This window comes from Oncorhynchus gorbuscha, linkage group LG20, assembly GCF_021184085.1.
Source record: "Oncorhynchus gorbuscha isolate QuinsamMale2020 ecotype Even-year linkage group LG20, OgorEven_v1.0, whole genome shotgun sequence".
In the NCBI taxonomy this organism is placed as follows: domain Eukaryota; kingdom Metazoa; phylum Chordata; class Actinopteri; order Salmoniformes; family Salmonidae; genus Oncorhynchus; species Oncorhynchus gorbuscha.
The window spans coordinates 22,843,040-22,984,741 of NC_060192.1; the positions used below are offsets into that span (position 1 = coordinate 22,843,040).

The 141,702-nt window shown below is 41.6% G+C and overlaps 11 protein-coding genes and 1 pseudogene across 21 annotated transcripts in view; 5 read left to right on the forward strand and 7 right to left on the reverse strand.

Moving 5' to 3' along the window:
* The window catches only part of LOC124007245 (small conductance calcium-activated potassium channel protein 2-like), a 33,667-nt gene extending 33,436 nt beyond the window's left edge, over window positions 1–231 (forward strand). The window contains exon 9 of the mRNA XM_046317666.1: window positions 1–231. This exon is cut by the window's left edge and continues 855 nt beyond it. The gene's annotated coding sequence lies outside the window, so the exon portion shown is untranslated.
* Window positions 232–1,759: 1,528 nt separating this feature from the next.
* On the forward strand, window positions 1,760–14,970 carry LOC124007246 (developmentally-regulated GTP-binding protein 1). Its single transcript, XM_046317668.1, has 9 exons — window positions 1,760–1,987; window positions 12,465–12,588; window positions 12,731–12,906; window positions 13,235–13,304; window positions 13,415–13,584; window positions 13,709–13,839; window positions 14,047–14,214; window positions 14,349–14,471; window positions 14,747–14,970. Exons 1-9 carry the CDS (start codon window positions 1,949–1,951, stop codon window positions 14,844–14,846), a joined length of 1,101 nt encoding a protein of 366 aa, XP_046173624.1. The 5' UTR covers window positions 1,760–1,948; the 3' UTR covers window positions 14,847–14,970.
* A 9,515-nt stretch (window positions 14,971–24,485) lies between these two features.
* LOC124006996 (stAR-related lipid transfer protein 7, mitochondrial-like) lies at window positions 24,486–42,019 on the reverse strand. Its single transcript, XM_046317224.1, has 8 exons — window positions 41,082–42,019; window positions 32,685–32,854; window positions 31,185–31,234; window positions 29,961–30,071; window positions 29,564–29,646; window positions 27,867–27,966; window positions 27,674–27,758; window positions 24,486–27,154 (listed from the first exon to the last, which is right to left on the reverse strand). Exons 1-8 carry the CDS (start codon window positions 41,534–41,536, stop codon window positions 26,988–26,990), a joined length of 1,221 nt encoding a protein of 406 aa, XP_046173180.1. The 5' UTR covers window positions 41,537–42,019; the 3' UTR covers window positions 24,486–26,987.
* Window positions 42,020–52,374: 10,355 nt separating this feature from the next.
* Window positions 52,375–69,237, forward strand: LOC124007521 (sodium-dependent phosphate transporter 1-B-like). Its single transcript, XM_046318159.1, has 11 exons — window positions 52,375–52,647; window positions 53,951–54,666; window positions 54,831–54,971; window positions 56,036–56,121; window positions 56,413–56,509; window positions 62,240–62,359; window positions 65,308–65,541; window positions 65,702–66,245; window positions 66,392–66,577; window positions 66,741–66,825; window positions 67,093–69,237. Exons 2-11 carry the CDS (start codon window positions 54,306–54,308, stop codon window positions 67,246–67,248), a joined length of 2,010 nt encoding a protein of 669 aa, XP_046174115.1. The 5' UTR covers window positions 52,375–52,647; window positions 53,951–54,305; the 3' UTR covers window positions 67,249–69,237.
* Window positions 69,238–69,349: 112 nt separating this feature from the next.
* On the reverse strand, window positions 69,350–73,127 carry si:dkey-200l5.4 (transcription initiation factor TFIID subunit 7). 6 transcript variants are annotated; one of them, XM_046318166.1, is made up of 11 exons: window positions 72,995–73,127; window positions 72,519–72,563; window positions 72,216–72,251; window positions 72,001–72,033; window positions 71,681–71,704; window positions 71,544–71,576; window positions 71,389–71,421; window positions 71,173–71,199; window positions 71,054–71,071; window positions 70,834–70,881; window positions 69,350–69,498 (listed from the first exon to the last, which is right to left on the reverse strand). In XM_046318166.1, exons 1-11 carry the CDS (start codon window positions 73,047–73,049, stop codon window positions 69,485–69,487), a joined length of 366 nt encoding a protein of 121 aa, XP_046174122.1. In that variant the 5' UTR covers window positions 73,050–73,127; the 3' UTR covers window positions 69,350–69,484. The 6 variants fall into 6 exon arrangements, with proteins under 6 accessions (XP_046174122.1, XP_046174121.1, XP_046174120.1 ...); XM_046318165.1 differs by having other exon boundaries at window positions 71,389–71,424; XM_046318164.1 differs by having other exon boundaries at window positions 72,510–72,563.
* Window positions 73,128–75,638: 2,511 nt separating this feature from the next.
* Window positions 75,639–81,483, reverse strand: LOC124006854 (annotated as a pseudogene).
* Window positions 81,484–82,236: 753 nt separating this feature from the next.
* fam136a (family with sequence similarity 136 member A) lies at window positions 82,237–83,832 on the forward strand. Its single transcript, XM_046317244.1, has 3 exons — window positions 82,237–82,579; window positions 82,781–82,921; window positions 83,007–83,832. The coding sequence occupies exons 1-3, from the start codon at window positions 82,493–82,495 to the stop codon at window positions 83,193–83,195; spliced, it is 417 nt and encodes a 138-aa protein (XP_046173200.1). The 5' UTR covers window positions 82,237–82,492; the 3' UTR covers window positions 83,196–83,832.
* Window positions 83,833–88,773: 4,941 nt separating this feature from the next.
* Window positions 88,774–95,302, reverse strand: LOC124007219 (germ cell-less protein-like 1). 4 transcript variants are annotated; one of them, XM_046317622.1, is made up of 15 exons: window positions 94,847–95,302; window positions 93,822–94,011; window positions 93,514–93,637; window positions 93,261–93,357; window positions 92,923–93,020; window positions 92,654–92,766; window positions 92,482–92,547; window positions 92,280–92,364; window positions 92,080–92,170; window positions 91,810–91,950; window positions 91,640–91,709; window positions 91,478–91,553; window positions 91,229–91,374; window positions 89,984–90,071; window positions 88,774–89,283 (listed from the first exon to the last, which is right to left on the reverse strand). In XM_046317622.1, the coding sequence occupies exons 2-15, from the start codon at window positions 93,995–93,997 to the stop codon at window positions 89,143–89,145; spliced, it is 1,512 nt and encodes a 503-aa protein (XP_046173578.1). In that variant the 5' UTR covers window positions 93,998–94,011; window positions 94,847–95,302; the 3' UTR covers window positions 88,774–89,142. The 4 variants fall into 4 exon arrangements, 3 of the variants coding, with proteins under 3 accessions (XP_046173578.1, XP_046173577.1, XP_046173579.1); XM_046317621.1 differs by lacking the exon at window positions 94,847–95,302 and adding an exon at window positions 94,434–94,839; XR_006833889.1 differs by lacking the exon at window positions 94,847–95,302 and adding an exon at window positions 94,434–94,839 and having other exon boundaries at window positions 89,149–89,283; window positions 91,264–91,374.
* Window positions 95,303–96,182: 880 nt separating this feature from the next.
* Window positions 96,183–110,999, forward strand: ggcx (gamma-glutamyl carboxylase). Of its 3 annotated transcripts, XM_046317619.1 has the most exons (16): window positions 96,183–96,429; window positions 99,198–99,437; window positions 99,657–99,815; window positions 100,174–100,339; window positions 100,483–100,561; window positions 100,689–100,795; window positions 102,979–103,142; window positions 106,377–106,678; window positions 107,130–107,261; window positions 107,775–107,926; window positions 108,025–108,194; window positions 108,314–108,444; window positions 108,628–108,775; window positions 108,876–109,077; window positions 109,255–109,410; window positions 110,447–110,999. In XM_046317619.1, exons 1-15 carry the CDS (start codon window positions 96,396–96,398, stop codon window positions 109,406–109,408), a joined length of 2,340 nt encoding a protein of 779 aa, XP_046173575.1. In that variant the 5' UTR covers window positions 96,183–96,395; the 3' UTR covers window positions 109,409–109,410; window positions 110,447–110,999. The 3 variants fall into 3 exon arrangements, with proteins under 3 accessions (XP_046173575.1, XP_046173574.1, XP_046173576.1); XM_046317618.1 differs by lacking the exon at window positions 110,447–110,999 and having other exon boundaries at window positions 109,255–109,958; XM_046317620.1 differs by lacking the exons at window positions 96,183–96,429; window positions 110,447–110,999 and adding an exon at window positions 98,711–98,849 and having other exon boundaries at window positions 109,255–109,958.
* An 87-nt stretch (window positions 111,000–111,086) lies between these two features.
* Window positions 111,087–115,032, reverse strand: LOC124007222 (sorting nexin-24-like). The gene is made up of 7 exons (XM_046317625.1): window positions 114,745–115,032; window positions 114,200–114,283; window positions 113,824–113,928; window positions 113,587–113,681; window positions 113,423–113,452; window positions 113,178–113,242; window positions 111,087–112,902 (listed from the first exon to the last, which is right to left on the reverse strand). Exons 1-7 carry the CDS (start codon window positions 114,811–114,813, stop codon window positions 112,832–112,834), a joined length of 519 nt encoding a protein of 172 aa, XP_046173581.1. The 5' UTR covers window positions 114,814–115,032; the 3' UTR covers window positions 111,087–112,831.
* A 96-nt stretch (window positions 115,033–115,128) lies between these two features.
* Window positions 115,129–120,243, reverse strand: loxa (lysyl oxidase a). Its single transcript, XM_046317624.1, has 7 exons — window positions 119,364–120,243; window positions 119,106–119,214; window positions 118,280–118,411; window positions 117,406–117,559; window positions 116,799–116,894; window positions 116,528–116,643; window positions 115,129–116,256 (listed from the first exon to the last, which is right to left on the reverse strand). Exons 1-7 carry the CDS (start codon window positions 120,004–120,006, stop codon window positions 116,250–116,252), a joined length of 1,257 nt encoding a protein of 418 aa, XP_046173580.1. The 5' UTR covers window positions 120,007–120,243; the 3' UTR covers window positions 115,129–116,249.
* An 11,357-nt stretch (window positions 120,244–131,600) lies between these two features.
* Window positions 131,601–137,770, reverse strand: LOC124007323 (eosinophil peroxidase-like). The gene is made up of 13 exons (XM_046317808.1): window positions 137,715–137,770; window positions 137,296–137,455; window positions 136,914–137,098; window positions 136,635–136,767; window positions 136,285–136,414; window positions 135,952–136,158; window positions 135,190–135,553; window positions 134,825–134,985; window positions 134,361–134,619; window positions 134,049–134,219; window positions 133,617–133,854; window positions 133,266–133,524; window positions 131,601–133,146 (listed from the first exon to the last, which is right to left on the reverse strand). The coding sequence occupies exons 2-13, from the start codon at window positions 137,451–137,453 to the stop codon at window positions 133,138–133,140; spliced, it is 2,274 nt and encodes a 757-aa protein (XP_046173764.1). The 5' UTR covers window positions 137,454–137,455; window positions 137,715–137,770; the 3' UTR covers window positions 131,601–133,137.
* Between the last annotated feature and the right edge of the window lie 3,932 nt (window positions 137,771–141,702).

The window sequence follows — 141,702 nt, forward strand, 5'->3', positions numbered from 1 at the left end:
TAGGTTAGAAACAGCATCAAACTATGGAGTTTTTTCTTTTGCAGAATGCCCCTGTAGAATGACTATTTTTGGGGCCAAACTGCAAACAATTGAATCCTCTTATCAAAATGAATGCATCTAAATCTGTACTTGCACTTACTTTTTAATCATTGCACTTCAATGCTGACTGACGTATGATATAAATCTGTGTTGCTCATTAAAATAAGAAAAATGTAGATGTTTGGGCATGGACTTATGGTCAATTGTCAATTCATTCATTTGTATTATTAGTGAAGAGGACTCAAGTCAAAGCCCTCATGCTATGTACCACAAAGGGACCTCAATTTAAAACTGATAGGCTACTGAAATGAAGACTTTCAATGATCACAAACACAGTTTGCTCTTTCCTCAACATATCTCAACCCTTGTCCTGGAAGCACTTAGTATTTATGCTGGTTTTTGCCTCAACTGAGCAACAATAGTTGGATGCAATGCAAACCAATAACTCTGTAGCCACTTTTGAAAGTAAATTCATATTTTTGTATTTTCATGAGGATAAGCACACCTCCGCACACCTCTTACAGCATACGTCTTCAACACAAATAATGACGGAGAGCTATGAACAGAATACATGATGTAAAACATTCATTGGTTGAGGTGAAATGCAGCATATTCAACATATCTTCCATTAAACCATCCAGGACCACGGTTAAGATACCTGGGAATACACATTGTTAATTCAAAAGGAATGTATAAAAGATGGTATAGCAACTTACTGTATTAGAGGGCTGGGCCTGGTCACTAAAATGTCAAAACCTAACTGCAAAAAAAAACTCTCTCTGACACATATAATTGTGCAAATATTGTAGGTGCTCAAGATTATAGAATTAGATTTCAACAAAGCTTTGTCCCTTTGTTTAAAACAGCAATAGCTTGGCCACTAGCCAGTCATAAAGGGAAATAAAGGTAAACTTCCACCAGTTATACACATTTTGGCAATATGCACCCTCCCTCTGCAAGGTTTTCAAAGTTAGATGAGTGTGCCATGATTATCCGATGGGCATTTATTTAGTCAACTTCCTGCAATGACATTGTCCAACCAACCAAAAGCTCAACCCCATCCTACAGTGTTGAATGTACTGTTGCTGGTTTTAGAGCTTTCAAACATTGGCAGTCAATCCAGAAATTTTAGCAACATAGAAACTTTTGAGAGATTATGTACTGTATGCAAACAAAATATGAAACAATAAAAAAAATGCATATTTACCAGATGTGTGTGCATTACTAATACTAAACCATTTGACTGGGGTGAGAGAGAGACCCGTTGCCACAAGAAAAAGTCAACCAGTAAAGAACAAAAACCATTGTAAATAAAACCTATATTTATGTTTATTTATTTTCCCTTTTGTACATTAACTATTTGCACATCATTACAACACTGTATATAAACAGATGACAGTTGAGATGTCTTTATTATTTTGGAACTTTTGTAAGTAATGTTTACTGTACATTTTGTATTGTTTATTATCTATTTCACTTACTTTGGCAATGTAAACATATGTTTCCCATGCCAATAAAGCCCCTTGAATTGAAATTGAATTGAGAGAGAGCATGCAGTAGCCTTTTAATGTGATTAGTTATTCAGTGTCAGATACATTCGTTTGATTTGTCAAATCCAAACCTGAAATGTGTTACATAATTTCTGCAAAGTGTATGTCATTGCTGTTACATGGAAAGTCAGCAAACCTACATAAACCTGCAAACAACTTAAGTCCGGTAGGTTGCGCCAACGGCGTGGCCGTTTTTTGAGTTATCAGTTTGCTATCGAGTTTCTTTGGTTTGCCGGCTGCCTCTTTCCTCCTAGCGAGAGCCGCAGGTTGAACACATGAGTGTTAGCTTTTGCTAGTTTGCCATTGTATGCTTGCGTGATTTAATCGTTATGTGATATCATCTAAGGACCAGCTACAAGATGAGTTTACTCGCCAAAATAGCAGAAATTGAGGCCGAGGTAAGTAGCGAATGCTAGCTGACGTTAGTTGTGATTCACGTTTTCGTTTGGCCACTTGACTAACGTTAAGGGAGCGAGCAACTATAGTTGGCTAAAGTTAACTTGGCCAATTGAGGATGTGGCGTTACAATGGACCCCCCCAATTTTTTATATATATATATTATATAACATAATATGATGGCAGACACCGAGTCTGCGCATAGCTGGTTGTTATTTTGCTAAGAATTCTCAACTCTACGTTAGTCTATGATTTTAACGTAGTTGGCTACAGTAGTTAACTTTAGCTGGTTATGTGTTATTATTGGCAGGGTAACTAGTTGTCTGAAGATACCAACCTTACCTTTACGCCACAGATGGAACAGTGAGCCAGATGTTTCACCGGATGTGTAAATCCGAAGCATTTGGTTGGCGTTTCCACTCACCACCAAATATGGTGACAAGAGGAAGTCCAGCTGTGGCCGGCAGTGGGAGATGATAGATTTTGACCGAAATTCTGCTCATTTTCTCATCGATGAAACATTTGATCTCAATCCAGTTTCCTGTTCCCAAACCCGTAAACTGTTATGGACAAAGTTTTTGTAGACTTTACCCTTTGCCATAGTTTTCATTTTTTGTTTCTTTTTGGACTGAAAGGGCAAATTGAGTTATTGCACACGTGCAAATATATGGGTCATTCCATGTCTTTTCAGCAAGCCATGACACCCACCATGTCAGATTGTTCTGAAATGGTTTCTTAAGTTAGAAACACAAGATTAGCTTTTGTGAAACGTCATTTTGTTCATTTAATTTGATCTGAGAAATTGAGAAAATTGATTTCACCCAAATTGGCCCTTTTAATTTATAGGATTCACATAATATTCCACAAATATAGTACCCAACATCCGATTAAATCCAAACTTATTCCTACCATTGAGTAAGACATGAGGAATCCAATAAAATAGTCAAAGGCCAGCTCCAGAACCCCCACCCGCCAATACCATCCCATCAACCAGTATACAGAATCGGTTTTCTATGTCTAACAACTGGTATGGAGATGCGGCTTGGAGTATTGCTTCTTTGTCCTTTGTAATGTATTTCATGTGAATCTGATGATCTTTAGTCCCCCCTGTTTAGATAAATTAACCATTGAAGTCCTTTTGCATTATTTACCATGAATTCATGTTAAAGTACCATGTTTTACCCGCTAGATGCCGCTTTTCCTGCTACTGTCGCCACACCCTTCTATCAATTTTTCTTGTCTTGTGTTTATTTAAGGGATCACAACATTTTCTTTGCAACTTTGTGTAGAAAACTATTATCTTTTGCGCCTGATGAAAATAAATGTGGTGGTCAACCCAACTCTCCTTGAAAAGTCCAACAAATAGCAGCTCTCTGAGAGGGCTATCTGTATGGTGCAATTCTCATATGAAGACTTTTCCTACAAACCCAAAACGTTGATGGAGAAATGGGATAGTGACTAAAATCTTGTCACAACCCTAATAAAATAATACAATTATAAACCTTTGCATTGTAAGTCATGTTTTTCAATACAATTATTAGAAAACATCTATATGTGTTTGGTGACCTTTTTATAATTTTATTGGATTCCTCATGTCTTACTAGTTGTTAGGAAGAATTATGGCCCAAATCAGATGCTGGGTACTATATTTATTGAAGATTATATGAAACCTATTATGGCACATTTGAGCGCAATCAATTAGCTTAATATTCAAACAAAATAATGTTTCAGGAATGCTAATCTTATCGGAGACAGTGTGTGTCAATCCTATTTATTTATTTATTTTTTAAATTGGAATGACTCACATGCTAGAACGTGCCAATAGGATCTCGCTAGCTTGCGCTTGGCTCTGCCCACCTTGCTTGTTCTGGAAATGACAGGCAGTGGTCTGTCTTTGGTTAGTTATAAAAAATCTTTGTTTACTTGTTCACACTGACCTGTGTCATGTAAAAATCTTCCCAGCCTGAAATTGTTCCCAATCGTTCTGATTGTAACGTTGTTGTAAAAATGTTCACAGTGTGAAATCATTTCTGTGTGGATGGCTAAACTGGTGCAGATGTTTCTCTCTGATTTAGCTAGCATAATTAGCTGTAAACTGGTCAAGATGGCTTGTTCTCAGAGGTGTGCTGTCTTAACTTGTATGTATAGCTAACGAACAAACAGGCACTGTCAATCGAAACCGTAGCTCCCAAGTCTTTGCAATCTATTTAAAAAATATATACACTGCTCAAAAAAATAAAGGGAACACTTAAACAACACAATGTAACTCCAAGTCAATCACACTTCTGTGAAATCAAACTGTCCACTTCGGAAGCAACACTGATTGACAATACATTTCACATGCTGTTGTGCAAATGGAATAGACAACAGGTGGAAATTATAGGAAATTAGCAAGACACCCCCAATAAAGGAGTGGTTCTGCAGGTGGTGACCACTTCTCAGTTCCTATGCTTCCTGGCTGATGTTTTGGTCACTTTTGAATGCTGGCGGTGCTTTCACTCTAGTGGTAGCATGAGACAGAGTCTACAACCCACACAAGTGGCTCAGGTAGTGCAGCTCATCCAGGATGGCACATCAATGCGAGCTGTGGCAAGAAGGTTTGCTGTGTCTGTCAGCGTAGTGTCCAGAGCATGGAGGCGCTACCAGGAGACAGGCCAGTACATCAGGAGATGTGGAGGAGGCCGTAGGAGGGCAACAACCCAGCAGCAGGACCGCTACCTCCGCCTTTGTGCAAGGAGGAGCACTGCCAGAGCCCTGCAAAATGACCTCCAGCAGGCCACAAATGTGCATGTGTCTGCTCAAACGGTCAGAAACAGACTCCATGAGGGTGGTATGAGGGCCCGACGTCCACAGGTGGGGGTTGCGCTTACAGCCCAACACCGTGCAGGACGTTTGGCATTTGCCAGAGAACACCAAGATTGGCAAATTTGCCACTGGCGCCCTGTGCTCTTCACAGATGAAAGCAGGTTCACACTGAGCACATGTGACAGTCTGGAGACGCTGTGGACGCAACATCCTCCAGCATGACCGGTTTGGCGGTGGGTCAGTCATGGTGTGGGGTGGCATTTCTTTGGGGGGCCACCCAGCCCTCCATGTGCTCGCCAGAGGTAGCCTGACTGCCATTAGGTACCGAGATGAGATCCTCAGACCCCTTGTGAGACCATATGCTGGTGCGGTTGGCCCTGGGTTCCTCCTAATGCAAGACAATGCTAGACCTCATGTGGCTGGAGTGTGTCAGCAGTTCCTGCAAGAGGAAGGCATTGATGCTATGGACTGGCCTGCCCGTTCCCCAGACCTGAATCCAATTGAGCATATCTGGGACATCATGTCTCGCTCCATCCACCAACGCCACGTTGCACCACAGACTGTCCAGGAGTTGGCGGATGCTTTAGTCCAGGTCTGGGAGTAGATCCCTCAGGAGACCATCCGCCACCTCATCAGGAGCATGCCCTGGCGTTGTAGGGAGGTCATACATTTATTTTAATTTTTATTTTAAATCTCTCCTCAAATCAACCCTCAGCACTTTGACGCGCAAGTCTGGGTATTTATATGCTGACCTCACACTTCACAAGCTTCTGATTGGTCAGAGTCAATACTCCTGGCCACCATTGATTGGCAGATGTGTGAAGCAAATGCGCGTGCCCACAGAACAGTTTTTCGTTGTTGAGGGACGATGTGAGAGAAACAAGCTCAGCCATCCACATAAAGAGATGCGCGTGCAATTATCGAAGGGGGGAAATGTTCACCCTGGGAGACATTTTACAGCATGATGTCACAATCAGAACGATTGAGAACTATTTCATGCTGGGAAGATTTTTACATGACAATCTGCACTGGGGTCGGAACGCAATCATGGTTACATTATTTGTGTGGTCAAGATATGGGTTGGAAAATGTACCTCAATGCAGGGATAGGACATGCCACTGTACTGCAAATTTCTTTCAATCTATTCAAATTTTATTGGTCACGTACACAGATTTGAAGATGTTGCAGGTGCAACAAAATGCTTGTGTTTCTAGCTCCAACAGTGCAGTGATACGCACATAATCCAAGAATGAGCAATGTCAGAGTCCGGAACATAAATAGATATACACTGAGTGTACAAAACATTAGCAACACCCTTTTTGTCCTCAGAACAGCCTCAATTTGTGATGGCATGGACACTGCAAGGTGTCAAAAGTGTTCCACAGGGATTCAGGCCCATGTTGACTCCAATGCTTCCCATGGTTGTGTCAAGTTGGCTGGATGTCCTTTGGGTGGTGGACCATTCTTGATACACACATGAAACTGTTGAGCGTAAAAACCCAGCAGCGTTGCAGTTCTTGATACACTCAAACCGGTGTGCCTGGCACCTACAGTACTTCCATACCCCGTTCAAAGGCACTTTAATCTTGTGTCTTGACCATTCACCAAATGGCACACATACACATGTCTCAATGCTTGAAAATCCTTCTTTAACCTGTCTCCTCCCCTCCATCTGCACTGATAGAAGTGGATTTCACACGTGACATCAATAAGGGATCATAGCTTTCTCCTGGTCAGTCTGTCATGGAAATAAAGGTGTTTGGAATGTTTTGTATACCGGCCAGTTTATTACTTACACCACCCCATTGTGGAGTGGCAGGTAGCCTAGTGGTTAGAGCATTGGACTAGTAACCGAAAGGTTGCAAGATCGAATCCCCAAGCTGACAAGGTAAGAAACTGTCATTCTGCCCCTGAACAAGGCAGTTAACCCACTGTTCCTAGGCTGTCATTGAAAATAAGAATTTGTCCTTCACTTACTTGCCTAGTTAAATAAAGGTTAAAAATATATATATATATATATATATTTAAAAAATCACGAAAATGAATCATGTGGCTTGTTATGTGAAGCAGGCAGAATCAGCAAAACGAGTGACCTAAGCGACTTTGAGTGTGGTATGATCGTCAGTGCCAAGCTTGCCAGATCCAGTATCTCAGAAATGGATGAGAGAGGTCGAAGGAGAATGGCAAAAATCATGCAAGCGAACAGGCGGCCACAAACAGACAAATAACAGCTTAGTACAATAGTGGTATACAGAACGCACAACTCGTTGAACCTTGTCACGGATGGGCTATTGCAGCAGATGACCACACCGGGTTCCACTCCTATCAGCTAAAAACACAAATTAGCGGCTCCAGTGGGCACGTGATCACCAACACTGGACAATTGAGAAGTGGAAAAACATTGCCTGGAACATGACAGGAAGTTTTGTTTACTTGAGTGGCCTGCACAGTCCCCAGACCTCAACCCAATAGAGCATCTTTGAGATGAGATGGAACCGGCTGATCGCAGCATGAATGTACCGCCGTCCAATCTGCAGCAACTGCGTGATGCCATTGCGTCAGCATGGACCAACATCCCTGTGGAACGTTTCCGACACCTTGTGGAATACCCTGAATAATTCAGTCTGTTCTGGAGGCAAGGGGATCGTATGTCCCGTTTGGCAAAAAAAAGTATTTAGTCAGCCACCAATTGTGCAAGTTCTCCCACTTAAAAAGATGAGAGGCCTGTAATTTTCATCATAGGGGCACATCAACTATGACAGACAAAATGAGAAAAAAAATCCAGAAAATCACATTGTAGGATTTTTTATGAATTTATTTGCAAATTATGGTGGAAAATAAATATTTGGTCAATAACAAAACTTTATCTCAATACTTTGTTATAAACCCTTTGTTGGCAATGACAGAGGTCAAACGTTTTCTGTAAGTCTTCACAAGGTTTTCACACACTGTTGCTGGTATTTTGGCCCATTCCTCCATGCAGATCTCCTCTAGAGCAGTGATGTTTTGGGGCTGTTGCTGGGCAACACGGACTTTCAACTCACTCCAAAGATTTTCTATGGGGTTGAGATCTGGAGACTGGCTAGGCCACTCCAGGACCTTGAAATGCTTCTTATGAAGCCACTCCTTTGTTGTCCGGGCGGTGTGTTTGGGATCTTTGTCATGCTGAAAGACTTGTTTCATCTTCAAGGTACTAAACGATATCATAACTGCCACCGATAAAAGACAGTACTGTGCAGCCGTCTTCATCGACCTGGCCAAGGCTTTCAACTCTGTCAATCACCATATTCTTATTGGCAGACTCAGTAGCCTCAGTTTTTCTAATGACTGCCAAATGACTGTCAAATCGGCATGTTGTCCGGTCCTCTGGCAGTCTATGGGGGTGCCACAGGGTTCAATTCTCGGGCCGACTCTTTTCTCTGTATATATCAATGATGTTGCTCTTGCTGCAGGTGATTCCCTGATCCACCTCTACGCAGACGACAACATTCTGTATACTTCTGGCCCTTCCTTGGACACTGTCCTATCTAACCTCCAAACGAGCTTCAATGCCATACAACACTCCTTCCGTGGCCTCCAACTGCTCTTAAACGCCAGTAAAAACCAAAAGTATGCTTTTCAACCGTTCGCTGCCTGCACCCGCACACCCGACTAGCATCACCAACCTGGATGGTTCCGACCTAGAATATGTGGACATCTATAAGTACCTAGGTGTCTGGCTAGACTGTAAACTCTCCTTCCAGACTCATATCAAACCAATCTAAAATCAAATCTAGAGTCGGCTTTCTATTCCGCAACAAAGCCTCCTTCACTCACGCCGCCAAACTTGCCCTAGTAAAACTGACTATCCTACCGATCCTCGACTTCGGCAATGTCATCTACAAAATAGCTTCCAATACTCTACTTTGTAAACTGGATGCAGTTTCACAGTGCCATCCATTTTGTTACTAAAGCACCTTATACCACCCACCACTGCAACCTGTATGATCTACTCGGCTGGCCCTCGCCACATATTCGTCACCAGACCCACTGGCTCCAGGTCATCTACAAGTCCATGCTAGGTAAAGCTCCGCCTTCTCAGTTTACTGGTCACGATGGCAACACCCACCCGTAGCACGCGCTCCAGCAAGTGTATCTCACTGATCATCCCTAAAGCCAACACCTCATTTGGCTGCCTTTCGTTCCAGTTCTCTGCTGCCTGTGACTGAAACTAATTGCAAAAATCGCTGAAGTTGGAGACTTATCTCCCTCACCAACTTTAAACATCTGCTATCTGAGCAGCTAACCGATCACTGCAGCTGTACATAGTCTATCGGTAAATAGCCCACCCAATTTACCTACCTCATCCCCATACTGTTTATATTTATGTACTTTTCTGCTCTTTTGCACACCAGTATCTCTACCTGTACATGACCATCTGATAATTTATCACTCCAGTGTTAATCTGCAAAATTGTAATTATTCGCCTACCTCCTCATGCCTTTTGCACACAATGTAAATATACTCTTTTTTTATTTTTCTGTGTTATTGACTTGTTAATTGTTTACTCCATGTGTAACTATGTTGTTTTCTGTTATCACTGCTATGCTTTATCTTGGCCAGGTCGCAGTTGTAAATGAGAACTTGTTCTCAACTAGCCTACCTGGTTAAATAAATTATGTTTCCACCCCCATGCTTCAAAGTAGGTATGGTGTTCTTTGGATGCAACTCAGCATTCTTTGTCCTCCAAACACAACGAGTTGAGTTTTTACCAAAAAGTTATATTTTGGTTTCATCTGACCATATAACATTCTCCCAATCTTCTTCTGGATCATCCAAATGCTCTCTAGCAAACTTCAGACGGGCCTCGACATGTACTGGCTTAAGCAGGGGGACACGTCTGGCACTGCAGGATTTGAGTCCCTGGCGGCGTAGTGCGTTACTGATGGTAGGCTTTGTTACTTTGGTCCCAGCTCTCTGCAGGTCATTCACTAGGTCCCCCCGTGTAGTTCTGGGATTTTTGCTCACAGTTCTTGTGATCATTTTGACCTCACAGGGTGAGATCTTGCGTGGAGCCCCAGACCGAGGGAGATTATCAGTGGTCTTGTATGTCTTCCATTTCCTAATAATTGCTCCCACAGTTGATTTCTTCAAACCAAGCTGCTTACCTATTGCTGATGCAGTCTTCCCAGCCTGGTGCAGGTCTACAATTTTGTTTCCGGTGTCCTTTGACAGCTCTTTGGTCTTGGCCATAGTGGAGTTTGGAGTGTGACTGTTTGAGGTTGTGGACAGGTGTCTTTTATACTGATAACGAGTTCAAACAGGTGCCATTAATACAGGTAACAAGTGGAGGACAGAGGAGCCTCTTAAAGAAGAAGTTACAGGTCTGTGAGAGCCAGAAATCTTGCTTGTTTGTAGGTGACAAAATACTTATTTTCCACCATAATTTGCAAATAAATTCATTAAAAATCCTACAATGTTATTTTCTGGATTTTTTTTCTTATTTTGTCTGTCATAGTTGAAGTCTACCTATGATGAAAATTACAGGCCTCTCATCTTTTTAAGTTGGAGAACTTGCACAATTGGTGGCTGACTAAATACTTTTTTGCCCCACTGTATGCATATATATATATATATATATATATATATATATATATATACAATGGTGTATTGACAGTATATGAATAGAAAAGGCATGTTTTTGGCACCCGAGTGGCGCAGCGGTCTAAGGCCGCTCGTAGTGGTATCTGGCTAGTATCAGTGATTAAGGTTCAGGGCAGGGTACTGGGCGGATGCCAGCTAATGGTGACTGTTTAACAGTCTGATGGGCTGGAGATGGAAGCTGTTTTTCAGTCTCTCTGTCCCATTTTTGATACACCTGCACTATCTCCACCTTCTCGATGGTAGCGGGGTGAACAGGCTGTGGCTCGGGTGGCTGAGGTCTTTGATCTTTTTGTTCTTGCTCAGACACCGGGTTGTGTAGATGTTCTGGGGGTCAAGCAGTGTGCCCCCAGTGATGCGATGGACTGATTGCACCACTCTTTGGAGAGCCCTGTGGTTGTGTAAGGTTCTGTATTTATTTTCTTAGTCAACCTTGTGTTCTGTTTCGTTGTGTCCTTGTACGTAGCCCTGTCTTTCATATTTGTTCATTGATTTCACCTGTGTTAGTTACTCACCTGGTCTCATCAGCTCCTTATTTAGTTCAGTTCATTCTGTTTATGCCTTTTGTTCTTTCTGACTCTACTAAGCCTTTTCCTAGCTCGTTTGTGAGAACCAGTTATAGCCTTCAGTCCTAGTTTTGATTCACCTGCCTGTTTTTGACCATTGCCTGCCTGTGACCACGGTTCCTACCTTCTGCGAAGGCTAAATAAACACCTGCCGCCCCCTGCGTTTTTTTTCCCTTTTTCTCCCTATTCATTACAATTTGCCTCATGCAGCGCGACACATCTCCTTCACATAGAGCTGATCAGGCTGTTGATTGTGGCCTGTGGAATGTTGTCCCACTCAACTTCAATAGCTGTGGGAAGATTGTGGATATTAGCCGGAACTGGAACACACTGTTGTGCAGAGCATCCCAAACTTGCTCAATGCGTGACATGTCTGGTAAGTATGCCGGCCATGGAAGAACTGGGACATTTTTAGCTTCCAGGAACTGTGTACAGCTCCTTGCAAAATGGGGCCATGCATTTTTTTTAACCTTTATTTATGTAGGCAAGTCAGTTAAGAACAAATTCTTATTTTCAATGACGGCCTAGGAACAGGGCCTTGTTCAGGGGCAGAACGACAGAATTGTACCGTGTCAGCTCAGGGATTTGAACTTGCAACCTTTCGGTTACTAGCCCAACGCTCTAAACACTGGGCTCCCCTGGCACGACAATAGACCTCAGGATCTTGTCACACTATCTACGTGCATTCAAATTGCCATCGATAAAATGCAATTGTGTTTGTTGTCCGTAGTCTATGCATGCCTATACCATAACCCCACTGCAACCATGTGGCATTCTGTTCACAACGTTGACATTAGCAAACCGCTCGTCCACACACGTGCCATTGGAACACAGGAGTGATGGCTGCTGATAATGGGCCTCTGTACGCCTATGTAGATATTCCATTAAAAAAGTCAGCTGTTTCCAGCTACAATAGTCATTTACAACATTAACAATGTCTACACTGTATTTCTGATACATTCTATGTTATTTAAATGGACAAAAAATTTATTTACTTTTCTTTCAAAAACAAGGAAATTTCAAAGTGACCCCAAACTTTTGAACGGTTGTGTGTTTGTGTGTATGTATGTATGTGTGTGTATATGTGTATGTATATATATATATATATATATAATGGTAGTACTTAAATCTTCTAAATGGAGCATTGTGGATAAAGGTCAAATTTGCACTACAGTGGCATATCCCATCCCTGCATTGAGGTACGTTTTTCGACCCATGTATCGCGCCGGCACAACGGTGTCTTAATGCAACCATGATTACGTTCCGACCTCAGTGCAGCTCAGTATAAACAAGTGTAATGGTAGTGTTGGTGTCATGATGACAATATGTTTTCTTTATTAGTGATCAGTCGAAATCCAGCCATCACACAACTTGGCTCTGAACAAGTAGGCCTAGCTAATATTCTAGTCCCGATTGTTGTATTGTGTAGAATATGAATGGATTAAAGCATCCTTTCTGTGTTGGGTAGATGGCTCGGACTCAGAAGAACAAAGCCACATCTAACCACTTGGGGCTGCTCAAAGCTCGCCTGGCCAAGATGAGGAGAGAACTTATCACACCAAAGGGAGGCAGTGGAGGAGGCACAGGGGAAGGTGAGTCCTGACTCCTGATCATCGTTCACTTTTAGAATGTGTCCCTTTGCTACACAACAGTGCAGTGGAGATGTAAGCAAGTTGAGATTTACAAGCTCATGTCACATTGTAATGAATACTAATGTGTCGCTCTGTTGTATAGGCTTTGATGTGGCAAAAACAGGTGACGCCCGTATCGGGTTTGTAGGCTTCCCCTCAGTGGGCAAGTCTACTTTACTAAGTAACCTGGCAGGGGTGTACTCAGAGGTGGCGGCCTATGAGTTTACCACCCTCACCACAGTACCAGGAGTGATCCGCTACAAGGGTGCCAAAATACAGGTACTTTACATGCATGTGGCTCTGTAGCTCTGTAGCTCAGTTGGTAGAGCATGGCGCTTGTAACGCCAGGGTAGTGGGTTCGATCCCCGGGACCACCCATACGTAGAATGTATGCACACATGACTGTAAGTCGCTTTGGATAAAAGCGTCTGCTAAATGGCATATATTATTATTATATATTATTATATTATTATTATTATTATTATATTATTATTATATTATTATATTACCTTAAGGCCAACCGAGGCCAATCTGTAACAATTGTGTTTATTTTTCTATTTAAGATGTTTTAGTATTAGGATGCGTCTTCTACTTTTGTGTCTCCAAGCTCCTGGATCTTCCAGGTATCATCGAGGGGGCCAAAGATGGCAAGGGCAGAGGACGACAGGTCATCGCAGGTGATAAGCATCAGAACCATACACAAACTACATGTGATAGTTTAGAGCACACATGTGCCACACTCTCATACCTTGAAGGTAGTTTGTTACTGTGGTCTTTCTCTTCCCAGTGGCTCGGACCTGCAACCTGATCCTCATAGTGTTGGATGTTCTGAAGCCTCTGGGCCACAAGAAGCTGATTGAACACGAGCTGGAGGGTTTCGGAATCCGCCTCAACAAGCAGCCGCCCAACATCGGCTTCAAGAAGAAGGACAAAGGAGGCATCAACTTCACCGTCACAGTACGTGTGTTTCACACAAAGGTTTCACGTCCAGCTCAATCTGTCCCCATTTCTCTCTGTGTCTCTGTCTCTTTTTAGAGCTGGCTTACTCTGGTGTTATTCCTGTCTCTCTCCTTCTCTCCAGTGTCCACAGAGTGAGCTGGACGGTGACGCAGTGAAGAGCATCCTGGCCGAGTACAAGATCCACAACGCTGACATCACCCTGCGCAGCGACTCCACTGCCGATGACCTCATCGACGTGGTGGAGGGAAACCGGTAAGCAGTTGAGCACTTTACAAACTCAGGGATGTAATCTTCCTGATTAAGCAGGAATTAATGTTTTTCTGACATAATCCTCCATTCATCTAGAATTGGGTCTGACCTATACCCCTTAGCCAAAAAGACTTCTATACCCCATTCCAAAGTATGGTCAACGTTCCCCTACAGACCTGCTGACATACATGCTCTGTTTAATCTCACCAGAGTGTACATCCCCTGTATTTATGTGCTCAACAAAATCGACCAGATCTCCATTGAAGAGCTGGACATCATCTACAAGGTACCCCACTGCGTGCCCATCTCTGCCCATTCCCGCTGGAACTTTGATGACCTACTGGAGAAGATGTGGGACTACCTGCACCTAGTGCGCATGTAAGGAGGCGCTCTCTCAACCTAACAGCCCCTAGAAGAGACATATAGGGTTATTGGAATCCATATTACACTGCTTGGATAAATGTGTGGTTTGTGTCTAAATTAATAAATTATTTGAATGTGTTGTCCCCCAGATACACCAAACCCAAAGGCCAGCTTCCTGACTACACATCTCCAGTCGTTCTACCTACTGAACATACTGCAGTGGAGGACTTCTGTCTGAAGATTCATAAAAGCCTCCTCAAAGAATTAAAATAGTGAGTACTATACTATTAGCTAATGGCTTTTGTGCTGATGTTTTGGAAAAGACTGAGGTATACCCACCCCAGTATTTAACCGATTAAAGCAACAATCCGTAAGAAATAATGTCCTTAAAACATTTAAAAATCACCAAATGCACTTAGCTGCCACTAGGTGTCCAATGATAACGGTAGAATTAACCTACAAGGGAGAGCACAGCACACAGACACATATGACACAATGTTGCACCTGCCTGGCATTTTTCTAACACTCTGTCTTCCTGTCCTTTCAGTGCTCTGGTATGGGGTGCTTCAGTGAAACACAACCCCCAGAAGGTGGGAAAAGACCATGTCATGGAAGATGAGGATGTAATCCAGCTGGTGAAAAAGTAAAAGTCTCCTGACTCTCTGCATCATGAACCCCCCCCCAAGCATATCCACGAGAACATTTGTCTTTGTTGTTCTCAATTTTATATTGGAATTTTCAAACTGAAAATAAAAATGATATGAATGTCAATGTTACATTTCCCTCCCTCATTTACGCCCGTATGTGATCCATCGAAGAGGCCTTGAATCAAAAAAATTATATCAAATAAACACCATAAAAATGACTGACCTTTTTAATATGGAGTCATCGTCTTTTCTTTTAGATCATTATAAAGGTCATTGGGTTTATGTCTGGAAAGATGCAATGTTATTCATGTTGAACAAATCTGAATTTACATAACTTCATAACATTCACATTTTCCTTCATATGAAATGCATCCAAATCCTGTCCAAGTGACATGGGTGTGTCCTGCTCCATCTGTCTATACTTTCACTGGCGAGACAGTTATTATGAAATACATCCTAAAACACAGTGGGTGTATTCTATCTCCATCTCCTCTGGAAGTCAAGCCATACCTCTTTACCCAGACACCGTCTCACGGTGTCCAATACAACGGCTTTCAAGTCCTGTCGGCCACTGATTTATATAACATTGATGATACAGTCAGTCAGGCTGGCATCCAACCCCCTCTCCAGCACGGACAGTCTCTAAGGTTAATCAGTTCATTCACTCAGATGCAGTCTGGGGACATTCTACCCCAGCTGTTCAGAAACACCGATAACCCACAGTAGTGAATAGCGTTGCATCAGATCTTGAAGCACTTTGGTGTGTATGGATGATTTAACGCCGATGTGTAGTAACCCAGCTGTATGAGATGGATCAGCCATTTTGTGTCAGGAAGTTGCCACGTTAGCATTTTTGGGGAGGGGGGTTAGATGGATAGCATGATAGGGTCAGGTGCTCAGGACACTCAAAGTGCTGCCATGTGTTAATGATCATAGAACGTTTCACAGGACAGGACACATCTGATCAAATTTGATTTCAAAATAGCTTTTTATAACCTAATTTAGGTTCTAGCATTTTATCTGAACCTATAAGCATACGATATCTGTCTATGATGTAGGGTGGTATGGGCATGGTATAGCCTGCTCAGCAACCGGTAATTGTGAATTTTGAATTGATCACTGCCTTTTTTTAAATTTGGCCAGAGTAAAGTCTTAACTGAACACCATTATTATCAAGGCATACATACATTATGACACACACCATTTTTGCTCACACAAAATATTTACTTTTTAAATTTGAAATGTTTCCACGTTTGATTATTGTTTAGCGTTTTTTTTATAACAATGTGTTCACTCCACAGTAGCATTTCTAAAAATGAAAGCAATCAATATATTGCTTTAACTGAATTTTTATAGCAGGGGACTGAACACATCCAATGATAACAGATCTAACCAATAACACCTGCTTGATCAATGTTTTTGTGGAATTAGGGTGTATTTGCAAGAAAGTATTATTTTCAATTTGACTAATGTTCAGGTGAAGGACAAATCTGCCACATAAAGGGAAACCTGGCATTTGTCCTCAACACTTCCTGAAACCATTCTAATGGCTTGAATATTTATCTACAGTGTATTCGATGTTGGACTCTCCAATATTTTTTGAGACAGAATGGCCACTTTCTGCAGAGGTTTAGACAGCAGTGGCTGGCTGAAGCGGCAGGAGCGCTGTTTCTCAGGACAACGCCCCTCCCCCACCCCATTCCCCCTTTAAATTATAGCAGCACTTTAGCTAATGAAAGAGTTGAAGACCGGGCACTAATAAAAGCCATTAAGTGAATAAAGCACTTCCCCCTCAAACGAAATTAAAGAATCTGCCCCTTCGGAGAGGGGCGGACTCTGTATTAATATTTATGAAATGCGGAAACATGCCCCCCCCCCCCCTCATACCACATTCAATCCCACCCTGCCCGGGTCCTTCTCGCCAGTCCACCTATCCCAGGAGAAAATCCCTAACCCCTCCTAACTTGAAGGAGGGGCCGGAGGTATGGGCTTGGGGGGTGTTGGAGGAGATGTAGTCAAGACAGTCTGTCTCCAGTTGAGCTTGGTGGTACTAGAGGCGAGACAACCAGCTCAGAGGAGCACCCGCTCTTCCTCACGACCCTCAACTACCCCACCAAGCTGGGCGTCCCACCATCGGCTATGGGGCGAGAGGATTCATGGACAGACCAGTTTGGAGGGAGTGACTTTCCAGTGACAGCAGTCGGAATGCTTCAAAGAAGGCTGAGCTATAATGGATGGGTGAAGTATAACAGGTGAGGTTTATTGAAATTCAGAATGTTTTAGTTTTATATTTGCCGAATTGTCTTGATATCCTCTAAGTTGACTTCCTGAATCGTGGTCCACAGTACCCCTGGGTTGACAGCTATTTGAGATTTCTGTCATGCCTTCAATGGAAGAGGACAAAGATGATAGTTCATGCAAGTCCTATGAACGGAGGGAGACAAATGAAACTTTCTCCTATCTCTTATACAGTGTATTCTCTAAATGGTGAGGTTTCAGCTTACTTTGAAAGACCTTAGTTTAGGACACAGATACATTGACATTATTAAAACAAACAAAGATCCACCAAATGAAGGTAAGATAGCATGTATAAATCAAATGTCCATGGATAATAACCATAACACCATCCCACCGACCATGATACCATCCCGCCACCTTTGTCCATCTGAAACATCATCAAATACCTGCAAGGACACCTCTGTTTTTGTAGGGACGTTTTCCCTGCATAGACAATCTTTCCCTATATTTTCACGACTAGTCTGTTGACCAAACCCCATTGCTCATCGCTCTATACACTAGTTGTCAGTCACTCTCCCATGCACACATATCTATTCTCATTTCATCACACAAAGTGGTTCAGTTGTCAGAGCTTAACTTCATTATCACTGAAACTCTTCCAATTTCAATAATGGGAAATGGAAAGGATGGAAGTAACAAGATTTCCAAACCCACTGATGGGACTTGTCCTCACAGGTCTTTCAGAGAAATCATTCGTTATCCATCTGTGGAGGTCATTATTTCTTACTGACTGACCGTTGACTTTGAGTCCAGGTGACAAATAACCAGGTTTGGACCATCATTTCAAAAGCAGTTGAGTCTCAGGTCTGATGAGTTAGCACATTTCTACTGATGGACATCGGTGAGTCTCAGGTCTGATGAGTCCGGTGATATGGCTGTATCTGCTGTTCCCGAGCTGTTCCATCTGCCCTTGGACGTTTAGACTATTCTTTGTCCATGGAAGACCTAAGAGCTGGTCCTCTTTAGGAGATATTGATGTTCTTTAACAAGATGACCATCTTTCTTCCAAACTCTGTTTTCATTGATTCCCCCGTAACACAGTAGTAATTTCATTCATTTACAAACTCTTCTTGTTGGCCTGTTTTTATTCATATTATTTAAATGTTCTAATCTTTCACCATTTGAACTGTGTAATTGTATGTGTTTTATGTTTTGTTTTTTTGTACGAAGGTATCTGATGGGGTGGGGTGCGAAGGATGGGAGGGCGGAGTTTTGTCGCAGTTTATGCGCAGGAAGGGCGGTGCCCGCTTTTCACCGCAGTGAGAGTGTGACCTATGACTAATTCTTTTTTGTAATTTTGCAGATAGCCGCACTATATAACGAACACTGCCCTCATGTCTCAATAGTATGTAAGGCGGTGCCATTTCGGTCCATCCCTCCCCAGGTCTGCATCCCTCCCCAGGTCTGCAACCCTCCCCAGGTCTGCAACCCTCCCTGATGCCAGTGGACACCCACCACTTCTCCTCCTGGGCTATCAATGCCGTAGAGCTTTGGTGTTGTCCTTGAATCACAAATGGAGTTGGAAGACCAAAGGATCAAGAAATAGCATATTCTGGTGGCACAGTCTTCCTTTCATGATTTTAGAGCTGATTACCATATTTTCCATGATTTTGGGGGGGGATTCTTTTTTTTTTTTTACAGGATTCTAATTGTGTAGTTAAGATAATTGATCTCTACCATCCCATCTAAATCGACCAGATTGATCCTGGTCCAACATAACCTCCAATGGCTGTATATCTCTGCCCAGGACCCCATTGTGCTTGATCTAACCATGCAGTACTTCTCCTGTCCATGGTGGTGCCAAGCACTTTGGAGGCTTGTGAGCACTCTCCACACTGCATCCTTAATTGGATGTAAAAGATCCCTACATGTAGTGCCTTCGGAAAGTATTCAGACCCATTGACTTTTTCCACATTTTGTTACGTTACATCTTTATTCTAAAATTGATTACATTACATTTTTCCCCTCATCAATCTACACACAATAGCCCATAATGACAAAGCAACAACGTGTTTTACGATTTTGTCATAATTTATATAAAATAATAAAATTAAATATCGCATTTACATAAGAATCCAGATCCTTTACTCAGTTCTTTGTTGAATCACCTTTGGCAGCAATTACAGCATCAAGTCTTCTTGGATATGACGCTACAAGCTTGACACACCTGTATTTGGGGAGTTTCTCCCATTCTTCTCTGCAAATCCTCTAAAGCTTTGTCAGGTTGGATGGGGAGTGTTGCTGCACAGCTATTTTCAGGTCTTTCCAGAGATGTTCGATCGGGTTCAAGTCCAGGCTCTGGCTGGACTTGTTCCGAAGCCACTCCTGCATTGTCTTGGCTGTGTGCTTAGGGTCGTTGTCCTGTTGGAAGGTGAACCTTCACCCCTGTCTGTGGTCCGGAGCGCTCTGCAGCAGGTTTTCTTCAATGATCTCTCTGGACTTTGATCCGTTCATCTTTCCCCCGATCCTGACTAGTCTCCCAGTCCCTGCCGCTGAAAAACATCCCCACAGCATGATACTGCCACCAGGCTTCACCGTAGGGATGGGGCCAGGTTTCCTCCAGAAGTGACGCTTGGCATTCAGGTCAAAGAATTCAATCTTGGTTATCAGACCAGAGAATCTTCTTTCTCATGCTACGAAAGTCCTTTAGGTGCCTTTTGACAAACTCTACGGGGGCTGTCATCTGCCTTTTCCTGAGGAGTGGCTTCCGTCTGGCCACTCTACCATAAAGGCCTGATTGGCGGAGTGCTGCAGAGATGGTTGACCTTCTGGAAGGATTTCTCATCTCCACAGAGGAACTCTGGACCTCTGTCAGAGTGATCCTCAGGCTCTTGGTCACCTCCTTGACCAAGGCCCTTCTCCTCCGATTGCTCTGACATGCACAGTCAACTGTGGGATCTTATATAGACAGGTGTGTGCCTTTTGAAATAGTTACCAATCAATTGAATTTACCACAGGTTTACTCCAATCAAGTTGTAGAAACATCTCAAGGATGATCAATGGAAACAGGATGCACCTGAGCTCAAGTTCGAGTCTCATAGCAAAGGGTCTGAATAATTATGTAAATAAGGTATTTCTGTTTTTTTATTTTGAATAAATTTGCAAACATTTCAAAAATCTGTTTTCGCTTTGTCATTATGGGGTATTGTGTGTAGAATGCTTAGGATTTAAAAAAAATATTTTATTCCATTTTAAACTAAGGCTGTAACGTTACAAATGTGGAAAGGTCCAGGGGTCTGAATAGTTTCCGAAGACACTGTATTTATCTATAGTTATCACAGAGCTTTGCCCAATTCTGATTCTCACCCCTTTTCCCTGAGGTGTGCACTCGTTCACCCCTCCTCATCGATTTAAAAGGATTGGACTGGTGTCGAGTCAGAGTTTCATGTTTCTCACACCCATTGGATGTTTTTGAGTCCTTGAGGGGAAACGAGTGCAAACTTTAAAGAGAAGGAGAATTGTAATTGGGCTCCGTTGATGCTCCAGTCTAGTGTTAGGTCAAAGGTCACAACTGCCCATTCTCCTTTTGGTAAGATCTCGGTACATATTTGATGATTTGATGATTCCAAGGCCATTTTTTTCACTTCCTCTTCTGACTAGTACAGTGATTCTGGGCGTCCAAATAAATGTTTCTAAAAGACTGTAAATCTTTTAAATGTATTTGACAACTTCATTGTTGTATAGGCCGGGATTCGATGAGAGTAAAGACAAAAGGAGCAGGAGAAAAATGATTGTGCATGAAGCAGTTTTGTGGTTTCCCACAAGCTGGCTGCAACGTGACAGATTTATGGCCACAATCAATTAGTGTAAGTGCTCCCCGCATTTGACTGAGGCACTTAATCGCCACCAGTAGATGTCAGATGTTACAGAATCTAAGTACTCAATTAAGACTGTGGACATATTGGCTCTAAAAATCATACTGCTGAGACATTAATTTACCACATGAAATCAGGCACAATGTTGCTTTCACCATCAAGTTTTCAATCCCACCCAGAGATAATGGGCATATAGGCTACCTTCAAATATGTATTTTACACTTGCTTTTGATCCTGAATTCACAATGGATGGCATTTATTACAGTCTCTGGGTGGTGCAATTACATTCTCTAGATCACATTCACTAAATCAAATACATTGACCCAGATATGCTTGAATAGTATTGTCAGCCTCTGATGTTAAATGGTCAAAGGAGTTCTAATCTAAAGGATACATGTGTGTACATATGTGGATAGATGGTAGCATTTGCGCAAAACGAACCACCGTATTTAACCACTGCAAGTTGACTGGGAATATGGTCGAATACAAACAGTGTAGTTATTCCCTCTGTAAGGCAATCAATCAGACAAAACGTCAGTACAGAGACAAAGTGGAGTAGCAATTCAATGGCTCAGAAATGAGACGGGGTCTACAGACAATCACGGATTACAAAGATCAAATCAGCCACGTCACAGACACCGACGTCTTGCTCCTGGACAAGCTAAACATCTTCTTTGTTGCTTTGAGGATGAGACAGTGCCACGACATCCCTAGCAGTGTCCTCAGAGTATGCGCAGACCAGCTGTCTAGAGTGTTTACGGACAGATTTAATCTCTCCCTATTCCAGTCTGCTGTCTCCACTTGCTTCAAGATGTCCACCATTGTTCCTGTGCCCAAGAAAGCGAAGGTAACTGAACTAAATTACTATCGCCCCGTAGCACTCACTGCTGTCATCATAAAGTGCTTTGAAAGGCTAGTTAAGGATCATATCACCTCCACCTAGACCCACTTCAATTTGCATACCGACCCAATAGATCCACAGAATGTATTCTCAATCGCACTGCCCTTGACAAGAGGAATACCTATGTAGGAATGTTGTTAATTGACTATATAATAATAATAATAATATATGCCATTTAGCAGACGCTTTTATCCAAAGCGACTTACAGTCATGTGTGCTGAAATGGTCCACCCACACAGACAGTGTAGTGAAGAAGGCGCATCAGCGCCTCTTCAACCTCAGGGGGCTGAAGAAATTTGACTTGGCCCCTAAGAACCTCACAAACTTTTACAGAGGCACAATTGAAAGCATCCAGTCGGGCTGTATCGCCACTTGGTACGGCAACTGCATCGCCCGCAACCGCAGGGCTCTCCAGAGGGTGCTGCGGTATACCCAACACATCACCGGGGGCACACTGCCTGCCCTCCAGGACACCTACAGCACCCGATATCACAGCAAGGCCAAAAAGATAATCAAGAAAATCAACCACCCGAGACACGGCCTGTTCACCCCGCTATCATCCAAAAGGTGAGATCAGTACAGGTGCATCAAAGCTGGGACCGACAGACTGAAAAACAGCTTATATCTTAAGGCCATCAGACTGTTAAATAGCCACCACTAGCTGGCCACCACCTGGTTACTCAACCTTGCACCTTAGAGGCTGCTGTCCTATGTACATAGACATGGAATCACTTGTCACTTTAATAATGTTCACATACTGCTTTACTCATTTCATATCTATATACTGTATTCTATTGTACTGAATTTTAGTCAATGCCATTCCGACATTGCTCATCCTAATATTTATAGATTTCTTAATTCCATTATTTTACTTTTAGGTGTATATGTTGTTGTGAATTGTTAGATACTACTGCGCTGTTGGAGCTAGGAACACAAGCATTATGCTACACCCGCAATAACATCTATTAAATATGTGTATGTGACCAATAAAATTTGATTTGATCATGTTCTTCAGACTTTTAGGATATTGGTTTCCCCCTCCAAAAACAGTACTGAACACAGTACTGTCAGACAGGGAATGTTTTACTCACCCACTAAACCACCATGCCATGAAAACCAAACCTTGTTTTCTTTGTCTGGGAAATATGACCTTGTAAGCAAATGTGATCTGAACATGTGTTTCCGTTTGAATAGCAAGCTGTGCTCTTTTCAGTAGGTCACGGATGCCATACATCATCGCACTGCAAATCTACTGTGGCTGGCATGATGTGGCATTTGTACCGTTCAACATACTGTACCTGCTTCAGCCACCTGTTTCCATATGATATACTTTATATGTGACATACTGTGATTTCATAAGAGAGGACAATAGTGGGAGATTTCCATAACGATCGTTCATTTTGCCAGATAAGTACATTTGTGTCCTGATAAGATTTAAATATTGGGTCATCTGTTATATGGGGCAAGGTTAGTGTTTGGACATAGACAGACACACTGACCAGGTTACACATCCACACTCCATTCCCCCAGGAGGCAGCAGCAACCTTGTCCAAGTGCTTAGCCTGCTTGATAAGCACATCAGATGCTGCCAGTTAGGGCGATCGTCTGTCAGTGTCCAAGCTTCCAGGCAGTGAGGCTGCTGGTTTGTTTGGTACCCTCCAAGATCATCATTAAGCTCGGGGCCCTTGATCTGAACTCCACCCTGTGCAACTTGGTCCTTGACATCCTGATTGGCTGCCACCAGGTGGTGAAGGTAGGAAACAGCACCTCCACAATGCAGAACCTCAACACAGGGCCACCACATGGGTGCGTGCTCAGCCCCCTCCTGTCCTCCCTGTTCACCCATGACTGCGTGGCCATGCAAACCTCCAATTCAATCAAGTTTGCAGACGACACAACAGTAGTAGGCCTGATTACCAACAATGATGAGACAGCCTATAGGGATGAGGAAATTCATTCGAATTTGACAAATGATGTCTGTGTGCAAAGCTTCTAAAAATGAATCTTTCATTCAGCTCTTCACGTGCGCACAGGCATAAAAATGTCAAATTTAAATGACACAAAATTATACTGAAGTGAGACTTTGTCCTTTTTTTTTCTTGGCCATTTACATTATTTTGTTCACAAGCTGGGTCAATCTCACAGGCACAAACATGACCCGAGTCGCATTACCACGGTTACCTTAAAAAGTGGCAGGTGAACATTGGGTCTCTTTTGTGCTATTTTGGTAATGAAATTAACAGTATACCACATTACTACTAGTAATGTTTTTGCCTTTAAAGAATCTGAGTGACTAGTGGATCAAACAGTACATTTTATGTCCTGGTTCATAACCCATCAGTTGTTTTTCAGGGGGCGTTAAAGCCATTGTACAAAACCAAAATAAACACATCCAGGAAGGAGCAGCTTGGTATTGAAAGAGTAAAAACCACACAACTTACAGGGATGACTCCTGGGTCAAATTCCTGTTATGCAGGCCCAAAACAGGATGCTCAGGTGGTATTTGATGAAGACATTGGCACTACACTTGCTAAAGCAGGTGAACTAGATAATGACCCATTATAAACTATTTTAAAATACTTTTTCACTACTTATAGTGTAACCAAAGATTAAGGCAACATACAGTATATTTCAAATTGGTTTATTGAATCATATTAGTTGCTCAATTTCAACATGGAATCATACAATGACAACTAAATTCTTGCCAGGTTCCATATGTTTCCCCAATTCTTTTCAATCAATATATTTTACACAATTTCTAAAGGAATCAACTTCTGGAAATCATATCCAAGGTGGTAAACTGCACTTTGAAAAAAATATATAAACAGTATATTGAACACACAACTGTACTCTAGAAAGGGATAGCACACCAAAGCGTTACAATCGCCAGATTTACCTTCTCAAACATTGCATACAGTAGTTCAATATAGAAACCAAAGTTTTATTCTCTGCATACACATAGCTCTGACCATCACTAAACAAACGCTCAACTAGAGGGAATTCATTTCCTCTCACATGTACACAATAGATCAAAACACACCATATGCTGACAATCATATACTGCGGACAGTAAAACAATTTCTTCACCTGTGTGTTTATCACAAAGATAAGAGTAGGTAAACAATCTTTTGTTATTTCAGACTTCATGGGAGTAAGTTATCTTAAAGGCCCAGTGGAGTCAAAAGTGTGTTTTATAGCATACAGTACAGCAGCTGATGAAACTAGCAAATGTAAAAACATTAAAACATGAGTTATTTCCTGATAGTTGCTGGTTGAAAATACAATCTACACGGGGCCTTCTAATCAGGTTTGCATGAGCGGGAGTGTCAGCTTTCCTTAGTGAGATCACCATGCGGTAAATTGGTTAGGAACTCTTGTTATGCATGTGTCTGCCAATAGCAGCTAGACCACTCCCAGATAGTACTACCTAAATTCTGAGGTTTTTTTTGCCCATTTTAAAATAATCTATTATAGTAAGGTACAGTTGTTACCCAGAAATGATTTGATGTGTGGGACCCAAGGAATTACAAAAGTGCCCCTTGGCATTTGAATGCATTGAACTATGGTATCTTTTCAATGCAACTTCAATTAATGTTTACATTCCTATATCAGTATTTGTGACCTACCAACAATCCGTTTTCATGGAACTGTAGTCATGCATGTATACTGGTACCATAAATGAATGAAACTTGGCCTGGGAAATTCTGTTTATACCAATATTAGTAACAGGGGGAAAAAATGACATGCAGAAACAGGTGCTGCTTCAATTGTACCAGATAGTCAGGCTGAGCAGAGAATTCACACATGCCCCTTACCCCAGTGAGTCAAACAGTTAATAAGATTAGGTCTGAGTAGTTTGCAGAACCATTTACATATCAAGACTGGGAAAAAAAAAGTATAAAATGCAATAAAGATAACACATACACGCATGATTTTACTAAACCCTTGCCTTCCAAAGCTCATCAGTAATAGAACAATTGATGCACTACTTTCACTGTTAAGGTACAGTAAGAGTTTAGCAAACAAACATATTCCTCTGTAGCGCAATCTAGCGAGCAGTCGGTTTTAATCAGGTCTGTTCCATAACTTTGAACTTAGTTCTCAGTAAGAAACAGTATTTCAGTCATATCCATTCAATTGAAATACAGATAGTTTGGTGGCACAAGAAAACACACGCTTTTTTAGATTTATTACATATCGTTTTTTTGATAAGGGCATTTTAACATGGACGGGAACTGCAATGCAAGTGAAATAAAAAAACACCAAGCATTTGTACCAGTTACTGAGGACTTTTGCAGTTACCATAAGACACCTTGTGGACAGGAAGACACTGGTAATCTTCAGAAGGCTGTTAGAAGTGTCGTGACCTGGCAGTTTAAAACACAGACGAGGCGTGACAGACAAAGAAAGGGTAGAACCTCAGTTCTGCAGAGAGCAAAACATCAATCCCAAAATGTGAAAGACCACAAGAGCCCTTAAATCCACTTGTCTGTGGAAGTCAATATGCCAGGGCATTCAGCTCCAAAGCGTGTTCCTCGTGTTCCTGATATCACAGCGGGTTTAATTATTGATGTTCTTCTTTCTCTGTTGTATGAAATAACAATAGGTATGTATTTATGTAGCGAAGCCTTTACAGTGAGATATTTAGGTGCTGATGTGACCAGATAAGGGATCCAAACAAAGTGGCTGGAAGAAACTAGTACACATGGTGGATGGAGGGAGAAAATGCTTTGGCAACATCTCTATAGGGGTAGTATTTTTTTTTAGCTGTCTCAGTAGTTGGTGAAGCAGCTAGTTAGCAAAATGAGGCGTGAGGATGTTGGCTGTCTAGTACAAGTGTAGCAAAGGCAGGAAGTCCCAGTGAAAATCCTCCTGGCAGCAAAAGCGGAGTCCTTTCTCCGAAGGGCTCAACTGCTTGTTGGTACAGTCCATGCTGTTCATTACAATTCTGTTATCAATAACCAGTCTGTGGAACAAGTACTGAACATCTTCAACAAAAGTATATTCCAGTTTCATTATATCCCATCCACCCTTGTGTCCAAAAGCTTGTGAGTTTGGAGGGTTGCTGTATGTGAGCAGGTGCAGGTTAAATCAAACTCCCCACCACTGCTAAAAAGACATGGTCCCTTAAGCGTAGATTTGCCCAGGGCGAGTGTTGTCCCCAAGGCGGTCCTGGCTGGGCTGGTGCTTGGTGTCATTGGACTTTATGACACTGGCATAGTCGTAGATCCCTACCTCCAGGTTCTTAGCCCTAAGGGCTGCAGTATGCAGTTTCTCCAGAAAGTCAGGCATACCTATGAGGGAGGAGGGCGACAGTTGATAACCAGGACTGAGGATAACATACAACCACATGGAAAACCCCCATCATCTGATAAGAGACTGTAGACCATAATGACCTATTTATACATTTTTTTTAAAGAAAAAAAGGGTTTTATTGAAAAGGCCCCAAGGTGACTTTCCATCTAGATAAAAGTAAATCAGACCAAGAAACAAAGCACTGAGCTACAATACCAGCAGATTCAGCTTGTTGGGCATGTTGAATCCGCCAATTACTGTACCCCAGCTACCTCAAGCTAAAAATAAAATGATCCCTGGCCCATTGAGTTAGGTCTCAATAATTGTGCAGTCAGTGGCTGCATTTGATGGGAAGATCAGGATTTTACTTACTTTTGTGCCCTACTGCCCTTCAGTGAAGCAATTTTATGTCTCTTCAGATACATTTTTATTTTTATTGTTGATATTCCAACAATGACTACATCCAGTTTACACCTGGGGATAATCATTAAGCTCCATGAAAAGAAAAGAGAGCTCACCACTAGACACCATCCAGCTCACACAGTAGCGGGGAAAGGCGGTCTGAGGGTCATCGCTGTAGGTCAGAAGGTAGTCAAAGCCATTCTGTGGGACAGGACGACATAAGGTCAGATACTGTAATTCAACATGCACACACAACTAAATATTGCCCAATTATGACATTATCTATGTTTTATGATAAACTCTTTTCACCTCATCAAAGGTCTTGTGAGGTCGGATGACCATCTTGGACTGGTATAAGTGGACTCTGACGTAGTCCTGAGTTTCCGGGACTCCAGGATGTTGAACCGCTCTAAAAATGGCACAAAAAAAGGACGGAAGATAAATAAATAGTATTCCAAGCATTAAAAAAATCTAATTTATACAAAAAGTAGTGCTGGGCTATATGGCCAAAATATATCATGGTATTTTTATTATTATTATTATTATTTATTTATATATATTTTTTATTTATTATATTTTTCAAATTTGACAGCATTTTGTTTTTGAAAAATTAAAAGTTCTACATTTGCTTTAGGAGTAGTTTGTGACCCTATGGTTGCAACATACCATCAAAGTGAGTTCAATGAGTCTTTCTCCATTCTGATTGTTTTATACTGTTCAGTTCAACCCAAAATAACAACAGGTACCGGCCTTAATGTGAAATGCTTACTTACCAGCACTTAACCTGTTGAGTGTAGGGGGCAGTATTTTGATGTTGAAATGAAAAATGTACCCAAATGAAACTGCCTATTTCTCAGGCCCAGAATATGCATATAATTGTCAGATTAGGATCGAAAACACTAAAGTTTCCAAAATGGTCAAAATATTGTCTGTGAATATAACAGAACTGATATTGCAGGTGAAAACCTGAGGAAAATCCAACCTGGAAGTGCTGTTTTTCCTGAAAGCTCTCTGTTCCATAGCCTGCCTTCGCTCCATTTAAAGGGATATCAACCAGATTACTTTTCCTATAGCTTCCCCATGGTGTGAACAGTCTTTATATGGTATAAAGGGATAGTTCAGGATTTTGTCAATGAAGCCCTTTATATTCTTCCCCAGACTCCGATGAACTCGTGGATACCATTTTTATGTCTCTGCGTGCAGTTCAAATGAAGTTACTAATGTTTGTGCAATTGCTAACTAGCATTAGCACAATGACTGGAAGTCTATAGTAACTGCTAGTAGATGCCACAGACTGTCACTGCGCTAACGCTAGTTAGCATTGGCTCACAAACTACCTCACTACCTTCATACTGGATGCACAGATAAAAATGAGTTAATCGGACTGTGGGGAAAATGGCTTCATTGCCAAAATCCTGAACTATCCCTTTAACTAGCTCGCTACTTCTGTGCAAATGTTTTTTCTTGTTATCTAAAGAAACACTTGGGAATGTGTTTGTGGTTGAAATTTCTGTACGTTTTCCAAGCTAACCAAATGAGAAAATGTAGAATGCCATCGCTGAATGCCTCTAGATTCTACTCAATTTCACACAGATTTTAAAATCAGAACAGAACTTCCATTCCATTTAGCGACTGTTTTTGTTATAGTTCTCAGGTCAAAAGATTTAAGCAAATTATCCCCATTCGCTAGTAGGTAGAAGCTTGACTAGTTCATTTTGAAGAACAGATGAGAAGAAGCCTAGGCTAAATTTAATAGCTAGCTGAATGCTATGATACATTAACCTGGCTGATGTTACTGGAGTTTTCCTCCCTTCTAATCAAAATATATTATACCTACAACCCAATATGGTTTAAAATGGAAACATCTTTAATTAGTGTCATATTTGAACAATCACAAATGTGATTAATCTTAGTTACCAACAGAAAACCATACGATTAACTTAAATATTTGTATTGCTTTTGACAGCCTTCATTTCAATAGAACTACTTGACATGAAGTCACTCACCTGGAGATCAGGACCATCAGATTATTCTCCACATCAACATCATAGCGACGCACATAAACATAGTCTCGTGAGTACATGGGATACTGTGGGAAGACAACACAACAAATCCAAAATCCAAAATGTAGGATAACTTATTGTCGTCATCTGTGGACTATGACACAGCCCTTATTTCAGGGAAACATTGTTTTCTTCCATAAAATACAACACTGTATGCTTGCATATCTGTAATAATCAAATCGAGAACACATGAACAAGGCAAAAACATGCAGAACTCAGTCTAGAAATGTTACAATGTAACAGAGAAACCACTGAGGAAATGAAAGCATATCGCAAGGGCATGACTTTGATAAGCACGAGTTCTGCATTTCTAGTGTGTGAGTTGGCAGGGGGAACTTACAGGGAAATGCGTTGCCCAGTGTACAACCTCTGAGCCTGTGTTGACGTCCCTGTCCACCACCTCCAGCTTAAGAACTAGAGCGTCCCACTTTTTCCTGTACTCAGTGTCCAACTGTGGCAAAGGGCAGTGCGTGAGACGAGAGGAACAGAGGCTTAAATTTAGCACACACATACAACACGTAGAGCTACATATCTCCACACAAACCTTACACTCCAACAAGGGCATTTAGGTAGACCGACACGTATGGCAATAAGCACACAGACACACAAAGGGAGTGTTTGAACATACAGGACTTCAGGTGCTGAATGTACACACAAGCCACCTGCACATTTTCTACTGAATCATTTCTTAACAGGTTCATTAGCTAGGTTTCCATCCAATTGGCGACAGACTTTCATGTGAATATTCTAAAATCCGCATAACAATATAAACGTTTTCCCCACAGAGATGCTTTTCCGTTAAATTGACTTGTTGGGGATAAAACGCTGTGTGTGTCATAGCGCACATAAATACCCTTTTCACTTTTCACTTCCATGAATAATACATATTAAATTAGTTTCCATTGCCTTTAACACTGATGGTTTGCTCACACATTCTTTTTTGCGTTATATAGGGAGTTCTGTTATTGGCACATGGACTCTAGCCAAAAGCTCGCAGATACAGTGAGATTATTATGGACAAAAGAGCAATATTATTTCTATTTGTCAAATGACAGCCAAGCATCAATGATCCTGTCACCAGAATAAGACCATTCATATTTATTGGAAAGAAGCATCAAGCTCATAACCTTGATCTTTCACCACCCTGTGAAGTTCATAACTTATTTAATCTGTACCCTACTAAACCACATTCTTTCCTGACAAGTTGTAGTGAGAGGACCACATTACATGTCACCAAGTTCACTTCGATATGGTTATTAGATCAATATTGGCACATAAAAGCATTTCTCGCATAATATGTATTTTACAGACATCAAAAGTATCCCACCTTGTCTAGCGTACTTTGTATTGTCGACATTTGGAAAGTTTACCGACAAATGTTCTGTTTTCGTCAGGCGCGTCATTACATTTTTTAAATACGACATATACTACACTCGCATAAAAAGTTGCGATGGAAACTTGGTTAGTGAAGGTACAAGTTCTCTTGCACACATTTTTTAAACATTAAAAATTAAACTATTATACCAAGTCAAGACAGTTTGCATAAAATAAACCTGCTTAGTACCTGAACATTGAAGAACTGTCTGGGGGTGACATCGTTGTAAGAACCCAAAACTGTGAAAAGATTAGAGGGAAAAGGGTGTTGAGTGTTAATAATGACACTCAGACATGTAGATGATGATCATGGCAATAAGACGAAGGAAAATGCCAGATAGAAAAGGTACCGGGCATTCGGAAAGTATTCAGACCCCTTGACTTCACATTTTGTTAAGCTAAAGCCTCATTCTAAAATGTATTATATTGTTTCTTAATCTACACACAATAGCCCATAATGACAAAGCAATAAGAAGTTTAGAATTTTTTGCGAACATATATATTTAAAAAAATCTAATTTACCCAAGTATTCAGACCCTTTACTCAGTACTTTGTTGAAACACCTATGCCAGCGATTACAGCATCGAGTCTTCTTTGGTATGACGCTACAACGCTTGGCTCACCTGTATTTGGGTTTCTCCCATTCTCTCTGCAGATCCTCTCAAGCTCGGTCAGGTTGGATGGGGAGTGTCGCTGCACAGGTATTTTCATGTCTCTCTAGAGATGTTCGATCGGGTTCAAGTCCGGCTCTGGCTGGGCCACTCAAGGACATTGAGACTTGTACCGAAGCCCCTCCTGTGTTGTCTAGGCTGTTTGCTTAGGGTCGTTGTCCTGTTGGAAGGTGAACCTTCATCTTGAGTGCTCTGCAGCAGATTATCATCAAGGATCTCTGTACTTTGCCTCGATCCTGACTAGTCTCCCATCCTTGCCGCTGAAAGACATCCCCACAACATGATGCTGCCACCACCATGCTTCACTGTAGGGATGGTGCCAGGTTCCCACCAGACGTGACGCTTGGCATTAAGGCCAAAGAATTCATTCTTGGTTTCATCAGACCAGAGAACCTTGATTCTCATGGTCTAAGAGTTTCTAGGTGTCTTTTGACAAACTTCAAGCGGGCTGTCGTGTCTTTTACTGAGGAGTGGCTTCCTTCTGCCCACTCTACCATAAAGGCCTGATTGGTGGAGTGCTGCAGTCTCCCATCTCCACAGAGGAACTCTGGCACTCTACGGACAATTCCTTCAACCTCATGGCTTGGTTTTTGCTCTGACATGCACTGTCAACTGTGGGACCTTATTGACAGGTGTGTGTCTTTCCAAATCATGTCCAAATCAATTGAAACAGGATGCCCTTGAGCTCAATTTGGAGACTCATAGCAAAGGGTCTGAATACTTTTGTAAAGTTTTTTTTATTTATTAGCAAAAATGTCTAAAAACCTGTCATTATGTTGTATTGTGTGTAGATTGGATTAAATAAACATTTCCTCATTTTAGATTAAGGCTGTAACAAAATGTGTAAAAAGTGAAGGGGTCTGAATACTCATTCTAAGTGTCAACAATCAATTACATGTATTTATAAAGCCCTTCTTACATCAGCTGATGTCACTACAGAAACCCAGCTTAAAACCCCAAACAGCAAGCAATGCAGGTGTAGAAGCACAACAAAGCTATAAGTGACAATGCAGGCTGACCTCTGTATTCCCACAAGTGGCTTCCCTCGATGGGCCGCCTCCACACTTTGAAGTTATTCTTCTCCATGACAACCTCCCAGCCGGTCTCCACCTGCCCTGCAGCCTTCTCCTTTTCTGAAGATGCACTCAGATTCTTCACATTCTCCAAAGCTTGGAGCTCTAGTCCACATCTGGGGAAGTGTGTAGTGATAGAGATCTTAACACGGTAATATCACAGTACAAAAATGTCATGATACCAACATTTTGGAATACCGTAGCACCATTTCATATGATACTGACTTTTTCCAGCTCTAGCGATCTAAAAAACCTGTTACAAAATGTTTATAAATTCAGTTGAATTGAAGCAACAGCCACTAGTCTCTGATATGCACAGGTCCAATCATATTCACTTCCATGCTCACATCACTCGTAGCAGCTGTAATCAGCCAACATAACCCTCTACCAACCCTCCGTCACATGCTTCTCTCCTTCTGCTCATCTTCAGTCAGTTAAAACAAAATATATACATTTAGCAGTGATGCAGACCCTGATGAGTCCGTTAGATTTGTACATTTGTTACATTGGAGCAGCGCACAAAGCGAGCAATGTTGATACATTGTATGATTTCAAATAGCCTGTTTTAACCAAGAGCACAGACCAGTCGGAGTTTGAAGTTCACTGTCATGCAGCCTCAGTGTCAGAGGGGTAAAATGGAGCACTGCTTGGCGACAGGCCTGCTTGCAGCTTCACAGCAAAGAAAATGGCTTGTCTCGAGCCTATATGGTTTTAAAAAATGTGACCCATATTACTGGAGATACCTATTTTAAACATCTCTGTAGACCTGAAAATAGCTGTGCAGCGACACTCCCCATCCAACCTGACAGAGCCCGAGGGGATCTGCAGAGGGGAATGGGAGAAACTCCCCAAATACAGGTGTGCCAAGTTTGTAGCATCATATTCAAGAATACTCAAGGCTGTAATCGCTGCCAAAGGCACTGCAACAAAGTACTGAGTAAAGGGTCTGAATTCTTAGGTGAATGTGATATTTTAGTTTATCTTTCATAAATTTGCAAGTCCCAGACCCGTTTTTGCTGGACCCCCGACGCTGACAGGGCATTCATGGATGCTCAAGGAACGTTTCACCTCTGGACCTATTCTCGTTCATCCTGATCCAACTCTTCCCTTTGTGATGGTGGACACCTCGGACACCGGAGTGGTCCTTTCACAGCGGAACGAGGACAACAAGAAAACTGCACCCATGTGCCTTTCAAGGGTTTTTATTAATTTTTACTATTTACCATCAAAACAAGAACACAAATGGAATAATTTAGTAACCAAAAGTGTTAAATCAACAACAACAAAAAATCATGAAACTGGTTGAGAGAATGCCAAAAGTGTGCAAGCTGTCATCAAGGCAAAGGATGGTTACTTTCAAGAAGCTCAAATATAAAATATATTTTGATTAGTTTAACACTTTTTTGGTTACTACATGATTCCATATGTGTTATTTCATAGTTTTGATGTCTTCACTAGTATACTACAATGTAGAAAATAGTCAAAATAAAGAATAACCTGGAATGAGTAGGTGTGCACAAACTTTTGACTGGTACTGTATGCATGCATGCGACTATAGCTCAATCTAGAACAAGATTATCTATTTTGGATGCAATTTCAATGGAGTTGATGGAGCGATAGGAAGATTGCGAGAGAGTGCTTGCATGTGCACTTATTTAAAGCAACGATATTCTTATAGGCTGTTTAATTTAAAAAATATTTTACAATTTGTTTAAAAACAAGGTGACCTCCAAAAGCCAGATGGAGATGTGTAAATTAGAAGCGCATTCAGTCTTTATATTACTGTAATATAGGCTATGCTGCAGCAAATGTAGGCCTACCAGTCACAATAAATAAAAATTAACATGAGATAGGTCTACATGCAATGTGAACTGAGCTCCATACTGGGATGGGCGGTCTGTGCCCACCCTTCATCATGCAGAGGCCGTAGAGAAGCCAGAATTATATTATCGCATAAAATTTAACAGTTCCATTTCACACCATAATGTTCATATAAATAATGAATTAAAATTGACTGGTTTCTCACAGTTATTTATCCGGGGAACAGGGAGTGGTTTGGAGCAGTACATCTCAGTAACCAGGTTCCCACCCTTCAACCTTAGTATAAACTTAGAAAATACATTTATTGAAAACATTTACATTTTTTTATTAATAAGTTTAACGGTACTGAAAAACTATCCTGTGGCTATTTCCAAATACCCCGATATACAGCATAAGGCATACTGCCCAAGCCTAGCTGGTAGGCTTGATCACCAATAATGAGAAATCCTATAGGGAGGTCAGAGGCCTGGCAGTGTGGTGCAAAAACAAAAACCTCTCCCTCAATCTCAAAAAAATACAAAAGATTGTGGCGAATAGGAGGGCCGAGCATGCCCCCCATTCACATCGACGGGGCTGTAGTGGAGCGGGTCAAGAGCTTAACCTCTTCAACCTATGGGGGCGCTATGTCATTATTGGATTTAAAAAACGTGCCCGTTTTAAGCGCAATATTTTGTCACAAAAAGATGCTCGACTATGCATATAATTGCCAGCTTTGGAAAGAAAACACTCTGACGTTTTCAAAACTGCAAAGATATTATCTGTGAGTGCCCCAGAACTGATTTTACAGGCAAAACCAAGACGAAACTTCAAACAGGATATGAGCAGGATTTTTGATGCCCCGTTTTACTCTGGTCTCCTTATATGGCTGTGAATATGCTGTGAACGAGCTTATGCGCTCTGCCGTTCGTCCAAGATGTCTGCAGCATTGTGACGTATTTGTAGGCATATCATTGGAAGATTGGCCATAAGAGACTACATTTGCCAGGGGGCCGTCCGGTGTCCTTTGTCTAATTTGGTGCGTAATTCCCAGTGGCAATTATTTTACCATGTGATACAGAAGGAGACTCATACTTCCAGGAACGATACATCATTGAAGAGATATGTGAAAAACACCTTGAGGATTGATTCTAAACAACGTTTGCCATGTTTCAGTCGATATTATGGAGTTCATTTGGAAAAAAGTTTGGCGTTTCGATAACTGAATATTCGTTTGTTTTTGGTAGCCAAACGTGACGCACCAAACGGACCGATTTCTCCAGCCCATAAAATCTTTCAGGAAAAACTGGACATTTGCTATCTAACTGAGAGTCTCCTCATTGAAAACATCTGAAGTTCTTCAAAAAGGTAAATTATTTATTGAATGTTTTTGCGAAAATGTTGTCTGCTAATGCTAATGTTAAATGCTAATGCTAACGCTAAATGCTAGTTTGCTATGGTAGAGAAGCATATTTTTGAAAATCTAAGATGACAGTGTTGTTAACAAAAGGCTAAGCATGAGAGCTAGCATATTGATTTCATTTCATTTGCGATTTTCATGAATAGTTAACGTTGTGTTATGGTAATGGGCTTGAGGCTGTAGTCATGATACCGGATCCGGGTTGGCTCGACGCAAGAAGTTAAGGTTTCTCGGTGTCCGCATCAATAAGGACCTATCATGTTCCAAAACACACCAACACAGTCGTGAAGAGGGCACGACAACACCTCTACTCCCTCAGCAGGCTAAAAAGATTTGACATGGACTTTTTGAGGATCTGAGGGTCCAACAGCTGCACCACTGTGAGCAGCTTGACTGGCTGCATCCCAGATTGGTATTGCAATTGCTTAGCATCGACCGCCAGGCGCTACAGAGGGTAATATGTACGGACTAGTTAATCACAGGGTCAAGTTCCCTGACATCCAGGATGTCTATACCAGGCGGTGACAGAGGAAGGCCCTAAAGTGTGTCACACTCCAGCCACCCAAGTCATAAGCTGTGTTCGAATACTCATACTAAACCGCACTAACCTTACTATTTCTGACGTGAATTTAGTATGTAGTATGCTTATTGGTCATAGTTAGTATGCCAAATGTTCCCATATGTTGTACTAAATTAGCCAAAATACAAATAATACAAGCAGTGGACAATATTTCCTTGCTTTTAGGGCAAGTAATGCAATTCAGAAAATGGGCGTGGCTTCACAACGGTTCCAGATTTTAAGAAAATAGTGGAAAATATGCAGCCGAAGTCCGACGAGAGCGTATACAAAAACTCATTGTTTTATGACAAATGTTAAGGAAATGTTGAGCAATGTATAGTCGTTGTGCGTCCACAATGGACATGGTAAATTCTGGCTATCTACTCCGATTTCAGAGAGAGCCAGAGCGCAGAATACCTGATGAATTTATAAACGCTAAAAACCCCATTGAATATACGGCCGGTGTCAATAAACATCTGCAAAAAAAGTGGAATTAAATTGTTGCCAGCAGCACAGTTACAATCACAAATGCTCTGGATAACATGAAAACAGCCTAACCAGCTCTGCTAGGGCAATTAAAATGGTCAGATTGAGGCCTTCTCTCATTTGTGTCAGGAATTAGCTAGCAAGCTAGCCAACTAAGCTGTTAGCTTGGGTGCTTGACTGCAGAACGCTCGGCTCAACTCGACTCCTCGGCCAGAGCGTCCAGTGACGCTCTCCGAGAGCGAAACTCTGAATTTATGAACGGAAAATCTGACAAACAACGGTCTGCAATTACGAACGCCTAGAGCGCACCCTGGCACTCTAGATTGAATTTACGAATACACCCCAAATCGTAAAATGTCTAGCTAGTCATTTGTTACGCTAACAAGCTAGCAAGAAGTTGCATAGCAACAGCATCAACTTCCGGTAGACAGCCGAAGCGCTAGTATGCTCAACTGAAAGGATACCATTTGTTTACAGTATACTAAAATGAACTAATAGTATGTAGTATATACTCATTAACAACACAGCTATAGACAGTAATCTCTGCTACCGCATGTTAAGCGGTGCCCAAGCACCAAGTCTGGGATCAAAAGGCTCCTGAACAGTTTCTACCCCCAAACCATAAACCTAACTGTCAGTAATCAAATGGCTACCCTGACTATTTGAATTGACCCCCTTTCTTATTTGCACTGACGCTTGCACTGGCTCTATGAACAGACTGGAATCTACCCATACATACTACACCAACACTCCAACACACACCTTTCAGAAAGTATTCACACCCCTTTACTTTTTCCACATTGTTGGAAAAGCCTGAATTTAAAAAATGTATTAAATGAAAAAAATATTGTCAATGGCCTACACACAATACTTCCATCAATTAATCAACCCCTTTGTTATGGCAAGACTAAATATGTTTAGGAGTAAACATTTGCTTAACAAGTCACGATAAGCTGCATGGACTGTGTGTAATAAGTGTTTAACATGATTTTTGAATGACTACCTCATCTCTATACCCCACAGACACAATTATCTATAAGGTCAAATTTCAAATACAGATTCAACCACAAGATCAGGGAGGATTTCCTATGCCTTGCAAAGGGCACCTATTGCTAAATGGGTAAAAAATAATTATATATACAGTGAGGAGAACAAGTATTTGATGCACTGCTTATTTTGGAGGTTTTCCTACTTACAAAGCATGTAGAGGTCTGTCATTTTTATCATAGGTACATTTCAACTGTGAGAGACGGAGTCTAAAACAAAAATCCAGAAAATCACATTGTATGGTTTTTAAGCAATTAATTTGCATTTTATTGCATGACATAAGTATTTGATACATCAGAAAAGCAGAACTTAATATTTTGGTACAGAAACCTTTGTTTGCAATTATAGAGATCATACATTTTCTGTCGTTCTTGACTAGGTTTGCACACACTGCAGCAGGGATTTTGGCCCACTCCTCCATACAGACCTTATCCAGATCCTTCAGGTTTCGGGGCTGTCGCTGGGCAATACGGACTTTCAGCTCCCTCCAAAGATGTTCTATTGGGTTCAGGCCTGGAGACTGGCTAGGCCACTCCAGGACCTTGAGATGCTTCTTATGGAGCCACTCCTTAGTTGCCCTGGCTGTGTGTTTCGGGTCGTTGTCATGCTGGAAGACCCAGCCACGACCCATCTTCAATGCTCTTACTGAGGGAAGGAGGTTGTTGGCCAAGATCTCGCGATACGCGGCCCCATCCATCCTCACCTCAATACGGTGCAGTCATCCTGTCCCCTTTGCAGAAAAGCATCCCCAAAGAATGATGTTTCCACCTCCATGCTTCACGGTTGGGAGGGTGTTCTTGGGGTTGTACTCAACCTTCTTCCTCCAAACACAGCGAGTGGAGTTTAGACCAAAAAAGCTCTATTTTTTATAGTGTGTTACTAATGGTTTTCTTTGAGTCTGTGGTCCCAGCTCTCTTCGGGTCATTGATCAGGTCCTGCCGTGTAGTTCTGGGCTGATCCCTTACCTTCCTCATGATCATTGATGCCCCACGAGGTGAGATTTTGCATGGAGCCCCAGACCGAGGGTGATTGACCGTCATCTTGAACTTCTTTCATTTTCTAATAATTGCGCCAACAGTTGTTGCCTTCTCACCAAGCTGCTTGCCTATTGTTCTGTAGCCCATCCCAGCCTTGTGCAGGTCTACAATTTAACCCTGATGTCCTTACACAGCTCCCTGGTCTTGGCCATTGTGGAGAATTTGGAGTCTGTTTGATTGTTTGATTTTGTGTGGACAGGTTCTTTTATACAGGTAACAGGTTCAAACAGGTGCAGTTAATACAGGTAATGAGTGGAGAACAGGAGAGCTTCTTAAAGAAAAACTAACAGGTCTGTGAGAGACGGAATTCTTACTGGTTGGTAGGTGATCAAATACTTATGTCATGCAATAAAATGCTAATTAATTACTTACAAATCATACAATGTGGTTTTCTGGATTTCTGTTTTAGATTCAGTCTCTCACAGTTGAAGTGTACCTATGATAAAAATGACAGACCTCTTACATGCTTTGTAAGTGGGGAAAACCTGAAAAAAATCGTCAGGGTATCAAATACTTGTTCTCCCCACTGTGGGTGTGAAGAGATATATATATATATATATACACATATAAAAAACAGTTTTACGTTGGTAACCAACGAAGGAAACTGCTCAGAGATTTCACCATGAGGCCAATAGTAACTTTAAAACAGTTAAGAGTTTAATGGCTGTGATAGGAGAAAACTGAAGATGGATCAACATTGTAGTTACTCCACAATACTAATCTAATTGACAAAGTGAAAAGAAGATAGCCGGTACTCAAAAAAAAGACTCCAAAACATGCATTCTGTTTGCAATAAAAGCACTAAAGTAATACTGAAAGAAAAATGTGGCAAAGCAATTTACTTGTTGTGTTCGGGGCAAAACCAATACAACATATCACCGAGTACCACTCTCCATATTTTCAAGCATTGTCGTGGCTGCATCATGTTATGGGCATGCTTGTAATTGTTAAAGGAGTGGGCAGTTTTTCAGGATAAAAAAAAATATTACAGAATGGAGCTAAGAACAGGCATTATCCTTGAGGAAAACCTTGCTCAGTCTGCTTTCCACCAGACACTGGGAGATGAATTCACCTTTCAGCAGGACAATAACCTAAAACAGGCCAAATCCACTGCAGTTACTTACCAAGAAGCGAGTGAATGTTCCTGAGCGTCTCATTTACAGATTTGACTTAAATCTACTTGAAAATCTATAGCAACACCTGAAAATGGTTGTCTAGCAATTATCAACAATCAATTTGACAGTGCTTTTAGAAATTTGAAAATAAAAAAAACTGCCAAATGTTGCACAATCCAGGTGTGGAAAGCACTTAGAGACTTACTCAGAAAGACACAGCTGTAATCAGTGCCAAAGGTGCTTATACAAAGTATTGACTCAGGGGTGTGAATACTTATGTAATATATAATAATAATAAATGCCATTTAGCAGACGCTTTTATCCAAAGCGACTTACAGTCATGTGTGCATATAAATTAGATCTGTATTTAATATTCAATGTTTTCACTTTGTCATTATGGAGTATTGTGTGTAGATGGGTGAGAAAACAATTGTATTTAATCCATTTTGAATTCCGGTTGTAACAAAATGTGGAATGAATCAAAAGGGTATGAATACTTTCAAGGTACTGTAAACTACATATGCTCACACATACACGCATATTGACGCCATCACACGCTGCCCCTACGCTGTTTATTATACGTTGACAGTACAGTAAGGACACAATGTTCACATGATAAACTGGGTGGTTCGAGCCCTGAATGTTAGTTGCCAGACTGCCGCAGGGGTATGACAAAACATGTATTTTTACGTTGGTAACAAGTTTATAATAGCAATAAGGCCCTTCGGGGGTTTGTGGTATATCGCCAATATACCACGGCTAAGGTCTGTATCCAGGTACTCCGCGTTGCGTCGCCTTTAAGAGCTGCCCTTGCAGTGATATATTGTCCATATATCACACCCCCTTTGGCCTTATTGCTTAGTTTTAAGTAACAGCATGTACCTGTGTAGTTCGTCATCTCGAACCTTCTCGTCCTCCCACATAAATACACCAGCCAGTGCAGCCATAAGCTTCCCCGTGGAGGCGTGCTTGCTCTGGAGTCGACGCCATATGCTTCCTACCAGAGTCCACCTGGTACGCTCAGAGTACAGGTTTGAGTAGAGCTCTCCAATCTGATGAGCGCGTCGAAGCCTCTGGCCGGTCACAAAGCTACAATGGTTGGCAAAAATTGACAGCAGGCCTTGCTTCTTCTTGTCAGATCTCGCCTTTTCACTCGTGCCCATCCCTGATCTCTGGAGCCATGACAACAACAGGCCAATGCGTCGTCCCATCCATGAGGTGGTTACGGATTTGCCCTTGCCAATTCCATGTCCCAGTGCATTACTGCTTTGAAACCTAACAGCACATACAGTGATTTCACATAACGCTATAGGCCGCCGTTGTATAGACTGAAACATGCTGCCGGTTGTGCAAGTTTAAACAACTAGAAGTGGCCGCTAATTAAAGCAAGTGGTTTAATTTGGAACACTCGTTACCGACAATGTCACGTTTTGACACTGTCAATATTGACTGCAAACTACGAATAATTTACATAACTATAAGAAGCAAACCACACTGCCAAATATGCAGCTTGTGCCAACGTTAGTTGGTTATACAGCTAGGTTGTTCCTTTACAGGCCTAACAACGTATCAAGGTCCCATGCTCTTAGTAAACTTATGACGTTTGTCTAGCTAACGTAAACTGCACGAGCCAAGCACTATCTACCATGGAACCGATTACCTTTGCATAGCGGGCAGATTACGTACAGTTTTTTGAATAGTTGTATAAACCACTATTACTTTTAAATGTGCGCAATTCGGTTAAATTACTAGCTCACCAATTTCACGTTTCACTTGCACATCGCAGTCAGTCGACCTGATCCCGACCTTCCACGCCCCTCGAGAGGACCCTCCTTATTTGGACAACACAATTATTATTGGTCATTCGTCGTTGGGGTGCAATTTTCATTGGTAGTAGTTGGTGTCAATATTTTGATTAGCAACTAGCACGTTAAGTTGTGATCCTGACGTCATTCTGCCTTGAAGGACCACGATAAAGGTGAAAAGGAGTCTATGCAAATGCACAGTTGCATTAGCAAAGTAATCAGAAATAATACTAAACGAAAAAAATAATACAGTTGAATCATTAAACAAATACGGTCAATGAAAGCGAAATGTAATATGGACAGCAATTATATTTGCAGTCAACGATAGATCAAATTGAAACGACAGCCATTGTCCGCCAGGTGGAGCAGTAGATTTCACGCTACTGCTCTTATGCAATGATGTACAGGGCTTTGTCCATACTGAAGATTCGCCTCTCCTCTCCTGACATTCAAAAGAGAATACGTATAGGTTTCCGTTAATTGTATACCTCAGTGCTAGGTTCTTATATCATACTTTCATACTTAGTGAAAAGGGATGAACAGCTATCCTTGAGATGGAAAGTAGCTAAACCACACTACAAAGGAAAGTAGCTGACCACTTTGAAACTACTTAGGTGGCTAAGCATAATAATTGTTCAGTTTTTAATAAAAGCACCAAATGTGGCACAGATAGATTTGTGTATAATGAAGAGATTTAGATGTAAACAGGATAGTTCACCCAAATTCCAAAAGGACATATTGGTTTCCTTACCCTGTAAGCAGTCTATGGACAAAGTATTGTAATGAAACAGGCAGTAAGCAGGCCTCGAACCCTCAACCTTCTAGCCCAAAGTCTAGCACGCTATCGACTGTGCCCCAAACGCATGCTCGAGCAGCAGAGTCTATATCTGTGCTTATAAACCCAGGGTCGTTACATTACTCCCTCCTTTCAAAGAGCTTGTCCTCCTACTAGCTTGCGACTCAACGTCCTATCGGAACACGCTCACTGGCCAAGCACACGCACTGTAATGGACGCAAGGTCCGATCCCACTTCTGACACCAATGTAATGAAACGGGCAGGGAGTGTAGTAGGATGTCCCTTGGGGGTATCCGGACCTATGTAGGACATGCGAGGGTTAGGTTAATAAACAGTCTGGAGCTAGAACATCCTTATTTTAGATCATACTACATGGTGTCAGAAGTGGTTTTAAAATTCACATAAACGTGAAGGAAGTACCAAGTAAATCATACATTCAGGCTGTTTCAAAGCAGGGAGGGCACAGTGTTGGAGATAAAACAACGCATATCATTATTTTGCTAGCTAACGAGCAAGGACTAAGTTACTGCTAAGCAACATGTTGCAAGAGGAAGAAGCTGGCGGGATTTCAGGGTTTGCGACTCCGAGTTCAACGGGCTCTGGCTCAAACACGGACAGGACAGTGGCTAGTGTTGACGGATTTCGCATTAGTCCCCCGGATAATTTTGTTTGTATGGACATTCAAAATTGGCCGAAATGGATCAGGCGCTTTGAAAGGTACAGGGTAGCATCAGGCTTAAACGTGAAAAATTAGGCATTTCAAGTTAATACACTGATCTACTCTATGGGTGATGAAGCCGAGGATATATTAAATGCTTCAACGTTGACCGAGGAAGAGAAACTTAACTACAGTGCCATTAAAGACTGTTTTGAAACGCATTTTGTAGGGAGACACAACATTATTTTTGAGAGAGCTAGGTTTAATATGCGCAAACAGGAGCAGGGTGAAACCACCCACAGTTTTATCACAGCTGTTCACAAACTAGCAGAACATTGTCAGTTTGGCGCAGGGAAAAGCTGATCCGAGATTGGATTGTAGTCGGAATAAGAAATGTATCACTTCCTGAAAAGTTACAGTTGGATTCCCAGTTTACCTTGTCCAAAGCTGTAAACCAGGTTAGGCAGTGTGAGACAGTAAAAAGACAGCAGACGATACTGCGCGACAGCAGCTCCTTGCAGAACGAAGACAGTGGGGAAATACATGCATTTTCATACAGAGCTAAAAAAAACAGAGGGGAACACAGAACAGAGACAGGCGTGGAGAAAACAATCACAGACAGCACCAGTAAGCTAATTCAAGTGTTTGTCTCAAATGTGGGAAATCCCCTTTCCACAGATGGAAAGATTGCCCAGCAAAAGATGCGGAATGCAGGAAATGTCACAGGAGAAGACACTTTTCAGCTGTCTGTCGATTAAAGCAAATGCATGAGGCTTCAGAGGAGGTACAACAGGACAGCATCTTTCTGCGAGAAGTAAAGGGAAACAATACTGGCTGGCATTCAGACATTAAACTCAATGGGGAGGTTGTGTCATTTAAACTAGACACTGGGGCAGCAGTGACAGCTATCCCAACTAGGCTGTATAGCTATAGCAGAGATGGCCCTTTGCTCTCTACAAAAAAAAAAACTGTACGGGCCCAGTAATAAGATTTTACCAGTGGTAGGGCACTTGGTGATTAAACTGGAGAGTAAAGACAAAAGTGCCATCCAGCCTGTCTTCGTCATTGACTCTCTAGCCAGACCGTTGCTGGGGCTGCCAGCAATTGAAGCATTGCAACTCATTGAGAGAGTGAGCGAACTGGAGGACCCAGGTGAGGTTTTCAAAATGAAATTCCCAAAAGTGTGTTCTGGTCTCGGAAGGATAGAAGGTGACTACAAAATCCACCTGAAAGAGGATGCTGTCCCCTATGCCCTTACCACCCCCCCGCCGGGTGCCTTTCCCTTTATTGGTCAGAGTAAAGGAAGAGTTGGGGAGGATGGAAGAAATTGGGGCAGTGTCTAAAATAGAGAGTCCCACAGACTGGTGTGCAGGCATGGTGGTGGTCCCAAAAGCCAATGGGGAAATAAGGATCTGTGTGGACATGACTAAATTGAATGAGGCACTCTGCAGAGAGAGACACATCTTACCATCAGTGGAGCAGTCACTGGCTCATTTGGATGGCTCACAAGTCTTCATAAAGCTGGATGCCCGCTCAGGTTTCTGGCAGATACCACTGTCATCAGAGAGTAGGGCACTCACAACGTTTATAACACCGTTTGGCCATTACTGTTTTAATGTTTTGCCATTTTGAATCACTTCCGGTCCTGAGCATTTCCAAAGACGCATGTCCCAGCTGTTGGATGGGCTGAGTGGCGTCATAGTCCACGTGGACGATGTGCTCATGTGCAGAAGGGACAGAGCAGAACATGATTTAAGGCTCACAGCAGTTCTGAACCGCCTCCAGGAGACTGGCCTGACACTCAATGAAAAATGCACTTTTGCACAATCAGAGGTCTTGTTCTTGGGACACAAAATCAGTGCAGCTGGAATAGAGCCGGACCCAGAGAAGATCAGCGCCATCACAGATATGCCCAGACCCCAGAATGTGGCTGAAGTCAGGACCTTCTTAGGCATGGCCACATATGTGGGTAAGTTCCTCCCACAGTTCTCAGATACAACCAAACCTCTGAGAGACTTACTAGCCAAAGAGAATGACTGGTCATGGGGTCACATGCAACAGGGAGCGTTTGACAAAATCAAAGGAGATCTGGCCTCACAGAGAGTGCTGGCCCAGTACCGTCCCCACGCTAAGACAAAAGTATCAGCAGATGCATCATCCTTTGGGCTAGGGGTGATCCTCACACAGATGCAGGATAACATGGAGTGGCGACAATAGCATACATCTCCCGAAGCTTATCCGACACAGAGCAAAGATATGCTCAAGTGGAGAAGGAGTTGTTGGCTATCACATGGGCATGTGAAAAGCTCAGCCAATACCTTATTGGCCTGCAGTTTACAGCAGAGACTGACCACAAACCACTGTTGGCTCTGTTAGGGACAAAAGCACTGGACGACTTGCCTCCCAGAGTTCTGCGCTTCCGCCTCAGATTACTGAGGTTCACTTACAAGATGGTGTATGTGCCAGGGAAGGCACTGATCACAGCAGATGCACTCTCCAGGGCCCCAATTAAACGTCCATTATCAGAGGAGGAGCAATGTTTAGAGGGTGAGTTACAGGTGTCCATTAATGCAATAAGGGACAGTCTACCTGCATCTCAGACCAAACTGCAGCAGATTGCAGAGGAGCAACAACGAGACCACATCTGCTAACAGATAGTGCAGCAATGCAAAAAGGGATGGCCCAGGCAGGAAGAACTGCCTCAACTGCTGAAGCACTATTGGGTGCACCAAAGTGACTTCCACTGTAATGGAGACCTTCTCATGAAAGGACAACGGATAGTTATCCCAGAGACTCTACAACCAGAAATGCTAGACAGAGTGCATGATGGACACATGGGGATAACCAAATGCAGACTGAGGGCTCAACAGTCAGTGTGGTGGCTTGGTCTGAGTACTCAGATTGCCAAGCTAGTGGCCCAGTGTGAGGTCTGTACAAAATGTCAACCTTGTCATCCGGAGCCAATGATGGCAACGGAGCTGCCAAAACGGCCATGGCAAAAGGTAGGGGCGGATATGTTCGATTGGAAAAATGACACTTATCTGCTAGTGGTAGATTACTACTCAAGATACATTGAAATATCAAAGACACCCATAACCACATCAGCTGGTGTTATCAATGGATTAAAGTCTAGTTTTTCCAGGCAAGGGGTCGCTGAGGTCCTGGTTACAGATAACGCTCCCCAGTTCTCTGCGAGCTCCTTTTCTGCTTTTGCCGCAGAATATGACTTCATACATGTGACCAGTAGCCCCTACCATGCACAGAGTAATGGTGAGGCAGAGAGAGCTGTGAAAACAGTCACGGGACTGCTGAAAAAGAACAAGGATCTATACAGGGCTCTGTTAGCTTACAGAGTTACACCACTGCATCATGGGCCGGCGCCTGCCGAGCTCCTGATGGGCAGGAGGCTGCGTTCCCCATTGCCTGTCTCGCTGGCTCAGCTTAAACCCCGATGGCCTACCTGGAAGGCCTTCGCTGAGAGGGACAAACGTCTGAAACAAACGCAAACTGGAGACTTTAATCGGAGACACCGTGCTAAGGAGAGGCCAGAGCAGACCGAAGGTCAACATCTGTGGATTACAAACTCAAAGACACCAGCAATAGTGCTGAGGAAAGCGGATGCCCCACGCTCCTATGTGGTGGACACAGGCTCAGAAGAGGTACGAAGGAACAAAACACACCTCAGAGCTCTTCCAGATCTACCAGCCACACAGACTGAGGCTACAGAAAATGCACAAAAAGAGGGTGAAGGAAAGAGAATGCTCACAGAGCCACAAGCGCGCCCAAAAAGGGATGTGAAGCCACCAGAGTGGCTGATAGACTATGTTACGTGAAGAGAAAACATACTGTTGGGGACCATACCCAGCAAATAATACTGGTTTCCAAATTTCATTTCAGTTATGCTTCAGTGGTTATGCATGTTGAGTTCTTGTTCATGGGAGAGGGGAAGATGTAGTAGGATGTCCCGTGGGGGTATCCGTACCTATGTAGGACATGCGAGGGTTAGATTAATAAACAGGCTGGAGCTAGAACCTCGTTGTCGCGCGTCCTTATTTTAGATTATACTTCAGGGAGCAGGTCTCGAACCCTTGACCATCTGGCCATAAGTCGACTGTGCCCCAAAAGCATGCTTGAGATATCTGTGCTTATAAACCCAGGGTTGTTACACTATGTTTACAAAAACCCTGCCATTGTTCTGCTGAGCGAGAGAGAGCTGATGGGTAAATGATGTGTTAGTTGTTGCTCAGAGTTTTTTTGTTAAGTATTGTGTAGCCGCTACTTCTGAGGTATGCGTGTGCCAATAGGATGCAGTGTTTTTGATTCTTGAAACTGATTACTTACGTTTGTATTATTCTGTTTAATTTGTTCCCAGGGGGGAAGGGGAAGGCACCTAGGGAGTGCATAGGCAAGAGGCCTGCAGGCATACATAACTCGTAGTAGTTTGCTGTCTATGCACACTAGGTAAGACCTGGGCGGACCACATCCTGTATTTTGGTTAGTGCACCAGGTGGTGCTAGTTAGGTAAGTAGTGGGTAGGCAGGTAAGTTAGGAGAGAGGGCTTTGACATTTACTTTCTTTGCTTTGGTTCCGTCCAGGCCCTTTTCCCCAAATTTACCGTGTGAAGGAATACATTCTCTGCCTTTGTCATCCTTACTCGCACCTACAGTCCCATACCTCTTTCACTCCACGGGGAGTTGAGTTGTAGCAGGGTGTTCCGTTCCCTCTTCCTAGAGGTGTACGTAACAGTGTCTGTATAGAGCAAATGTATGTAATGTTATTTGTTATAACTGCAGACACTCAAGGTCTTTTTCATAACCTTTATGGTGTTATTTTCTGTCCATGTGCTTATGAACATTCCTCCTCTATTTCTGTGTAACTTGTATGCCAATATAGCTTTGGAGAATTGGCAATCGTACTGTTGGTCCATTTTGAGACACTGTAGCCAGTCTCAAACGTCCTCAAAATAGTCACAATTAGTCTAAGATAACTCAAGAAATCAGTCATTAATTTTTACGTTTTTGCAGAGGCAATATTAGTCGCTCAATTTTACAGCTAAGATGTTTGGTGCTGTATTTCTCAATGAATAAAATGTGTATGAAAACGAGTCGTCTCTCGTTGAATGACGACAGACTTTATTGAAGAATCCCTATTGTTGACCAATCACCAACAAAGGGACATAGATTTCGGCTCCTGAACTTGAGAAACTTGCTGGCCTTGAGAAAAAAAATGTTTGCACGAACAGCTGACAAAACCCTTAACGAAGTCCAAAACTAACAGAAACATCACAAAATGTCATAATATATGCACAAACTCTTCCGAACTGTTTCGGCTGGGAAGCATATGGACTATAGGTCAACCGATTAATTGGAATGGCAGATTAATTAGGGCCGATTTCAAGTTTTCATAGCAATCGGTAATGGGCATTTTTGGACGCCGATTATGGCCGATTACATTGCACTCCACGAGGAAACTGCGTGGTAGGCTGACTACCTGTTACGCGAGTGCAGCAAGGAGCCAAGGTAAGTTATTAGCTATCATTAAACTGATCTTATAAAAAACAATCAATCTTAACATAATCACTAGTTAACTACACATAGTTGACATTACTAGCTTATCCAGCTTGTCCTGCGTTGCATATAATTGATACAGTGCCTGTTAATTTATCAACGAATCACAGCCTTTTCGCCAAATGGGTGATGATTTAACAAGCACATTTGCGAAAAAAGCACTGTCGTTGCACCATAAACATCAATGCCTTTTTTAAAATCAATACACAAATGCCTGCTGATATGAATTTCTTTTAACTAGGGAAATTGTGTCACAGAGTCAGTATATGCAGCAGTTTGGGCTGCCTGGCTCGTTGCGAACTGTGTGAATTCCATTTCTTCCTAACAAAGACAATAATTAATTTTCTAGAATTTTACATAATTATGACATAACATTGAAGGTTGTGAAATGTAACAGCAATATTTTGACTTATGGATGTCACCTGATAGATAAAATACGGAACGGTTCCGTATTTCACTGAAAGAATAAACATTTTGTTTTCAAAATGATAATTTCCGGATTTGACCATATTAATAACCTAAGGCTCGTATTCCTGTATGTTATTATGTTATAATTAAGTCTATGATTTGATATGTGATAGAGCAGTCTGACTGAGCGGTGGTAGGCAGCAGCAGGCTCGTAAGCATTCATTCAAACAGCACTTTCCTACATTTGCCAGCAGCTCTTTGCTGTGCTTCAAGCATTGTGCTGTTTATGACTTCAAGCCTATCAACTCCCGAGATTAGGCTGTCAATACTATAGTGCCTATAAGAACATCCAATAGTCAAAGGTATATGAAATACAAATGGTATAGAGAGAAATAGACCTATAATTCCTATAATAACTACAACCTAAAACTTCTTACCTGGGAATATTGAAGACTCATGTTAAAAGGAACCACCAGCTTTCATATGTTCTCATGTTCTGAGCAAGGAACTTAAACGTTAGCTTTTTTTACATGGAAAATATTGCACTTTTACTTTCTTCTCCAACACTTTGTTTTTGCATTGTTTAAACCACATTGAACATGTTTCATTGTTTATTTGAGACTAAATTGATTTTATTGATGTATTATATTAAGTTGAAGTAAACGTGGTCATTCAGTGTTGTTGTAATTGTAATTATTACAAATATATATAAAAAATCGGCCGATTAATCGTTAGCAGCTTTTTTTTTTTTGGGGGGGGGGGGGGGTCCTCCAATAATCGGTATCGGCATTGAAAAATCATAATCGGTCGACCTCTAACATGGACACCTTTTTGGCCTCTTGCTTAAAGCCTTAGGCCTGTTCATTCTAAAGCTATACTCTACTATTCTTATGGCAGTTATTATTTTGCATTATTGTAATGTTGTTTTATTGTTATATCAAGATATTTTGTTGTAATTACTAATCATTCCTCTTTATTCTGTACTTTCAGAAACCATACACTTATGGTGTTCAACATAATTTGCCATTAAACATCATAAGTTTTGTATGACAAGCAACATACAGTGAATGCACACTCCTTTACAGTATGACAGCAATCCAAGCATGGATTGCCGTCATACCTTGTCCATAGATTGCTTACAGGGTAAGGAAACCAATGTAATTTTGTAATTTGGGTGAACTATCCCTTTATTAATAATTATAAAAAATTATGCAAACTCCCACAACAGTTGTTTAGATTTTCTAAATGTCAGACTGTTCTGATAAAATGTCACTAGAGTCAGACTGGGAAGGCAGGAGAACCATGTTTACACAGGAAAGCAGTAGCGGTGGCACAGATTTTTCTGGACATCCCTCTCTGGGAACGCAGAGGGGAACAGTCATGAAAAAAGCATTAATTTGTCATACTTGAGTAAAAGTAAAGATACCTTAATAGAAAATTACTTAAATAAAAGTGAAAGTCACCCAGGAAAATTCTACTCGAGTAGAAGTCCAAAAGTATTTGGTTTTATATCAAAAGTAAATGTAAGTGCTCAAATATACCTAAGTATCAAAAGTATGTAAGTATGAATCATTTCAAATTCCTTATATTAAGCAAACCAGATGGCACCAACTATTTGAATTTCAAAAAAATGTACGGATAGCCAGGGGCACACTCCAACACTGAGACATAATTTACAAAGGCAGTAGGGATGACCAGCAATGTTCTCTTGATAAGTGTGTGAATTGGACCATTTTCCTGTCCTGGTAAGCATTCAAATGTAACTAGTACATGTCAGGGAAATGTATGTAGTAAAAAGTACATTATTTTCTTCATGAATGTATCCAGGCTATATCACAACCGGCCGTGATTGGGAGTCCCATAGGGCGGCGCAAAATTGGCTCAGCGTCGTCTGGATTTGGCCGGTGTGGGCCGTCATTGTAAATAAGAATTTGTTCTTAATTTACATGCCTAGTTAAATCAAGTTTCAATCAAAAAAATTGTAAAAGTTGTCAAATATAAATAGTAACGTACCCTAAAAACGACTTAAGTACTACTTTAAAGTATTTTCACTGAAGTACTTTACACCACTGTTGGAGAAAATTTGGCAATGCACAATATTTGCAGCAAGTGCTGTTGAACTGCATTTATGCCCACATGCTTTAGCTAGTGCAGTGCCAATGTCTGGCGCTCACTATGAATGAAGTAACGCTTCCTATATTTTCAATTCATTTTCCACGATTGGTGAGTAAATGTTTGCGCAAAAATAAAAAAAAGTTGTATAAACAGTGTTTACATTTGTTTATCCAGTATACCACGGATCAGAACATCCCCTCCCTTGTTTTGGGCCCACATAATAAAGGTTGAATAAAAATGAATACATAATGGAAGGGGCATATTAACCTTGATGCAACATTTGGTGCTTTTATCATCAAATGAACGGTCATTATGGAAATTTCTGTTTAGCCACCCCACTATACTGTACACTTAATGACAAATACTGTAAGATTTGAATAAATATTAGTCAGAGCTTAAATATAGATCAACCCAGAGGAAAATAGTTTATTTAATTTTTAAAAACACAACACAATTTATTGAGAATTCATAACAACATCAGCATATCAATCCGCAGTCACGGGAAATAATGCATTGTTTACTCAGAATCAAACAAAAAAAATCTTGGGATGCAGCTTTGAAAAAGATACTCCACTCACTGCAAGATGAAATTAGTTCAACTTGGCCTACCACATGCTACTGGAAAATGTGCTGCTTGCCTGTTTTTGAGTTTTTACAATCTATGACATTACATTTTGTGTGGGAATGTGCCATGAAGAGCCACACACAACCAAGTAGTGAAAATTGTCATCAATGAATAATAAGGATACGTTGTAGCTCGATGATTGACAGGTATATCCAGTATGGGCATAAAGGGTGTAACCAAAGCGCCACCCTCTGATTCTCCATAAAGACAAGCACCGGCTCGTGACTCAATCAAAACTAGCTTTTACCGGAACTATCAAGAGCTGATGCGCCTGGTTTTTACGCGGAATTTATAGGAATATAACTGAACGGAAAGAGTAGCTACGTTCATATGGTTATTTAGCTTTCCAAAGCTAGCTAAATTTGTTGAAGTTCAAACGAATCGTTTCCAGTGACTGTATATTTCATGATCCCGCGCACTGGTTCTATATTTGTTAGTCTTCCTTTTCATCATTGACTACTTTTGCGACGTGTGGTAAGTTAAACTTGTCATTATTTTCAAATTCACAAATTGTTATTTGTTACGTTTGTAAAACAGTGCGGTTTCAATGTGTAACTAACGTTTGCTCGTATTAAGTACTTTGACTGACTTATTACTAGGTAACTTACTAGTTAGTACATGATAAACATCCCTATAACTAACGTTAACAAAATGTCTAAGTTACTATGGGAATATTTCCATCACATCGACAGTACGTTGGTTAACGTTACATCGTGATGATTATGAAATCAGATAGCAAGCGCTGACTAGCTGTTAGCCGTAACGTTACTCGCTTGGCTAACAAAGCTAATATCATTCATTAGAATAATTAACGCAGCGACGTTAACAATTATATAGCGATTACGAAACATGGCTTGTTAATATGGCTAGCTAGCATGACTTATTGAGTATTACATGTGTGAACTAGCGCATAGACACATCAATGTGGATGGCTAGCTAACGTTAGACATGGGTCGTGTTGCTAGTGCAAGTCAAGATTGAATGAATGACACGTGATGTGCGTCGTTTAACGTTAGATTTCTCGGTAGCTGGCAAACTTTGGATGACTGTTAACCATGTTAAATGTATATCTAGCGAACTTGTGTGTGTGTGTGTGTATTGCATCGTCGTATATCAATGTTCTGCTACGTTACGTTGGCAATTTCTGTTATGTGATCTCGCTAAAGTTAGCTTTGGTGATTTCTCTTCCTACGAGTGCATCCCCAAAATGGCTTCCTTTATTGGCTTATCTTGTCAGGCAAGCCAGTCTGTACGGTAACCATTGTCATTGCACAGCGAGACATGATAATAGGAAGGAAGTTGGCTCAGTGTCGTAAAGTAGCTAATACAAAAGGTGAAACACAGGCAGCTCATAGTTTGCTAACTAGGTAGTTGTATTTATGCTTGACAGAGCAAAGGTTGATGTAAAAAAAAAAAAAAAATGTTTTCATACTGATTCTTATTTATTGCCCATAATTAAATGGCCTGGCCACCCTTTTTTAATTTATATAAAAGGGAGGACATGGTCAGACTGCTATTTTGAGTAGTTTTGCTAAAGTTTTAACCAAGCGTGGAGTGGTGTTGTTATGTTATGCTTTTTTTCACGAGTTGAACCCTAGTTGCCGTTGTAGGATTCGACTAACATAAATTGACCAGCAGCAGGTCTCTGACTCCTATTGTATAGTCATGAATGGATGTGTTCTGAGGCACACTGATGTGCTGAAGTTGGAAGAACTAATTTTGTTTTCGATTGGAAGTGTTTACATAACTAAGACTTTCTCCAACTGTTGTCTTTCAGGATGTTCTGCCATTCACCTACATTGACTGTTGAACAATGGGTGACCGTTTAGTCCGCATGATAGCCCAGAGCCAAAGAAACCCTAACAAAGATAGTAAAATTACAGGATAGCAATACGCCCACACTTTACTTCACCATAATTTATTTCTGTTCAGTCAGGGACAACTCATAGGCTACACCCAGTGAGTTTAGTTAACCCTCAAACCCCTACTGGTTAGGGTCTTGAAGAGAAGTTACTGTATACACACATTGATACCTCATTTAATTTTGCTGTTTGTGAACATCACATCTATTTTCATATACATTCCCTTATATTGTGAAGCAAATCAATCTTTAGAGAAATCAATCACGCACAATGGTTTCGACAACTCTCGCCACCCTCACCCTGACGGGCACCACACTAGGGATAATGGCCCAGGTCACTGGTGGACCACTGACAGACTACATGTGGCTCCTCATAGTTGGCTTTATCATCGCCTTCATCCTAGCCTTTTCTGTGGGGGCCAATGACGTGGCGAACTCGTTTGGCACGGCAGTGGGCTCTGGAGTGGTCACCTTGCGGCAGGCCTGCATCCTGGCCACTATCTTTGAGACCGTTGGCTCTGTGCTTCTGGGAGCCAAGGTCAGCGAGACCATCCGCAAGGGCATCATCGACGTTGGCATGTACAACGGCTCTGAGCACGTGCTGATGGCTGGCTCTGTCAGTGCCATGTTTGGTGAGTGTTACAAAAAGGGTCTTGTAATACATTTGTATGTAAGAACATGGGTTTTATGCCATCTGGATTTCTTGTAAAATGTTTTTACTTGTATGTAATGTTGAAACAATGCTTTGTCGCTCCCTGTTCAAGTTATGATTTTGGCCTTTTATGCTGATTCTCAGGTTCTGCGGTATGGCAGTTGGTGGCCTCTTTTCTCAAGCTGCCGATCTCAGGTACCCACTGCATTGTGGGTGCTACCATTGGCTTCTCTCTGGTGGCCAGAGGTCAACAGGGGGTCAGGTGGCTGGAACTCCTCCGGATTGGTGAGTCCGTAGCTTCCGTTATCCACAGCTTACTTTGACGTTATCATCATTGTCTAAGTAAAATAGACTGCTGCGTTATGTTGCATGTTTTCCAGTCAGACATGTTGTTTGTACAAGTAATGCCAGTGTCTGGTTGTGCTAAGCGATGAACCAAAATGTAGTTTTGTTTCAGTTAAATAATTGACCAAGTCCATTTTTTTATTTAGTTTTTTGTGAGCCCAAGGTGCCGTTTCTCAATAAAGAAATCAAATCCTTCACGAAAGAAGTCAAGAACTATGTTGGACAGTGGGCTGAGGGAGTTGTAGTTTTCACTAAGCAAATATTGTACCTATTTCAGCACAGAAACGTGATCATTTACGACAATGACCATTGTGCACCTGTTCTTTCTGGCTCAGAGGCGCCTGCTACGTTAGGTTGGATACACACAGAACACATGAGAGAGGAATGTACACAATGATGAGAGGTGGATAGACAGTTCGCAAAGTATGCCGTATAAATTTTTAAGAACTAGTCAAATGAATGTCAGACTGCTCTGCAGCATACTTAGTCAGGCTAGCCTTGCTAAATAGGATGACTAAAGTCCATATCGTATGTGGAGCAGAGATGACGTTGTCTTGCTGGTTGCTCCAGCCTAAGCTGAGAACTTTAATTAAGGAATGAACATGTGTATTAGTGTGCCATTTTACAGTGAAATGCTTGCTTATGAACCTTCTCAACAATGCAGTTTAAAAAATGTAATAGTAACAAACACGAGGAATAAAATAACGTACACAAGAATGGAGCTATATAAACAGTACCAGTTAAAAATGAAATAATTACAAGCAACATTGTTATTTCATAGTAATATTTTTATTGCTGTCTACCTAATGTGGACCTGACAGATAATGGAATATTTTCTATGTTATAGCAATTGAATGTTCACTCTTTTGGGTCTGGAATTCCCTTTAAAAATCTATTTTTAGTTTCATAATGCATTTAACGTTTAAAACACTAATCGCTCGGTGCTAGTGTCTGGTGTTCTTCCTGAGAGCACGGTGCAATGCTAATTGTTCTAATCTCCGCAGTTGTCTCCTGGTTCCTCTCCCCCCTTCTGTCTGGCATCATGTCAGGTGTCCTTTTCTACTTTGTACGCATGTTCATCTTGCACAAGGTAAGCTGAGTAAAATTCACTTATCTAAGTCTAGATGTCCTTACAAATTGTATGAAGCTTCCTGTTGGAAATTGTTGTTGGCTATGTGCCAGACCTTAAATGATGTCCCAAGCAAGGTCATTAGAATAAAGCCATTCCTTGTTCTTTGGAAAGAAGTGTCACTGTCCATGTAATCTCACGGGCCATCAATTCATATCAAATTTACCTACAACCCTTTTCTGCCATCAAATGTAACCTGACAGTACAACAGAGAGTATAGTGTTTCTGACTGTTCTGTTTGTCTCCTTGCAGAAAGACCCCGTGCCCAACGGTCTGAAGGCCCTGCCTGTCTTCTATGCTGTCACCATGATGATCAACCTGTTCTCCATCATCTTCACTGGAGCTCCAAGTGAGTATCGTTGGCACACTCTGCCTTCACCTTGCATGCCTGCAGCCACGGACTAAAATAAACTGCTCCCTCAACCAGCCAACCGGATCCCCACACTTTTTCCAAACTGTTTACTGTTCTCAGAGAAGGCCTGTTTATTTTAACCTGTTGTGTTTTGGCACTTTTCTTGAGTGTGGTGTGGGTCATAACAGAATGAAATTGCAGAGAGGAGCACTGCACAACAGAGCTGGAAATAGGTTTCTCTTACTTCAATGTCTGTCCCTTTCCCACACGGAGGAGGAAAAATGGAAGTTAACTTGGCCATTGGCAGTCTTTTGATTCTCAATAGTGTCATTGAGAGCACTGCAAATGTTTAGGTCTGCTATATTGTTCACTTTTTAGGTTTTGCAACTCTTATTAAATGAGCAACCTTTGCTCCTTTTTGTTTTCTTCTACCTACAGGACCGAACAGTTCAAGAAGTCAACTGGCCTGGGCCATTAAATGAAGGCTATAGGCCAGAGTATGCACTGTGTATTAATGCACACTCAGAGGAGATCACATGCAATCAGTCACATACTGTACTGTTATGTCAGTCACACCTACGTGTGAGTCTCCTGTACGTGGGGACATTTTAGTCTGGGGTACCTCACATGAAGTTCCATACAGCGATTGCATTCCAGGAATCCTGCTGTTCAATGAATTCCCACACAACTGAGAAGAGATCAGAGAGTGATTTAATAGTAGATCCAGATATTACATACTGACATGTTGGCCTACTGTAATCGCACACACTGAGGAGGACGTGTATCCTTACACGTACTGGCACACTTTTAGACTCTGGCCACTGCCTGTAACTGGAGCCAGCTTATTACGAGGCTAATCCTGATCTTTAGCCACACCTGGTCAGTCACTTCCTCATGTTATACAATGCATTCGGAAAGTATTCAGATCCATTCAATTTTCCACATTTTGTTACGTTACAGCCTTATTCTAAAAGGGTTTCAATTGTTTTTGCCCCCTCACCAATCTACACACAATCCCTCATAATGACAAAGCAAAAATGTTTTTTGTTTTTTAGAAATGTTAGCTGATTTATTGATTAAATTTTTTTTTTTTTAAAGATACCTTATTTACATAAGTATTCAGACCCTTTGCTATGACTTGAAATGGAGCTCAGGTGCATCCTGTTTCCATTGGTCATCCTTGATGTGTTTCTGCAACTTGGAGTCCACCTGTGGTAAATTCAATTGATTGGACATGATTTGGAAAGGCACACAGCTGTCCATATAAGGTCCCACAGTTGACAGAGCATGTCAGAGCAAAAACCAAGCCATGATGTTGAAGGTATTGGCTGTAGAGCTCCGAGACAGGATTGTGTCGGCACAGATCTGGGGAAGGATACCAAAACATTTCTGCAGCATTGAAGGTCTCTAAGAACACAATCGCTGCCATCATTCTTAAATGGAATAAGTTTGGAACCACCAAGACTCTTCCTAGAGCTGGCCGCCCGGCCAAACTGAGCGATCGGATGGGGGGGTGGGTTTGGTTAGGGAGGTAACCAAAAATACTATGGTCAATCTGACAGAGCTCCAGGGTTCCTCTGGAGATGGTTGTTCTACTGGAGGGTTCTCCCCATCTCTGCAGCACTCCACCAATTAGGCCTTTATGATAAAGTGGCCAGATTGAAACCACTCCTCAGTAAAAGGCACATGACAGCCCGCTTGTAGTTTGCCAAACGGTGCCTAAAGGACTGACCATGTGAAACAAGATTCTCTGGTCTGTTGAAAGCCTGAATGCCAAGCGTCACGTCTGGAGGAAGGCTGGCACCATCCCTATGGTGAAGCCTGGTGGCAGCATCATGCTGTGGGGATGTTTTTCAGCAGCAGGGAATGGGAGACTAGTCCGGGTCAAGGGAAAGGTGAACGGATCAAAGTACAGAGAGAGCCTTGATGACAACCTGCTCATGACCTCCGACTGGGGCGAAGGTTCACCTTCCAACAGGACAACGACCCTAAGCACACAGCCAAGACAATGCAGGAGTTGCTTCGGGACAAGTCTCAATGTCCATGAGTGGCCCAGCCAGACTCTAACCCCATCGAACATCTGGCGAGACCTGAAAAGAGCTGTGCAACGACGCTCCTCTTTCATCCTGACAGAGCTTGAGAGGATCTCCAGAGAGGAATGGGAGAAAAATACAGGGGTGCCAAGCTTGTAGCGTCATACACAAAAAGACTCCAGTCTAATCGGTGTCAAAGGTGCTTCAACAATGCACTGAGTAAAGGTTCTGAATACTTATGTAAATGTGTTATTTCAGAATTAAAAAATAATAATTTATGCAACAATTTCTAAACCTGTTTTTGCTTTGTCATTAATGGGGTGCTGTGTCGATTGATGGGAAGTGAAACTACAGTTTAATCCATTTTAGATTTAAGGCTGTAATGTAACATTGTGGAAAGTCAAGGGGTCTGAATACTTTAAAATGCCAGTGGCTGAATTTAAGAATTCAAAATGAGACCGGAGTCCATGATTAGTCTCTTCCCCCATTTTTATTTTTTGCACAGATCATTCCGGTGCAATGTATCTAAGTGGGTTATACTATTTCAGAACACATTTCAGCTGTGTGCTCTCATTAAATATTTTGTCCTTGGGGGAACCACTGTAATCGCAGAATAAGTCATGGTTAACACCAAAAATATATTTTTTTTTGCTGCATTTCTACCCCAAGTTGTAAAACCGTGTAGTGGTGACTAATCTGCTAGTCTAATACAGCCCGTGTTAAATTCAATGGGTGATTGAGGGGGGTGGAGTCAAAACAGAACTGTACATTTTGCCTCCTGTTTTAGAACCACATGTTCCTCTGGTTTTACTTTAACATGGAGGTGTAAAAGCACAAACAATGTAACATGACTTTCCTATACACAATATAGCCAATCCTAGTGCCAGAGACCCCAGTTGGAACTAGTGAAAAGTGATTAACTCTGGCAATAGGTCAAGAGGATCATTTTGAGGAGAGACCTTAATCACCCTGACTCTTCATTTTAGCGAAGTTCTAGTCAGTCATTCAGAAGCTGTGCTGTAACGCAAGGTTTCCCAACTTGCGATCCGTCCCGTGGATAACTTATTTGTGCCCCATGTTTTCTGTGCAAAATTTGTGTATTTGGCATGTGTGTATTTTTGTACAATAGACTTTAAAAAACCCACATCAGCTACAAGTGACTTGGATTTTGGAAATCTGTTCTGAAGTATAACCATGCATAATAGCGGCGTGTGATCGTATACAAACCTGAGGAAGGTTTTTAAAGTGTTTTAGTCAAATGATCTGTTTGGGCTTCTTGCGATCAATTTGTAGTCTGCTAATTAGAGTGCGGCTGAATCTAGTTGATCCCTGTAGAAGGGCCATAGATTGAAACGCTTCGCCAACAGAAGAAAAGTCAAAGTCCTCAATGTATATGACCATGTCAACATTGACTACATTTGATTTTTGGAACCAAGCAAATACTGGTCTTGTTACAGAAATCTAATTTATTTCTTCACTTACATAACCTGCCTGACTTTCACTACCAACTGTGTACTTTCAAACAACATCCATCCATCCATCCATTCAAAAAAAAAAAGAGGGATCCAGTGGACACCCCCCATGTCCCTGCATTTCAGTATGCGTTAGCTGGAATGTACATTTTCTGCTTCGGTTCCCCTTTGAAAAACAAATGGCTGGTGGCTTGGTTGCTTAGGGGACACACAGAAATCAGTAAAATAGAAATGCGGATAACAGTGGAGAAGCAGAGAAGGGGTTTATTAAACTGACCTGTGATTCAGAATACATGTGTGTATGGTACTTCAAATTACTAATTATAAACTGGGTGGTTTGAGCCCTGAATGCTGATTGGCTGAAAGTTGTGCTGTATCAGACATATCAGGGGTATGACATTTTATTTTTTACTCTTCTAATTACGTTTTTAACCAGTTTATATTAGCAATAAGGCACCTTGGGGATTTGTGGTATATGCCCAGTATACCACACCCTCTCAGGCCTTGTAGCTTAATTAGACCCTAATAGGCAAGCAACAGTAAGTTAGTGCCGCTGAAATAGTTTGAGTAGCCAACTTTATCTTCGTACAGTTAGGAAAAGCTGAGTGCAAAACCTTTAACAAACGTATCTTCATTGTTACTTTTTTCAGTCTGTCAACATTTGGTTTATTCAACTAGTTTGTAGGAGTGACACAGACGGGGACAATGAAGAGGATAATTGGCCAAAGCCACCAGCCTAAATATACAATGAGTCATAAATGGTTATTTAACTGTTGCTGCCATGAGGGATGGGGCTGAACCGCTGCTGGAAAATGACAACAAACCATGTTATTGTGTAAAGTAGGCCACGGGATGCAGAGGTTACACGGGAGGGGTTTGGAACGCAGACGTGGTTAAATTCCACTTCCTGAGCCCTAATTCATCCAACTGCGTAAGCTGTGGTGTAGACGCCCCTTTGTGTGGCTCAGTTTTAAAATGACTGGGTTGGTGCTTTTAAAAATAAATAAATAAAGTCTCTGGAGATGTGATTCACAAAAGGCCATCAACATGGAAATGTTCTTTTGCACATACTGAATAATACAGACTCCATTCTCTCCTCTTTGGGGGCCACTTTTTGCCCACTCTTAATTTGGCACCAGCCCCCCCCCCCAACAAATGTCTACCGGCCGCACCTGTTTTGGGCTGTCCCACAGCCAGCCATTCGAGACTAGTCTAATGAAAGAAGCCTCAGCCGTTCGTGAAAGATAAATTATATCACCCCCTTCTCATTCCCTCTTCCTGGAGGCGGGTGAGTTTGTTGCGTAACTAAATACACATTGCTAATGTGCCACGGCCTGTAGTCTTCTCTCACCGAATGTGAGGGTGAGTCAGTAGACTACACAGGAGAGCGCATGGCACACTCTGCCCTGTAACCAACACAAACTCACTGTTGTCTCTGGGCCTTGGCCTTCATTTCCTTTTGTTTGTTCAAATCCCAGTCTAGAGTTATTTATTTATATTACGCGTGGTCAAGGTCAACTTGAATTTTCACGCAGCACTTGTTGTTTTTTTTACTCTGACCATGTTGCTAACTCTCCAAAATGTCGCTGGCGGCTGTTCCCCAAGGGGGATCTGTAATGGTCCTCCCTGCCAACAGCATGCACAAGACTACGTTGACAACCTCACACACACTACTGCAGGCTTGGCACCCGATGCCCTTAATGCTTCAGCGGACACTGTTAAAGTAAATTTGAAGGCCTCTTTTTTTAAAATTTTTATCTCCTCCCCAAGTCCTCTAGCCTTCTAAGGCAATCACTCACTGTCCATGTGCAGTTGGAGGCAGGGGTCCATTTGGGTCGCTGTGACATCCCTTGTCATTCACATGCTCTCCTCCATGCGGCATTGCGTAACTGCTGTGGCTCATCCTTGTAGCTAGTGGTGGTGTATGTGTTTGAGGTCGTACTTAATTTTTCCCTGGAAATATGACCATGTGCAATTAATCGAAGAATTTGCTTCCAATTGATCATTCTATCATTTTACCGTCTACATTTAAATGTTTTTTTTCTCTGTACTCAACATATAATTTAGAAACATTTTGTAATGTAAATATAAGAACAGGCTTTTGTAGTTCTACCACTTAGACACAATGCCAACTGTTTTCTTATTCTTTAGGAAGGTAGTGCCTGCTGACTTGTTTTTCAAAACTATCTTTCCTCTCTCCGTTTCCCCTTCTGTTACTCCAGTGCTTGGATTTGACAAGGTCCCATGGTGGGGCACACTGCTCATCTCTTTGACCTGTGGTGTGCTTACCGCCCTGTTGGTCTGGTTCATTGTTTGCCCACGTCTCAAGAAGAAGATTGAACGTAAGTCTCAATTTAGTTTTTCTTTTGTTTTGGCACCCTTGTTATAAATTGTTTTATTTTGGTAAATAAGTTTTGAGTGTAGTTAGATTGCTGCATTGCATTAGGCACTGAACAAGTGTCAGGGATTCAAGGGAAATTTCACAATTTTTCAACTACATTTTCATCTCCAGGGTGACCCCAACATTAACTTATACTGTGTGTGAAAATGGCTTGTTTTTTTAGTTAAAAGAAAATATGGTGGAATAAAAGTTAGATATTTAACCAATTATGGGTAGGCATTGCCTACTAATGATCTAATTGCTTGATGTCATTGGAAACTCTTACCTTTCTGTCCTTTTTATACAAAACATGTGATATTTACACATGTTGGGGTGGTGCTGGAGATTAAGTAGACAAACTGAAATGTTCATTTTAATACTGCACGTGTCTGGCCTCTCATTTATGCCTATTGTTTGATCCAGCAAATTCATTCAGGGCAGCAGATATTTTTCTTTTACACATTAATTCTGTGGTGATTAGTCTTCGAACCCAAAAATGACAACTTCTAAGGTCAGACTGTTTTCTACTAATCTGCTTTAAATTGATATTGAGCTTAAAATGCAGGCGGATAGTTGTGCTGGTCAAAAGTAGACCCTTCTGATAATAGTGCAAGTCAATCGCGTCACATGATGTTCTGAAAGCCAGGATTTTAAGTTAAAAACCCTTTCTTAAATAGCCTCCCTTTATCTTAACTTTACTATAAATGGCCAATGGTGCATCTTGTGAAAGGGGAAATGCATGGGATGCTGAGGTCAATCTGGCTGACCATGAATGAACTGTCTGGGATGGTTCTAGTCCATCAGACAGAGGCAGCCTAATTGGATCATAGCGATCCACTAATGGGCCTTTACCTCCTTGACTAGAATAGCCATGGGTTGACTTAAGGCATTGACGCGATGTTAGCACTGCATCACAGGGTTAAGACTGTGCGGGTGACTCGACTGATGTGGCTCTAGTCAAATAAACGACTAGTGTCTCTGGGAAAGTTTTGCTGATGCAATCAGGTCAACTGGCTAGGTAGCAGACAAATGATCAGATGACCACGCAGTGGCCATATGTTTGCATTGAGTATCTGATTTGGTCTGAAGCAATAAAGTAATGCATGATACATAATGCATGGGGCGGCAGGGTAGCCTAGTGGTTAGAGCGTTGGACTAGTAACCGAAAGGTTGCAAGTTGCAAGTTCAAATCCCCGAGCTGACAAGGTACAAATCTGTCGTTCTGCCCCTGAACAGGCAGTTAACCCACTGTTCCTAGGCCGTCATTGAAAATAAGAATTTGTTCTTAACTGACTTGCCTAGTAAAATAAAATACATCTCAGACCATGTTAGGCCTGCCTGTGAAGGTTTTAGTCGGTAGCACAATGTAAATATAAACACGTCATTGTCAAATTTTATTGGTCATATACACCTATTTAGCAGATGTTATTGCAGGTGTAGTGAAATTAGCCCTGGTTATGCAATTCCTATGTGAACCTTAAATGCTGAGGCGTATAAGAGCCATACGTGCATACGTGCTCTTTAGGGATGTAACGGTGCGCATTGGTCCTCGGTTCAAAACTTTTAAGATACAACTGCATCAGTCCGTGGACCCCAAACCGTTCCAAATGTAGCACGCATCGGTCAGAAAATGTATACACAAGTTACAATTCACATTTTGTTGCTCATATTACTCTTTCGAAAATAACTAATATTTTGTGACAACTGGTGCATCCTCTCCTTTGGTGACGAGCTAAGCATGTAACTGTGTTGACAGTCATTGATCGACAAATCATTTTGCATGCCGAACAACCCTAGGGACCATCAGTAGCCTAGTCAGACTGCGCCCAGCTTCGCACGCTTACTAATGCAAGGTAGGCAGCCTGTTCCTGGTATTCCACATGTGCATGTCACCTTCAGCATTCAAACACTAAAATGGCCTGTGTGACATTGAGCTTTATTAGTTGAGTGGCAATTTTTTTTGTTATCTATGCGCTGTTGAATTGTTTTACTGGAATAGAAGTACGCTACCGGAGACTACTCATCGGGCTATACCTGCTTACAATAGATTTAATTTTATTGTTCAGGTTCACAATCGGCAATAATTTTTGTAGTTTGTGTAAATCCAATCTGTGCATATGGTGTTTTGTTTTTTTAATATACAGGGGGAAATTGATAATTTCATGGTGCTGAGGGAAACATGTTAATTTTTTATAATCAATGTCTGTTCACTCACTTGAATTCCATTTAGTTTGTTTTTGTGAGCCCAACGTGCCCGTTTCTCCAGAGAAATCAAATAGTTCTTGACTCATGAATTATGTTGTACGCTGGGTTGAAGAGTTGTAGTTTTCATTAAACAAATATTCAACCTAGTTCACCGCGTAAATGTGGTAATTAACAACAATGACCATAATCACTGCGCCTGTTTTTTCCAGCTCGGACACTGTTTATATGCATAGTCACTTTAACCATACCTACATGTATATTAAACCTCAATTTGCCTGACTAACCAGTGCCTGTACATGGCCTCGCTACTGTTATTTTTCACTGTCTTTTTACTGTTTTTATTTCTTTACTTATCAAATGTTCACCTAATACTTTTTTTCTTTCTTTAAAAAAAAACTTAACTTAAAATCGCACTGTTGGTTAGGGCCTGTAAGTAAGCTTTTCACTGTAAGGTGAAAAGTATTCGGTGTATGTGACGGGTAACTTTGATTTGGTCTGAGTGGATGTTGCGAGAGGTTTCGCTCTTGACAAAATCAGTCCAAAACGATTGTTTAAAATGTACCAATCCTGTATCGGAGCCCATGTATCAAATCGTCTTGAAAGGGGAAGATGCACATCCCTAGTCCCATCTCATGTTCCCTTACTGTACTGTATTTGTGTTTGGACTTGGCCCAGGCAGTCTAATTCCATCTTGTTCCCCTCCAGGAAAAATCAAGTCTTCCAGCCCCTCTGAGAGTCCACTGATGGATAAGAGGGAGCTGAGGGAGGAACCTGTACCCTGTACCATCCTGAAACCTGTCCCTGAGGAGCCCCCTTCACCCCCTTCCCCCGTTGACCCAGACTCCCCCTCCCAGCTTCCCCAAGAGGATCGCAGGGTAACCTTTGACATTGGAGATTCTGATGATGGCGACAATAAGGAAGGCAAGGAGTCTGAGAATGGTAAGTGTGAGTCATGGGGAGGTTATGGCTGCCTTGGTAAAGTGAGAAAATTGGATAAAAAATAAAATAAATCTGTAAATATTAAGTAATTCATTTTCCATGACTCACTGACTACAGAGCTTGCTTGCACTGTTACTGACTTTTACATATTTTTATTCAGTCCAAAAAGTGCAGTTCAGTAATGATGTGCAGTTCAGTAACGGCCCAGCCCACGTCCCCAGCAATGGTTACAGCCAGTACCACACTGTGCACAAGGACTCTGGCCTCTACAAGGACCTGCTGCACAAGCTCCACCTTGCCAAGGTAGGTGACTGCATGGGCGAGACTGGCGACAGACCCATCCGCCGCAACAACAGCTACACCTCTTACACCATGGCCATCATCGGCATGCACGGGGACTTCCGGCCCAAAGAGGGCGAGTTCCACGCCAGCGAGGACAAGGGTACAGAAGAGAAGAAGAAGCGTGTACGCATGGACAGCTACACCAGCTACTGCAATGCTGTGGCTGAGCACGGGGCTCCTGAGGGCATGGGGGAAGCAGAGGTGACTCTGGAGATGGGAGAGGAGGATGCTGGCAGCAGCCGCAGCTCTCTGGAGGAGGATAGGCAGGACCGGGACCGCCCTGAGGTCTCTGAACTTTTCAGGTTTCTCCAGATCCTCACTGCCTGCTTTGGCTCCTTTGCCCATGGAGGCAACGACGTCAGGTAGGGAGATGTTCTATCTTGGATGAATAGTAATCTATATATATTTTTTATATTTCTGGACTAGCAATAGGGTTAGTGTGTTCATGTAGGGGGGCTTTTTGTACCTGATTTAATATTTTAGTAACCCAGTCTCTTTTCTCCTGCAGCAATGCCATTGGTCCTTTGGTAGCTCTGTGGTTGGTTTACAATAGTGGTTCAGTTAACTCCAGCGCCCCGACACCCATCTGGCTGCTGTTGTACGGAGGAGTTGGCATCTGCCTCGGTCTCTGGGTGTGGGGTCGCAGGGTTATCCAGACCATGGGCAAGGACCTCACCCCCATCACTCCCTCCAGGTATGTGCCAGACATCACAGAACTGACTAAATCAAACATTCAAATGGGCACCCATATAGCATAACATTCCCCACAGACATGAGACTTCACACGATCTGTGAAATTAGAGACATACATTGGCAGGACCATCTGGTGACTCAAGCCTGGTTTTCTTTCCCTTCAGTGGTTTCAGCATTGAACTTGCCTCAGCCCTGACCGTTGTGGTTGCCTCCAATATTGGCTTGCCTGTCTCCACCACCCACTGTAAGGTAAGCTGTTCAGACTCAGACACTGTGGTCTGATGCAGAGACATGAAGGGGAGTATGCCTTAGTAATGTGGGAGGCAGGGAGCAGTAAACAGGATGTCTGAATTTGGTGGTTCAAACTGGTTCTAATTTCCACTTTGTTCTTCTTTTTTTACACTCAAACCAAGATTAAAAACTGAATCCAGTCTGCTACTGTCAGGGGAGTGTTGACCATTTCTTCTTAATGGGTCATGGATTCTAATTGGTTAACAAAGGTCTGTGTGTTGCCAGGTGGGCTCTGTGGTAGCGGTTGGCTGGCTGCGCTCCAGGAAGGGTGTGGACTGGCGTCTGTTCCGGAACATCTTTTTGGCCTGGTTTGTTACTGTGCCCATTTCAGGCCTGATCAGCGCTGCCATCATGGCCCTCTTCACCTACGTCATCCTGTGAGCCTAGGGCTGCCTGCACCCCATAACAGGGGAGGAGAGAACAAGTGCCCACTCGTGATGGGGGGGGGGAGAAGGGGTTGGAAGGTGGATGTAGCCTGCTAACCCCATGCCAACATACCGAAGGAGGGGAATACATCAAAGGAAAAAAACGGACGTTGTGATATGGGCCTGTGGTTCTTGGCTGCATAATTTCCAACCTTAAGTTATGATTGTGTTCGTTAATGCGCCAGATCACTTCCAATGGGAACATTTTTGTTTTCTTTGTCATTGTTTTTTTCCCTGACTTGGCAGAATTTCTTTTTCAATGCTCATGATCTTGTAAAAAATAGCTAATCAAATCAACAGTAAAAAAAAAATCCTATACTCCACTACTTTTTTTTTTTACTGTGTAATTATGTACATATACCATGTTCCTGTTTTTATAATCTTATTTTACAAGTTTGGATGACAAAACAACAATTACAACGCAGTATTAGCCTTTAGTGACGCTTCTATTTCGCCTGTCATACATAACACATGCTCAGAGTAACTTAGAATAAACAGTATATTTTTAGGTTGAAAGTGAGGTTATTGGTGTTCTTTCTCTACCTTTTTAAATGCCATTGTCAAGAGAATGTGTTTGTCTTGTCACTAAACAATTTTAAGAATTGTGTGTACTTGGAACTGGTTGCCTTGTTTTTCCTTATGTGCATGGGAGTTTCAGTTTTCCCCTTGCCATTTGCTGAATGAACTGAGTTTGACTGTTGTTACTCAGCCATTCTACAAAGCCCTTGGTCTGTAGATAAGTACAGGAAATGATGTGCACGCCCCTCAGAGCTAATTCTCTCAGCTTCTCCTCTGCTTTCTCAACTTGTTACAATGATCCCTCAGGTTTTCTGTACTTTCACTATATGATTCTTGTGAAAGTTATTCTAAAGAAATTACACATTTTATGCAGTGTCAGGCAACCTCATTTAACTGAAACCTGCTCAACAAGAAACCAGACTGAGTAGAGGCTGCATTTGACAGGCAAATCTATCCCTTCCTCATTGTAGGTCAACAACACAACACCCGGTTGTGGATTAGACCCCTTTGTCTATCCAGTTACCATAATGCTTTTGTTTTGAGCATAGATGGTGATACTAGGCGACCTGACCTCTCACCTTACAAAGTTGAGCTCCCACCACCCTGGCTTTTGGGACATCATTATTTAATTGGGAAAATGGCTAAAATGTCTTCACGACATGTTTATAAATTGTCTGAAACAGTACAGTCTATTTTTAATCTGGCAGGTTGATAAAGACAATTGTTTTTTAATGGGATCATTGTAAAAAGTTTAATTTCTCAACCTTTTCCCAATTGTTTTGTTTTGCTGCAAGAAAAATATCTAGTACCATAAGTATCTATTCTGGGTCTGCTTTGGTATTATTGATGGTGATGGCAGACCTTTTACCTGAAAACAAGGTAAATCTGAATAAATGGAATGTTGGTAAATGTGGGGAGAGAGACACTTAAATGAGGTCCTTAGATTTCCTGTTTAAACTTGATTGCATCAAACTAGATGGTGTAATGCGTTAGTTCTGCTCAAGCCTTCTGTAGTCTGTTTCGCAATTTAGCTGCAGAATTGTAATTTGCCTGTACTGTTGGTCTGAGGAATGTGTACTTGCCAACACATCAGGTTGCTCTTGCCACCATCTCACAGCTATGTTTTATGTGTGGTTGATGAGGTTAGTGTGAGAGACATCAGGTTACTACCCTGAACCTGGTGGATGTTTTTGACTGTGTGTGTGTGGACCTTGCCCAGATGCTCTGTTGGAAAGAGGGGGGCATGCATTGCTGCTGTGATGCCACCAAGAGTTGCGGTACTGAGCTGCTGCACTACTAAACTCATTTAGAGTTATAGTTGCCTTAATAGTTTTTTTTTTTTTTTTAAGGCACCAAAGAAAATACTGGTTTGTTATGCACAGACAGAATACATTTGGAGGAAAAAATAAATAAAAATGGAAAGCTATCATGTTTTTGTATTTTATGTATTCAAGATGTTTGAAAGACTCACTTTTCTAACCATTACATTCTAAATAAACCTCAATGGCCTATTGCATAAGGACAGAGGCACACAGCAGTGAAATAGAATGGGGAGAGATATTTCTCTTTATTAACGGTTAACAGTTTCGCTGCACAATGTTCTTCGGGTTCTGTAATAGAAGATGGGGGTAGGTCTGCAAGTGCTGCCTCCTCACATGATGCCTCCGGCAGGCTCACTCTACCTCAGCTGTGACGCAGAAAAAGTGAGAATTGATTCCTTTGTTTTTATGAGAATTACACACACACACACACACACACAAGTATCCTACTCCCCACAGGAGTCTCAAAACCATTCTAGCACAGAGTTGCTTAGGCTGTGAAAACCATTGATTCAATAACACAAGGAACCCTTTTATGCCCAGTGAAGTGTATTTCTCAGGTTAACCCAGTGATCTAGAAACTAGTTGTAAATTATTACACAACATAATATTAATTTGTTTTCAGGGTTCAAGATCCTGAGCCTTAAGAAGATGAAGTGCTGAACATGCAGATAAGGACCTTCATTATTGACCTTGGTCCTACAGTTTGTCAAAAATGTGCCTGCCTTGACTCACGCCGTTCCTTTCCTAGCCTGTATCTCCGGTCCAGAAATAACTCAGGACACAGCAGATGATACAGAATAAATCAAGCACAGATAAGCATTTGGGGACAGGTGTCTTGGAGTGCCCTAGATGTCTGTCCTAGATACACTAAAAGCAAGGGTGCCAGCATTCAAACAATCAATCACGTTGCCACTGTCCTGTTCAACTAGTTTGACATCAGTGACTCCATGGTCTGGGTCAGTCTCTCCATGGAGTGCTTTGGTTATGAGGTCAAGTCAATAATGTCTAGCTCTATGATGTGATTTTCCTCATCAACTCAAAAATAACTATTGACCTTGAACATGTGTATAACATTCATATTTTTATGCGGACTCCGACTGACATAGTTCATAAAATGTGTTTTTGCTGTCTGTCCATAAAAATTAGCTTGTTAATAACTATAAAACGATTAATAAACATGTTATGTTGATATGCTCACTACAAAGCATAGTTTTTGGAACAACAAAGATGTCATTACTTGTTCGCATGAGTGTAATAAAAACATGTTTTTACTGCCAGGATGTGCCTGGCTGCTGTTATACAGCTGTGGTAAAGGAAGTTATGTGTTTATTGTGTATTGTAAGATTCCCGTTTTATCAGATGGAAATGTTGAGGGGAAAGCCCTGATGAAGCCCTTTCCTTTACATTTGATATCATCCCACTTGGGACACTGTCTGAACCTGACCCTTTACATTTTATGAGTAATGGAAAATGTTCAACATTTTCAACAACAGCTAGAGCAAACACATTTTTATGGAAGATGGAGACGAGCCAGGTAAAATTAAGAAATGTTCACTGTTTTTGGCTATGTCCTCGAGCTCATTTGTGAAGAGAAAAAAAGGGGGGATATTATATAACGTAGTGTATCTACTACCAGAGTCAACAAGACCATTGTCAGTTGTTCAAAAATATTTACTAACAAGTAGATATTCATATCCTACCGAGATTTGTAGTCTCATCTGCTTCTTCAACGTTGGCTTCGAGGTGTTCTAGGAAGGGACAGAAGATGTTAACATATTATTGTATACCAGTGAGTGAATGGCTGGTATTGTGTTTCATGTGAGTTTCAAATGTTCTTTGGATATTTTGTGTTACTCAGAGAAGATGATTCTATCAAATGTAACTTGCGATAACATGAGACTCTGAAGGTTCTATGCGTACCTCGCGTTTGCCTCATACCTGTAAGGAAACAGAGAACCCAAGGTTGCGAGGGTGTATTAGGAAAAGTCCTGCATGTGTTATTACATGAGACATTTTGAAAAAGACCGGTAATTACTCACCATCTACATCCTCATCAGACTCCGACTCTGTTGGAGAACAGGAAATTTAGGCTTATACATGTACCTGAATGAATCTAAAATATATATTTTTATAGTTATAACTAAAGAACCAAACATCAAGTGAATGTCTTGCTAAGAAACACTCATGTCGGTCTTCTAACACTTTAGTGCCATCTACAGGTGTCTTTAAACACTGTCCGTTCAACCTTTCCTTACCATGTTGGTCTGCCTCAACGTTTCCGTCTCTGTCTGCTGGAAAACGACACGAGTAAAGTTATAAGTAATCTAAACAAACTATGGGAAAAGACGCGTGCCTGTCAGTAACCAATCTTTTCCTGTGAGTGTTGTCATATGTGGCCATCTGTTCTTACTCATGTCCTCTTCCTGAGTGTCATTCTCCTCCTCTGTAAAAAAAAATACATTCAATAAATGATGAATAGGCCTACATTTACAAAAGCATATGGTTGATTAATAGATATGCTTGTCAACAGCAGACTTCAGTGATTACCAGTATTTTCATCTTGAACAGCCTCTACCATAGACAGAAAAATTACATTTGTTAAAGGAAAACAAGAGGTGAAATTGTATTATTTCACTATCAATGGGCCAAATGCAAAAACAATACAATGTCCCCTAATTCGTTTTTAGAAGGCTAGGATTCCCTTGCCCAAGTACTGTACATCCTCACTGTGTGCATCATCTTTAGGTGGTAATATGGAAAGTATTGTTCTTTCATTGTGTTCATTAAAATGATTACAAATGTTTTGCTGGGACAATTCTAGACAGGTCATTAACCAGAATCGTTGCCTGTGTCACTGTATGTCTTACCACTCATTTGAGCTGCTTCAAACTCCTCCTGATCTGAGGACAGAGAAACGCAGATAAATGATGTTGATTAATGCAAGCTTTAGCACTATGAGCCATCAGTGCTCCAGAGTAGATCAAAAAAACTCCAGTTGAACTAGATTTCAGTCAAAGTCATTGCAGTTGTGCGTGGAGCAAAAGCTCTTCTATGAGTGTCTCTGAGACATTGATCATTGTACCTCTCTTTTGCAGGTCGCTTAGCTGCTCCAGCCCCACTGGAAAAAGTGAAAAAGTGACATGAGCTTTCTTTTAACACAAACACTTTTTTATGTCTATTGATACTGTGCTGCTTTTAATGTCTGTGTGTTGTGTTTTTATGGTGTATTTACTGGTCATGTACTGTACGTATTGGCTGGCGCAATAAAATGTAATAAAGTACTATCTTATCTTATTTTATCTCATGCGTTTGTCAGAGAGGCATTGTGCTCAAAAACATCAACATCATCATCTTCATCCATCATGGTCTTTCTCACCTTCCTCACCAAATGTGTCTTCTTTTTCTGCCGATTCCAAGGATGCGGTCAGAGCTGGGGATGTCAGAAGTAATTTAATGTCAAATTTGATTATTATATTAGACAACACAACATAGATGTGATGATATCCAAACACCCCCAACCCCCCTCCCCACCACCACCACCACCAAAGAAAGCGCTGAATTGGGAGCATAAAGAGTGTAAAGGCCTTATTTTTCTTTACTATTATAACCAGCCAACTTACATTTCCCTCTGGCATGTTATCAATTAAACATAAGGATTCAATTGAAGGCCAATCACATAAAAAAGTCTGAGCGCCTTCTTTACATTACCATCGCACAATACATCATGAAACAGCATTGCAACTAGTATCAGCAGTACAGGGCTTCATCAAATGCCACAGCTGACTGATATTTAAACAGAAATATATTGGAGAAGTTTAAAACAGTATGACATTGAGAAAATAGACCACACAATTCTCATACCAGTGTGGAATCCTGCTGCAGCCAAAAAGAGGAATATGGGCACTCCGACTCTCATCTTGGCTCCGTGGTTGGTTATAGAAGGTGCTATAGTGTCAGTCCAAACTGGGTATTGTGTTTTTGTCGGTCATTGGCCCATTTATACTTTCTTTTTCATCACATGCTTTGCATGGACAGACGGCTATGGTACCATTGTCCCTCCCTACCTAGGGGCAGCTGGGTGGCACATCCCGGCCACAACACAGACGTGTCATTATTCAGGGTGTGAATGCCACCCATTGTCGGCTCTTCTGTCAGGTGCCCCTTTATTTGGGGTGCTGGTGCGTGTTTGGAAGGGGGGGGGTGTTGTAGGACGGTCTTTCCATGTTGTCAAAAGAAAATCTAATTTCCTTTCTGGAATAACATTTTTGTATCTTTATTGTGTATCATTGAGGCTGTGTTCTGATGCGGGATACAGACCACCTCAGTGAGACAATTCATCCATTGTGCACACAGACCGGATGATGTCAATTTTGGTACAGAGCATTCCGTTTTTATTCTAATTTGTTTGGGAAAAGTTAATGATATCTGTATGACATTTGAATCCCCCAGTCATATCTCGCAGTATCATTGCTACTTTTTTTCACAGTGACAGATCTGTGTTATCAAACAATATGACCCAGCTTTTAGTGACCAATGTCCAGTATTGGGAAAGCTACTTTGAAAATATAGTTTACCAAGCTACCAATTACTTCACACTGAAGAAGTTGAGCTACAGCAAAGCTACTCTTAATAAAAATATACTAGTTTGTTTAACTAAAGTTACTTTGAAAAAGTAGCTCACTACATCAAAACTACCTCATGACAAATGATCATGTCTAATCTGTAATGTAATATACTACAAAGTTAAGAAACATGACTGCATGAACACATAACTCTGCAGTCAGATGTTAACAGTTTAGTGCGACCTGTGTGACAGCCAGAGATTTAGTGGGTAGTTGTAGTAGCAAGCTACACAGCTTTGTTAACTAATACAAACACTACGAAGCTTTAAATTGAGTTAAACTACCACCAAGCTATGGCAAAATGTAGTTAAATTAGTAGTTGAATTACATGTAGTGGAACTACTCCCTAGCACTGCAAATGTCACAGAGCAAATGGCCTCATCTGCAAATAGAAAAATGTGGTTTGGGCTCTCAATGTCCAGTTTGTTGAAGAACATGAGGCGATTTGCATCTTCGGGCCTGGCAGGGCATGTATTGAATAATTAAAGATGACATTCATCTCTTCAGTGTGTTGGCTCTTTATTATGATTGGAAACAGTGATTTCAAGTCATTTTATTTTAGCTGAGAAGCCATAGAAAACTATGTCAAATAGAGCATAAAACATATCACAATTACAAATTCTAATTTCAAAATGGTCTACAAACGCTTGCATTTGATCTGTGCCAACTTCTGGGATTCAAATCAGCTGGTCTCAAAATACTCTCCCTCTTCCATCAAATATCGTTTTTACATGTCTAAACATTAGGGACTTTGCTGTAAAAGTATTCTAACAAAGTGCACTATCTACTATGGTTGTACAGTATAACACATTATCACAAAGAAACCCTAAAAACATCTAAAAGTTCATTAGAAAGGCTGAACCAACTATGGTTATTCTCAAACTAATTCTAGACAAATGACAGAGAAATGTGTAATTTACCTCCCAGAACAGAAGACAATTATTTTCTGAAGGATACTTGTCACTCACAGTAAAACAAATGTACTTTGTGTTCTTATACACTTTGGTCCCCATGGAAGACTCGTTTTATGGTACAATTTGCTCATCGCATACATGACAAAAACATTCCAAAAACAGAGACTAAATATTTTCTGAAAGCAAGTAGGCTGATTCTCAGATGTAAAGAGCATTGCTTAGTCATTTCAAAGGCACAATTTTGAAATATCTGAATACACTACAGTACATTTTCAAACGACATCAAATGATCAGTGTGAATATGCAGTCTAATTGCTTTAATTACATTTCTAACATGAAAACATTATAAACTAGAAAAAGTACAGGTGTTTGTTCTTCATGGTTGTTTTCATCATTGTACACCACTTTTCCAATTATCTGTTGGCCAATTAAATTGCAAAACCACAAATTTCACCAACCAATTTGCTTTACAATGTTTTCAACACTATACCAGAGGTAGAGCGCTTCAGACACAGCAGGAAGACATACAGAAATTCGTTTAGATGGTTCACTCGTCACAGGGTACATTTCCCAGATGTATTTGACACTCATTTCTAAAAGTTAAAGCAGCTACTGTATATATTTGAAAACCCAAGTGCCTTGTCTTTTCAATCATTTTACTTTTACCCTGTAGTATAGCATAGTTCCCTATGCTGTTGTCACAGTGATCATTCTATTCAGTACAGTACAAGAATATCATCTGCGGAAAATTGTGCACTAATGTTGCAGTTGATATTATTTAAGTTGACTTTTTCAATGAAAAAAATACATCAAATACAGCAGGTCAATGGATTTCTTCAGTGTTAGATTCATAATGAGGCAGAACACCCCAGACTAGTATTCACCTGACAGGAGTGTTATCTCTCATGATTCACCCTTCTCCGCCTCTGCTATCCCTCCCTCCCTCCCTCCCTCTTCATAGCTCTTCCCTCAGACGTGTGTAGGTCCTCCTGGTCGAACCTGCCCATGCTGGTGTGCCAACAGTGCCAAGTTCCTGGCTGAGATGGTGCTTATTTCCATGATGCTGGCTGCCCACTCCACAGTGTTCAGGTAGTACAGGCGTTCATGAAGGATGAACGGAGAGGTCCCGCTGTGGGGTGGACTGTGAGCGGGATACTTCGCCTCCGATGATAGGAACATGTCCTGGAGCTGCTCCTGGGACAGAGGCTGAGGAGAAAACACCTTCCACACCTTGCTCTCATTGACTGGCGGGCATGAGTAGCCTGGTGGTATGTGCACGGGGAGCTCAGAATGTTGGTGATGGAGTCTGTGGTGAGAATGTCTTGACACACTGAAGGTAGAGGTATCTCAGGTCCCCAGGTAGGACACGTTAAGGAGGCCAGTCTGGTGGAGGTGCCCAGGGTACTGGGAGGGGATAGGAGGGGAGAAGACTGCAAAGGTGGAGAGGTGAAGCCTGCAGGCTTTCCCTTGTGGAGAGATGTGGCCACAATCACTATGTCATTCAGGGAATGGGTGAAGCCAGATTCCCAAACATCAAATCAAATCAAAATTTATTTGTCACATACACATGGTTAGCAGATGTTAATGCGAGTGTAGTGAAATGCTTGTGCTTCTAGTTCCGACAATGCAGTAATAACCAACAAGTAATCTAACTAACAATTCCAAAACTACTGTCTTATACACAGTGTAAGGGGATAAAGAATATGTACATAAAGATATATGAATGAGTGATGGTACAGAGCAGCATAGGCAAGATACAGTAGATGGTATCGAGTACAGTATATACATATGAGATGAGTATGTAAAAAAAGTGGCATAGTTAAAGTGGCTAGTGATACATGTATTACATAAGAATGCAGTAGATGATATAGAGTACAGTATATACGTATACATATGAGATGAATAATGTATTGTATGTAAACATTATATTAGGTAGCATTGTTTAAAGTGGCTAGTGATATATTTTACATAATTTCCCATCAATTCCCATTATTAAAGTGGCTGGAGTTGAGTCAGTGTGTTGGCAGCGGCCACTCAATGTTAGTGGTTGATGTTTAACAGCCTGATGGCCTGTTTTTCAGTCTCTCTGTCCCAGCTTTGATGCACCTGTACTGACCTCGCCTTCTGGATGGTAGCGGGGTGAACAGGCAGTGGCTCGGGTGGTTGTTGTCCTTGATGATCTTTATGGCCTTCCTGTAACTGGCTGTGGTAAAAGTGGTAAAAATTTGTCGTGTTTGGAGGACAAAGAATGCTGAGTTGCATCCAAAGAACACCATACCTACTGTGAATCATGGGGGTGGAAATATCATGCTTTGGAGCTGTTTTTCTGCAAAGGGACCAGGACGACTGATCCGTGTAAAGGAAAGAATGAATGGGGCCATGTATCGTGAGATTTTGAGTGAAAACCTCCTTCCATCAGCAAGGGCATTGAAGATGAAACGTGGCTGGGTCTTTCAGCATGACAATGATCCCAAACACACCGCCCGGGCAACGAAGGAGTGGCTTCGTAAGAAGCATTTCAAGGTCCTGGAGTGGCCTAGCCAGTCTCCAGATCTCAACCCCATAGAAAATCTTTGGAGGGAGTTGAAAGTCCGTGTTGTCCAGCAACAGCCCCAAAACATCACTGCTCTAGAGGAGATCTGCATGGAGGAATGGGCCAAAAAAACAGCAACAGTGTGTGAAAACCTTGTGAAGACTTACAGAAAATGTTTGAACTCTGTCATTGCCAACAAAGGGTATATAACAAAGTATTGAGATAAACTTTTGTTATTGACCAAATACATATTTTCCACCATAATTTGCAAATAAATTAATTAAAAATCCTACAATGTGATTTTCTGGATTTTTTGCTTCTCATTTTGTCTGTCATAGTTGAAGTGTACCTATGATGAAAATTACAGGCCTTTCTCATCTTTTTAAGTGGGAGAACTTGCACAATTGGTGGCTGACTAAATACTTTTCTGCCCCACTGTAGGTCTGTAGCAGTTTGGGTCTAGAGTGTCACCCCCTTTGAAGAGGGGGATGACCGCGGTAGATTTCCAATCTTTGGGAATCTCAGACGATACGAAAGAGAGGTTGAACAGGCGAGTAATAGGGGTTGCAACAATTTCGGCAGATCATTTTAGAAAGAGAAGGTCCAGATTGTCTAGCCCGGCTGATTTGTAGAGGTCCACATTTTGCAGCTCTTTCAGAACATCAGCTAACTGGATTTGGGTGAAGGAGAAATGGTGGGGGCTTTGGCGGGTTGCTGTGGAGGGTGCCGGGCAGTTGACCGGGGTAGGGGTAGCCAGGTGGAAAGCATGGCCAGCCTTAGAGAAATGCTTAATGAAATTCTCAATTATAGTGACAGTGTTTCCTAGCCTCAGTGCAGTGGGCAGCTGGGAGGAGGTGCTCTTATTCTCAATGGACTTTACAGCGTCCCAGAACTTTTTGGAGTTAGTACTACAGGATGCAAATTTTTGTTTGAAAAAGTTAGCCTTAGCTTTCCTAACTGCCTGTGTATATTTGTTCCTAACTTCCCTGAAAATTTGCACATCACAGGGGCTATTCGATGCTAATGCAGAACGCATTTTTGTGCTGGTCAAGGGCAGACAGGTCTGGAGTGAACCAAGGACTATATCTATTCCTAGTTCTACATTTTATGAATAGGGCATGCTTATTTAAGATTGTAAGGAAGGCATTTTTAAAGAAAAGCCAGGCATCATCTACTGACGGGATGAGGTCAATGTAATTCCAGGATATCCCGGCCAGGTCGATTAGAAAGGCCTGCTCGCAGAAGTGTTATTCGGGAGCGTTTGACAGTGATGAGGGGTGGTCGTTTGGTCGCAGACCCATTACGGATGCAGGCAATTAGGCAGTGATCGCTGAGATCTTGATTGAAAACAGCAGAGGTGTATTAGGAGGGCGAGTTAGTTAGGATGACATCTATGAGGGTGCCCGTGTTTACGGATTGTAGGATGGCTGGGGTGTTAAGCATGTCCCAGTTTAGGTCACCTAGTAGCACAAGCTCAGAAGATAGATGGGGGGCAATCAATTCACATATGGTATTGAGGGCACAGCTTGGGGCAGAGGGAGGTCTATAGCAAGCGGCAACAGTGAGAGACATGTTTCTGGAAAGGTGACTTTTTAGAAGTAGAAGCTCAAATTGTTTGGCTACAGACTTGGATAGTAATACAGAACTCTGCATGCTATCTTTGCAGTAGATTGCAACACCGCCCCCTTTGGCAGTTCTATCTTGGTGGAAAATGTTATAGTTAGCGATGGAGATTTCAGGGTTTTTGGTGGTTTTCCTAAGCCAGGATTCAGACACGGCTAAGACATCCGGGTTGGCAGAGTGTGCTAAAGCAGTGAGTAAAACAAATGTAGGGAGTAGGCTTCTAATGTTAACATGCATGAAATCAAGGCTTTTTCGGTTACAGAGAGCACCTGGGGAGTGGGAGTGGAGCTAGGCACTGCAGGACCTGGATGAACCTCTACATCACCAGAGGAGAAGTAGGATAAGGGTACGGCTAAAGGCTATATGAACTGGCCGTCTAGCACGTTCGGAACAGAGGGTTAAAGGAACAGGTTTCTGGGCACGATAGCATAGATTCAAGGCATAGTGTACAGACAAAGGTAGGGTAGGATGTGAGTACATTGGAGGTAAACCTAGACATTGAGTAATGATGAGAGAGATATAGTCTCTATAGAGACGTTTAAACCAGGTGATGTCATCGCATATGTAGGAGGTGGAACAACATGGTTGGTTAAGGCATATTGAGCAGGGCTAGAGGCTCGACATTGAAATAAGACAGTAATCACTAACCAGGACAGCAGTGGATGAGGCATATTGATATTAGAGAGAGGCATGCGTAGCCATGTGAACATATGGGTCCAGTGAGTGGTTGGGCTGACTGGGGACACGGCAATTCAGACCGATGCTAACACGCTAACAGTTAGTAGGTCGGGGCTAAACAAGCTAGCAGTTAGCAGAGCAGGGCATGGGTCTGCCCCTGCTAATGACACCACTTCTGGAGACATCTTGCAAGATTAGTTCAGTTCCCTTATGTTTTCAATCGTGATGTGAGTTTGTGAACAATTAGTTATTTCGGAACTACTCTTTTTACTGACTTGTCGTTCATTTGAGTTGTTTGTTTGTCCTGCTGGCTGCAATGAATACAGCAGGATTAATAAGTGCTTCCCCGACTCAGCGGCTCCAGAGACGTGCTCCGACCACCAACTGTCTATCAGTGCGCACAGGAAAATGTATAATGCAGCAGGCAGCATAGAGAAGATAAAAGACACTGATAATTGATTGCATGGTGCAAGAATGACTGCAATTAATTTATTATTGAATGTTATGATGGACACAAGTTTGTAGAACCAAAACATAGAGCCTGCCTCTCTGCTCAACAAGCTTGAACGCGAGAACAAATCATTGTTTGGGGGGCTGCAGCGAACGATATTGTACTAATCCCTCGCGGCAGACAAGCAATTGCATTCTGCCAAGAGTCATCCACAATCTAGTCCGGTTGCTGACACATCTATAGACTTCATTTCAAAGGTATCAAGAAATATTGTATGTGTATGCCTAGCAATCACAAATGTAGGCCTACATTGTTAGAAGCACACTTTTATAAGTCTTAGTCCAAAATGACAGCTCCAATAAACCCGTGCTATGGTGAACAAGGCTTGTAGAATCATTATTGTTTCAGGAGGGTCCTGCGTGTTCTGGGCAATACTGAATCAAATGAACTAAATGAGTCGTTCTTTTGACTCAACAATTTGAAAGAACCTGAGTCAGTAAAAAGGCCCGAACTTCCTGTCACTAGTTTTCATTGGATGGCCACATAAGAGCACTCGAAACCACTTATCGAACTTAAGACTTTTGTTAAAAACGCACCCTGAAAAAAACACTGGTGCGGACACTTTGGCCATAATTCACAGGTGCCACGACGTCGTTGAGGAAGCTCTGAGAAATGTCCTCCCCCAACATGGCCTCCTCCAGCATCTGATTGGCTAGTGTGAGGAAACCGTCACCACCCATTGCATGCAGGAGCTTCTGCACACTGGTGAAGGAGTAGCTGAACTGCTGGTAGATTCTGTAAAAACAAGAATAAAAAAAATCACCTACCTACAATTAGCATTCTCTCATTAATAACATGTTTATTTCATACTAAAGGTTTTGACTGCTGTACTGTAAATAGACAGGTAGCAGAAACTAAAGTCTCACCTCATGAACTTGTCCGAAACACTGTCCAACAACATTTTCATCAGCAGGAGTTGAACCTGTACTGCTGAAGCAGGTGCAGAAAGTTCACAATAAACCAGTCACTCTCTTCAAAGGTAAGCTCCTTTCCATGGGACATCCCATCTCTGGGAAAGACCTGAGATAAACAGAGGAGAAATATAGATGGGTGTCATATTAGTTCATCTGTGCACATGTACAGCACTCTTTCAGGAACAAACAAGTTTATTTCTGATAGGCTAACATGTCTCACTTAGTTTTTCAAGGAAGTGCTTCATGTGCAGGTTTAGGGATGGAGAACTGCGCCCCCTGTCTCGTACTCACTCACCCCCCCCCCCCCACCACCACAGTGCCTGGCTGATACACATCGAACTTCACCACTGTCTCACGAAGTAAGCTGTTGCAGTGCCACCGATGCCCGCTCCAACCACAGCTCTACAATGTCATTCAAAATCCAAGGGGAGTGAAATGATACACTCACAAGTGAAAAAATGTGTCGGAAATATGGGTCCTCTGAAATATAAATACTCTCTGGACAAATGGAACTAAATTCATGGTTGTTTTTTAACCTCCCTCACTGGATGCCATTGAAAAAGAAAATGGAATGTGGAGTCTGGACTGGGATTGGTTTACCTATCGTCTTGGGTGGATTTCTGAGTTCTGAAGCTGACTCTAGAGTCCCAAGGACAGGAGTGCCATGATTACAGGGTTTTCAATTATTTCCAAGCAATGGCAGCTGAGTAGAGAGTAAAGAAATCATCATTCAATGACAAAAATAACATAGGCTACATTCACAACTGATCAGTAGTCAGAAACATGTCACTTTAATACGATTGTGTGAATTGCTGAGTCAATTTAGGACAGATGGCATAGACTGCTGCTGGTGGTGACATGGGTAGAGACCTATCAAGTATTTAAATATCTCTGTCTGGGGTCAAAGAGCAGCACACAGTTGATACTTTGAGGAGCAGTCTTTCATGGTTATTGGCAAAAAATGAAAATGTGTGATATTTTAAAAACATCTATATCACCCCACTTAGTTGGCTAAAATCAAACAATTAGAAAGGACTGATAAGTGTGTACTGCTCACCATTTCAAAAGTCAGTGGAGGAAAATATTCTCAAGGAGTTCACGATTAAGTTTTACTACGAGTTTACAGAGGATCTTTAAAACGCATCATGCTATTTACTCATCTTACTAGTAATTTAGTCAAAGTCGTTGAGAAAAATATATAGAATAAGCAGTGTTGTAAAAGTTTAAAGTTAGGACTTCAAACTAAGTGGGGTCAAAGACATCTATAACTAACACATCACGACCTTATTTGGAACCGGAAATTACCAAGATAATGCCGGAAGCTAGAGCGGATGTGATGTAATTGCCACCAGAAGGAAGAGGCATGGTTTCACGGAGGTGACCTACAGTTTAAAACAGTAATGTAACAAGGCTTGTGAATCTTGCAATAGCATACTGTATGTCATTGGTGTGGCTGTTATTTAGCTTTGCAACGTAGCCAAACCGTATATTCTAACAGTTTCTTCTAACAATATCTTCTAATAATTCCGTTTGAATACACACGCTACTGAGAGCAACGTTTGAAATGGCAGAGGCGCATCAAGCTCGTGTACAGAAAACCATAGAGGATATGGTTCAAAGTTTAGAACGGGACCACATCCGCAAGATGCAAGTAAGTGGTTATGGAAATGCAATTTCAGCTATGTCCAATACATACAATGCAATCCAGTATATTGTGCAGTGCATTATCTACAAACTTTGGTTTTACAAATCACCCTCTTTCTCCAGGCATAGATCATTTGCCACCTTTTATTGTCAACACTTAGGCTTATATCAGATGCACAGTTCAAATCCTTCTTGTGAATGTATCCAGGGACTCATGTTCAAGTGCAGTGCAGAGTGCTGTGAGCGCTCCACAGACTCCATGTCGCAGGTGCACAATTGTATTGAACGCTGCCACGCTCCTCTGGCACAGGCCCAAGGACTAGTGACCAATGAACTAGAGAAGTTTCAGGTGAGTTTCATGTGGTGTACATAGAATTTGATACAGAATTTGTAGTGATTGATTGTGATTAACATTCTGTCTCCCTCATGCCCAGGACCGGCTGACCAGGTGCACCATGCATTGCAATGACAAGGCCAGGGACCTGTTTGACTCTGGTGCCAAGGAGCCAGCCGTGCGGGCCATGATGGAGAACTGCGTGGGAAGCTGTGTGGACGACCACATCAACCTGATTCCCAGCATGACGCACAGACTCAAAGAGAACCTGGACTCTATTCCACAGTGAGGAGGAGGGAACAGCTTACTTCATATGCATGAGACAGGTTGGACTCTATACTACAGTGACTGTCATCTGACTCAAATAACACAGAGGAAGTATAAACAGCAGACTCAAAGATGGCTCGTTATTATCACAGTGAAAAAGAGGGAGTTATAAAGGGCAGATCCAATACCCCAGTGAGGGAAAGGGACAGCTTGCGGGAATGAGATTTGGGTCCTGGTAAAAGGTTAATCAGGTCCATGCTGTGTGAGAGGGTGGGGGATATAGCTCAGCTCAGAGTCTGAAGAAACTACACATCCCCTGCAAACTGACTCTGTGTCTTTGTAGCACTTACTGTTTATTGGTTGAACCTACAGACCAGACAGGCCAGCTGAACTTACTCAGCATAACTGTCTAACATCAAAAATACCTGTGTCTGTGAACTGTGTGTAAAGGTATTTATTACATGTCCTGATAGCCTAGCTGTTGTATGATTGGAGTCTGTATTCTGCCTCGGTGCTCTAAATATTTGCAACCTGTTCCTCTCTTCTCTAGCATGATCTCTGTGCTGTTTGTTTTGTGGGAACCATGCATGTTCTGTGACTCTTTCCCTCATCACTATATCAATTTTTATATAAAAATGAAAGCAAATGGTGAAAACGGATGGAATTGCATTTTTATTGCCTTTTTAGCCTGAATTTTCCTTTATCTAGCTGTGTCTTCTGGCAATTCATCAGAACTTTTTCACTAGAGTTGAACTTGATAGTAAATGCACCAAACACACCTTATTAACATCCAGCTTTTGAAAATTCAGGTTTTAATAATGATAAGCATGGTGGAATAATCTCTGTATAATGTACAAATGGATGCACAGACACCAATGGTAAAATAAATAATGAATTGACAGTAAATCTGTGAGGTTATTACAGCATATCATGAATGACTGCAAAGACGAGTAGCCTAGTAGTTAGAGCATTGGGCCAGTAACTGAAAGGTTGGAGGATCGAATCCCCGAGCTGACAAGGTAAAAATCTGTTCTGCCCCTGGATAAGGCAGTTAACCCACTGTTCCTAGGCCGTCATTGTAAATTAGAATTTGTTCTTAACTGACTTGACTGGTTAAAAAAAAGACAAGTGTAAAGGTAAGCCTTCACTGTAGATCATTACAATACTGCTATGCCAAAATAAATATATTTGTCAAACTCCATTTACAATATATTATGGCATGTTTATTACAATTATATCCAAAATTGAGATTAAACCTATGGTTTGAAAAACAAATCTCCCCCCCCCCCCCCTAAACATTTTTATCAACTGAGGATGCTTTTACATTCACCCTCTTGGCGACCAGAGAAAACCCTCCCCAACCATCCCCTTCCTGTGGGCCTGAAAGCAAACAATGTAAAAAGGTCAAGTCAAAATACACATCTCAATATCAACTGTTCGAATTGCTGCACAAACCATTAAATGACACCAATGAGAAGAAGAGACTTGATTGGGCAAAGAAACACGAGCAATGGACATTAGACGGGTGGTAATCTGTCCTTTGGTCTGATGAGTCCAAATTTGAGATTTTTGGTTCCAACCGCTGTGTCTTTGTGAGATGTAGAGTGGGTGAACAGATGATCTCCACACATGTGGTTCGCACGGAGGAGGAAGTATGATGGTGTTGTGATTTATTTAGAATTCAAGGCACACTTCACCAGCATGGCTTCCACAGCATTCTGCAGTCATACGCCTTCCAATCTGGTTTGCACTTAGTGGGACTATAATTTGTTTTTCAACAGGACAATGACCCAACGCACCTCCAGGAGGTGTAAGGGCTATTTGACCAAGAAGGAGAGTGATGGAGTGCTGCATCAGATAACCTGGCCTCCACAATCACCCTACCTCAACCCAATTGAGATGGTTTGGGATGAGTTGGACCGCAGAGTGATGGAAAAGCAGCCAACAAGTGCTCAGCATATGTGGGAACTCCTTCAATACTGTTGGAAAAGCCTTCCTCATGGTTGAGAGAATGCAAAGTGGGAAAAGCTGTAATCAATGCAAGGGTGGCTACTTTGAAGAATCTCAAATATAAAATACATTTTGATTTAACTTTTTTTTGGTTACTACATTATTCCATGAGTGTTATTTCATAGTTTTGATGCCTTCACTGTTATTCTACAATGTATAAAACAGTAAAAATAAAGAAAAACCTTTGACTGGTACTGTACACTAAACAAACATACAAACACAACATGTAAAGTGTTGCTGAAATAAAAGATCCCAGATCCCAGAAATGTTCCATATGCATTGAAAGCTTATTTCTCTCAAATGTTTTACACAAATTTGTTTACATCCCTGTTAATGAGCATTTCTACTTTTCCAAGATATCCATCCACCTGACAGAAGCTGATTAAACGGCATGATCATTACACAGGTATACCTTGTCCTGGGGAAAATCAAAGAACACTTTAAAATGTGTGGTTTTGTTACACAACACTATGCAACAGATGTCTCAAGTTTTGTGGAAGCATGCAATTGGCATGCTGACTGCAGGAATGTCCACCAGAGCTGTTGCCATTGAATTGAATGTTCAGTTCCACAAGCATTCTGGCCCATGTTGACTCCAATGCACCACCCAAAAGGGGTGGACCATTCTTGATACACACGGGAAACTGTTGAGAGTGAAAAACCCACTAGGTTTCAGTTCTTGACACAAACCAATGCACCTGGCACCTACTACCATACCTCATTCAAAGGCACTTGTATATGTTGTCTTTCTCATTCACCCTCTAAATGGCACACATACACAATCCATATCTCAATTGTCTCAAGGCTTGAAAATCCTTCTTTACCTGTCTCCCACCCTTCATCTACACTGATTGAAGTGTATTTAACAAGTGGCATCAATAAGGGATCATAGTTTTAACCTAGATTCACCTTGTCAGTCTATGTCATGGAAAGGGCATGTTATAACTTCTAATAGTAATTGTATCCACTGGAGAATTGGGAGAGAGTGAGGTGACAGCCATCTAAGAGCCAACATTTGTTTTTGCTGCAGTGCTGCCTGCTACCAGTAATCATCTCTGATTGAGAGATTCAAGGGGCATTCATCATTAAGTAATATAGTAGATGCAAAGCATGGAATATTTACATTCATGCACTTCGAAATACATTTTGTAACTTTGTCCCAGAAGCATTTAACTGCAGGGCAGTCCCACATCATATGAAGGAATGTGCCTACCTGATTTAGGGGACACAGTGAACAGTTGGCAGTTTGGGCCAATTTCATCATTAAACATTTTTTTGGTGTAAAATAGTCTGCGGACAATCTTAAAATGTATAAATTGATGGTTCGGATTACCGGATGCCAAGGTCATATTTTTCCATATTCTGTTCCAGTTAAAGGGTTGTTCAGATTCACTTATATCTGTGAACCATTATTTTTGAATGGCTCGCTCAGAATATGAGCTTCCTAAAGTTATAAACTCAGCAAAAAAGAAACGTCCTTTCTTCAGGACCCTGTCTTTCAAAGATCATTCATAAAAATCCAAATAACTTCACAGATCTTCATTGTAAAGGGTTTAAACACTGTTTCCCATGCTTGTTCAATGACCCATAAACAATTAATGAACATGCACCTGTGACACTAACATTTTACATACGGTAGGCAATTAAGGTCACAGTTATGAAAACTTAGGACACTAAGAGGCCTTTCTACTGACTCTGAAAAACACCAATAGAAAAATGACCAGGGTCCCTGCTCATCTGCGTGAACACGTCGTAGGCATGCTGCAAGGAGGCATGAGGACTGCAGATGTGGCCAGGGCAATAAATTGCAATGTCCGTACTGTGAGACGCCTAATACAGCGCTACAGGACGGACAGCTGATCGTCCTGGCAGTGACAGATCACGTGTAACAACACCTGCACAGGATCGGTAGATCCAAACATCACACCTGCGGGACAGGATGGCAACAACAATTGCCAGTTATACCAGGAACACACAATCCCTCCATCAGTGCTCAGACTGTCCGCAATAGGCTGAGAGAGGCTGGACTGAGGGCTTGTAAGCTTGTTGTAATGCAGGTCCTCACCAGACATCACCGGCAACAATGTCACCTATGGGCACAAACCCACCGTCGCTGGACCAGACAGGACTGGTAAAAAGTGCTCTTCACTGACGAGTCGCGGTTTTGTCTCACCAGGGGCGATGGTCGGATTTGCGTTAATCGTCGAAGGAATGAGCGTTACACCGAGGCCTGTACTTGGAGCAGGATCAATTTGGAGGTGGAGGGTCCGTCATGGTCTGGGGCGGCATGTCACAGCATCATCGGACTGAGCTTGTTGTCATTGCAGGCAATCTCAACGCTGTACGTTACAGGGAAGACATCCTCCTCCCTCATGTGGTAACCTTCCTGCAGGTTCATCCTGACATGACCCTCCAGCATGACAATGCGACCAGCCATACTGCTCGTTCTGTGCTTGATTTCCTGCAAGACAGGACTGTCCGTGTTCTGTCATGGCCAAGGAAGAGCCCGGATCTCAATCCCATTGAGCATGTCTGGGACCTGTTGGAACGGAGGGCTAGGGCCATTCCCACCCGGAATGTCTGGGAACTTGCAGGTGACTTTGTGGAAGAGTGGGGTAACATCTCACAGCAAGAACTGGCAAATCTGGTGCAGTCCACGAGGAGGAGATGCACTGCAGTACTTAATGCAGCTGATGGCCACGCCAGATACTGATTGTTACTTTTGATTTTGACCCCCCCTTTGTTCAGGGACACATTATTCCATTTCTGATAGTTACATATTTTTTTTGCTGAGTTCATAGAGATCAGTCCTTTCGGGAGCCCAGATCATTTGTAAATCCTATCATTGGATGGTTTGGTAGCAGGGTTTCCCCAAGGGCCTCTATAGGCCAACATAGAAGACATAAGTTGTAAATATGGGAAATTAGTTGCCTGGTAATGTTATGTTTCAAATCGTGGAATGTTCTCAAACCCTTACTGTCCAGAATATCAGCAAGGGTATGGATTCCACATTTGGACCAATGGTGGATGCAAAAGGCTGCCCTCCAGATCGCAAGGCATGATTGCGAAATTTGAGAGTAGTAATGGGCATGTCATTTTGATTCCAAATGATTTTTTTCAAATTTTCCACCAAATAGAAATGGTGTGAGCAATAATAGGACCAAAGCGTAGTTTACATTGTTTAAGGGCTGTATCAGTAAGACCACCTCTTCCAGGACAATAGGAGACACAATTTGTATCTTTATACTCAGCCAGGGGGCAGAAGATTCATGTCTAAACCAATTAAGGATGGGATGAAATGCTAGTGCCTGTAAATACAGTTTAAAGTTTGGTACGGATAGTCCTCCTACGTCTTTCCCCCTTTGCAAGTTTGTTAAGATGGAAATACGTAGGAGGGCTATCTGTACCAAACTTTAAAATGTATTTCCACTAGCAAAAACAGCACCATTTTCAGCCGTGGGTATTTGAAATTCAAACCTAATTTGGACACTACTATAGTGGCCGACTTACTCTTAATTAGGATAGTAATGGATGTACAGAAATAGTAACAGATCATTTCCTGTGAGAGACAAGAGAAGGTCACACGCTGCTGATAGCACCACAGCCCACTGGTGTGGACAATTTATTGGCAGGTTAAGTTTTCTTCGCTTTTTCTTTAAAAAAAAAGTTAAATAAATAATACAAAAAATGTATGAATGTTATAAAAAATAATATTATAAAATGAAAGCCAAATAATTACATTTTTTAAACTAACAACGTATCCCAAAACACACTAGATTGAGCTATAGAGCATGCAGATGCCAGGGTTGTGTTTGGGGGGGTAGAAGCTGTGGGCCACAGCTTGAGGCCAGGATGTCAGAGAGGGGCCATGGAAGATGCGGGTGTGGGGCAAGGATAGGATTAGCCTATATTATAAAGGGGAGTGGTAAGGGAACTGGGCTGAGGGTGTGGAGCTGGCATCAGGATACACTGCGGGCGCTGCTCTCTGGTTCAGGGGAATCAGGACAGCGGTCCATATGAGGAGATGTGTACTGGAAGTTACAGCACACGTAGAGGGGGAAGGACAACAGCCGACTGTCTAGGTTCATCACCACATACTCCTGGTAGGAAGAAAATAAAAGAAGAGAGAATAAGAAATAGGGGGAGCACAGAACGTACAGCAATAGTTATATGGTCCGATTCAGGCAATACTTATATAGTGATGTGTTAATTTCAAGAGGGGAGGAAAGTTTCAGAACATGTGGATTACGTGTGGTCTGACTGACCAATAGACATTAAAACCAGTAGATAGTGATAGCGCTGACGTCATTCCACGTTTTCCTATGGAAAACTCCTGATGGCGTAATGAAGCTGGAAGTATTCGAAACGCGCAATATTGCTGAATGGGGCTGAACACCCCCCCCAAAAAAATGTCATTGCAAAGGATCATGGTGAAAATGGCCATAACTAGCAAAGGATCATGGTCGATGTAGTAGTTTTCATCATGCCTGAGAGTCCTTAAGTGGGCTCCTTAAGTCTATGGAGCCCACTACATTTGTCAGCACAACAAATGTAGTAGTCAATGGATCACAATTTAATTAAATATCTTGATTTTCAGTTAACTTTAAAATAATTCACAGTGGGTATTGAACTTGATCATAATAAACCCATTTTAGAGCCCAAAATGGCAGTTCTGGTGATCGTAATTTACAAAAGCTTTCTAAAGCAGACCAGGGCTTTTATGCACCGCTGAGTTGCTACGCAGTAGCTGAGTTAATACGCAGTAACTTCACACTCCAGACCGGATAGTCTGGGACTAACCTGGTCTTTCTCCAGGGTGAGTAGCTGGTAACCAGTGGATCGACTACACACCAGCTTACCACTGTTATCAAAGGAAGCCAGGCGTAACCTGAACAGGGCGAGGGAAAACATTGAGTGAGATGTGAGGGGCTAGTCAGGCCTGGAAGAACACAGGTAAATCAAATACTCAACAAACTGGATGCAGTCTATCACAGTGCCATCCGTTTTGTCACCAAAGCCCCATACACTACCCACCATTGCGACCTGTACGCTCTCGTTGGTTGGCCCTCGCTTCATACTCGTCGCCAAACCCACTGGCTAAAGGTTATCTACAAGTCTCTGCTAGGTAAGGCCCCGCCTTATCTCAGCTCACTGGTCACCATAGCAGCACCCACTCGTAGCACGCGCTCCAGCAGGTATATCTCACTGGTCACCCCCAAAGCCAATTCCTCCTTTGGTCGTCTTTCCTTCTGTAGCTCAGTTGGTAGAGCATGGCGCTTGTAATGCCAGGGTAGTGGGTTCGATCCCCGGGACCACCCATACGTAGAATTTATGCACACATGACTGTAAGTCGCTTTGGATAAAAGCGTCTGCTAAATGGCATATATAGATATATAGATATATAGTTCTCTGCTGCCAATGACTGGAACAAACTGCAAAAATCTCTGAAGCTGGAGACTCATATCTCCCTCACTAGCTTTAGGCACCAACTGTCCGAGCAGCTCACAGACCACTGCACATAGCCCATCTGTACATAGCCCATCTGTAAACAGCCCATCTATCTACCTACCTCATCCCCGTACTGTATTTATCTTGCTCCTTTGCACCCCAGTATCTCCACTTGCACATTCATCTTCTGCACAGCTACCATTCCAGTGTTTAATTGCTATATTGTAATTACTTCGCCACCATGGCCTATTTATTGCCTCAACTCCCTTATCTTACCTCATTTGCACTCACTGTATATAGACTTTTTGTTTTATTTTGTTCTACTGTATTATTGACTATGTTTTGTTTATTCCATGTGTAACTCTGTGTTTTTGTATGTGTTGAACTGCTTTGCTTTATCTTGGCCAGGTCGCAGTTGCAAATGAGAACTTGTTCTCAACTAGCCTACCTGGTTAAATAAAGGTAAAATAAAAAAATAAAACATGGCAGTTATACAGAACACAATTATATCATTACTACTCCACACACAATGCAATGCCTACATTTGAAATCTGTGTGTGTTGTGCTGACCACAGCCTAGGTCGTTGGAACACTAACCGGTATGCTAGATGCCTCCGAGGCTGCATACTCACAGCTCCCCCACATGGCTGGCTCAGTGTATTCCTCTTGAACACTATGAAGCGGTTGGTGTAGGTCACCAGCAGGTCAAAGCCAAAGTTGAAGCCTGTCCAACGCCAACAGTACTGAGAATATAAAGTTAAAACATTCTCTTTTGTGATGTTTTGTTTGAAGTTCTTATAGTGTGATTGATGTCCTTATTACACAGAGACTAATAGTCTGACTCACATCACCATCTTTGGTCAGTTTCCTGCCACATCGCATACTACTTGACTCAAACTCCTCCTTGTTGGCATCCTGTGGGCTACAGGATATATCTTCAGTCACTGAAAATCACAGAATGAATGTTGTCATGGAGTGATGTTGCTGGTTTGGAGCTCCAGTTCTCACCCATTGTCATTGTCGTGCTCTGTCCGTAGCATGGCAAACCACTGGCTCTTGTACACGGAGGTCAGCCAATCTGGTATGAGGAGTTTTACAGAGGAAATAAAAATGACTAAAACTAAAACTGTCACAAGTGAATGTGAAACATAAATCACTATCCAAATCATCACCCTTACCGGGTGGGAGAATGTTGTCTCTCTCCAGGATGCGTGCGGAAGCCAAGTCATTGATGATGTATTGAAGGCGCACATGTCTAAAGACAGGAGTAAAGGGGGCGCCGTCCTCTGCTTTTAAAAAGGGCTCCTCCTCTCCCATCTCTGCAACAGCATGCACATAAGAGCCATTAGAAAAGACTGGTCAGTCAGTGTCTGTGTGTATATTCTACAGCCCTGTGTTCAGATGGGTGTGTAGCTAGCTGTGGACATGCCCTGTGGAACAGAACGTACCAGTCCTGCGTTTGCAAAGCCAGGCGTCGGCATCAGCCAGCAGCTGCTTGATGGGACCGTCCCAGGATGGATTGAGCTGCAGGAACATCCACTGAGGAGAGAGTTACAAAGAGAGGGTATGAATGAGAGAGAAGGGATAGGGGAAGGGGAGATAAAAAAACAGCCTTTAGAAACTGTCCCAAAGGCAGTTACAGTAGTACCTTTTTCAGAGCGGTGTAGACGTCCATCTCCACCTGCATGACGAATAGGTCAGACGACTGGATCAGCAGTTCGATCACATCCACTCTGCAAATACAGCACAGAAACACACACTGCTCACTGACACCAACCACACAACACTTAAGACTATTATGAGTATGTATAAATTCTATGGAAAAATAAGAAGGCATTGAAGATACACACCCCAGCTCCTTCATGAGGTCAACATTCTGATGGGTCATGAGGTTATTGAGGAGCCATTCCAGACACCTGCAGGAGACACACAAGCATATGCATGTAGAGTGATAAGAACAAGAACAACTGTATTATTCGATTAACTAATATTACTCAATAGGAATGTAATGATGGGGCTTACTTCTTCATGACAGAGTCAAGGCCGTAGATGCTGGCAGAGGAGTAGTAGACACACACAGTTTTGACACCAACGTTTTCCTTCATGGTCTCATCACACTGCTGGATCAGACCATCCTGCAAAGACACACAGGCATATTATGACCTTTGATCATCTATTCTCGTTCCGTAAATTGCATTCCAGCAAGTTCAACTTCCAACTCACACATATCACCATCATCTCAACATTCCATGTAAAGATCCTGCAGTGTGATATGATGATAATCTACTGACCAGTTGGAGCATACAAGCTGCTGCTAGGATACTGACGACCCTGCTGGGCTTGATCAGAACATCATCCCGGTACAGAGATCCAAACACTACCTGCAGAGCTACACACACACACACACACACACACACACACACACACACACACACACACACACACACACACACACACACACACACACACACACACACACACACACACACACACACACACACACACACACACACACACACACACAGATAAAATCAAGATAAATGTGTATAGTAACTGCAAAAAAGTAGTTCAGTGACATAAACAAAGCAATTTGTAGTGTTTTATTCCTGGCAGTGACTGAAGTCCTCACCCTCTCTGTCGATGTTCTGGTCTGGGATCTCTAATGGAATGACCATCATGTTGGACTCCTTCCAGGAGCCGCTGAACATGCTGGAGAAATACCCTGACTACATAAATAAGAACATCATGGGGGGATGAGTCACAGGCATTGTAGATCATTTTTATTTAACCTTTATTTAACTAGGCAAGTCAGTTCTTATCAAATTCTTATTGACAATGACGGCCTAATAAAGTGTGTAGTGTACACAGAACAATGCACTAACCTGGCACAGGTACACTTTGTGCAGGTTCCACTCCTGCCCCAGGGCACAGATGCGGATGTCACTGTTCTCCCCATTCAGGAACAAGGTCTGATAGATGTACTTAGATGTGCTTTTCAGCTTCTTCCTGTTACAGTTCCAAAACAAACCAGAACAACACAGGCCAAGGTTAGACACAGGCTGGCCATATAAAAGATATGTGAATACCTCACCTGTTCTATAAGTGTGTTTGTCTCTTACTCCGGCCTGCTGTGTCTGTTGGTTTATGAAATTGTGTGTATTTCCAGTGTGATGTGTGTGACTCTTCTCACCTCCGTGGTGTGTCCAATAAGGCGTCTTCTTCATCAGGCTCACTGTCGCAGTCGCAGTGTGCAGTCCGTTTCCTCTTTCTGCATTCACATCCATGCTTGCCACTGGCACATGTAGTCTCAACTGCTTCCTCAGGATCCTGGGGGGAGGTATGTAACCGGCTGCCCTGGGTGCCCATCTCTCCCCTGCACACTACACACAAAACAAAATCATCTGCAACATGAAATGGATGGATCTATTGTAATTTATATGCACTTCATTATGCAGGGGTATAAAATAGCAGGTCACTTTTGTTGTTGAGTAACCATTTCTGAAAGTTATTATTTAGGTTCAGACAAGGAACACTCGTGTAACAGTTGTTCATACATGTCAAAAGCATGAATTCGGAACACAGGTCCTGTCCTCAGGTCTGGCAACAATAACCTAACAACCTCAGGCACTGTGTTCAGCTAACCTATCATTACATTGTTGTGATTGCAACAGTTGCTGTGGTAGATAGCTAGAAAGCTAAACTAGCCAGCTACCCACACAACAACTAGTAGCAACCCATAGCTTGTGACCGGGAAGATAACGAATGCAATAGCTTGCTAATGTATTGTATTACAGAAACGTACCTGATGTATCTACAACGCACAAGGCTAACTGGTCGGTTAGCAAGTTGTGTTGTCAATTAGGTGGCCTAGTTTGCTAGCCAGATCAACAGTGACAAGTTACTAGAAGTAAAGAACAAGCCTTATCAGCTATGTTGCGTTTAAAAGTATTTAACAAAGACAAGAAGATATTACGGCGCTAACGCGAATCCGGCCAAATCCGATCTACCAATAGCTGGAGCATCATTATGAATGTTTCAAAGGATATCTCAAGAACACATTCCAAGTTGTCTTTCAATTATTCATACAACAATGCAGATTAGAGTCCACAGGATAGCTAGGTCCATGTCTTCTTCTCGCGTGCGAACTATAATGTGCCTCTGCGTATTATTGCCATCTACTGTAGTAGTGGCGATATGCCAACGTGGACAGGCTACCTGGTAACTACAGTAGGGATGTTTGCATTGGATGATTGTTTAGCCAGATGTATAGATCTTTGAAAATGGGTCGGTAACCACTCCCAGAAACAATCCAAAGAGGGGATACGATTATCAGGCCCGGGTTACCCCGGTGGGTAGTTTTGCACTGGGTGAAAAGTGATTGCATTTGTTTTGGAACCGGGCTATCTTTTATCTCTCAGGCATAATCCAGGTCCCCGTTCAAAACTCACGGCGAAATCGGCATACAAAAAACCCGAGTGACATAGTTTAGGGCTAGCCTAGATTAAGCACGTGGAGTAATGAATAGGATTATGTGTTTTCACATGCAAAAGTGATAGCTTTTTATAAAAACGCTTTATCTGCCTTTCCAATGAAAACTAGTTTGAAAAATTCAAACATATATTTTATGTTAAAGAGATGTTTTTGAACGATGCACTTTGCTCCCTTGTTGACAATATGACCGAGCGGTGCAGATTTCTGTTCGATTTGAGTAGGGCGCTCCTCCCTCACCGTTTTTGCCCGTTCACTGTCCATCCTTGCGGACAAAAACCGGGGCACGGAGTCGTCACTAGTTAACACAGCCACAAAGTCATATTAACCCCGCCTATTTTTTACATTTTGTTGTTAAACTCTCATTTTAAACCTAACCACGCAGCTAATATATCTTAAATTAAGACCGAAATCACGTTTTTGTTTTCATACATTTTTACGATATAGCCCATTTTGACATTGTGGCTTGTGCTTTTTAGTGGAAACCGGTGCACCACGGCTCAGGTTAAAATAACTTCCTCAATTCAGGAGGTAAATATGTTTTTTCCCAACTAAAGATCCTTGGGACGTCCCTACCCTACCCTAAACCAACCTAAAGTCGATGTCCGAGCCCCCGCGGAAATTGAAATAACAAAATATCAGTTGAAAATAGAGATCTGTTTTTTTGCATTGGTTATGTCTCAATCCACCACATCGCTGGACATTTTTTAATATTTTTTCTTAACTGACTTGCCTAGTTAAATAAAGGTTCAATATAATAAAAGGAGTGTGCAAAGCTGTCATCAAGGCAAAGGGTGGCTACTTTGAAGAATCTCAAATATAAACACTTTTGATTCCATGATTCCATATGAGTTATTTAATAGTGAAGTCATCAAAACTATTATTCTACAATGTAGAAAATAGTACACATTTTAGAAAAACCCTTGAATGAGTAGGTTTAGCAAACTTGACTGATACTGTAAATCTATATATTTTTTGATAAATACTTTCGGTTTTGTTATTCTCATCCCAACCGCTGGGGGCATACAATTTCCGGATTGCCACTAGGTGTAGTTTGTCTCGTGGAAAAAACAACCAATAGACTGAGCACAGTTTCAGGTTCCCTGTCGATTTTCCAGACAACCTTAGGCTAGTACACGGACTGACACGTACCCAACGGTTTACGTGTGTTGAATATCTCATTGGGGTAGGGACAAGGAGGGGAAATTGTACTATTAGGGTGACATCCCTGTCCAAATAGTATATATATATTTTTTTGCATAACCGAGTTGGAAGCATGGAAGCAGGGGCGTGCGACAATGCTAATGCAGGTATGTAACAAGGGACAGCATTGTTGTTTTTTGTAACCATTGATCAGCTCTGATTTCAGTAAATTGTTACAGGGTATATAGTAGTCAGCATACCCGAACTGCTTGCTTTCAAGCTGCGCTAGGGTCGGACAGCATTCTTGTGTATATTAAGACTATTTGTCTACCTCACACCATTTGCACATACTGTATATAGACTTATTTTTTTTCTATTGTGTTATTGATTGCAAACTTGTTTATGCCATGTGTAACTGTCGCACTGCTTTGCTTTATCTTGACCAGGTCGCAATTGTAAATAAACTTCTCAACTACCTTACCTGCTTAAATAAAAGGTGAAATAAAATAAATTAAAAAGACAAAGGAGCCTGCTTGGAAAAGAGAACGTACCTCAATCCAGGGATGAGAAATGCCTTGTACTCCGAATTGTCCCAACTGTTACACCAATAAGATTGAACAACTATTTGTTTTTAAATAAACTACAGTTTTCCTTCTTATGCTAGCAAGCAGTGGCAACCTCAGCCAGAATGGCAAATTGCGTTGAACATATACAGTGGGGAGAACAAGTATTTGATAACCTGCAAACTCGGCAGCGTTTCCTACTTACAAAGCATGTAGAGGTCTGTCATTTTTATCATGGTACACTTCAACTGTGAGAGACGGAATCTAAAACAAATTCAGAAAATCACATTGTATGATTTTTAAGCAATTAATTTGCATTTTATTGCATGACATAAGTATTTGATACATCAGAAAAGCAGAACTTAATATTTGGTAAAAAAAAACTGTGTTTGCAATAACAGATCTTATGTTTCCTGTAGTTCTTGACCATGTTTGCACACACTGCAGCAGGGATTTTGGCCCACTCCTCTAGACAGACCTTCTCCGGATCCTTCAGGTTTCGGGGCTGTCGCTGGGCAATACGGACTTTCAGCTCCCTCCAAAGATGTTCTATTGGGTTCAGGTCTGGAGACTGGCTAGGCCACTCCAGGACCTTGATGCTTCTTACGGAGCCACTCCTTAGTTGCCCTGGCTGTGCGTTTCGGGTCATTGTCATGCTGGAAGACCCAGCCACGACCCATCTTCAATGCTCTTACTGAGGGAAGGAGGTTGTTGGCCAAGATCTCGCAATACACGGCCCCATCCATCCTCCCATCAATACGGTGCAGTCGTCCTGTGCCCTTTGCAGAAAAGCATCCCCAAAGAATGATGTTTCCATGCTCCTCCATGCTTTCCTCCATGCTTCACGGTTGGGATGGTGTTCTTGGGGTTGTACTCATCCTTCTTCCTCCAAACACAGCGAGTGGAGTTTAGACCAAAAATCTTTATTTTTGTCCTCAGACCACATGACCTTCTCCCAGTCCTCCTCTGGATCATCCAGATGGTCATTTGCAAACTTCAGACAGGCCTGGATGTGCGCTGGCTTGAGCAGGGGGACCTTGCGTGCGCTGCAGGATTTTAATCCATGACGGCGTAGTGTGTTACTAATGGTTTTCTTTGAGACTGTGGTCCCAACTCTCTTCAGGTCATTGATCAGGTCCTGCCGTGTAGTTCTGGGCTGATCCCTCACCTTCCTCATGATCTTTGATGCCCCACGAGGTGAGATCTTGCATGGAGCCCCAGACCAAGGGTGATTGCCCGTCATCTTGAACTTCTTCCATTTTCTAATAATTGCGCTAACAGTTGTTGCCTTCTCACCAAGCTGCTTGCCTATTGTCCTGTAGCCTATCCCAGCCTTTGTGCAGGTCTACAATTTTATCCCTGATGTCCTTACACCCTCTCTGGTCTTAGCCTTTGTGGAGAGGTGGAGTCTGTTTGATTGTGTTGACAGGTGTCTTTTATGCAGGTAATGAGTTCAAACAGGTGCAGTTAATACAGGTAATGAGTGGAGAACAGGAAGGCTTCTTAAAGAAAAACTAACAGGTCTGGGAGAGCCGGAATTCTTACTGGTTGGTAGGTGATCAAATACTTGTGTCATGCAATAAAATGCAAATTAATTACTGAAAAATCATACAATGTGATTTTCTGAATTTTTGTTTTAGATTCCGTCTCTCACAGTTGAAGTGTACATATGATAAGAATTACAGACCTCTACATGCTTTGTAAGTAGGAAAACCTGCAAAATCCAGTCACTGTATATACATTTCCATCATTTTTTTATTGCAATAATAACAATATTACACATCAATACAGGGATATTCCTGTGAATACAAAAAAGGTGAAGCCCACCCACAATTATCAAATAAAATAAAACATCAATAATCCAGGACATCATTTGATTTGCTGACACTGCCATTCAAAATGGCTGCTGTGGCTTCTGCTGCCTAGCAGGAGGACTAAAATGCCCAGTCGTTCAATCTTTTCAGTTTAACAGTTAGAATAATGGGACAATTTGCGGTACAACACATTTTAGTCTCTGGATTGAGGTACGTTTTCCGAACCATATCTCGCACCAGCTCCACGGTGTCTTAATATACACAGGCATATGCTTTCCGACCCTAGTGCAGCTGTAAGTAAGCGGTTGGATCTGCTGACTAGGTTTATAAAAATGTGAGACTGATAGATGCAATGCATCTCACGATAATCAATGTATCACCGTGATTGAATTGCAATATACACATCAGCATATAATCAGGAACATCTAGTTCCTAATGACTTATAGTACACTGTGGCATAAATACTGCACAAATACCCATGGCATTCTTGTGAACCGTAGGGTTAAGGTGTTTCTCTGACGTGTGAATTGGTATGCATATTTTCCCATTCTCTCTTAGGTGCTCCTTTCATTGAGCAGTCCTCAGGACAGGGAGACTTGTCTGGGAGCAGTGATGAGGGAGAAGGCACCATGGACAAGGAGACAGTACCAGCAGCAGAGGGGGCAGTGGAGACTGAGAGCATGATGAAACGGCTGTTTGGGTTTGAGAAGGAGGACCTGTCCTCCTGGCATCGCTTGGTGTGTCTCCTAAACCGCCCCACTGACCCTGCTTCTCTGGGCATTTTTCGCTTCCTGTTTGGTGAGCTCTGTCATCTCCACTAAGATTAGTTACCCTTGGTCAAGATGGCTGCAGGGTCTGGCATTTTCATTTGTGCCTGAGAATTGAATGAATCGCATTGAGATGTTGAGTTTCATATGCAAGTCAAATCATCTGCTGGCGGTCAGGTGAGTGTAGTCTTGTGCAATCTCTCTCGTTGTTCTCATCTTCTGTGTGTCTTCCCCTGTCTCTGTCCCCCAGGCATGATAATGGCTATAGACATTACACAGGAGCGAGGCCTTAGCCACCTGGACTACAAGTACCTGGATGGGGCTCCCGTGTGCCGCTTCCCTCTCTTCAGCTTCCTGCAGCCGCTGCCTCTTGATTATATGTACCTGGTCTATGTAGTGATGCTCTTTGGTAGGTCAAGTTCTGAGTCAGTGATTGGAACAGCTGTTGTATGTTGTCTCCTTTGTGCAGGTTTATGTGATAGTGTTAATATGCTTTCATCTTTTCAATGCGTGCTGAAAAGTGCCTTACACCGAGTGGCACAGTGGTCTAAGGCATTGCACCTCAGTGTTAGAGGTGTTACTACAGACCCTAGTAAGATTCCAGGCTGTATCACAACCGGCCGTGATTGGGAGTCCCATAGGGCGGCGCACAACTGGCCCAGCGTTGTTAGGGTTTGGCCGGGGTAGGCCATCATTGTAAATAAGAATTTGGTTCTTAACTGACTTGCCTAGTTAAATAATTTTTTTTAAATTGTCTCTTTTTATAGGTGCTGTGGGAATCATGTTGGGCTGTTTCTACCGCCTTTCCTGTCTCATGTTCATATCCACGTACTGGTACATCTTCTTTTTGGACAAAACAGCATGGAACAACCACTCTTACCTCTACGGACTCATTGGCTTCCAGCTCACATTCATGGACGCCAACAGATACTGGTGAGTTGCAGACCTTTTATGAAACCTTTGCTATAAATTTCTTAAACGTATAATATATTTGGTTGATTGAATCTGTGTGTGTGTGTGTGTTTGCCTGAGTGTATGCATGCATTTAAGTACATGCAGTATATTATTATTTTCAGGTCAATAGATGGATTACGTAATCCCCAAAAAAAGAATTCCCAAGTGCCACTTTGGAACTACACTCTTCTGAGGTTTCAGGTCTGTGCCAAATTCTTTCTATTTAGTTCATAGAAACGTTACTATATCAAGGGTATCTGCCTTAACATGTGCCTGATAAACTTTGAGGACACTACTATAATATATCTTTAATCTTTTTCCTTGGTAGATTTTTATAGTATACTTCATTGCTGGAATCAAGAAACTGGATGCAGACTGGGTAGAGGGATATTCCATGTCATACTTGGCACACCATTGGCTTTTTGACCCTTTCAGGTAAGTTAACATTTTTAATGACATTTTAGTAATTTAGCAGACGATTTTATCTAGAGCAACTTACAGTAGTGAGTGCATATTTTTTCGTACTGGTGTCTCGTGGGAATTTAACCCACAACTCTGGTGTTGCAAGTGCCATGCTTAGGTCCAGGTGTTTTTTCTCTTTCTACCCTGCATTACCATCATTTGACCTCAAGAGGCCAATAAGGCAATTTGTCACACAACCTGTAAATTGTCAAGTGTGCATTCATAGACCAGCTAACAATTAATTTGAGAAAATGTAGACTTAAAATGGTTTTGCCTTTATTATTCACTATAGAAAAACAAATGCTGAGGATATGGCTTTTCCAAGCGCCAACACTCAAAAAAGTAGATAATCCCAAAATGTGTGCATTCATTAAAACCCGTAAAGAACGGAGGCACAGAATGGTTAAAAAACAGTCTCCATAATAACGGACAAATCCACTGACAAGACTGATGTGTTCATATTTCCAAGGAGAACTGGAAGACGTTCATTATTCTAGCTAATATAGTATATGTACTTGAACTATTCAAGTGTCAATATTATTCTGAGTAACTGCGCATTCACATGCGCTTTGTAGAGCATGAGAAGCGTATCTCCATACACTGCATTCAAGAGTTGGAGAAGTTGGGTTATTTCTATAACTAGACATTTATGTTCTGAAAATAGTCAACATTTTCCCCTATCAAACCCATATGTTAAGAACTGACAACAAATGCATTGTGAAATGTGTTGATTGATGTTGGCTTGTTATTACGTAAGGATGAGACTGTCGCTATATCCTCCACAACCGTCAATGGTAGAAGCATTCTTAATCAAATGCTTAAATTGCAGGTTTTGTAGAATATATTTTCTGCAAAGAGTGCCCCAGCGGGGTTATTGGCATACTTTTAAAAACATTTTTTTAGCGATATTCTGATATGGAATTTATACTTTCTGGTTGGATTCATAGCCTCCTTTTTAGCTGTACTAACTGCCCCACTTTTATAACCTCCGATCAGGGATTGAGTCTGTTATGCACGCCTCTTGGAGGGAACGCAACACCCCACTACAACTCAACTCCCTGTGGAGTGAAAGAGGTATGGGATTGTAGGTGCGGGTAAGGATGACAGAGAATATGACCGTTTACAGGGAATTTATTTCCGTTAACACGGTAATGTGGAGAAAAGGGTCTGGATGGAACCCAAAGAAAGTTGGAGCCTCCTCTCCTACCTACCCACTACTTAGCTATTCTTAACGCGCGCTAACCAAAATAAAAGGGGGTGGTCCGCCCAGGTCTTACCTAGTGTGCACAGAGTACATACTACGGGTATATGTATGCCCGCAGGCCTCTTGCCTAAATACTCCCAAGGTGCCTTCCCCTTCCCCCTTGGGAACAAATGAAACAGAATAATACAAACTTAAAGTGAACAATTTCAATAATCAAAAACACTGAGTCCTATTGGCACACACACCTCAGAAGTAGCGGCTACAAAATACTTCCAACAAAACTGTCTCTGAACAACACAGAACATCCAAGAAGCTCTCTTTTCTCCTAAATGGAACACAGGCTTTTTAAGCTGCAGAAGGAGTTGGTAATTGCAGACAGCTGTATCTCCTGACGAGAGGGCGGGGTCAGAGCTCCAATCTGCAATGGTGCCGACCAATCAGCTGCTTGGGGGAATCCAGGAAGCCATTCCCTGAAATATACATATACACAAACCCACAACACAGAAACGTAACAGAGAGGATCAGCTTGAGCAAAGTGAGGTGTAGAATCACTGATCTACAAAGTAGTCCCTGCCAAATAGTAGGCTTTGTGCAATTAAGATTCGTATGCCACTCTTCCCCTGGTTTAGGACGCACAACCAGACATTGAATGATTGATTGGAGATAGCTTGTGACAATTAAAGAGAATTTCCAAGGATTTTCTGCCTGCAGCAAACCTAGTGGATAATACTGGGGAAATGGTGTCAAAGAAAACCCTCACAAAATATAACTAAAACGCCTGGTCCTAGCCATGCTCTACTAGCTGACCCACACTGGACCACACAGATGGTATTTGTCAGACTTCAATACAGATGTATTGAGGGCCATGCACCCTCACATTTTGGAAAAGCTTTTATAAAACTGCCCCATGTGGGATTGTATGGATTTCTTACCCTTTGCGTCTGTCCCACAGGATGATTCTGCCTAATGAAATGGTGAGTCTGCTGGTGGTCCATGGAGGTGGTCTTTGTCTGGACCTGTCTGCCGGCTATCTGCTGTTTTTCGATGCCACACGCCCTTTTGGCATTTTCTTTGTCAGCTACTTCCACTGCATGAACTCTCAACTCTTCAGCATCGGTGAGTCTTTTCAGTCATCATAATGAGAATATCAAATATTACTGAATTACAGAAGCTACAAAATTCAACACTTTGTATATAGAATCCATTGTACTCTGGGATGATGTCCCATTTTGAATAGTTGCTTGTAATTGTGGTGCAGGTAGCCTAGTGGTTGGAACATTGGGCCAGTAACCGAAAGGTTACTGGATTGAATCCCCGAGCTGACAAGGTAAAAATCTGTCGTTCTGCCCCTGAGCAAAGCCATAAACCCACTGTTTCCCGGGCGCCGAAGACGTGGATGTCGATTATGGCAGCTCCCGCACCTCTCTGATTCAGAGGGGTTGGTTTAAATGTAGAAGACACATTTCAGTTGAATGCATTCAGTTGTACAACTGACTAGTGTGAGTGCAAGATTATGTTATAATACTTTTATTGCATCAAATGTTTGTTTTATCCAACAGAATAGAGCATTTTGTCAACTATTGGGTGTGTGTTCTACTAAGTATGGGCCTCTAGGAGATAACACTGACAGGAGATTTAGGATGTCTTTTAAAACCCAAAGAGCATTCCAGAGCACGAGTTAATGTTTCTGTTCCATACCAGGGAGAGATGGTTCCCGTTTGGAGTCAGAGGGCCAGACACTGGTCTATACAATGAAAACTGTTGACACAGCAGTACCTATAATACATAGCAGACAGTATCTTTCATACAGATCTCACCCTTGTGACCCATTCTATATATCTGTTGTTCGTCAATGTAGGTTGAAAGGGGCGTGTCTTGGCTATAAAATACCTTTTGTACTTTTGTCTCGGGGCTCTCACCGTGAATCGTTGACCAGCCATCATTATCGTAGATTCAATCAATCGATTCACTTTGTTTTTATTTATTTGTTTTTTATTTGACCTTTTATTGAACCAGGTAGGCTAGTTGAGAACAAGCTCTAATTTACAACAGCGACCTGGCCAAGATAAAGCAAAACAGTGCGACACAAACAAAAACACAGAGTTACACATGGAATAAACAAACATACAGTCAATAACACAATAGGGGGGGGGAAAAGTCTATATACAGTGTGTGCAAATGAGGTAAGATAAGGGAGGTAAGGCAATAAATAGGCCATAGTGGCAAAATAATTACAATTTAGCAATTAAACACTGGAGTGATAGATGTGCAGAAGATGAATGTGCAAGTAGAGTTACTGTGGTGCAAAGGAGCAGTATATGGGGCGTTGGTGACAAAACAGATGGCACTGTGATAGACTGCATCCAATTTGCTGAGTAGAGTGTTGGAGGCTATTTTGTAAATGACAAATTACAGTCTAACCAGACACCTAAAATTTGTCAGAACCATCCAGAGTAGTGATGCTGCATGTGCGGGAAGCGATCGGTTGAAGAGCATGCATTTAGTTTTACTTGCATCTAAGAGCAGTTGACGGCCACGGAAGGAGAGTTGTATGGCATTAAAGCTCGTCTGGATGTTAGTTAACAGTGTCCAAAGAAGGGCCAGAAGTATACAGAATGGTATTGTTTGCGTAGAGGTGGATCAGAGAATTACCAGCAGCAAGAGAAACATCATTGATGTATACAGAGAAGAGTCGGCCTGAGAATTGAACCCTGTGGCACCCCCACAGAGACTGCCAGAGGTCCGGACAACAGGCCCTCCGATTTGACACACCAAACTCTGTCTGAGAAGTAGTTGGTGAACCAGGCGAGGAAGTAATTTGAGAAACCAAGGCTGTTGAGTCTGCCGATAAGAATGTGGTGATTGACAGAGTCGAAAGCCTTGGCCAGGTCGATGAATACAGCTGCAGTGTTGTCTCTTATCGATGGCGGTTATGATATCGTTTAGGACCTTGAGCGTGGCAGAGGTGCACCCATGACCAGCTCGGAAGCCAGATTGCGTAGCGAGAAGGTATGGTGGGATTCGAAATGGTCGGTGATCTGTTTGTTAACTTGGCTTTCGAAGACCTTAGTAAGGCAGGGTAGGATAGATATAGGTCTGTAGCAGTTTGGGTCTAGAGTGTCACCCCCTTTGAAGAGTTGGATGACTGCGGAAGCTTTCCAATCTTCGGGGATCTCAGACTATATGAGAGGTTGAACAGGCTAGTAATAGGGGTTGCAACAATTTCGACTGATAATTTTAGAGAAAGATCAACTTTATTTGAAGGTCCAGATTGTCTAGCCATGCTGATTTGTAAGGGTCAAGATTTTGCAGCTCTTTCAGAACATCAGCTATCTGGATTTGAGTGAAGGAGAAATGGGAAGGCTTGGTCGTGTTGCTGTGGGGGGTGCAGGGCTGTTGACCATGGTATGGGTGGCCAGGTGGAAAACATGGCCAGCCGTGGAAAGATTATTTTTGAAATTCTCAAATATTGTGGATTTATTGGTGGTGACAGTGTTTCCTAGCCTCAGTGCAATGGGCAGCTGGGAGGAGGTGCTCTTATTCTCCATGGACTTTAGTGTCCCAGAACTTTTTGGAGTTTGTGATGCAGGATGCACATTTCTGTTTGAAAGCCTTTGCTTTCCTAACTGTGTGTATTGATTCCTAACTTCCCTGAAAAGTTGCATATCGCGGGGGCTGTTCGATGCTAATGCCATACGCCACAGGATATTTTTGTGCTGGTCAAGGGAAGTCGTGTCTTAAGTGAACCAAGGGGTATATCTGTTCCTGGTTTTACATTTTTTTTTACATTTGGCACACTTATTTAAGATTGAGGAAATCACTTTCAAAGAATAACCAGGCATCTTCTACCGACGGAATGAGGTCAATATCCTTCCAGGATACCCGGGCCAGGTCGATTAGAAACTCCTGCTCGCTGAAGTGTTTTAGGGAGCGTTTGACAGTGATGAGAATTAAGACAAGGCTAGGACATCCGGGTTGGCAAAGTGTGCTAAAGCAGTGAATAAATTTGTGTGTTGTATTGACCTGCTTCCTTATTAATAAGTGATTAAAGATTTAGTTTAAGTATAACTCTGACTTGTGTGATAAGATTGTCTCTCCTCATTTGATAGTAAAGAAATCAATCACCACACTAGGTATCCCCCTTTCCTTTCCCATTATCAATAGAGGATTCCATTGATAAGGAAATAAGATTCATTTTCGCTTGTACTGAGGGCAACATAATGCATGCAGACTCCTGTGGCCCAGAGAGCATTTTCAAAGCAATCTTTTCTATAATGATCCACTATTTAAGTTAATCTATAACCCCCTATTGATCACAAATGCTACTATTTTCCTATATTTTATCTCCAGGTATGTTTGCCTACACTATGCTGGCCACGAGTCCTCTCTTCTGCTACCCCGACTGGCCCAGGCACTTTTTTGCCCGCTTCCCGGAGATCCTCAGGCCCGTCCTGCCGCTCACGTCTCCGCCCCCACAGCCCAGCACCTCTTGTGTTTACCCAGTGACCCAGCACACATCTACGGGACTACAGGACTTGTCCTCTGCGCCCAAGGCCTCCAAAACACGGTTTAAACACAAGCTGGCAACCCTGTTCACCATTCTGTACCTGGCTGAACAGTTCTTCCTGCCTTACTCTCACTTCATCACACAGGTACTCCTGTAGAAATGGAAGATGAGTCTACAGTGACAAACTTCTTCTAATCCTTTCCATGTCTTGAATCAAGAAATCAGCAGCATTTGATTTGAATGCCTTGATTTAAATGTCAGTTGTGAGTCACCGGGTGTACGGCTGTCAGCTAAAGTTATTTCCCAACACTACGGATTACCAGAATAATTGCTCAATCAGTGTCAACACTGCTATCAGTCTGCAGTAAACAGTAGTGTAAACTAGCTTGAGTCAGCAGAACGGTGGGGGTTGCAGAGGGGTGTGGAAAGCGGCTTTGCATTAGTAAATACTGGTCCATACATCTTGCTGTCCTGATCTGGAATGCAGTTTTGTGATTGATTGGCAAAAAAAGTTATATAATACTGTAACATTTGATATTCCTTAAATTGTTTTTAATTTTTAACAAATATGTCTAGCTTTTTTCTTTTTGACCTAGGGCTATAACAACTGGACCAATGGCCTGTATGGGTACTCCTGGGATATGATGGTTCACTCCCGATCCCACCAGCATGTCAAGATCACCTACAAAGATGGAAAAACAGGAGATGTCGGATACCTCAACCCTGGGGTGAGCCATTGAACAATATATCAAATATAGAATCCGACTCATAGGAAGGGTTAGAAAGCATGTGGGAAAAGGGAGGAACTTTGGGAGACATGGGGAATGTGACATTAGGGATAATAAGCTCAAGTCGGTTATATTAACCATTCAACATTCCAACTAAACAATAAAAGCGTGTTTGGTCCCACTTTAAATTAACTACAGCATACAGAACTTCATCATAAGCTTACATACAGTAGGACATTAGCGATATAAACACGCCGGGAATAGTTGTTCAGAAAACCTAACATATTGGGAATGGGGGTGGCTCCTAATGTTCATTAATTGACTTAAAATGTGTCAAACCTTTAATAGAAAAAATGTATTGTATATTTACATCTTATAATTGAATAAACTTATCTGTGACAATATCTGGGAGAAGGAGGATCTGAGTACCTCATACTGCAAAACTTTTAAAGGTGGTATGACTGGTTCCATAAAGGTGAAGCAAAGTGAAATTGTTCTGTGGCGCACTTGTAGGTGTTCACTCAGAGTCGGCGGTGGAAAGACCATGGGGACATGCTGAAGCAGTACGCCACCTGCCTGAGCCACCACCTGCCTCACTACAACATCTCTGATCCAGAGATTTACTTTGACATCTGGGTGTCCATCAATGAACGCTTCCAACAACGGTACTACATAGCCTTTTTGTGATCTTTTACATCCTCCACATAGATAGAAATGTTATTCGCTGTACACTTTGGTCTTGAATTCTCTTTCCATCCATTAGTATCTTTGACCCCCGTGTGAACATTGTGAAGGCAGACTGGTCACCATTCCGTCCAAATCCCTGGCTCATGCCTCTGCTGGTGGACCTCTCTCCCTGGAGGACCAAGTTCCAGGAGATCGAGGGCTCGTTGGACAACCAGACAGAGATAGTCTTCATCGCAGACTTCCCAGGTTTGGGGTCTCTCCCTCATTGTCTTCAATTGAGAATATTTCATATGGTGATCACTGATTCATCATTCAAAGTCCATTTCAATCTAGCTCGTGTATGTGTTGGTTAATTTTTCCTTTAGGTCTCCTTCTAGAGAACTATGTCAGTGAGGACCTGGGCAACACCAGTGTTCAGGTGCTGCAGGGCCAGCTGAATGTTGAGATAGTGGATGAGAAGAAGAACTACACGCTTCAACCTGGAGAGCAGAAGCAGGTATGATCCCTCTTCAACCTATCTGCTTCAGCCAGCCTGTAATGACACCCTTCACCTGGATGACAGCTGTACTGTAGTCATTATCATGGGCTAAAACTTTCTGTTAAACATAATGTTCACATTCCAGTTGCCATGGTGTGGCTAGGAGTACTCATTTATGTGTGTGTGTGTGTGCGAGAGCAGCTTCCTGCTGGGGCCTACCATAAGGTGTACACAGTGTCTGAGGGGCCGTCCTGCTACATGTACATCTACGTCAACACCACAGAGGCAGCGCTACAGAGGAACTTCACTAAGCTGTTTGAACTGCAGGAGAGGGTCCGCAACGGAACAGGTCAGGTCTTAAATACACACATGGCAGGAATTAACACAATACAACAGGAACCGACACACTTGATGGCAGTGATGAGCCAACACAGCGTTTCGCCCCACAGAAACGGAACCCCTCCCTCCAGAGCTCCAGTCGCTCATCACTGGAGAAAATGAGGGGTCAGAAGCCAATGTGATGGATCCTGTCGTTCAGCTATTTCTACGGCGACAGCGGAGGATGAAAGAAGTAAAGAAGCGCAGAGAAGCCAATGTGTGCGAAAGGCTGAACCGGTTTACTGTGAAAAAGTACTACATGTTGCGTCGAGCGTGAGTGTTGTGTTTTCAGTGCAACTACCAAAACTCATGACAACCATGTGATTCCTCCAGTTTCCACGTGTATCCTGCAGTGGCTTGGTTTAACGTAGACATTCGCTTTGTAGGAGTAAATGTCATAGACTAAATATAAGGCACGCGTGTTTGAGTATATCATGCTCTGTGTTGTAGGTTCCTGATGACAGCCATTGCAATGCGTAACCTGGCGGTGGGCCTCCCTCCTCTGGAGCAGCTGACCAGGGAAGTGGCCTTCGCAAACATGAAGGAACCAGAGACTGAGGCCAGCCAGGACCTCAAGGATGAAGTGGGCCACGATGAGCTCTAGGAGTGTGTAAAATAATTTTTAAATGAATGCTTGAATAACAGAAGGCGCTAGACTGTTACTACACTGGGTACACCAACCCAGTAATCAAACAAAGGATTTGAATTTGAATGGTTTTGAACATTTTGGAAGTATGACAGAGAAATTACTTTAATTGTTTGGGGAGAGGTGGGGTAAAGGCTGCATTGTATTTGAAAATGTTTGAAATTATGCAGGGGCATGTTTCTGATTGATTTGTCTTATGACTGATCTTGCAGTTTAACTGAAAATACATTCCTAGGTTGTTCAAGATCACATTGTTCTTTTTGGTCTTATTTCGATATTGCCATAAGTATTATAATTGAAAATCCAACATGCACCTTCACAAAATGTATGTTTTTTTTCTATCCCTAACTTTAATGAGGTCATTTTTTTTAGACTGACTCCAGTTGGGAAAAGTGATCAACTTTATATGCTACAGGTAACTGCCAAAATAAAGGAAAAGCCCCCTAAGGTCGATGTCCATGCCCCTGCTGAAATCTAATTAGCATAATAAAAAATCTCCATAAAAATGTGTCAGTTTAAGCTAGAGATTTTGTTGTTGTGTCCTCAAGCCACCGCATCCAGGTGACAGCGTTAGAGCAGTGTTTGTCAGACCATGAGACATCCTGAAACATTCTCACACGAGTCTTGGGACTTCTGTCTGTGGCGTCTGACTAGTTTGGGCTACACACACTAATATGACCCCTCTGTGTTAAGTTGACTCTCACGTACATGTCGCTCAGAAGACTCATCGGAAGGTCCCCCGGTACCAGTAGAAAGAATATGGATGTGCAGTATATATGAAGACTGTTCAGTGACAAATAAGGGGTTAAGTACATCCCATAAAATGTTTCCTGATTTTTATCTCTCAGATATAGGATAGACCCTTCAGAACAAACTTCCTTTTAGTTTTATTTGGGAAAGTTGTTTCATGTAGTGAATCTATTATTCATTGCGTTTGTATGGGCTAATGACAGTAAGGCCAAATCAAATCACAAAATTATCCTTTGCCTCTTATAGGTTAATGGGGTGTTGGGCCACCACGAACCAGAACCGATTCAATGCACCTTGGCATAGATTCTACAAGCGTCTGGAACTCATGTTGCGGAGGCTCCATTCTTCGAGAAGTTGATGGTGGTGGAAAACACTGTCTCTGGCACTGCTCCAGAATCTTCAAGTGTTCAACTGGGTTGAGATTGTGACTGAGATGGCCATGAAATATGGTTTCCATAAATGTCCTGCTCATCAAACCAGTTGGTGATCACTCATATCCTGTGGATGGGGGCATTGTCATCCATTCGGGGCATAGCCACAGTAACCAAAATAGCCTGCCCAGCATTTTGATACATGGGATAATTTTTGCTTAATTAACTCAGGAACCACACCTGTGTGAAAGCCCCTGCTTTCAATATACTTTGTATCCCTCATTTACTCAAGTTTCCATTATTTTGGCTCTTACCTGTTGCTTTACTTTCAGGCCAAATGATGAACATTGTTAAACATTTGCATTCCAAAATGCAGTTGGTACTTTTCAAATAAAGAGCCTGAACATTAAATAAATAGCATTTTCAGTGTTTGAACTTAAAAGCTCATGACCATGCATGTTTCAGATTTTGTCAACCTTAAAAACATGGGGGGAAATGAGAAGAAAAAGAAACCATGAAGGAAATGTCATGCTTTATTGCCATCAGCCTTAATCATGATACTTTACAGATCACTGTGCTCTGCCTGAAGTGCTACAGTATCATTACTGGTTGGGTGTCATGGCACAAGAAACATACTGTACAGTACATACATATACAAAGTAGATACCAAAACAAAAGTGGCTGGATTTGTCAACAGGCATGATTTTCTCAGTTGAAGTAGACAGTTCTATACATGACTCCAACTAACCCAAGTTTACTTCTCATTTAACAACTGGAAAATCCTCTACTTTGAAGCGAGAATCCTTAGTTATTACCAGGTGAAATCACACATCCAAAATGAAAATACTCAAACATGCTATTTTTTTACCTAGAAAATGTGTGCTTTAGTATTTTTTCTTTGGCAACTGTGGTATAAGCGGAGTAAACGCCTCTGTTCTGTACATTACCCTGCAAGAATGAGCCTCGACGGGACTGCATCAGCCATTATTTCCAAGGTAATGTACTGAAAGTTGGCGTTTATCCCTTACATACCAATTCATTCTTGAAAAATACAACTGAAAAATGCCTGACAGCCGTACCCATCAGAACCCAAAATATAAACTTGTTTTAATCCAATGTTTGTAAATGTAAACAAACTATCCTCAAAATATAGTTAAAACGAATGCTGATATCAAAGATGGTCAGTCCTTGCATTCATTCATTCTGTCTATTAATTTGAGAGTGGCAACATTTCTCCTGCCCCATCCCTCAGCTTTTTACTGAAACAGATCCAGGATTACCACTGATGTTTTAATAAAGGATCCTAGCTTTAAGTGTGTTAATGTTCACCCGGTCTCAATTCAGAGACCACATCAGATAGAAATATCAAGGATGGCAGAGAACTCTAGTCAATAGAAAGTCCAGACCATCCTCATGTCTTTCAGAGTGTCTATATTATTAGCCATCCAAAATTGTCTAATGAATGACAAGCGCAAAGTAATGTCAGACCAACTAAGAGCTGGACTTACTACAAAAAAGCATCAGCTGGGTATGAGGCTTATCAATTACACACACAGCATTACCATATGCGGAACACTACAGCATCACGAGGAGTTCAGATCTGTACGGCGTCAGTCACTTTAAATTGGATCAAAACTGACTGGTGTGTAAATGGCCCTGTAAGTTTACAGCAGCAGTCCCACGTTCAAAAAGAGCAACAACGAACCACATTGATCTGCTTTAAAATAAAAAAAGGGACTCACACAAAGTTGAGATAAGGCAGACCAACAGAAGACATCTTATTACACTGACAGTACAAGTTCAGTTTCCCTTTTTATATTTCAGCTTTTTAAATCACATGTTTGAAATGTTTGATCGGTTGCCCTTCATTAATTCATAGCTAATATATTAGAGTTAAGTGTTTGACCTAGTAATGTTATTTCACCGTGTAAAACTTCAAGGTCTCACCTTAATTTGAGTGAAAGACCATTAGTAGATGGATACAGCCTGTGGGTCCATGAGGCTGAATATATGCATCATCTTAAATGTTGTCACAACATCATGACAGTGTTCATCTTTGAATAACAATCATTCAGAAAATGCAGTTCTTTGAGTCGTTTCATCTCAAATATTATCAAGATATCCATTAACACAGAAACAAAATATTATAATCATAAACACACAACTATTAGTGTTTACAAAATTGACTCATACAAGCTGTTCATTTCTTAATCTTCATGGAGTTACTAGTAAGTCCTCCAAGCTGCCATATACAGTAACTCTACCTTGGTTGAAGGTCTGGGAAGAATATTCCATGTATCACTCCTTCTACGACAACATTTGAAAATGTATCTATGGGGAGAAAAAAAGCAAAGTAAAACTGATTTGTTCTATACAATATTACTGTATTTACAAGATACATTTGTATTCGAATGAGCTTCTATTTACATATTGTATTAATTTTTAATAAATATTCTTATTTGTTGCATTATTGAGGGGGAGCATTGTGTATCCGGGGCATATGACAAATAAACTTGATTAAAATATGACAAAATAGATCTTTAATATTGCAACCATATTGAATATGTATTCATGGGCAGCCTGAAGATGTGTAAAAGATATGTTACCGTGGGAGGATGGGAGCATGTAGGGGTCTCTATGGTAGAGCATTGCTGGTTGGTGGGTCAGTTTACTAGAGAGAGAGACCAGAGAGGAGAAGGAGAAGTTTCACAAGTCTAATAAAGCCAATGTTCTGACAAAATTATTCAGAATAGTTAGCAATCTGAACTTGCATTTTGACATCATACTTTGAAGTTAGCCTACAACACATTCACTACTACAAATCTAATCAACATAAAATCACTTAACAAACCTTGCCTCTTCAGATTCAGTTTCAAATGACCTTTAAAGAAAGAAAAATTATGCAAGATAGGAAAATCCGTTTGGGGACATTATATAGAGGAACTATTTTCTTTCCCAGATGAGATGTTATAAAAGTAGCCTCACTTTTATAGGGCACATTGTATAAAAACTCACCCACAACTTTCCATTTTTGTCAGTGAGGGAAAGTGGCGGATGTTGAGGAAATCCAGGAATATCTTTGGGAGAACTTCATTCTCCATAATTATAGTCTGTGGAATAACAGACACGAGAAAAACAAAAGCAAATGGTTTTCAGGGGAAAAAGGTCAGTGGTCCTATTAATACAAATGATTGAGAGTGTGTGGATTCAGAATATCTAGTCAGTGTAGCCCTGTGGTTGTATTCTCATTACCTGTAGATATAGTTCCAGACCATGTCTTCTCTGCTCCAGAACTTTGGGAATCCAGTTCCGTACATGCTTAGAGGGTATCTCAGGAGGCGTCATACTCTTCTTCAGCTGAAAGAAGCAAATATCAAATTGAGCATGGTCACAGGGCAATCTGTGGATGAGGGTAGAGGAGTCTTTCAAAGCCTAGCTCAAGCTGATTCCACTAATTATCACCCCACAAACCTAGACCAGCCTTACAATATCATTGACAATGATGGCTCAGGATGTTGCAGAATACAATATATGTTTAGAAAGTGGGCTCTGTTCTTCCACCAAGAATAGTTAGTCAGTATTTTGCATGGCCGTGACAGAAAATAATCGATGGTACACAAAAACTCACTATTTTATGGAGATGATGAAATTCACTGTAGCGCTTCTTCACTGTATGCTGTCTGCCATTCATTAGCACGTCGATTTTAAAGACCTGGAGAAGAAAAATAACCAGTCATGGTTAGGAAATGTTAAATAAATGTGAACGTACAGACTGAAAGACATAACTCTGATTTGAACAAATTCACATTTGACAGTCATAGCCATTTAAAACAATACGCTAGTTGGACAAAACTGCTCTTTCGTGACTTTGTTATCAAAATTAAACGGTCGGGAGTTTCACACCCTGTCAGGACTACCAGTCAATATCGATTTTTAAGGTCGCTGGTCAAAATTCCTAGAATGGATCGCTCTCAACCGGGGTCTTCTTTACTCCCACTCTAGTCACGTCAAGTTTGCCTTGATAGTAGCTAACATTGTCCAAATTGAAGTAGCTAAGATACTCTTGGTTTGTTTTCAACCATGTGTTGCAAACCTGCGATGCTATGATTGTGGTTCTGCAGTTTTTGCACAGGCTTAACGTTACTGGTGCAGAGGACATTCAAGATCTCTTACCGTGTACCCTTTCTCAATCGGATTATCCTCTGAACGGAACGATGGAATGAAAATCCTGACGTTATGCATTTTGGAAAAACATCTCCAACACTAAATGCATGAAGCCCCGAGATATATATGAACTTGCAAACACATATGGAGGTTTTGGGAGCCAGCTAGCTAGCTCGTTAAATCTCGTTGAAATGGATTCTTCTTCTTGTTTTGACTGTAGCGTATGGAAGTACAATAAAGTCACACTGCTGCTCTCTACTTGGGTGGAGAGGTATTACGACCGCGAGCCTCATTAATCAATTTACCAACATAATTTGTATCTCAAATGAATCAACTGTGTGAAAACCAGCTACAATATATTTCGATGGTTTAAATAAGAAAACAAAATCACAATGAATGTCACAATGATTTATTCAAGTAGATTTCCTGGAATACATCAAAACGGTGCAGTTATATGAGCTTTTTCATTGCATAAATATCAAACAAAACAGCACGAAAGAGAGCTCGCAGACTAACCATAAGTAAAGCATTTCACAAAACAAATGAATCCTAATTCTGTTTGAATATTTGGTTCAGAGCACAGGCACAGTATGTACAGTATCCAGTACTATATGGGAAATACTTTTACTCAGGGATGGGCAACTTGTGAGCAAAACATTTTAGTGGCCCACCTCTTGACAGAGGATACATTTTAGAGTTAAATTCCTGCAATTCTACACATTTTGCAATGGGACTGAGAGAATATTTTTCCATTTGATAATTAATTTCATGCTAAATTTCATTTTTGGAAGTTGATTCCTGGGCCTACAAAAAAACTGATCTGTGTACTGCTAATAAATACCAATTTTCAAACCCTTTAATGTAATTAAAAAATCTAAAGTGACCTTGAACTTGAGTTGTAAACATACAAGCTATAGCAAGCAAATGTGAATAATTATAGAAAGAGTGGATTAAAGTGATGATATGTTTGACGTAAAACACATACAACGATGAGGGAAATATGCCATGGTTAAAAACAAAATTGTATCTCACCATGCGCTACATTTTGTGCTTTTTAAGCAAGCTGAAGATGGATTCCATACAATGTGGTGCTGAATATTGTAATTGATATGTAAAAAAAACAAGCCATTTCGAATGTTGGTGGGGTTTTAACATCTGAAATTCAATGTATTTGGTTTAGACCTTTTAAAACCAACTATAGGCTATGTAATATAGAGGCTATACTTTTCATTCTAAACCTATCAAGTAATTAGATCCATATTTTATTACCTCCTCATTGAACATACAGAATGGCTTTACAAAAACATGCTTAATTTAGGAATAAAATGTACCTCAGAGTTTTTTTTCTTCCATTAACCAGACAAATTGGTCAACTGTCAATTTGGTAATAGTATGGCCATTTTTACATAATTGCAGTTATCCATGTGTGCTTTATCCACAAATTTTCTGTCATTTTCTGCTATGGAGTTTTCACAGAATTGCTTCTCAGTGGTTTGGAGAGTGACATCCCCCTCTTAATAGCTGAGAAGAAAATAATAAAGAATTTCATCACATACAGCACATACATCAAAACACACAGCATAATATTTCCTGTAATGTGAGTTTTGATTATTAGATGGTCACAATAAGTTTATAAAGGATTACTGTCTGGCACACTACAGTGAATAAGATGCTGAGTAATCATGTGTTGAAAGTTGGGCTGGTTTCCTAGACCTACTCCTACTCCCGACTCCTACTATAAAAAAACATGCACAATGTTATGCAAAATGAGATGAGGGATTTCGAGACTCACTGTGAGACGTGACATCCTGACACATAGGCGTAGTTGCCAGTATAGCGGACCTCACAGCGCACAATGTTGTTGCTGTAGTCAGACTCTGGAACCTGATAGCTGGGGTTCACACTGATCTAAAACACAAAAAGAGCAAAAAAAAAGGGTAGAAGTACAAATGTTTCATAGCGTTTCATAAAAACAACAGAAATTATTCTTAGAGATGGTATGGGAATGTGTGACGGTGTTCAGCTACAAAGTGCCAATAATGTCATTTGTTTTTGTGACAAACCTTCAGGACATAGTTCCCAGGTTTCACATCTGTAATATCAATCCACTGGCAGTCGATGTCTGCGTTATAGGTATCATAACATCCTGGACTAAGGCCCTATAACCAAAGGAGCAACATGAAACCTCTGATTAGACAACAGTAAGAAGCACCTACATTCCATTACAGAGTATCAGGGTAGGGGTCAATTCCATTTCAATTCCAGTCATTTTCAAGAAGAACATTGAAATTCCAATTCCATTTATGTTCAATTATTTTAAATGAGGATCATGTGGAATTGGAATTTGGTTTACTTTCTGAATTGACTGGAAATTAAATGGAATTGACCCCAACCCTGCAGAGTATTTAACTGCATGTATGTGTTTTGCTGGACATCATACCCTGGTACTAAACAACTAGTTATACAATCTAGACATACAAGAAGAGTAAAATTGCCACTGTCCAGTTATTAGTTGAGACACGAGATAAAGCAGGAAAATCATCCATGGTTGGACATTTATGACTTATTTTTTTATTCGGATCCCCATTAGCCGATGGCAATGGTGACAGCTAGTCTTCCTGGGGTCGGATTGTCAACATGACATAAAGCCACAAGGGTTGTGTTGGTAACCTGGGTGTGTGAGGTGCAAGCAAAGCGTCTGTAGTAGCCGTAGTCACAGGAGCTGTCCTCCAGGCAGAAGCTGGCCTTGTGTCCCTCAGCCACACTCCTCCCACCGGAATCCAGCAGGTCATAGTGGCTGAACTCGTCCATGCTGTGGTAATGTCTGGAGAGAATCAGGACAATGGAGGTCGATCAGTGTAAAATTACTGATTCAATAACTTGGTCATCACTTTGGCTGGCATTCAATCAAACATGCACTGTAGAAAAATTCAAACATGTTGTTCCAATGCTGAGGAATGCATTTTTTTAAAGGTTTCAGGTCAAGATCCAGTCAATGAGACTGAGACTTACAAATCAGTTGTACAAAAACCAACTACAGGATGTAAGTCAATATGTTAACTGGAACTCTGCCAAATGTACCCCATACTTGATGTTAGTACATTATGTGACTTACTTCAGAGCATAGCTATGGGCTGAGGTATTGTGAAATGCAGGCGTCTATGGAATCAAGAGAACTTGCATATTTTGAATGTATACAGGTTATAGACATCTCTCTCTGAAGGTTCTGGCTTCACATCCAGAATTACATTTCTCAGGTGCAGTACAAGTTGTGTTTTGGAGTCAAATATTTTGAAGTGGAAATTGGAGTCAAACACATTACCATGAAATGTTGCAATGCTATATTTGACAGACCAATGAGTCTGATGAGACCAGTATGTTAATGATCAATAGAAGGACATGAATCTACTCTGTAAGACAGAGAAGGAAAACGAAAGAACAGCACAAACGATACAGTGTTTGTGTAACTGGCAGATAGAGACAGAGAAACATACAAATCTGGACATAGGTGGAAAGTCATATAGACAGACTGGGAGAGACTCACTGGTGACAACTGTGCCATTCCCAGGAGTAGCGCGGTCTGCTTGGCAGGAAGTCAGCTGTCCCCTGGTTCTTCACACGTTGTGGGAACCTCAGAAGCATGCGGGTGTCATAGTCTCTTGCTCTGTAGGCTGAACTGCCACACCAACACAACATCACAAACTGAATACACTTTGGACACAGAATTGAATAGAGTGCATTTACAATCCAAATACCTTCTTTTAATTAAAGTGTTTGGTCTTACATTTATGGGAAAGGTTTGGTACAGCGAGTAGTGATTCCTTTCGAGAAGGATATGGTTGTTTGCGTTAATATAATAATAATAATATATGCCATTTAGCAGACGCTTTTATCCAAAGCCACTTACAGTCATGTGTGCATACATTCTACGTATGGGTGGTCCCGGGGATCGAACCCACTACCCTGGCGTTACAAGCGCCATGCTCTACCAACTGAGCTACAGGACCACAATTTTGATAATGAGTTTACCCGTTTGCCTAGTGATGATTTCTCCATGTAAACTGAGGAGCGTTTAAACGGTTTGTTGAATTCTACCAGTCGACACTTACAACTGGCAGCAGGATTATATTTAAATCAAATCAAATCAAATGTATTTATATAGCCCTTCGTACATCAGCTGATATCTCAAAGTGCTGTACAGAAACCCAGCCTAAAACCCCAAACAGCAAGCAATGCAGGTGTAGAAGCACCTAGGGCAACCTTAAACCACAAACACTCAAGAGTTACAACTCACACAATCAGACTCACACAAATGAAGTTGTTGGACAATAACCTTCTCTTTAAATCTGTAGTGTTTGTTCCAATAGTACCTTGACAAGCAGTTCTCTTCATTTGCACATCGGAGGTTGTACATAGGAACTCTCTGGACATATGCAGAGGCTTGAATGTAGTATGCATCTGGCACAAGATCAGGCAGACCTAGAGGATATGTATTTGTCTTAATCACAAGTTAATGTTATATGAAGAAAAACAATAACACAGAACTTTTCTTTTTAAAGCTACATGTACTGGGAAAATAATTCTGCAGCAAATGCATCTCAAATTCTAACCAATTCAACCATTCTTACCGTTCTGATGGTACCTTGTGCCATATCCAGGTCTCTCTCTGCGCCTGGGACTCTCGTACACGTCATAGTAATTGTAGTAAGGATTATCTGAATCTGAGGTCTTGTATGGGTTGTAAGGATCATCTCCTGCCATCATGTCTTCTCTTCTCGGCGATGGTGACGGTTTGTCCTGTGTCCCATTCGTCGTGCCATTTGCCTTCGTTTCTGCAAGGCCACTTGGATGGGCATCCTGTTGCTGGTGCCCCTGTCCCCGTCCCCTAGGGGGCCTTGAAACTCGAGGTGGTATCCAGCGCGGGCGCGCTCCTGCGCCGGACACTGTGTGAATAGATGAGGGAAGCGGTTTCGATGAATCAGAGGGTTTTTTGGCTTCCCCATCGCTAATGATGGTGACAGGTCTCTCTTGGACTTGCTCTTTATCGGCGCCTCTTTGCTTTGGTGGTCGATATTCCGAGCCGTGACTCAGAAGGCTAAAAACTTTACCATTGTGCGCCCATTGTATTGTCTGCCGTAATGTACCTGCGGCTTGGTTATTTCCTGGCCTTGTCTCTGGTGGATTCCGCTGAGATTGGACAGTTTGCAGTATGCAAACGAATAAACATACGTGCGCACACGCATAAAGCGTGACAAATGAACGCACTCCCATAATACAACTAATTCAACTAAATAGGTTATGACTGATAATTACTAATATTTTACTTTATGTGGTATATCATTTTCCCGTTGAAAATAAGGTACATTCAATGACTTTTCAAAGTAAGTCTAATTTACACTACATTAAATGTTGAAAAAACCTGCACCAGTATTGCTATGTTCTCCACGCAACCTCACGTCGTTCTGTCCAGAGTCTAGCAGATGCGCTAAGAGTGGGGAGGAGGAGGAGTTGAACACATGAAGTTTCTAATTCCGTTGTTAGACAAGCCCAGAATGGCATGGTGCTCATGTAACAACTGGATGGATAGGCTACTTGACGCCGACCCTCTTAATGGGTCTACTCCAGAATTTGATAATATAAAACCATGTGTTATGTTTTTCTTGCACTGTCTGACGTTATTATAACTGTCAGACATGTGCGGTGTAATTAACATGAGTTTCAGATGTGTAGCCTTCAAACTTAACATGTTAACTAACTAACCAGTTAAATTACAAATATTTCTATATGAAACATCTTCAACAGGTCCCTCAGTTAGTAAAATAATCCCTATGTCACCTTGGTCATCAGGGTAGAATCACTGATGTGTGGACTTTGCTAATGACTGCTTAGGGCTTGCAAAAGCACATCACAGTATAAGCACATAATCACAGTCACAATGCCTTTCTGCAATTACCCCACCCAGGAAATAAATCTGGGAGAGAGCACACACACGCACGCACAATTTTATAACGTCAGACTACTTAAAACAATTCTGATTTTGCAACAGCAGGCCTATTTCTTATAGTATGTGATAAGAAAATAACACGCTCATTGGCCAGATCAGCAGGAACGCAAATGTTAGGATAAATAGCACTTACTTTGTTGGATGACCTCTGACAAAAGTGCAACCTCATCGTGCCAAAATGGTCTTTGCACATCAACTTTCTCACAGGAACTCTAAAATGTAAACATGTCATTGCGATGTTCACTCACATAAGCAAAAACTGAACAAAAAATTCCAGCTTCTTTCCCTTTGGTCCTTTTTTGGCAATGTGTTGCTCTTATTTTTAAGCGTAGCTATATTAATTTATGCAGCAGTTATTCTATGCAATAAACTCATTGCGGTCTCTCTGTTCTTTCATTTGGGACTGTTTCAATGTTGCCTCAGATTGCAGTATGACCACGTTCATCCCTAAAGTCCTGGACATATCGGGAACTTTTAATCTTCCCTTACAGTATGCCAAAGAAAACACTTCCCTGTTGTTAACACTAGGGACATAATATATAGTTGGGTTACCTTAAATCAATGGTTTTCATTTTTCTCTGTCATGTCGTCTCGGAAATGTCTTTTTTAAATGACAGTCACCACGACTGTACTGCAGTACCAGATTTGAAAAATCACCAGAACGCAATACATTCTAATCTCTCAATCCACAGTCAACACTGCTGGACTCTATCAAAATGCATACTATGTAAAAAAAAATATATATTTAATTAAATATACACCAAGATCTTATTTTACATATCGTGAAACTAAAAGGCATCCATATTATTTCCATACCCACATTTTACACTAGGGGGCAGATTGTAGCAAACTAAAGTAATGCATCTGGTTTCTTACTGTCCCATAGTTTTGTAACAGGAATGTTTTCCATTGGGGACTGGGCACTTTCTATTAATAATGATTCATTAAACAGTATGGTACGTTGCGGTTTTTTTTTGGCTAATCATGTATCCACGAAGGCCTTTTCATCGACCACACAAAGAGACAATCTAAATGAGAATCTGGAAAGAAGCACTTGTGTATGACCTCCGATAATTATAATAAATGACCATATAATTTATTTTGTCCCTAAATCTTCTTAGAATTTGTCAGACCACACACTGTGGAAAAATCCACATTTATAGAATTGGCTGGCCAGTACTGAATTATAAAATAGTCTTCTCTGCACGTTTCCGACCAGAGTCACATGACTTGACATCATTCCTTGTGTAAGCTCTCTGAAGGCGAATCAGAGCCAAGAGGAATGATTTGATCTCCACCCAGAATGTGTCCTCCCTCCGAACCTCTTGGAATTGTCTTAGACACAGAGATGTATAGCAGACGTTTGATCCAGTGAGGTGGGAGTAGCCATCGGCCTCAGATATAATCAAGACACACAGTTAAATCTCAAATAAGAAACAATGACAACCACGGGGATACAATGATCTATTTACGTTTACAGGGCCCTCAAAAGTAAAAATATTTTCCTGTCTTTGGAAAGAACATCAAATCAAATGTTATTTGTAGCGTAAACATATTTAGCAGATGTTACTGCTGGTATGGCGAAATTATTGGAAATAATGGAATGAAGAAATATATACATATTAGAACGAGCAATGTTGAAGTGGCATTGACTAGAATACTGTAGAATGCAGTATATACATATGATATGAGTTAAACAGTGTGTCAGTGGAGGAAAATGTATATTTAAAAAAATAAAAATGAAAATTATAACTAAAATATAGTTGTTGCATAAGTATTCAGCCCCTTTGTTTAGGAAAGCCTACATTAGTTCAGCTATAAAATTTGGCTTAACAAATCACATAAATTACATAGACTCGCTGTGTGAAATAAGAGGGGTTGACATGATTTTTGAATGACTTACCCTTCCTCTATCCCCCATACATACAACATCTGCAAGGTCCCTCAGTCAAGTATTGAATTTCAAGCACAGATTCAACTACAAAGACCAGGTATGTTTTGGAAAGCCTCATAAAGGACAATGATTGGTAGATGGGTAAAAATAACAAATCAGACATTGAATATCTCTATAAGCATGGTCAAGTTATTAATTATGCTGTGAATGATGTATTAAACCACCCAGACACATCCAAGATACATTCATCCTTCTGAACTGACCTGTAGGACAAGAATGAAACTGCCCAGGGATGTTATCATGAGACCATTGGTGATTTGAAAACAGCTACAGAGTTCAATGGCTGTGATGGGAGAAAACTGAGGATGGATCAACAACATTGTAGTGACTCCACAATAATGACCTAAATGACAGTGAAGAAATTATACAAATATACAGAATTAAAATATTCAAAAAAATGCATCTTGTATGCAAACAAGGCACTAAAATAATACTGCAAAAAAAACACAGAAAATGAATCAACTTTTGGGCCTGAATTCAATGCCTTATGTTTCGGGCAAATTCAACACAACACAATACTGAGTAACTGCCTACTTATTTTCAAGCATGGTGGTCGCTGCATCATGGGTATGGCTATCCTTGACATCTGCTAATACTGGGGAGTTTTTCCAGGATAAAAAGAAACGGGATGGAGCTAAGCACAGGCAAAATCCTAGAGAAACATTTGCTTCAGTCTGCTTTACACCAGAGACTGGGAGAGGGATTCACCTTTCAGCAGGACAATAACCTACAACACAAGGCCAAATCTACACTGAAGTTGCTTACCTAGAAGACAGTGGATGTTCCTGAGTGGCCAATATACAGTTTTGACTTAAATCTGCTTGAAAATCTTTGGCAAGACTTGAACATTGTGGTCTAGCCATGATCTTGACAGGGTTTGAAGAAACTTTTAAAGAATAATGGACCAATATTGCACAATTCAGGTGTGAAAAGCTCTTATAGACTTACCCAAGAAGACTCACAGCTGTAATCGATGCCAAAGGTGTTTCTAACATGCATTGACTAAGGAAGCTGCATACTTATGCAACAACTATTGTTTAGTTATTTAACTTTTATTCATATTTAAATCATGTTTGACTTTTTCTTCCTCTTTGACATTACAGAGTATTTTGTGTAGATTGTTGACAAAAAAAGTACAATTAAATACATTTGAATCACACTTTGTAATACAATAAAATGTGAAGAAATCCAAGGGGTCTGGATAATTTTGCAATGCACTGTATGTGGTGGCCCCACAAAGCTATCTTAAGATCACGAGTGTCTGCTAAATGACTCAAATGTAATGTTTTCCATTAGGTCGTATAGGCTACATAGATTTCTTACAAGTAGAGTTCTATTTCCAGTAAAAATCCAACAGATGGCCAATCTTTCCAGAGAAAGAAGAGGGAAGACATTTTAATGATTCATTTTGATTATGTTTTGGACATGATTTGATTGCAGAGACTAGACTCTTATGATTCAGCATACTAAAGTAACATACCATAAGTTCCCCAAAAAGTAAAAATTATGCACAGGTGTTTTTGGGTTGGTTCTTCTTGGTCCACCGAAACAGAACCATCTGTACTGGTTGTTTTTCCTCGTAACTCATTGAATCCCTTCCCATGCAGCCTCCGCTCTCTCCGTTAAGGGCAGCACAGTGTTCCCTAGACAGTGGAACCACATCTGCAAGCCATTAACCCAGTTCGTTTGTCCACGTTGCTGGAATTCTCGTTTTCTGACTTTGGGCCCAGACAAACTAGTGGACACACTAAGAATTATTCAAAGACGGCCACTTATGGACAGCAAAATCAGCTAAAAAAGAAATAAAAAGTTTAGATAAGAAACCATTGTCAGCAGTATAAAATGAGGCAGCAGGCATAGTGGTGCTCCTACTATGACCTCCTCCTCTTCCTCACATTCACCCCAATACAGCGTATTCCTTTATAACCCCTCAACTCTTCTATCCAGGCACAATTTCCGTATTTATATCCCCTTTACAATCTCAGTCAAAATATTTATCAATTCTTCACTTTCACATCCACCATCACCAAACATTTGCCATTTCTACACTGCAGACAAATAAACATCCAGACAGACAATTTCAATGTTTTCTTTCATAGACAGCAGGTTTCCATTACTCAACTTAAGAGTCTAGAACTGAATCTGGGCAGCACACACATATACACACACCACAGGCAACGTGGCATTCTGCACGTAGGCTGCCAAATACTTGTAGGCCCATACACAGCATCCAGGAGGAGGAGCCTCTCACACTGTACTGCCCTGGCCCACAACTACACTGGAGCTTCTGGTTTCACTCCCACCCCATAATGATCAGTACTTTTCAACCTCATAAAGTATGGCATCTGAAATGCTTGGGAGGAGATTGTCTGTGACTCCAAGTGCATGAACCCTGGACTTCTGAATGTTTGAACTTTGCACATACCAACTGCATAATGTAATGATGTCTAATGAATATATCTTCTTTCCCTGGAAAATCATCAGTGTGCATTGTCTAGGAAACATGAAAGCAGATATGGAAAGAAATGTACAGGATGTTGTAAAAGTGGGAATGACAGAGATGTGAGGGGGGAGAGTGATATAAAAGAGAAAGTCAGGTCAGAATGATAACACAATATTTTCCCCTACACCCGCAATAACATCTTCTAAATATGTGTATGTGACCAGTAAAATTTGATTTGATAACAGCTTGGACTAAAAATATTGGCCTAATTCAAAGCAAATGTCATTGAGGTGGTCATAATGAAGTCACAACAACTCACCTCACCAATGCATATGAAAAACACATTGGGGCCATCTATTGGGCGTATAATGTATTGCAGTCAAACAGCAAAACAGTGCTGCGGTGGCCCTTCAGTTTTGAAGTTAGTGGGCAATGTGCGAATTACAGGGAAACCAGGGGGAGCTCAGGTTCACTGAATGAGAAGTTAGCTCCCATAAATGCTCATCTAAATAATACTCATTTAACCATTCCCTATTTGTTAAAAAGGTAGTGTTAAATATGTTTTACAGTGGTACATAAATAAACACCTCCATCTATCTGTCATGGTTTAAACCATTTATTTCTATGTGGAGGCACTGTCCACTCAGTAGTGCTGGATTTCAGCCTCAGCTGAGCCCGTCTGCATAGATTTTCCTTTGTATGTCTTAATTTTGCCATATGTTTGCTACGGCTCCTTGATAAAAAAAATAGCCTTTATTCCAACACATTAGATTTATCCATTGATTTATCATTGTTTGCTTTTGTCAGCCAGCTGTTTAGAGAACTCATTGTATTGTTTTTCAGGTACGCGCGGGTACTGGTGTTCTCTGTGCCCAGAAGTACAGTGAACAAAAATATAAACACAACATGCAGGAAATTCTAGATTTGACTGAGTTTACTGATTTACAGTTCATATAAGGAAATCAGTCAATTGAAATACATTCATTAGGCCCTAATCTATGGATTTCACATGACTGGGAATACAGATATGCATCTGTTGGTCACAGACACCTTAAAAAAGGTAGGGGCGTAAATGAGAAAACCAGTCAACATCTGGTGTTACCACCATTTGCCTAATACAGCGCGACACATCTCCTTCGCATAGAGTTGATTGTGGCCTGTGGAATGTTGTCGCACTCCTTTTCAAACGCTGTGCGAAGTATCTTGATATTGTTGGGAACTGGAACATGCTGTCGTATACATAGATTCAGAGCATCCCAAACATACTCAATGGGTGACGTCTTGTGAGTATGCACGGTATTTCTGTGCATTCAAATTACCATTGATAAAATGCAATTGTGTTCGTTGTTCGTAGCTTATGTCTGCCCATACCATAACCCCACCTCCACCATGGGGCACTCTGTTCACAATGTTGACATCAGCAAACCGCTCGCCCACACGACGCCATACAGTACACACTGTCTGCCATCTGTCTGGTACGGGTGCACGTGTGTAATGATCATGCTGTTTAATCAGCTTCTTGATTTACCACCTGTCAAGGTGGATGGATTATCTGGCAAAGAGAAATGCTCACTAACAGGGATGTAAACAAATGTGTGCACACAATTTTGAAGAAATAAACTTTTAGTGCATATGGAACATGTCTGGGATCTTTTATTTCAGCTCATGAAACATGGGACCAACACTTTTACATGTTGTGTTTATATTTATGTTCAGTATAGTAGACCATTTATTTAGCTTTATAATTTTTTAACAATAGTTGTTTTCTTCCCTGGATCAGCCAATGATGGGCAACAATATCACTAGACAACTAGCTTACAGCTAGACACCAATGCACATCCAGTCAATCCAACAAGTAGGCTGGCTACACGATAATGACAGTAGGCCTATAAGGTGATTCTTTCGGTCAGATTCTTTTGGATTTGTATGCCCGTGTGGAATGTTTCCACGGTGAAACATAATGAAATGTTATGAAGGCACAGTTACACTTACGGTGCATTTTCCGAGATCTCCAAGATCCGTGATTTGTACAGGGTTTAAGTTCAACGTTTTAATTCAATTGTTAATATGCCTAATAAAGACAAATAACACTGTCATAAATGTCATTAACATATGGAAAGAAAGGTATTGTTTTGTCACGATCTGTGAAGACTCCATGCATTAACTCATGAATTATGGACAACTCATGAACCAGGGTGTAAAACATGTTTTTGAGTCAACTCATGTATTATATTGAATATAGGCTACCTGTTCTGCATGTATTCATGTGTAAAATTGCCTCGGCAAAGAGGGTAGGCAACTGGCAGTGGTGTTGGCCTGGTGGAGGGTAAACGCAAGTAAACGCAGTTATCCAAACTTTTTCAGAACAATTCACTGTATAGGGAGTTTTCTGTTTGTTTTAGAAGCAGAGTTTACCCACCTATTTTTTTTTACCACTACATCACTGGCTACCGGTAGGCCTATTTGAAGGCATGCTAATACACATTGTAGCCTAGTGTAGTAAGTTGACCGTGTGTGTTAGGGTGAACAAATTGACCAAAAAATGTCAATTTGTCAGCAAGAAGCATGTAGGCCTAATCAATGACCATAGCTGAATGTCATTAGGAACACTTCTCGGTGCTCTGTGACAGATGTCTACTTCCATTCATCAAATGGCACGAGTAGACATGCAGTTTTGGATCCAGGGATTATTTTGAAATGGACACATACACAGGTAGCCTACTTTTTGAAGTGATTTGTGTGACAATCAGATGAAAATATGACTGGTTGTGTTCATGACACATTAAAAGGTCATCCACGTTTACCGTTTAAATGACGTCTTTATTAATAGGCCCACACAACCATTTCTAGAGCCCCCAGAATGTCATGGTGTAATTCACTCGCACTTGTGGAAGAATAGACAGTGCCACATTTACTCAGAAGTTGCAGGTACCAAACAGAGTGGTAAGTATCTTGGTGGACATCTCACAAAGCAGTTGTATTTTAAGAGACCTGCAAAACATGATTTGTGTCTCCAACTCGCTATGAACGTCGTCTACCTTGTACGGTGGGTGGTTAGAATCGGTTTGTGCGGATTACATTCATGTGATGGGTCCTCAGTAGTGTTCTCCTCTTACCCTTGGCTTGCAGTCAAGAGGCCCATCCAAGCAACTGCATCAATTTATCAATTTTGAGATGACATTCCATGACACAATGTTAAAAGACAATGTAGCTTTAACGGTCATAGGTTGTCTTGCAAACACAGTGCCTTCTCACTCACCTTAAAACACATCCAGTGAATTTGCACATACAGCACTGTACAGCTACTATTTAAACACAGCCTTTCCCTTCAACCAAAACGACCAGAGGAGCCTGTTTATCAGAAACTGTCATGGTAGGAGATAGCACATTTCCCTCCCTTTCAAGGGTATGTCTGGGATTCAATCAACAATGAATGCATCTATGTGCTGCAAGTCCAGGGCATATATGTCATAGACAGGCTATCCTTTATATTAAAAGGGAAAAAAATCAATGGCCAAAGAGGAAAACACTGAAATTGAGATGGCCAACGATGGAGGTAAAACGACAACATATTCCAAGGTAGTTCAGATTATTATGTGTGTTTCTTTAGTAGTTGGGTGCACCGTGTTTTCATAGAAGGTTAACGCACATGACGTAATGGAAGAGGTCTGCCGAAAGAAGGTGTAAACAAGCATCCACTTAATTTGTCTGCAGCCTGTGACAATACTTATTCATTCATATGATAACTTCTGCAAGATTCGTAAATGCCGCTTTCAATGTCAGGTCAGAGAGAAAACCTGTTTTCACATCAGAATAGGGAATGATCTGCCTGGAGAACCTAAACTGCATCAGTATCAACAGTCTGGAGAAGGTTTACAGACTCTGGGGAAAGTTTTTGTCGTTTGTGTAGTCCAGGAATGTGATGAGGGCTGATGTGCGGTGAGTGTGCCTCCCTAGCAGAGTCTCCAGCCAGTTTGAGGATTTCATTGACCAAGTACTCCAGCACGCCAGCCAAAAACACGGAAGCTCTACACCCGACCTGTTCGGCGTACTTCCCAGCCCGCAAAAGTCTGTGAATTCTTCCGATTGGGAATACAAGTCCAGTACGGACAGAGAGATTATTTTCTTTTGCTTTGCCCTTCCCTTTCATACTTTTTATCCCAAGAATCAGAATGTGTGAAAAAAACCATACTATGAGTAGAGCCACAGTCCAGGCCTGCCCTCCACATGCTCTGTACACAAATAATATGCGCATGCGTCTTCCTTTACTTCTTCTTCTTTGGTATCATGGCGTTCTCACACTTGTTTGTGCATCACGCCACCTACCGTACGATAGTGTGTGGTCGATCGCGTTATCTTTTGTGATACAAAAATAAAAAGGAAGGGGGAAAAGACACCACCAACTCACCCTACACTTATATACCACTATTACATACACAAATAACAAACAAAAATACCTCCATTCCAGTACTTTGACCCTAACTGATCTTACACCTCTTTCGTTCTACGCACGTTGTAACTCTTCTGCAGGAACATCTTGTACACCCAAGTACTTTTCTGCAGCTGCCACCACAACATATATTTTCTGGGATTTCAAATCAAATTTATTCATAAAACCCTTTTTACATGAGCAGAAGTCACAAAGAGCATATACAGAAACCCAGCCTAAAACCCCAAACAGCAAGCAATGCAGATGTAGAAGCACAGTGCCTAGGATTTATGTTACATTTCTGAGGTACAACTGATTTTTAAATTGTTTAAATTAAAATGTTATTTTTCCAGGTAAGTTGACTGAGAATATTTTCTCATTTGCAGCAACAACCTGGGGAATAGTTACAGGGGAGAGGAGGGGGATGAATGAGCCAATTGTAAACTGGGGATTATTAGGTGACCGTGATGGTTGGGCCAGACTGGGAATTTAGCCAGAACACCAGGGGTAACCCCCCTACTCTTACAATAATTGCCATGGGATCTTTAATGACCTCAGAAAGTCAGGACACCCGTTTAACATCCCATCCAAAAGACAGCACTGGGCAGTGTACCCAATCACTGTCCTGGGGTATTGGGATATTTTTTTTAAACCAGAGGAAAGAGAGTGCCTCCTACTGGCCCTCCAGCACCACTCCCAGCACCATCTGGTCTCCCATCCAGGAACTGACAAGGCCAACCCTGCTTAGCTTCAGAAGCAAGCCAGCAGTGGTATGCAGGGTGGTATGCTGCTGGCATAAAACATGTCAATGAATGTTAAGAAGAAAACCTTACTGAAGTACCTATTCACATCAGTCTGTACTGGCCTAGGCCTACTACTTACCCTTGACCCATCATCATCATCCTCTTCAATGCCTCAGCATATGACACCTTCTATTCTACTCTGACCCCGGCAACCTCAACCTGTATCCCTAGCACTGGGCACTTCTGATCCCCAGCAACATGGGCCTCCCCACAATTGACACACACTGTTTTTTCCACCGATACTACACATTCCTTTGTCTCATGCCCTCCTACACATTTCTCACATCTTGGAATCTCCCTCATACACACTGCACCTTAGTGGGTTCAAAAGCTTTCACAAGATAACATCAACATCACAAGATGACATATCCTAACATGACTTTGTCAGGTAAAGACTGCTTCAAAATGCAAAAGGACAGACAATGTCTTCTCTGTTCCGCCACGCTCGCCACCGCGTCTGTGTCGCACCAAACGGCAGGCGTCACAGATACAGGGAATCTTCCATTTCAGTTGTTCCACCTCCACACTTAACGCCACCCCAGTAATCACACACCGAGTTCCCAGTTCCGAGTTCCTAGTTGTTTTGAATGCGGCACGAGTTGCCGAGTTGTGACGTTTCACCACTTACCTTTTACATTTTCAACCAGAAGATAACAATAATTATTTTTTTTAAATTACAAACTTATCAAAGTGGAAAATGTAGATAACCAATTTTGAATTACAAACTTATCAAAGTGGAAAATGTAGATAACCAATTTTGACCATATTGTCAATGTCAAGCAAGCTAGCTAACTTTATTATTAGCAACGTTAGCTAGCTTATTAAGCTAGCTAAAATGTAATTGGTTGAAGAATTGGTCCGACTTCAAAACCACTTGAACACAATCATGTCGGCTTTACGACCTTCCACTTTCCAGTTTCCCACTTCCCAAGAGCACATGAATGCCACATTCATGTTGTGAGTGATCTGAAGAATGTCTTGTCTGCTTTGGAGGAACGACGTGGAGTGTTGAAGTGCTGGGGTAATGCAAGAACCATTCTCACCATTAACAGCTGAAATCACAGCCATGTTTGTTGACATTTTCAGTTGTGCTTGACATCAGAGTTCAGAGTTCAGGGATGATACCTGAGTTTGCTGGTCATAATTATGAGTTGGAGTGGCGTTCATCTGCATTTTTCATCTCAACACTTGGAACAAGGAATGAATTAGGTCAACAGTACACACCGTGAAAATGATTTTGCCGTCTTAGTTAAGAATGTTTATTTTCTGATGCAGTTCATATTTATGCAATAAAACACATGAATACAGTGTTTCAATAAAATAAAATATTTGTGAAATAAACCATAAAAAGCAACAGAGAAAAAGGATACAGGTGCAGTACACGTTTAAATAAGCACCAAATTCAGGAAGTGTGCAGAATCTTAATTTCTATAGTTTTGTTGTATAATATTTGTTTTTTTTCATTATATATATAAAACAGTTGATAACTGACTTGAACATCTCACTGAACAATGTTAAGATTGTTTTTAATAAACTAATTACGCAAAAATAAAAAATATGTTACTAGAATTGTTAGCTAATTTACGGTAGATGCATATAGAGGAATTCAGCGCTAGTTTTCATTTTTGTTTATTTATAAATTTACTTTTTCATTTGTAAACGTTTACATTTTTTAAAATAAAGTCGCCTTTTTCATTCCTTTTGCACAAATAAATGCATTTAAAAAAATGCATACACTATTCCTTGATTTGTTGACACAGAATGAGTAAACAACACATACAAAGTCACAGTAACAATGGCATAACAAAATATCAGATAGAAGAATGCAAATATATATATTTTTTAATGCAAAGAAAACTATATTGCCAAGCACCCCTATTTGGAACAACTCCACATTACCTCCAGCGTTTAATTACAACTCCTGGTTCCAAAGTGGCACGTGAATTTTTAACATGTCTGCTATGATGGCTCTCTACTGTCATTCAATCAATAACAAGAAAAATGTGGGTTAATCATGGTCAATTTCTTTAAGTTCTTACAACTAAGAAATCTTATTCATTCACTTCGACAGAATTTGGATTAACCTAAGACATATAGCACAGAGTAAATACTGAAAGAAGCTGCTCTGCCAAAGAAGTTGATTACCAAGTTATATCAAGGGTTGATTGTTAAACTCTACCTGATAGTTCAGAACCTATAAGGAACATTTAAACAGATCTGAAGGAAGACATTGAGGAGAACTATTGATCACAGATATGTGAAAAGGTTCATACCTGCTCCTACAACCTTAGACATACATTATTGCAATTCAAGATCATTCATAAGACTTACTACACTCCTGCCAAAGTGTATTATATTAATCTAGAAATGTCATATCTCTGTTGGAGATTTGAGATCTCCAGCCCCACATCCCCCAGCAATTTACCAAAACAGTTGTGGGTGACCGTTTTGTTATTGTTATTATTTGATTGCCCCTTTAAAGAATGTGATATTTCCGTGTGAGAAAATTGAGAACCCCAGCTACTTAGTTTGTTAAAATAAAAAGCTACTATGTATTTTTGTATGCTCATAAAAAATATGGGTATACAGTCATATGTATCAAGCTTAATAAGTGTGTTAGTTTTGTATTTCTGCTTTGTTGTTTATATTTCTATTTTAAACATTACCATAAAATGTTTCCTTCTAAATGTAGTTCAATACATAGCATGGAAAGTGGAGAACTGCAGCGTTGGGTTGCTGCTGGGTCCTGAGGGTCAAGTGGGCCTCAAATCAGGGGATCTAGAAAGGAATACAGAAGAAGAGGGTGACGTTAGAAGAGAGTGATGAATGGGTTATGGATGGGTGAAATGCCAACTCGGTGCAAAACTATTAACTTATACTGAAGTTCAACCAATTACCTCATTGTCCTGGTCCAGTTGTTGTTGCTCCTGGTTCTGCTGTTTGGCCTCTGTAGGTCTCTCCCTCCAGGATTGGAGGTTTAATTGCTGGATAGTGCTGCAGTTGATGAGTCTGTTGTTCCTATTATCAGGGATTCTGAAGGGGTCACGCGGCACGGTCAAAATGCCAGTGTTGTCACAGATGATCCGACCCAGAGAGGCACGACTCAGGCTAGCCCTCTGTGCCGAAGTGAAGACGCCTGGGTTTTCATACCACAGCCTGGGGACAACAGGCAAGATTAGGACACATGCATGCTCTGACAGATGAAACACACTTGAACAACTCACTACACCACATACAAAAACACACACCTGTCTCCCTGGCGGATCCTCTGGAACTGGGTGGCGATGAGGCAGGCAAAGAGAGGCCCTACGCGGCCCCTGCGTACAAATGGTTCAGCCACGCCCCCCATCCACACGTCAATGTTAGCTGGGGTGCCGTAGAGCTGCAGCAGTCTGCGGGCCAGGTCTCTGTTGTTCAGAACTGCACCCAGCTCGGCCTCGTTCCTAGGCGTTGAGAGCCCACAGAATGTACGCCAAGCATTGTAGCCTAGGTTAGGGATGAGAAAGAAAATAATGACTGCATGGAACAGATTGGTAGAAATATATTGAGGAAGAGAGAGAGATGATTGACATTTTGGAGTTGGTGGTAACAACCCTAAAGCATTAGCTGTAATATGTAAGTATAGATGTGTTTATCTGTGGTGTCAGTATAGTGGTATGGAGGATAAGGCAGGTGTGTACCAGGCAGGCCATGGTCACGTCCACGCTGCATGTTGAGGGAGCCCAGATCCAGAGCCAGGTGTTCTACAAACTGGAAGAGTCTCTCCCTCACAGCGTCCACCAACATGTGATCTTGGGTGTTCAGCTTTGCCGGGCGACCCACCAGACCACGGATCAGAGGGTCGATACCACCTAAAGAAGGACAGAGAGAGAATAGGATGTTTACATTTGTAACCTTTTCCCCGATATACTGTTATTAATCCAGAGAGTGAATTAGCTTACAACTGGCAAGAGGTCTGCAAAGCATCCATCCCTATGTGTCCCACCACTCACCCTCAAAAACTAGCCTCCAGGGGGTGAAGAAGGCCTTGAACAGAGGCACATTGGGGAACATGGCATTCTCCATGTAGTTGCTGTCCAGGCGGGACAGAATGGGCTGGATGGACAGGTGGGCAAAGCGGTAGGCTGCTGTAGCAAACACGTTGGCAATGCTGGGATCAATCTTCTCGTTGTATCCAGGGTAACGGCCCAGCTGCCGGGCCATGGCGTCTGGGCCCACGATGTGCGGCAGGTAGTCCCGGAACACAAACAACTAGGAGGATGAGAGTAGATTTATTTTTTAGGTGTGTATTTGATAGGGAAGCTGTGTCAATGTGAGAATATTCAAGAATAGTTATTTGTGTGAGAAGGAGAAGCAGAGGGAAGGAGTGTGTGTGTTAGAAATTATGCCCTGGATGTCTCGTGGAGACAATGAACTGACACCATGGCTATTAGTGATATATGTCAGCTTGTGGTACCTGGGTGTAGGCGCCCATGATCTTGCGAGCCTCCTGATAGAGTGTCTCAGCATCCCATTGTGGATTGAGACGACTCAAGGCACGGGCCAGACGGTTGTGCTCACGCATGAACATTGTGTGAATGGATGTTAATGCTATGTTCTCATCCACACGGGCATCACCTGGCAAACAGAGACTTACTGGTGAGGCCAAATAGTGATTGAGATGAACATCATACACATTGTGTGTCTGTATCCAGATAACTATTGTACATGAAAGTCAAAGAATGACTCTAGTTTTCTATTTTTGCCATCATTCTGTTCCTTCAACTTTAACCTAAATATACATTGGTCTACTCCTCAGACAAACATACTTAAAAGGCTAACCTGCAATGAAGCAGGGCACCTCTCTGGCATTGGTGTCATTGGTGACTCTGCTGCGGGTGAAACACATGTTCCCCTTCAATTTAGTGAAGGGTAGAAACTCGCGCCCTTTGTCTGTGAAGTTTTTGTTGACACGCAGCAGGCCCCCATTGTTGGTGAGGTCACGGAGGTCACGTGCCAACCCCTCCTCAGAGCCGTACACTTGCCCCAAGTCAAGGAAGGCCGTCAGTGAATTGATCTGCTCCCTCTTCGAGGCCACGCCACCGAAATTGAAAGCAGACTCTCCTGTGCCGCATGCGGGCGCTGATCGGAAGACTGGGATGCAGCTGTCTGGGCCAGTGGGCAAGCGTGGGTCTCTGGGAGGAATCTGGGCATGGAGGAAAAGACATGGTAGAGGGTGAAGACCTAATAATTCATGGACCATGGTTAGAAAATACCAATATATACAGGGATGACTGTATACACTAAGAAAAAAGGGTTCCAAAAGGGTTCTTTGGCTGTCCCCATAGGAGAACCCTTTTTGGTTCCAGGTAGAACCCTTTTGGGTTTCATGTAGAACCCTTTGTAGAATGGATTCTACATGGAACTGAAAGGGGTTCTATCTGGAACCAAAAGGGTTCTATATGCAACCAAAAAGGGTTTTTCAAAGGGCTCTCCTATGGGGACAGCCGAAGAACCCTTTAAGGTTCTAGACAGCACATTTTTGTCTAAGAGTGAAGTCATAGTGCCTGCTGTAAGTGGTGTGATGTGAGAGCTGTGACTGACCTGGATAGGGAAGCAGGGCTCAGAGCGCTCACATTTCTCGTTACAGTCCAGGCCGTTGCTGAAGGAGCGGATGCTGGGAGAGAAGGGCGTGAATGTCAGGTCATGGTCGTTCCACTGGCCAAAGAGGGTGATAAAGTGTGTGAACTCGCCATCGTTCACTACACCAGAGTCATTGGTTGCCAGGATACGGTTAGAGACCTCCCTTACCTGCACAAAGGGAGGGAAGGAAGGACGGAGGGTAGAGGGAGAAAGATGAATAAAATTATGATACTTTATATCTAACTTGTGGCAACATAGTAGCAGTTATTCCAACTATATTTATTGTTATCATACCAGAGGGAGCACAAAGTTGTTGAAGCTCGTGTTTCGTTCCCAGCCTTTGGGTCGAGAGACCCCATCGTCATACTGAGCAGGCAGGAAACGAGTGAAGGGGGTGTTTGAGGCTCCAAGACGAGGGAACTTCCTAATAAGCATAAAGACAATACACATCAGAATTGAGAAACCTCACTTGAGAAACTCAAGGGATGTGGCCTCATCTACTGCAGCCTCCGTAGCCAGACCTCAGACATACACTGATTGCTCTTCCCCTTTTATTCCAACCTATACAGCGACTGTGCACATTACACAAGGCTATCAAATTGTTGAGTGAAAATATTAAACCCGCCATGCCCTGGTGCTCTTACAGGTTGTTGCAGACGCTGGTGGCTGTGCGGTACTTGTTCATGTTGGGTGTGCTGTGGCAGGAGGGTTTGCTGACACGAGCTGCACAGCCAGTTACCCGGACAATGGTGTCTAGCTGCTCTGCTGTAAGCAGGTCTGAGAAACGAGAGAGCGATAAGGAAGACTTGTAATGAAGAAAGTGTACTTATTATGACTGTGTGTGTCTACGTCTGAGTGAATACGTATGGGGAGTTTTTCACAAAGTGAATGTGTGAGTATCTGTGACGGTGTGTGTGACTGACCTGTTGCGTTGAGCGAGCGTTTATGCAGCCTGTGCGTGCTGCGGACTTTCTCATGGATCAGTCTCAGGGTGTTCTCCAGGTAGTCTGCAGACCGTACAGCAGAGCGTGTGTCCCTGGCAGGCTGCTTCAGGAGACGTATGACATCAGAGGGTCTGGTGGACTGCCCACGCACTCTCTCCAGACTCCTGGGATATGGATAAGCAGATGACAGAATTATGAATAGAAACATGCTCCTATCAGTATACATGTAGATTTAGTGTACTAATCATTAGAAATTACATTACATGTCTCTGCGACTGACTGAGAAAATTGTGCTAGCACAATTTACAAAGACAGAGATTGACGACTACATCTGAAGAGGTCAACTGTCAGGTTCACTTACTTTTCTCGGGAGTACTTGTATGCTTCATCTACAAGTCTCTTTGCCTCCTCCACTGAACTTTGAATGAAAGGGCCACCCAAACTTTCCTCTGTAGACAGGGCTGGCTGGCTGAACATCAGGCACCATCCCAATGCCAGGAGGGGAGGAAATGGCTTCATCTCTGAAAAAAATTGAGGGATAATCAGATGTCATCCTTTAAAAAACATCCTGCTTCTTAAATGTAATGTGTGCATCTTTTTGCTAATAACTTGTCTTGTTAACTACAGAGACATCTATAAAGTATTCAAAAAATACAGCTTTTGCACACAATATTAATAACCCAATCATGCATGGATCAGAATTACCATGGACAACAGAAAGAATTTGAATAAAACCTGATTATCAGACGAGACAAGAGAAACAGTGTATAAAATTGTTACCTTGGTTTGAACAACTCTTGTTGTGAAGCCTTTTTTTTATGAGGTCAACTCTTGTCTGAAGATGTATGGTTGCGCTCTCTAACTGTTCTATTTATGGTCCATGTTGCAAAGCCCCACCCCCTGTCATCTGTCATTTCTCAGATGGGGTGACTGACAGTATGTAGTTCCTTCTTACTTCTTCCAAAAAGTCTGCCCTTGGCTTAACCTAATCAACCATTGACTGATAATATTATTTAACATTTTACTGTAGTGGGCAATATAAGGGTCACACTGAGTGTTTCTTGGTAGTCTTAAACAAATCTACTTTGAAACAAAAGTATACACCTCACACACATGGTAAACGGGCTTAAAAAAAGAAGACACCTGTACCATGTCAGATTTCAAATTCCAATACTACACTTTCTATACATCACAGAATACTGAAATATAACAAAACTGTTTGACATAGTAACACTGTTTGCTGAAATGTTTATTAATTATGAAATTGTGAAAAGTATTCATAACATTCCACCAATGAGGCAACTAGTTAGTTTGACTGCAGGACAGGGCAACTATGGTAATATTGATTCAATCAAGGCAAATGGTATTTGATTGAACATGAAAAATGAGACTTGTCTTTGCTTAGTCTATAATCTGGCCAGCTGTTTCCTGCTAGAGCCCTTGTGCAGTAACATGAGTTATGTGATTGTGATGATTAGCTATATCTTCATGGTATATGGTCTGGACAAAGAATAATTCATGAATCACTTTATTCTGGGCTGTATACTCAGAGCTTCTCGATATAGGCACACTTACAACCAGCACAATAAAACAAATGTGTGACCTTTGACTGTTTTAGTTTTTTTTTGCAAGGGGCTCCCAGCCAACCAGCAAAATGTATAAATAGTTCAGCACTTTTGTTTGCGCTGAATTTCTTCTGTGTATCGTCTTAATGAATACATTAATAGATTATTTGGGTCATGTGATCAAGAAGCGTCTACATGGTATTGAGACCATCTTGATGAAGTGATGACAGAGGCCTCTACAGGGCCAGTTTTAGACAACACAAGCATATTTACTTCCTCCCTGGTCTCAGTTGCAATCTAGACATGTAAATCCACCTGCCTGAGTGTTGAAGTGAGCTGAATCGGGGCACAAAGGAGCAGACTAAGGGAAGCAGACTTCTGCTGCCCAGACTGCCACTCACAACAGTGATTCCATTTTAGCTGTGACACAGTGGGTGAGCAGCAGCCAGCTCCTACCTGCAGTGAATGCTAATCAGTCCAGGGGTCTCCCTCTTCCCTCCCCTGCCTTGGACGAAAGCGGCCGATGATGATCCTTCAAAATTAATTAGATCCTTTTTGGAGGCAGCCATTTTCTTCCACTACTTATGCCTCTGCCAAATCTGTATAATTTTGTATTTTCATCCCTGTTCAGAGGGAATCAAACTATACTATTATAATGCATTTATGTGTCTGATATTTGTGTATCGTCTTAATGAATACATTAATAGATTATTTTATTTTTTATCTAGAACCTAAAAGGGTTCTTCGCCTGACCCTGTGGGAGAACCCTTTGAAGAGCCCTTTTGGGTTCCACGTAGAACCCTTTCCACAGAGGGTTATACCTGGAATCTGAAAGGGTTCTTCAAAGGGTTCTACTACTAGGACGGCCGCAGAACCCGTTTGGAGTGCAGTTATACAATATAAAAAGGATTCAGGGAAATTGACATCATGCAACAGACTTGTGCATTGTGATTGAAATATGTGGATTGTATCGTAAAGCATTTATCTCAAGTCAAAATTCAACTTTTCTCAAATTAAAAATGGTCTGTTGTGGTCAGATCTCAGAGTTAGCTATAGTCTGTTTTTCACACAGGTTTTGCTTTTTGTTGTTGCATGTATGTTGTCATCATGCTCTTTCAAAACTTGAATTGTGTTGTTACCACACGGAAACTGTTACTTGAGAAAGAGACCACAATAAGGAAGTTTCAGTAAACAAAGCAAGGTATTTATCTCCTAACATGACTAAGTTAATTTGACAGTAAATAGACACATAAATGCTTTGGACCTTGTTCAGATATCTACCATCATACTTCCTTGTTTCAGGGAGTGACACTTTATTGATATTATCATGGGAATGGTGTTGTACAGTAACAATGTGCGAATGCACTGAATTTGCACAGGGACATTTGTGGTACCATATGGTTCTTTTGTGTTGTTCTTTATGGAATGAGGAATGAGGAAAGACAAAAGGAAAGCCTGTGGTAATATTCTGCCTGTGACGATGATGTGTGTTCCATGATTAATCGAGTTTAGGGTTTGTGTCTGGATGAGCATTTAGTCTCCTGTCTGACAGTGATACTGCAGTATTACCTGTTTCCGAACACTTAGACCAAAACAGAGTTTTACTTTGCCTGGCTGATTACTAATTTCTTGGACCTGGCCAATGACAGACATGTAAGACAAGGGTTGCAACGTGCATTGTTCCTTGGGGCATGCCGCTCTGTCGTGTTTGCCAGCCTCTATGTTGCATTGATCTTTTGTAGATTCTCAGAACTTATGTTTTACAGATCCACTAACATAAATATCACTGGGAAAACTATGAGTCCTTCTGTGATACATGGCCCACACAGGAAAGTGTTTCTCCAGTCCGGACAGTTCCCTATATTGAGGTTTTAGCAACGTTTACCAAGACATGGTTTCTCGTTGGCTAATACTATGACACAGCAAAAACGAATTAGAAGCCACTTGATTGCAACAGTGGTGGGAGGCTTGCAAACTGTCGAGCAGTTAGTTGCCCCCTAGCCCCTACACCTTAGGCCATATTGCTTCCATGGCCTATCCAGTCCTCTCAGAATCCTGCCATATGGGGGGGGGGACAAAACATAATAGGTTTCTTACACCTATGTCAACACATTGTGGTATCAAGAATCAATGTAAATACCTTGATCTATAGTTAAGGTATGGCCCAAGAAGTGGTCTTATTTTACAGTTTTCTTTTCGTGTTAACGTGCCTGCTGACTTGAAGTGCTTCTTACTGGATATAACAGTCGTGTTGCCTTCATTTCTTTTCTCACATGATTTTATTTCAAGTTGGATAGCAGCCTACACAATAAATAACTAATATTGATGCATGGTGACAACTGTCAAGTTTGGTGGGGCTGTTTTTCATGGTTTGGGCTAGACCCCTCAGTTCCAGTGAAAGGAAATATATATATTTTTTAAATAATATGTTTAGAATTTTCCAATAAAAAATCAACAAAAAGGACAGAGATACAAACATTGACATTCATTGTACTGTTGAATAGGATGTCAAATTTAGAGGACAAAACAAAACTTAACTCACACATACAAAAAATAAAACAAATTCTATTAGGTGGTACATATATAAGAAGACAGCATATAGTCATTACAAGCAGTGTAGTTAAGCTAAAAATAAATATTGAGTGGAGTACAGCACAGAGTAGCAGCAGACCATCAACCCAGTTATGAAGCGGCACTAGACCATTAATCCAGTATCGACTGCCATATTTTGTAAAACATTGGACTTCAACTGGAGGGATTGTATCGAATCTCTTCCATATGTTTTACATTCCCTAAATCCCGTAACCATATTTCAAAGGTTGGTACAGTCTCCAATTTCCAAAATTGCAATATGATCCTTTTGGCTAATAGAGTACAAAGAGACACAGCCTTCCCTTCCTGGTTATTCCCATCAATAGTACCAAATGGAGCGATCAATGGGTCTGGGGCTGTAACTCTATCCAATGGCTTTAGATACTGTAAGTAATCAAAACTGAGAGCCCAGTAAGCATGTAACTTAGGACATGTCCAAAATAAGTGGGTCAACGTCTTCTCATCCTAATTGTTCCTCTCACATGGTGGTGAGGTGTCTGGGAATATCTTATGCAGTTTCACTTTTGCGTAATGTAACTTGTGTATCACCTTAAACTGAACAAGGTTGTGTCTGGCATTCACTGAACTGTGGTTTATATTCCTGAGAGCTT

Excerpts from the sequence above, each read along its gene's own strand:
- LOC124006996 (XM_046317224.1), bottom strand. The coding sequence starts at position 41,536 with ATGTTTCAGTCTATACAACGGCGGCCTATAGCGTTATGTGAAATCACT. Across the intron at positions 27,967-29,563 it reads CTGATGGTCCTGATCTCCAG|AGCGGTTCAACATCCTGGAG; the intron begins GTGAGTGACTTC and ends TGCCATTTTTAG. Across the intron at positions 27,155-27,673 it reads GAGCTGGATGGTGTCTAGTG|GTATGCCTGACTTTCTGGAG; the intron begins GTGAGCTCTCTT and ends CCTCCCTCATAG.
- loxa (XM_046317624.1), bottom strand. The coding sequence starts at position 120,006 with ATGGGAGTGCGTTCATTTGTCACGCTTTATGCGTGTGCGCACGTATGT. Across the intron at positions 118,412-119,105 it reads GAAGAGAACTGCTTGTCAAG|TTCAGCCTACAGAGCAAGAG; the intron begins GTACTATTGGAA and ends TTGGTGTGGCAG. Across the intron at positions 116,895-117,405 it reads CTTGCACCTCACACACCCAG|GGCCTTAGTCCAGGATGTTA; the intron begins GTTACCAACACA and ends CTTTGGTTATAG.
- LOC124007222 (XM_046317625.1), bottom strand. The coding sequence starts at position 114,813 with ATGCATAACGTCAGGATTTTCATTCCATCGTTCCGTTCAGAGGATAAT. Across the intron at positions 113,929-114,199 it reads TTCATCATCTCCATAAAATA|CTGAAGAAGAGTATGACGCC; the intron begins GTGAGTTTTTGT and ends TGCTTCTTTCAG. Across the intron at positions 113,243-113,422 it reads ACTGAATCTGAAGAGGCAAG|TAAACTGACCCACCAACCAG; the intron begins GTTTGTTAAGTG and ends CTCTCTCTCTAG.
- LOC124007521 (XM_046318159.1), top strand. The coding sequence starts at position 54,306 with ATGGTTTCGACAACTCTCGCCACCCTCACCCTGACGGGCACCACACTA. Across the intron at positions 56,510-62,239 it reads CATCTTCACTGGAGCTCCAA|TGCTTGGATTTGACAAGGTC; the intron begins GTGAGTATCGTT and ends CTGTTACTCCAG. Across the intron at positions 66,246-66,391 it reads CATGGAGGCAACGACGTCAG|CAATGCCATTGGTCCTTTGG; the intron begins GTAGGGAGATGT and ends TTTCTCCTGCAG.
- ggcx (XM_046317619.1), top strand. The coding sequence starts at position 96,396 with ATGGAAGCAGGGGCGTGCGACAATGCTAATGCAG. Across the intron at positions 96,430-99,197 it reads GTGCGACAATGCTAATGCAG|GTGCTCCTTTCATTGAGCAG; the intron begins GTATGTAACAAG and ends ATTCTCTCTTAG. Across the intron at positions 100,796-102,978 it reads TGGCTTTTTGACCCTTTCAG|GATGATTCTGCCTAATGAAA; the intron begins GTAAGTTAACAT and ends TCTGTCCCACAG.
- fam136a (XM_046317244.1), top strand. The coding sequence starts at position 82,493 with ATGGCAGAGGCGCATCAAGCTCGTGTACAGAAAACCATAGAGGATATG. Across the intron at positions 82,580-82,780 it reads ACCACATCCGCAAGATGCAA|GGACTCATGTTCAAGTGCAG; the intron begins GTAAGTGGTTAT and ends GAATGTATCCAG. Across the intron at positions 82,922-83,006 it reads ATGAACTAGAGAAGTTTCAG|GACCGGCTGACCAGGTGCAC; the intron begins GTGAGTTTCATG and ends CCTCATGCCCAG.
- LOC124007323 (XM_046317808.1), bottom strand. The coding sequence starts at position 137,453 with ATGAAGCCATTTCCTCCCCTCCTGGCATTGGGATGGTGCCTGATGTTC. Across the intron at positions 137,099-137,295 it reads TACAAGTACTCCCGAGAAAA|GAGTCTGGAGAGAGTGCGTG; the intron begins GTAAGTGAACCT and ends TCCATATCCCAG. Across the intron at positions 136,768-136,913 it reads ACGCTCGCTCAACGCAACAG|ACCTGCTTACAGCAGAGCAG; the intron begins GTCAGTCACACA and ends CTCGTTTCTCAG.
- LOC124007246 (XM_046317668.1), top strand. The coding sequence starts at position 1,949 with ATGAGTTTACTCGCCAAAATAGCAGAAATTGAGGCCGAG. Across the intron at positions 12,589-12,730 it reads TGGAGGAGGCACAGGGGAAG|GCTTTGATGTGGCAAAAACA; the intron begins GTGAGTCCTGAC and ends TCTGTTGTATAG. Across the intron at positions 12,907-13,234 it reads ACAAGGGTGCCAAAATACAG|CTCCTGGATCTTCCAGGTAT; the intron begins GTACTTTACATG and ends TGTGTCTCCAAG.
- LOC124007219 (XM_046317622.1), bottom strand. The coding sequence starts at position 93,997 with ATGGGCACCCAGGGCAGCCGGTTACATACCTCCCCCCAGGATCCTGAG. Across the intron at positions 93,358-93,513 it reads ACAAAGTGTACCTGTGCCAG|TCAGGGTATTTCTCCAGCAT; the intron begins GTTAGTGCATTG and ends TTATTTATGTAG. Across the intron at positions 91,951-92,079 it reads GCTTTGCAAACGCAGGACTG|AGATGGGAGAGGAGGAGCCC; the intron begins GTACGTTCTGTT and ends ATGCTGTTGCAG.
- si:dkey-200l5.4 (XM_046318161.1), bottom strand. The coding sequence starts at position 73,049 with ATGAGAGTCGGAGTGCCCATATTCCTCTTTTTGGCTGCAGCAGGATTC. Across the intron at positions 72,252-72,509 it reads AGACACATTTGGTGAGGAAG|TGGGGCTGGAGCAGCTAAGC; the intron begins GTGAGAAAGACC and ends CACTTTTTCCAG. Across the intron at positions 71,200-71,486 it reads AAAAGATTGGTTACTGACAG|AGTCGGAGTCTGATGAGGAT; the intron begins GCACGCGTCTTT and ends GTTCTCCAACAG.